Raw genomic sequence first — 131,497 nt, 5'->3', positions numbered from 1 at the left:
CTCTTTTTTAAAGTATTATCATCATGGCATTACCATGATAAATTAATTCAAAATCTTTAATATCATAAAAGACTATTCACATTTTCCATTTTTTAAAATGCAGCATTTTTTCCAGCTTATTTGATCACATAGGGTTTTTTAAATTAATTAGTTTATTTATGGCTGCCCTGAGTCTTTATAGCTTGGCACAGGGCTTCTCCAGGTGTGGAGAGGGGGAGCTACTCTCTTGTCGTTTGCTGGTTTCTTGGGCTTCAGTAGTTGCTGCCCATGCGCTCAGTTGTTGCAGCTTGTAGCCTTAGGAGCCCCACAGCATGTGGGATCTTCCTGGACCAGGGATCAAACCTGTGTCCTCTGCATTGCTAGGCACATTCTTCACCAGGGAAGCCCCCCTCCCGCTCCTCCATTATTGTTTCTAAGTGAGTCTTCTTTTTTGGATCCAAATAGAATCCAGAAACTGGAATCCCTAAGATAATGCATTTAAGTCTCTTACATGTACGCTTACCTTCAATTTCTTCTTTCCTTCCTTCCTTCTTTACTCTCTCTCCCACCTGCTGTCCATCTCTCGCTGTAATATAATGAAAATGCAAGTCACACTCATAGTTTAAAATTTTCTAGTAACCATATTGACAACTAAAAAGTATAAGAGCACAATAATACAGATATAATCTTCTACATAGCTGATAATGCTATATATACCTTAAAGGAAATATGGGGCTTCCCAAGAACTCGCCTCCCAATGCAGGAGACACAAGAAATGCGGATTCAATCCCTGGGTCAAGAAGAGCCTCTGGAATAGGAAATGGCAACCCACTCCAGTATTCGAGCCTGGGAAATCCCATGGACAGAGGAGTCCAGTGGGATATGATCCATGGACCCAAAAGAGTTGGATAAAACTGAGCGACTGAGCACACACTCAAAGGAAATAGAATTCTACCAATGTTTTAAACTTTTGTTTTATAGAAAAACATTGTGCATGTCTCCAACTTTTAAGGTGACAGTCACATGAATTAGAAATGATCATCCAGGTCCTCAGTGCTACTACGTTGTAACTATTCAACAGTCATATGTCTAGCAGTCCCTACTTTGGACGTGTAGATACAGAGACTGAAGGGAGTCACACTTGCAGTCCTGGCAAGACTACTTCAGAAGTGGTGTGCACTCTCTGATGAGGAGGCACATCAAGTCCTGTGTGTTTCTTCAAACAGTATTACCAGCCCTTTTAGTTCAAACCTCTCAATCCATTTACTGATTATGTGGCACGAAATGGTGATATTCCATCATCATGTAGTATTTAACTGGAATGCGTGCATAGAAAGAATCTTCTCCTAAATACGAAATACTCTTTAGTTACTCAATGGTACCCTCTGTAAAGAAAACTGCAGCTTAATGAGCAATGCTCCAAGGATCCTCTGTGGTCTCCAATTTGGTTATTTCTTTTTGTCCCCTGTGTGCTAATACGAATTCAAAATTTCAAACACCATGAAGTATTTGAATTTATTGCAACATAGCTCTTATCAATACTCAAATTATCTCTCTTTTGGCAGTGAAGGTGACTTTAAGCTGGCTCCTCAATTCTTTTGAAAAGGTTCTAATAGTATTTGAGACCTTTCTTGATAACACTATGACAAGGTGCTTCTCTTTGATCCTGAATATTTTCTGCCCCTGACCTGGACTCAGTCATTTTTCTAAGAATCTCGGGTTTCCTTTTGTGCAAAATGTTATTCCCAAATCAAATTGTAACCTTAAGATGCTTACTGGATTTGGTTTATTTCTAGGCATTTCCAGTGGACAGAAGTAGGAAATACATACTCATCGTCGTATGAATGTATATATTCAAATTCAGAATGTCAAGCTTTATTGAATGTTTATCTTTCATCTGCCTCTTTTCTGTTTACCAGTATTTTTGTTTTTAAGGACTGGGAGTAATAGAAATACAAGATTTCATACAATCTCCTTTGCTTATCCCCACATCATTTGGAATAAGAAGAAATAGCAACAATGCCCATAATAACACAATTAAGGAAAGCAGCTTTCTAAAACCTTTTGTCACTGTTCAGGGTACATATAAATTATACTGTTTTATAGTTTTCATCTATATGGTTGTTCCACAAAATTACATCGTTTTTCCAATGTCTAGAAGTGACATTTAAAAAGTCAATTTTATAATGATAAAAAAGTGAATGCTGTTTCCAACTCAAATCTAACTACATAGAATATATTCACTTTTCTGGCCCTGACTATGAGATCTGCAAGCGCCTCAAAGGCGTGGGTGACCCACCCCTGATCTCAGACGCTGGAATACACCGCCCAGACTCCTCTTTCTGGCTGAGTTTGGGATGAAAGGACAAGATTTCCTGGAGTCAAGGTTCAAGTCTTAGCCTAAGGGCGGTTTTCCGTGTCCAAAGGAGGCTTAGGAGAGAGAAGTTCTGAAATAAATTGAAATAGGATCAATCAAAACTGCGAATAATAGGGCACCTGCATAAAATATAGTACTTCCCATTGAGGTCTGGAACCCCGCCCTGAAAGCTGTCACCCTGGCTGGTCAATGACATCACAGCCCCCGGACCATTATTCACAGGGACAAGACGTGTGGTCCGAAACCCCTCGTGGGGCAGGACTCAGTGGGCGCAGCTTCTGCCTTTTACCTCGAGACCCAGGGTGACCCGACAGGGGGTGGCAGTGCTTCGGTCGCTGCGCCCTTTGGCGGCGGGGCCGGGCCTCCGATGACCATTGACCGGCAGAGCCGCAGGGTCCTGCGGGGACGCCACGGGCTCGTCCCCCACCTCCCCGTGGTCCAGGGCCCTGCGCTGCTCAGAGCAGCAGGTTTCGGACCTCGACTGCTGAGCGGGAGGCGGCAGAGCACGGGGGCCCAGGGCCTCCTTCGCGGGACCCAGACCTTCTGGTCCCGAGAGCAGGACGAGCTGGGCGCTGGGGCGGGAGAGCAGGTCCACTCAGCGCGCACCTGAGGCGCAGGTCGCTTTCAGGAGACTGAGTTCCGGCTGCGCCGGTAAAAGACCCTGCGTGCGGCCTAAAGGGAAAGGTCCCACCGAGACTCGAACTCGGATCGCTGGATTCAGAGTCCAGAGTGCTGACCATTACACCGTGGGAACACGGCCGTCTCGCTCTCCAGCAGCTGAGCCGTGTGGCTCGCAGCCGCGCCGTCCCAGGCCCGCCCTCCCTCCCGGCGCGCTTGTGACTCCGCCGCGAGCTGCTTCCTCCGCGACGCCAGGGGGCGCCTGACTCGCCGGCGGCGGCCGTCTCTACAGCTTTGGACGCAGTGCAATGAGAGGAAACCCATTCCTGGTGAGCGACGGGGAGGGGCTTTTAGGCCTCCCCCAAATGCTCCTTCTCTGCTGGTATTTCTAGAGTTTTCTGCCCTGAGGTAACATTCCCGCCAGGAAACATTTTAAAAAGCCCCCTCCCTCTTTGGAGTTGTCTTCTTCCTGCTGCGCAGGGAACTCTGAACGTCCTCAGAAGAGCCCTTGGGACTTCGTGGGCTGTCCCATGCCTGGTACCCAGGTCCAAGGGTAGAACTGCGGGCCACCGCCGGTTTCGTGGGGTGGGGAGTCGGGGGTGGGGGTACGACACGGCGTTTGCTCTGGTCGGAAGGATCAGCCTTCCCACTCGTTGGACCATGCTGGTGGAGGAACTTCCAGCCAAATAAGTTAGGCACAAAGAATGGTTTACAGCAGTAATAGGACTTTTCAAATGTGCCAAATCCTGTAAGCGTTGAGCGGTGGAAAGTATGGGTTGTTTTGTTGTTCATCCGCTTTGTCGTGACCGACTCTTTTCGACCCCATGGACTGCAGAAAGTTAGGCTTCCCCGCCCTTCACCATCTCCCAGACCTTCCTCAAAAGTATTTCCACTGAATTGGTAATGCCATCCAACCATCTCGTCCTCTCTTGTCGTCTTACCCTCTTGCCTTCAATTTTCCCAGCATCAGGGTCTTTTCTAACGATTTGGCTCTTCACATCATGTGGCCAATGTATTGGAGATTCAGCTTCAGCGTCAGTCCCTCCAATGAATATTCAGGACTGATTTCGTTTAGGTGACTGGTGTAATCTTGCAGTCTAAGAAACTCTCAAGAGTCTTCTCCAATACTACAGTTCAAAAGCATCAAGTCTTTGGCGCTCAACTTCCTTTGGTTTTCCCTTGTGGCTCAGAGGTTCAAGTGTCTGCCTGCAATGCAGGAGACCTGGGTTTCATCCCCAAGTCCGGAAGATCCTCTGGAGAAGGAAATAGCGACTCACTCCAGTACTCTTGCTTCAGAGGAACCTGGTAGGTCACAGTCCATGGGATCACAGAGTCTCATGAGACTGAGCAATTTTTCCTCTTCTTTATGATTCAACTCACATCCATACATGACCACGGAAAAACTATAGCTTTGGCTAGACAGACGTTTGTTGGCAAATTAATGTCTCTGCTTTCTAATATGCTGTCTAGGTTTGTAGTAGCGTTTCTTCCAAGGAGCAAGTGTCTTTTAATTTCATGGCTGCAGTCACCATCTGCAGTGACTTTGGTGCCCAAGTCAAGAAAGTCTGTCACTGTTTCCCGTGTTTCCTCCATCTATTTGTCATGAAGTGATGGGACCAGGTACCATGATTTTTGTCTTTTGCATGTTGAGTTTTAAGGCAACTTTTTTCACTCTCACTTTTTCTGCTTTCTGGTGTCATAATGTTAGGTAGGTAGAACAGGGAAAAAGAGTCCAAAATGGTGGTGGCTAAAAAAAAACAAGGAAGGTCAAAGACCAGAGTGAAGACTTCAGGTAGGACAAACAGCACTCTTGGCTAAGCCCCATTTGCATAGGGTGGGCCCAGGTGGAAGAAAACATATAAAAGGAAGAGCCAAAGCACTCTCTCTCTCTCCCATGTGCTGTGCTCTTTCTCTCTATCTCCCTCTCTCTCTCTTTTTCCCCCTCTCCCACATGCTCCTCCACTCTCTTCTCTTCAAATCTTTGGGTTGGCATGCCCTCATGCTTTGAGGTTGGAGTCTCCTGCTATCTTCTAAATAAAATGGAGCTGTAACACTGATTTGCCTAAGAGCTATAACACGGTTTGTCCAAGACCCAAGAGGTGTGATGCACCGAGGGCTTTACTGCCCATTGCTCCAAATCTTTCTTGTGACGAGACAAAGAACCAAGGAACATACACTCATGTGACAATAAGGATGGTGTCATCTGCATACCCAGTTTTGTACTTTATGTGATGTACTCTGCATATAAATAAGCAGGCTGACAAGATAGAACCTTTGATGTACCCCCTAGACTCATGTGAAATGACCCTGATGCTGGGAAAGACTGAAGGTGGGTGGAGAAGGGGACAACAGAGGATGAGATGGCTGGAAGGCATCACCAACTCAACGGACACTAAGAGAGAATCTCTTTCTTTGCCTTGTCCAGTCTCTAGAAGATGCCCACATTCTACTCTCATAGGCCCCTGTCATCTTCAAAGATAATTACAGCTGATCAAGTTATTCTCAAATACATTATTCTGACACCAACTCTCCTTCTGTCTGTATGAACATTTGTGATTCCATGGAGCCCCTATCTTGGGTGGGCGGGGGGGGGCGTGGTGTGTGCTCCGCAGAAAGAGAGAGGCAGTGGAACTTCCCTCAGCAAAGCTGATGGGTCCCGAGGAGAGGTGAGCCTGTTGTCCGCCAACCCAGCCCCTCAGCGAGCAAGAGACAATCAGACGTGACAGGGGTTCCCTCTAAGCAGTTCCGCTTTATTGTCGCAAACTCTTGGTTTATATAGGCAAGCAAAGGGGTTTTGCGAGGGATTTTCTACAGTTGCACCAATCACGTTAAAGGTCAAATTGTAATATGCCATAGTTGCACCAATCACATTAAAGGTCAAATCTTAGTCTACCATAGTTGCATCAATCACGTTAAAGATCAAGTCGTCATGCGCTTCATTGTAACAGGAGTCTATGGTGATCACACACTGTCCACGTGCATGGAAATCAAGACAGCCAATCAAAAGTTTTGACAAACAACTTACACCATGCCCTCATCTCTTCCGCCAGGCGCCATCTTAGCTCTAAACCGAAAAGCTAGCCCTTCTTTTTTAAGGTTTCCTATTTAGGGCCCCACACTATCTCAGTTCAGTTCAGTCCCTCAGTCCTGTCCAACTCTTTGAGACTCCGTGAACGGCAGCCTGATAGGCCTCCGTGTCCATCACCAACACCTGGAGTCCACCCAAACCCATGTCCATTGTGTCTGTGATGCCATCCAACCATCTCATCATCTGCCGTCCCCTTCTCCTCTGGCCCTCAATCTTTGCCAGCATCAGAGTATTTTCAAATGAGTCAGCTCTCCGCATCAGGTGGCCAAAGTATTGGAGTTTCAGCTTTAACATCAGTCCCTCCAGTGAACACCCAGGACTGATCTCCTTCAGGTTGGACTGATTGGATCTCCTTGCAGTCCCAGGAACTCTCAAGGGTCTTCTCCAACACCACAGTTCAAAAGCCATCAATTCTTCAGCGCTCAGCTTTCTTTATAGTCCAACTCTCACATCCATACATGACCACTGGAAAAACCATAGCCTTGACTAGACGGACCTTTGTTGACAAAGTAATGTTTCTGCTTTTTAATATGCTGTCTAGGTTGGTCATAACTTTCCTTTGAAGGAGCAAGCATCTTTTAATTTCCTGGCTGCAGTCACCATCCGCAGTGATTTTGGAGTCCAGAAAAATGAATTCAGCCACTGTTTCCCCATCTATTTGCCATGAAGTGATGGGACCAGATACCATGATCTTAGTTTACTGAATGTTGAGGTTTAAGCCAACTTTTTCACTCTCCTGTTTCACTTTCATCAAGAGGCTCTTTAGTTCTTCTTCACTTTCTGCCATAAGGGTGGTGTCATCTGCATATCTGAGGTTACTGATATTTATCCCGGCAAGCTTGATTCCAGCTTCTACTTCCTCCAGCCCAGCGTTTCTCATGATGTACTCTGCACATAAGTTAAATATGCAGGGTGACAATATACAGCCTTGATGTACTCCTTTTCCTATTTGGAACCGGTCTGTTCCAGTCCAGATCTAACTGTTGCTTCCTAACCTGTATTCAGATTTCTCAAGAGGCAGCTCACGTGATCTGGTATTCCCATCCCTTTCAGAATTTTCTGCAGTTTATTGTGATCCACACAGTCAAATGCTTTGGCATAGTCAATAAAGTAGAAATAGATGTTTTTCTGGAAATCTCTTGCTTTTTTGATGATCCAGTGGATGTTGGCAATTGGATCTCTGATTCCTCTGCCTTATCTAAAACCAGCTTGAACATCTAGAAGTTCACAGTTCACATATTGCTGAAGCCTGGCTTGGAGAATTTTGAGCATTATTTACTAGCGTGTGAGATGAGTACAATTGTGTGGTAGTTTGAGCATTCTTTGGCATTGCCTTTCTTTGGGATTGGAGTGAAAACTGACCTTTTCCAGTCCTGTGGCCACTGCTGTGTTTTCCAAATGTATTGGCATATTGAGTGCAGCACTTTCATAGCATCATCTTTAGGATTTGAAATAGCTCAACTGGAATTCCATCATCTCTACTATCTTTATTTGTAGTGATGCTTCCTAAGGCCCACCTGACTTCTCCTTAATTTAATCACACCCACAAACTCTCTGTCTCCATGTCAAGTAACATAATCACAAATTCCAGGGACCCACATGTGGGCATCTTTGGGGAAGCATTAGTCTACCACCACAGCCAGTCTCCCCAGGGAACACATTTCTGCAAGCATATCAGTCAGTGGTGGCTGCTCCATTCTGAAAGTGATTCAGGTGAAAGCAAGTCAGTCCAGTGCTTCTGAGGGTCAGCCAGTCAACAGCTGGGCCCCGTATTGAGGCATCTGAGTCAGAGACAGAAGGAAAATGCCCGTGGGGTGACGAATCTGAGGACCCAGTGCCTGGGCAGTTCCCAGGGATCAGAGTTGAGAGCTGCAAATGCCTTCATGGGGAGAGGAGGCTGGGGAGGGTGTTAGGAGCTGAGTATATGTGTTTCCCTCCCCCCACCCCCCACCAATTCTTATCTTGGACTCTAATCCCCAGTGAAGCTGTATTTGGGAAAGGAACTTTGAAGGATGTAATTAAATTTAAATGAGATCATAGCCTTGGGGCACTGATAGGATGTTTCCATTTCAGTTTAGTTGCTCAGTCCCCTCCTGACTCCTTGAGACACCATGGACTGCAGCATGCCACGCCTCCCTGTCCATCACCAACTCCTGGAGTCTATCCAAACTCATGTCCATTGAGTCGGTGATGCCATCCAACCATCTCATCCTCTGTCGTCCCCTTCTACGCCTGCCCTCAGTCTTTCTCAGCATCTGGGTCTTTTCAAATGAGTCACCTCTTTGCACCAGGTGGCCAAAGTATTGGAGTTTCAGCTTCAGCATCAGTCCTTCCAATGAACACCCAGGGCTGATCTCTTTAGGATGGATTGGTTGGATCTGCTTGCAGTCCAAGGGACTCTCACGAGTCTTCTCCAAAACCACAGTTTAAAAGCATCAATTCTTCAGCGCTTAGCTTTCTTTATAGTCCAACTCTCACATCCATATATGACCACTGGAAAAACGATAGCCTTGACTAGATGGACCTTTGTTGACAAAGTGATGTCTCTGCTTTTCAACACACTGTCTACATTTGTCATAACTTTCCTTCCAAGAGTACGCATCTTTTAATTTCACGGCTGCAATCATGGTTTTAGAAAACCGCAGAGGAAACAGTGATCAAATTGCCAATATCCTCTGGATCATCAAAAAAGCAAGAGAGTTCCAAAAAAATACTTATTTCTGCTTTATTGACTATGCCAAAGCCTTTGATTGTGTGGATCACAATAAACTGTGGAAAATTCTGAAGGAGATGGGAATACCAGACCACATGACCTACTTCTTGAGAAATCTGTATGCAGGTCAGGAAACCACAGTTAGAAGTGGACATGGAACAACAGACTGGTTCCAAGTAGGAAAAGGGGTACATGTCCTTAAATGAAGAGATACCAGAGAGCTTGGGCTCCTGCCCTACCCCAGCTCAAGTAACAAGAAAAGACCTTGTGAGGACCCAGCCAGGCAAGGACTATGTGCAAGCCAGGAAGAGAGCTTGCAGCAGAAACTGTATGGCTAGGAAGTTCCAACTGTGATCTAGGACTTCTCAAAACTGAGATTTCTGGTTAAGCCATTTAGTCCACAGCATTCTTTTTCTGGAAACCTAAGCTGACTAATACAGGAGGTCACTTAGTCATTGACCTCAGCAGCTTCTCCTACTTGTCCCTTTTTGGGATTTGCCCCAGTCTTGTTGATTTTCAGTAATTAGCACTCACCAACTGCTTTGGCTTTTAAAGCGTTGTCCATGACTTTCAAATGAGGAGTCATCACCTGGTTTAAGATTTCATAGCATAGTCGGACATGACTGAGCCACTAAGCACAGCACACAGCACAGCATAATTTGCTGCATGCAGCAATGGCCTGCAACAAGGACCTCAGAGTTTCTTTTGCATGAGTTTGACATCTTCAAAAATAACAACCCAGAATGGCCTGGGACAGCTGACCATTCTTCAGAGTGACCCAATACCCCATGTGTCCTGCATTTCCTCTTGTACTGGATGAGTTCTATGCTTTGGACTCTCCACAGCCATAGACAAGGGTTTGGGTGCTGGTGAAGAATCTGTGCCTAATTCTGGGGAGGCTCAGAGAAAAAGAACTCCCAGAATCTGGGGGTGGAAGGGGATGGGGACTGAGAGGCTGCTCTTCTGTGAATAAAGGAGGTTCGACGATGTGAGAGGAGCTGGTGTGTGTGTGTGTGTGTGTGTGTGTGTGCCGATTGTGTGTGTCCAGGATAAATTCAAGGGAAGTTCAAGAGAGGGCAGCTGCCATTCTGGGACCAGAGACTAGAGCAGCTTGGCATCAAGCTCTGCTCCTCCTCCTCCTCCTCCTTCGGCCTCTGTTTTCCTTTCTCCTCGCTGTCCTCACTAGCATCTCACCAGTGTTTTATTGTTCCCACTCCTCCTCCCTCTCCCTGCTCCTCTTGGATCACTCCCACTACTATACCCTCCTCCCAACAGATAGCAGGCCAGCAAAGAAGAGGGCTGAGCAGTCTGGGAGGAAGGTGAGGGAATATTTCCCACCAGCCTAAGAAGCACAGATACATTTCTCTCCGGTTAGATTCTTGCTTGGACAGGACAGAGTAAGAAGGCTCCACTTCCACAGTCAGCTAAAGCAGCACAGGTCTTAAGGTCAACCCCTAGGATATGTGACCAAAAGTCAGGAACTCTGGACATGGATGGAGGACAGCTGGTTCACAAGATCCCAGATAACTTAAAATCTTGGTGCCATCTTTTTTATAAGGCAAGTTCCGAGGGAAGGACAACATTGTACCCTCCTGGCTTTGTTCATGTAAGGCTGCATAGGTGTGTGTTCATGTCTGACACTTTTTGACCCCATGGACGGTAGCCCACCAAGCTCCTTTGTCCATGGGACTCTCCAGGCAAGAATATGGGATTGGGTTGCTATTTCTTCCTCCAGGGGATCTTCCCAACCCAGGTGTTGAACCGGTGCCTCCTACCTGCACTGGCAGGAACCTGAGAAGGTGTGCAGGCTTCATGTTCCTCCCTTTCCTGGATCTTTACTGCTGAGCCACCAGGGAAGCCCTGGTGGTTCCGTAGTTCCGCCTTTTCCCTTTTCTCTGGGTTTTGTTTTCTTCCCAAGCAGTGACCTTTCCTCTCACATCTCTTGCTTAAGGAGGCTAATTTAGAAATATCTCTTTGATATTCCATTTATTCCATAAGCATTCTTTCATTCTGGACTTAATCCTTTTGAACCCTATTTTGAGCCTTTTTGATTATTCAGTAAATATTTGTAAACAAGATTGTTAATTTTGATATATTGACTCAATCAATCAACACTTAGGTTGGCTCCCCAACCCTTCTCCATCCACACAGGAAATGAGGCCCAGATGTGGATGCCCACTGAACAGTGTTGCAGAAGCTCTGAAGGAAGTTTGCTGGCACCTCCAGATGAAATTGTATGGTCAAGTCATTCAAAATGACTGTTCTCTTGCTATCTGTTCATTCTCCTTCACCAGCCACTCCTTCACCCACATGACTATCCAATTCCCTTATTTACCAGTTCAGTTCAGTTGCTCAGTTGTGTCTTGCGACCCCATGGACTGCAGCGCACGAGGCCTCCCTATCCATCACCAACACCCGGAGTTTACTCAGACACACTTGCATTGAGTTGGTGATGCCATCCAACCATCTCATCCTCTGTCATCCCCTTCTCCTCCCACCTTCAATCTTTCCAAGCATCAGAATCTTTTCAAATGACTCAGTTCTTCGAATCAGGTGGCCAAAGTATGGGAGTTTCAGCTTCAGAATCAGTCCTTCCAGTGAATATTCAGACCTGCTTTCCTTTAGAATGGACTGGTTGGATCTCCTTGCAGTCCAAGGGACACTCAAGAGTCTCCTCCAACACCACAGTTCAAAAGCATCAATTCTTCAGTGCTCAGCTCTCCTTATTGTCCAACTCTCACATCCATACATGACTACTGGAAAAACCATAGCTTTGACTAGATGGATTCTTGTTGGCAAAGTAATGTCTCTACTTTTTAATATGCTGTCTATGTTGGTCATAACTTTTCCTCCTAGGAGGAAGTGTCTTTGAATTTCATGGCTGCAGTCACCATCTGCAGTGATTTTGGAACCCCAAAAATAAAGTCTGTCTCTGTTTCCATGTTTCCCCATCTATTTTCCATGAAGTCATGGGAAATAGAATGGGAAACAGTGTCAGACTTTATTTTTTGGGGCTCCAAAATCACTGCAGATGGTGACTGCAGCCATGAAATTAAAAGATGCTTACTCCTTGGAAGAAAAGTTATGACCAACCTAGATAGCATATTCAAAAGCAGAGACATTACTTTGCAGACTAATATCCGTTTAGTCAAGGCTATGGTTTTTCCAGTAGTCATGTATGGATGTGAGAGCCGGACTGTGAAGAAGGCTGAGCATCGAAGAATTGATGCTTTTGAATTGTGGTGCTGGAGAAGACTCTTGAGATTCCCTTGGACTGCAAGGAGATCCAACCAGTCCATCATAAAGGAAATCAGTCCTGAATATTCATTGGACGGACTGACATTGAATCTGAAACTCCAACACTTTGGCCACCCTATGCAAAGAGTGGACTCATTTGAAAATACTCTAATGCTGGGAAAGATTGAAGGTGGGAGGAGAAGTGGACGACAGATGATGAGATGGTTGGATGGCATCACCAACTCGATGGACTTGAGTTTGAGTAAATTCTGGGAGTTGGTGATGGACGGGGGGCCTGGCATGCTGCAGTCCGTGGGGTCCCAAACAGTCGGACACGACTGAGCTACTGAACTGAACTGAACTGAACTGTAATGAGAGGGGGGGCCCCAGCATTGAGAAGCAATCTGCTCACTCCTTCCTTCACTTCACTTGTCATAAGTACTTAGCGGAACACTTGGATATTGTGGCCATTGTCACCCTTGTGAAACCACCAGCCTAGCCAATCCCAGCAGAGTTATAGTGACACACATATATCAGGAGAACTTCCCATATTTTGGACTCACAAACCATAGGGTAATGTAGTTTAGAAGATGACTCTTTTTTTTTTTTTTTTTGCCCACATCTCTCTTTCTGACTCAAGCTGCTGTGCCTCTAAACATTCTTGTGCCTGCGTGGTATATATCCTTTTCACCTTTCATCCCGGCTCCTATTTCCCCATGTACATCTGAGAAACAAAGCCACAGGTTCCTGGTATCTGCCAACCCAGGTAGATCCAGCAACTGTTGCATAGAGACTGCCCTTGCATCCTCTCCATTGAATATACTGATCTTCCCAATTTAGAGAAAAGGAATGTCAGGTTTAGTAACTGTGTTTAAGGAGCTATATATGAAATATTAGTGGATTCCCTGGTGGCTCAGACAGTAAAGTGTCTACCCGCAATGCAGGAGACCCTGGTTTGATCCCTGAGTCAGGAAGATCCCCTGGAGAAGAAAATGGCAACCCACTCCAGTACTCTTGCCTGAAATTCCATGGATGGAGGAGGCAGCCTGGTGGGCTACTATCCATGGGGTCGAAAAGAGTCGGACACTCTGACAAGTAGGAAAGAGATTCTGTGGAATTGTAATAAAATTCATTAGTTACACATACAGAGTCCAATTCTCATAGAAACTTAAAAACTACATCAACAGAGGATGAAATAGGGAAATAAGCATGCCCAAAATGACTTCAGTTTACATAAAACCCAGAATGTTGCCATGGGGGTAATTTTGTCAACATTCAGTTCAGTCACTCAGTCGTGTCCGACTCTTTGTGACCCCATGAATCGCAGCACACCAGGCCTCCCTGTCCATCACCATCTCCCGGAGTTCACTCAGACTCGGGTCCATCGAGTCCGTGATGCCATCCAGCCATCTCATCCTCGGTCGTCCCCTTCTCCTCCTGCCCCCAATCCCTCCCAGCATCAGACTCTTTTCCAATGAGTCAACTCTTCTCATCAGGTGGCCAAAGTTCTGGAGTTTCAGCTTTAGCATCATTCCTTCCAGAGAAATCCCAGGGTTGATCTCCTTCAGAATGGACTGGTTGGATCTCCTTGCAGTCCAAGGGAATCTCAAGAGTCTTCTCCAATACCACAGTTCAAAAGCATCAATTCTTCAGCTCTAAGCTTCTTCACAGTCCAATTCTCACATCCATACATGACCACAGGAAAAACCATAGCCTTGACTAGACAGACCTTAGTCAGCAAATTAATGTCTCTGCTTTTGAATATACTATCTAGATTGGTCATAACTTCTATGGAAGTCTGTTTCTATTTTGTGAATAAATTCATTGTATTATTTTTTAGATTGCATACCGGGGTCCAGCCCCAATTGGATCCAGGGTATCCGAAGCATGAACAGTGAGGCAAGACACATATATAGATATAGGAGAGATAAGGAAGGAATTTGCAGTTAAGAGACTAGAGGAGAGAAAAGAGGCTGATATTCCTTGGTTTACACAGAAAGCCAATAAAGCCCCAAGACAAGGGACTTGCACCGTTCACATAGGCCGCGGTCACCCTCCTGGTCTCCTGAGGGAGTGAAGATGCAGAGTGCCTTCCCATTCAGGTCTTAGAAGCACAGGCAGATAAGTGAACACAGAGGGCCCCTGTGCTCCAAGGGATCAGCCTGAAAAAGACAGTAAGAGAGAAAGAAAGAAAGAAAGAAAGAAAGAGAGAGAGAAAGAGAGAGAAAGAGAGAGAGAAAGAGAGAGAGAGAAAGAAAGAAAGAAAAAGAAAGAAAAAGAAAAAGAAAGAAAGAAAGAAAGAAAGAAAGAAAGAAAGAAAGAAGGAAAGAAAGAAAGAATTGACACGGGGGAACCAGGCTTTCGTGGAACTGGTCCTGGTCCATCTCTTTATTTTTCAGGGAAGCTTTTATACTTTAAGTTGTACATAGAGATAAATGTAAGAAGCAGAGTCACACAGGGTCAGCTGTTCTGACACTTATCAAAAGAAAGAGTATTCATTGCATACCTTTGTTCTTACAAGGGTCTTACGTTTGTTTACAATATCTTCTGGTCTGAAGACTGATTAACATTTTATGGCCGTCTTTCTTTCTATTGATAAAGGTTCAGTTCAGTTCAGTTCAGTTGCTCAGTTGTGTCCAACTCTTTGCGACCCCATGAATCGCAGCACGCCAGGCCTCCCTGTCCAGCACCAACTCCCAGAGTTACTCAGACTCGCGTCCATCTTTCTTCTCCTTCTGGAATGCCTATTACATGAAGGCTGGCATGATTTCTGTTGTCTCATGAGTCTTGTACATTGTGCCTTTTTTTTTTTTTTGTCTTTCTGACTCCTCTTTGGATTTGATTTCCATTATGCTATCTTCAAGATCACTTATTCATTCTTCTGTGTCATTTAGTCTGCTATTTATTGCTTCTAGATTATATTTCTGGCAGTTGAATTATTGACTTTTTATTACTTCATAGTTATGGTTTCTAGATCCTTGTTACAGTGACCTTGATACTTTTTCTTAATTCAGTGAACATTTTATTACCTCCTCTTTTATTGAAGTATAGTTGATTTACAATGTTGTGTAAATTACTACTGTATAACAAAGTCACTTAGTTATACATACAGATATATATATTATTTTTCCATTATGGTTTATCATAGGATACTGAGTATAGTTCTCTGGACTATATAGTAGGACTTTGTTGTTTATCCATTCTGCATATAAAAGCTTACATCTCCTAACCCCAGCCTTCCATTCCATACCTCCCTCAGCCCTCTCCCCCTTGGCAACACTAGTCTGTTCTCTATGTCCATGAATCTGTTCCATGGAGAGGTTCGTTTGTGTTATATTTTAGATTCCGCATATAAGTGATATCATATGGTATTTGTCTTTCTCTTTCTGACTTACTCCTGTTAGTATGATCATCTCTAGTCACGCATGTTGCTGCCAATGGCTTGATTCTGTTCTTTTTTATGGCTGAGTGGTGTTCCTGTGTGTGTGTGTGTGTGTGTGTGTGACATCTTCTTTATCCATTCATCCATCAGTGGACATTTAGGTTCTTTCCATGTCTTGGCTATTGTGACTAGTGCTGCTATGAGCATAGGGGCACATTTATCTTTTTTGAATTATAGTTTTGTCTAGATATATACCCAGGAGTGGATTGCTGGATCATATGGTAATTCTATGTTTAGTTTTGTGAGGAACTTCCATGCTATTTTCCACAGTGGCTGCACCAACTTTTATTTCTGCCAAGAGTGCGGAAGAGTTCCCTTTTCTCCACACTCTCTACAACCTTTTTCACTGGTAGACATTTTTAGTGATGGCCATTCTGAGTGGTGTGAGGTGGTACCTTATTTTCGTTTTTATTTGCATTTCTCTAATAATTAGCCATGTTGAGCATTTTTTCACATGCCTCTTGGCCATCTGTATTTCTTTGAAGAAATGTCTATTTAAGCCTTCTACCCATTTTTGGGTCTGGTTGATTTTGTTTGTTTCTTGTTGAGTTGTATGAGGTGTTTGTGTATTTTGAAAATTAAGCCCTTACTGACTGCATTATTTGAAAATATTTTCTCCCATTCTAGAGGTTGTCTTTTAGTTTTCTATATGGTTTACTTTGCTGTTACATTTGATTAGGTTCCATTTGTTGATTTTTGTTTTTATTTCTATTGGGAGACTGACCTAAGAAAATGTTGGCACGGTTATGTCAGAGAATGTTCTGCCTCTTCTAGTTTTACGGTGTGATGTCTTATGTTTAAGTAGTTAAGCCATTTGGAGTGTACATTTATTTTTGTGTATGGTGAGAGGATGTGTTCTAACTTCATTGGTTTACATGCTGCTCTCCAACGTTCCCAACACCACTTGCTGAAGAGACTTTTTCCCATTGTATGTATGCTCTTGCCTCCTTTGTCGGAGGTAAATTGACCATAGATATGTGGGTTTATTTCTGGGCTCTCTATATTGTTCCATTAATCCACATGTCTATTTTTGTCCTAATACCACATAATTTTGATTAGTATCATTTTGTAGTGTTGTCTGAAGTCTTGGAGGGTTATGTTTCCACCTTTGTTATTTTTCTTTGCAATTGCTTTTGCAATTCTAAATCTTTTATGGTTTCTTATGAATTTTAGGATTATGATTTCTAGTTATATGAAACATGTCATGGATGATTTTAAAGGGATTGCTTTAAATCCATAGATTATTTTGAGTAGTATGCCCATTTTAACAATATTAATTCCTCCAATTCCGAGCTGCAATATCCTTCTATTTCTTTGAGTCCTCTTCGGTGTCCTTTATTGATGTTGTATAGTTGTCAGCATACAAGTCTTTGACTTCCATGGTGAGGTTTATTCCTAAGCAGTTTAATTTGGGGATTACAATTTTTAAAGGTATAGTTTACATTCCCTTTCTGATATTTCATTGTTGGAGTAAAGAAATGCCACCTTTTTCTGTATGCTAATCTTGTATCCTGCTAACTTAATTTGTGTATCAGTACCAGTAGTTTCTGTGTAGTGTCCATAGGGTTTTCTCTGTACGTTATCATATCTGCATATAATCACAATGTTAAATCTTCCCCTCCATTTGAATACCTTTTATTTATTTCACGTGTGATTGCTATGGCTAAGACTTCCAATACTATGTTGAATAGAAATGGTGAGAATGGACATCCTTGTCTTGTTCCAGATTTTAGTGAGAAGGCTTTCAGTGTTTCACCATTGAGTTGTATATTGGCTGCGATTCTGTCATAAGTGACTTTTCTTATCTTGAGTTATTACCTCCTCTGTGCACTCCTGGTCCAGTAGACTATTGAGATATGTTTCATTATTTGTTCTTTCAGAGAATTTCTTTTGTTCTTTGAATTGGGAGTAGATCTTCCTTTTCATTTGACTTAACTTTGTATGATTTTTGGAGAAACAGTTATCTATTGTGGTCTTGAATGGCTTATTTTCCGTGGGAGTGTCCCTGTGTTGCCTCCATGAGTCTCATATTTTTGGTGAGAGGGCTGGTTTCAGACGGATGCCAGTCAAGTCTTTCCTCAGTTTGTGCTGTCATGATCCCATTGATAGTGTGGTGTGATTGATGGTGTAGTATCGAAAGCCTGTGCTGGGTGTGAGGTGGGGCTTCCTCTCTGCTCTGTATCATGGCTGTCTCAGAAGCAGGCTGTGTTCCCCAGTTGCTGGAGTAGAAGCCTTGAGGGTTGGGTTTAATCAGGCTGTTGCCCTTGAGTGTATGCCCTGCCTCAAAGGAAGTGAGTGGTGAAGCAAGTAAGGGCCATGTATTCACACAGGTTATACATCTACAGCTCCACTCAGGGTCAGGCCAAGGTTATGTCCCTATTGTTTGTCTCAGATCTAGTATAAGGGTGTGGTGTGGGCTGGGGCTGGAGGTGGAGGTTGGGGGGGGGGTAGCGGGTTGTGGCTGCAAGGGTTGAGGTATCTGCAAGGATTGAGGTGGCTGCACTGCTGCCTGAGATCTGGGTTGGCTCTGTGGCAGACCTCACCCAGGCCCTGTCTGCCCCAGATCTAGTGCTAAGCTGGAAGACAAACCACCACCTACTCCTCAGTGTGGTGTGTTCGTGATGGCCATCGAAGCCCCAGCTGGACCACACCGCAGGGCCTCCGGGCTGTCTCTGCCTGGTTAGGCCACGTCCTCCCTCAGGGCCTGTCTGCTAGAGATTCACCCCTTGGCCCTTGCATGCTCCTGTTGTGCTGCCCTCTGCACACACTAATGTTTGCTGCATCTACACCTGTTGCTCTGAGCCCTCACTGACTATGGCCTCTGAGGATATTCCAGGATTACACCCCAGCCGTTCTGTTCTGTCTCTGCAAAGCTAGATCAAGTCTCTGTCAAGATCTTGTGCCAAAGTGTGGTGTGGAGTGAGTGGAACCAAGGCATTGGCCCCTTTGGATTGGGAAATACAGCAAGGAAGCTGCTCACAGTGCATGAATCTCCACCCTGATTGTCAGCAACCCAGCATGTGCTCCTGATGAGTAGAGTCTAGACTTTTCCAAATCTTCTGTCTCAGATTTCCCGGGGGCAAGGGGGTCGGGCCACTCCTTGCAGGACCGCAGGACTGCGATGCCCAAATAGTGACTTGACCTGCCTACTCCAAAGCCGGGGTCTACCCTTGTGGATGTTTTCTTTGCAGATCCCTAATTGGGCCCAGGGCCTGGACTGATTCTTTTCTTTCCCATCCTATCGAGTTATGTGTAGATCCTTTTTGCAGCTTTAGTTTTCAGGAGTTATGCTAGTTGCCAGTTAGTCTCCATTAAGAAGTGTCCCACATGTGAATGTATTTTTGATGTCTTTGGGTGGGTGGGGATCTCCATACTAGCTACTACAGCATCTTGATTCTGCTTCAGATGCTGAGCTTTTAGTGACAGTTTGTAATTCCTATTCTTACACACTCACCTGCAGGCTGGTATAGAAATTGGAAACTTAACAGGCAAGGAAAACTGTTTTTTTAATATGTAGTTTGCTTTAATAGCCACCAAAAAGACTGTGTCATTTGCTGTCACTGACCCTGTCCACCAGTTATGTTAGCCTTCCACACAACACTATAGCAACATATATAAATATATATTATACATTTATACACACATACACACTTTCTAAAGCACTTTTGTGAAGACACAGACTAGGCTTCGGCACAAGCACAACTGGGGGCCTCTTGCATGTCACTTAAAAATGATCACCGGTTTGCTTTACACAAGACTTTCAGTGGGCTTGCTGTGGCCGTTAGTCCCTAGTTCCCAGAGAGAAGTTGGGATGACAAAAGGGGACAGTATACGTAAATTCAGTACAGCTTTTGGAGACACCAATAGAATATAAGTGGGAAGTCTAGGCTAAGCATGAGATGGCATATGGGAGTCACCATTCCCACCACATGGATTCCAAGTACTGAGGTGCTGCAGTGTAGACTGACACCCGGCCTGACGGTGACCCAGTTGCATGGGGCCTGGGTCAAGCAGTTGGGCCCCTGCCCACACTGACGTGCAAGGCACCGCTGCTCAGTCTTGTACTTTCAGATCTGCTGAGGAGCTCCAATGTTGGGACCACATGCTGCATTGTGAGGAAGCAGGTCCTGTTTCCCCTGAGCTGATGCTCTGAGGACAGGTGATGAGGCAAGAAAGGTCTGTTGCAGGCTCCCATGCCCCCAGCGTGTTCAGAAGCAGTGTCAAAAGGTCCATGCCTAGTAACTAGGCCTGTTTTCCTTAGAGCTGAGCCACGGACACCCTGCCTTGTTATTCCTCAAGTGCAGGAAATGCCCTCTGCCTTTCACCCTGCCCATGAGGCCATATCTCTGACTCCTTCCAGACCCTCTAGTAGGTGTGGAAGAGGGCCCAGATCCTCCTCAGCAGAGAGGGTGCTGTGAAGAAAGGGCACAGGCCCATCCTTCCTGCTGTTTTAAGGACCCATGGTGGCTTCACTTCTGCTTCCTCTTGCCATTCCGTGTCCTGGAAGGCAAGGGGCACAGGACTGGAGTGCATGGCAGGGCCCTTAGGGATTTCACCTGGAGACCAAAGTGACACAGAGTCCATTGTCAGGTCCTGCTGGTGGACCTAACTGAGGCTGGAGGGGGCTGAGTGGTTACAGAAGCCAGGATCATGTTGAGAGCCTCTCAAGAGGATGAGCTGAAGGGAGGCGCTGAGGTCTGGAGGAGCAGCAGGTGCCAGCAGGTTAGAGTGAAATCTTCCCACATCATCTGGTCAGATCTCTGCTCACAGCCACTGCACACCAGGTGGCCAGACCCTCTGGCTCCCTCTTCAGGGGCCAGCTCACTCTCCAGTTCACTTGAGAGAAAGAGGATGACTTTTGTCATTCCTTTTGACAAGTATTTACTGAATGTTCTATGTGGTAGGCTTTGAAGAGGCTCTGGGGAGGAGAGTTGACTAAGACACAGAGGGCGCCTGGCACTCAGGAATATGACCTCTGGCACAGGAGCCAGATGTTTTATAGAGAATCACATCTAATTTTTAAATAAAGACTGTGACGTAGTTAATATTCATTCATTTCTTGGTCCCATTGTGTCCACCAAGCGGGAAAACAGAGTATAAATATAAGACTATTGGAAAGAGATTCGGCTTCCCTTGTGACTCAGATGGTAAAGAATCCAGCTGAAATGCAGGAAACGTGAGTTCAGTCCCTGGGTCAGGAAGATACCCCAGAGAAGGGATTGCCGAGTCTATATATAGGACTATTGACAGAGGTGAAATTTTGGGGGGGGGGGGGAAATGTTTGCCAGGCCTTTTATTTTAGGAAGGGAAATAAGAAGTAAGTTTGATCAAATGTCCCCTGAAATTTAGCCATGGGTTCCTGGTGCTTTTGCATACAAACACCTGTATTCAAGTTTGTGTGGCAGCTCTGCTACATAAGGGTGTGAGAATTTCGGCAAAATCTCCATGTCTCTCCAGGCCTCAGTTTCCTCATCTGTAAGATAAGGTTATTCAAAACTCCAAATTCCTTTCCTGCTGAGTTTTTTCCTGAGTGCATGAGAGACTGAGATGCATGTTAAATGTGCACTGGTATGTGCAGCCAAGACCTGAACTTGGTTCCTTCTCTGTGTGTCTCCTATAGGAGCCTCAACTGGGCCCACACACTGGAAACACAGAAAGGAGAGAGGGGATGGAAGAAAGGAAATCAACAGGTTTGGAGGAGGAGAAATCCCAGAGAAAAGCAAGGTAATGGTTGAGGTGCTGTTTGCCAAGGGAGGCGAGGACAAGCACAAGTTGAGCTTGGAAAGTACAATAGGAATTGAGGAATGCACAGCATCATCTAAGTTCTCAAGAAGCAACCTGAGTGGAGCTGGAAGGACCAGGAGGGTAACTTAACCCACAGTGAACTTGTGCACCTGCCGAGGAGATCCACATGATGGATCCAATTGGTTTATCCTGCTGGGAGCACCAATCCCAGGAGGAGGATGAGGTTTATACTGCTGGGAGCACCAATTCCAAGAGGAAGTTGATGGGACCTTGAGGCTCTGCACTAGACCCCCAGCCTGAAACTTGGAAGTGCCTACACGTGGATGTCCTCCAAGTAAGGGTGCAATAAGGTGGATAAATGTTGTTTGGAGATAAATTAGAGATCTTCATTCTTATCAGGGGACAGGATACTGGGACTCATTTCTGAAGCAGAGATGGTAGTGATGTTCATGTGCATTTACAATTTTGAGGCTTTACACACATCCTCTCTTAACTATGTGTTGAGTGCTTAATTTGCAGACAAGGAAGAGTATGTATACTGTTCCATTTTATAAATGTGTTAAAAAGGCAAATTCATCTAAACTGGTTGCTTGGGGTAAGCGTTGAGGGAGTGATGTACTCCAAAGGGGAACAAGGAATGTTGTGACCTGCTAGGAGCCAGGGTGAGGAACTCGGCCCATGACAAAGGTCATGAGGAAGGAGGCTTCGGCATAAGCAAGGTGGGATTGAGGCTCAGGAAACTCCCTTTCCCAAGCATCTACCCCCAAAACCAGAGTTTACCTACTTTACTGTTTCATGCTGTCACTTACACTTCTGCCTTAATGGAGGGCTGACCCCCATTACCTCTCTCGGAGAAGGAGTTAACTTACAGCTCCAAGTCAATAAAAATTCCTGGGTGTGACAAGAGTGTTTCAACTTACAAACTCCTCTGAAGGTTATCTAGCCTGCCTATACAGGTTCGTCTGGCCACATGTGATTGTTTACAGCCTTCCAGCTTTGAGAGGCACGAGATGGTTTAGACATAAAAAGGCAGATTCTTTGGGGAAGTTAGAAATTATTAGTATAGTGGGTTGGGTAAAAATTATATTGGTGAAGGGTTTTTCATTTGTTGAGCCAATATTTGAGCCATCCTCTCTGCCCTTATGATGAATATAACTAGCATAAAGGAGAAATAAGTATTAACCTTTAAGATTAATCATGTTAAACCTTAGGCTAAGTAAATTCGTTTCTTGGTTGTAAACCCCCTACACCCTCACCCTATAGGAATGCAACTTTATTTGGAGGGTGGCACGTGGTTTAAGAAAAATCACCCCTGGAAAAAATAAGTTTTCTGGTTGGCTGACCGTTATCAGAAAGGGCCATAAAAATGTCAGCAGGGCTCATGGCCAGAAGATGATGTAAAACCCATAAGACCTTTGTAAACATTTATATGAAGCACCTAATTTTGACAAGGGTCAGGTCTGCTGACCCCTACGTGACTCTGTATTCACCCCTATGTATATGCAAACCTGAAAAATAAAGAAATCAGATCAGTTTCTGGAAAGACTGATTCCCCCGTGTCGTTTTTTCTGTGGTATACATCTATCAAAATGTACTTAGTTATATATTTTTAAGTGGTGCAGTCAAGAGGATTCATATAAAAATGTACCACATTTCTCCATACCAGCAGTATTAGGAAATGAAATTCAATAAAACATAACAGAGATAAACATCCATGCTCATTTAATGCTTAAGAATACAGACTGATGACTCCTGAAAACTACTGCTGAGAGAATTAAAGGAGACCTAAATAAATAGAAATACATGTAATATTTGTAGATTGGAAGACAGTATTTTTAGAATGTCAAATCCTTGTTATTCTCAATAGTATTGCACCTGGCATTTGGGGGGACGTATATTTTGCAGGCTAATTATAACATGTAAGTGGAAATCAAAGTACCTAAATTAGCCAAGACACACTGAAGGAGAATTAAGTTGGAGGATTTACTCTACTAGATTTCAAAACACACGTTAAAACATAGTAATTAAGACAATGTACTGGTTTAAGTAAACAGAACACAAATTGATGAATGAAAGAGGAGAGAGTAAGTGATAACCATATCCAGTTTTTTAATAAAGTCAATATGCATCACGGGGTAATGACTGACTTTTCTACAAAATATCTGTTGTGAAAAACAGGATCAAGTGAGAAATTACTGATACATTTGGGAAGTTTTTGGTAGAAATGCAGTATAGGTGAAGGACACAGCTACTTGGAAGAATCTGACACAAGAGTGAACTAGAAAATATGGGATGGGGTTTTGGAGTAGAAGGGATACTACCCGGGTGAGGCTCCCGACCTTATAGCATGGGTGGTCGTGGCCCATTAGAGACCCTCTCTGTGCCTCAGTTTCTTCCTCTGCAAAGCAGCAGAGAGTTATGTTTTTGGCACCAGTCAATTTTGAGCACTAGAAGTACCATAAATGAAATAATCATCCCCTCGAATCATGAGGGAGGTCAAAGAAATCAGTGGGTAAGACTAAGTGCACACCTGAGTACCTTTAACAAATAGATTCCAGGTCCCACCTGAACTTGCTGAATCACAGCTGCTTCAGTGAGGACTGTGCACTTGTTTGGGTACTAACTCTCCCAGGTGAATCTTACAGTGATCAGCCTGGGGACAGAACAACTGAGCTGCATACCCTTTACCCCAAACACAGAAGGAGGTCAGAGCAAAAGTCCAAGGGTGTTTCCAATCCAGTGACTAAAGCAGAGAACTATTGGAAGACTTTAGCATTGAAAGACTAGGCCCATCTGACCCCATTTGCCTCTTGTCCAGTGTACAGCAGAGACACAAGTCCTTGGGGACACATGCCTGTGGCACCTGACTATCCACCTCAAGGAAAGTGAGAGCCCTAATTTTAAATTCAGTCTGGTTTGAGTGAAAGCTAAATTCACTCTTGTTTGCTCATCGATGGGACCAATCTTCTCCAAGCTGCCACTTTCTAAAAAATAAATCGTATTGCTAGAAATGAAAACTTCAGCAAAGATGTTTGTTAGAAAATTTTATAAACACTCAAGCCACCTAACAAGAAACCAGAAAGTTAGCAAGAGCATTCAATTTCAGGAGAGTTCGGCCCAATGGAGCACAGTCACTGAGAGAAAAGATCCTTGAGTTGAAGGGAAGTGATCCTTTCGTCCAGGGATATCCTGCTAACATCAGTGGGCTAGGAAAGCAGCTGCCCATTCTAACAGATGGGATTCTCAGGGGGCGCTAGTGGTAAAGAACCCACCTGCTAATGTAGGACACACAAGAGACAAGGTTTTGATCCCTGGGTCAGGAAGATTCCCTGGAGGAAGAAATGGCAATCCACTCCAGTCTTCTTGCCCGGGAAATTCCATAAACAGAGGAGGCTGGAGGGCTACAGTCCATAGGATCACAAAGAGTGAGACACGACTGAAGCAACTTAGCACAGCACGGATTCTAATAGACGGGCTGCTCTTACCTCCAGGAGGCCTCTGGTGTCCTGAAACACATAAGCACTCAGGAAGCCTTAGAAGGGCCCAGCCATCACTTCTGCAATTGCTCAGTGCATAGAAATGGTTTAGTTGAAAAAAGGTAGGGCTCTAAGATAAAGTCAGGTCACAGAGAAAAACAGGAGTATGAAATGGGACAAAGGCAGGATACAAACAGTAGGTTTCTCCTACCTACAAAATGCAAGGCAATAGCTTACTTGCCTTGATAAAGTGATTTAAAAAAAAAAAAGTTAACTTTGGTCAAATAAATTTTTTAATGTACGTCTTCTACAATGATGTTACCTTGATGATTACAGTGAAAGAAAGTATCATAATATGTGTGAAATGCCTGGCACGGTATCAGTTAACGAACTATACCTGTTATATACTTCTGTTCAGTTCAGTTCAGTTCAGTTCAGTTCAGTCACTCAGTTGTGTCCGACTCTATATGGCCCCATGAATTGCAGCACGCTAGGCCTCCCTGTCCATCACCATCTCCCGGAATTTATTCAAACTTATGTCCATCAAGTCGGTCAAGTCATCATGCCATCTCATCCTCTGTCGTCCCCTTCTCCTCCTGCCCTCAATCCCTCCCAGCATCAGAGTCTTTTCCAATGAGTCAACTCTTTGTGTGACTTGGCCAACGTACTGGAGTTTCAGCTTCAGCATCAGTCCTTCCAAAGAACACCCAAAGAACATAACCTTTAGAATGGACTGGTTGGATCTCCTTACTGTCCAAGGGACTCTCAAGAGTCTTCTCCAACACCACAGTTCAAAAGCATCAGTTCTTTGGTGCTCAGCATGGCAAAATTCATCCCTGTTGGACCTCAAGTCAGATACCTTTTGTGAGCTTTTTTGATTTCATCATATTTAAAATGAAGACATTTGACACATTTTTCTCTCCCCCACAGAATGTCAGGCCCCACAGCAACCAGAAAATAGATTTCCTTAAAGCCTTTGCTGAATCTCCAACACCAACCATCATTAAACGTTGTACTCGGAGGACTCTGTGGGGATGTGGGGAAGACAAGCTTTCATAAGTAGTTGTTCCAATTTTGTCTCTTTTACCTTAACATGAACAAAAATCAGTGGCCTATTGCCACACCCATTTCACCCCCCATCCAGGTTAGACCAACAGCTAAACTGAAGAGACGGATACTATAGGGCTTCTCTAGGTCTCAGACTCACAAGACCCGGGTATGAAGAGATGCTAAGGAAGTGAGGAGTTGGTTCAGACCATCACTGTCCGAGGGCTTGCCTGTCTCTCTTTCCTCAAACTCAGCTTCTGTATCACTGAACACAATGCTTATGTTCCCTTTGGATCATCATGATCCCTGACCTATAACCTTGAACTTAACCGTGCTCTGTTTTTGCAATACAACCAAAGGTCAATGGCATGAGGAAAACTCGAAGAGATGGATCCAACTGTGTGCCACAAACACTGCTCTGGAACCCTGGTCTGTTCAATAGGTGGGTGACCTGAAAGAACACAGAACAATAGCACGAGGCTGTCACATCTTTCCTAAACAGATAGGCACCCCATGGGCTCAGTGGCTCAGTGGTAAAGAAGCAGCCTGCAATGCCGGAGACACAGGAGGTGCAAGTTGGATCCCTGGGTCAGGAAGATCCTCTGGAAGAGGACATAGCAACCCACTCCAGTATTCTTGCCTGGAGAATCCCCATAGACAGAGCAGCCTGATGGGCTACAGTCCTGGGATCGCAAAGAGTCAGATAAGTATGAGGTGACTGAGCACAAGCACACCGTGTTTTCAAGGATGTACACATGAACTCTTTTAGTCACTTTGATGGCTTGGAAAGAGGTCTTGTGAGGCTATAATGAAATACATAAATGAAAGTATGAAATGTGGTGTTTAGTAACATTAAAAAAAATACCAAATAGAACAACCCAGGCATGTCAAATTTAAGTTCATTCTGAAGCCAACATGCTGCCCAGTAAAGAGAAGAAATTGAGATAACAACAGGATGCAGCAAAAGAATACTGAGATGGGACAGAAAATATTTTTAAAAATTATTTAAGCACTTAGTATTGTACTCTGATTTTTATCCTACCGTTTTCAGGACACAGACTAAACTGGAGAAGACCTAGAGAAGAAGTTCATGACAGTCTACAAGTGTGACATCCTTCTCTTGTGAAAAAGCCAGAAGATCGGTTTAAAGAGAAGATGAGGTGATATGGTTTTTGCAGTAGTCATGTATGCGTGTGAGAGTTGGACTATAAAGAAAGCGAGTGTCAAGAGTTAATATTTTTGCACTGTGGTGTTGGAGAAGACTCTATAGAGAGTCCCTTGGACTACAAGTAGAACAAATTCCATCCTAAAGGAAATCAATCCTGAACATTTATTGGGAGGACTGATGCTGAGGCTGAAACTCCAATACTTTGGCCACCTGATGCAAAGAACTGATGCATTGGAAAGGACCCTGATGCAGGGAAAGATTGAAGGTGGGAGGAGAAGGGGACATCAGAGGCTGAGATGAATGGCATCGCTGACTTAGGGATGTGAATTTCATTGAACCCCAGGAGTTGATGAGGGACAGGGAGGCCTGGTGTGCTGCAGTCCATGGTGTTGGGAAGAGTCGGACATGACTGGGCGACTGAAATGAAGTGAACTGAACTGAGGTGACTTTATGATAGCCCGACAGAAATTAAGACCTGCCAGCAAAGTATTTCTCCCATGAATATTTTTATATACACAAGAATGAACAATGAGAACTCAGCTTAGATAGTGTTTGGAAGGAGATAGATCAGTGGTATCGGGACATGTGTAGTCAACATCAGAGTGGCTGCTGAGGGCTTGGGTGCTATCAGTGGTAATGTTCACAAACGGTCATGGCGTAGGCACCTGGAAGGCAGGGGGCCCCCAAGATTCCATGTACCCCTCCCCCGACCAGTTCTGTTATGGCAACTCCAGATGGTTACCTAGCACGCTGAGTCCCCCTCCTTCACTTCTCTCTGAGTCTGAGCCCCAAGCAGCTCCTTTGGCTCTGAGCTCTGGCATCCTCTACTTCTTTTTGTGGTTGAGAACCCTCTAGTTGTTCCCAACAGTAAGTCAGGAATTCCAGTTTTTGTCATCCCTCAGTGCTGATTAAACCAATGTGACTTTGCTTGTCTTTCATCCCCCATATATTGGGTATCTCCCCCACCCCCCACCTCTCTCTTCTACCCCTTCTACCACATGTCACCATGGCAGTATGTCTTCCCTCTTTATCGGATCTGAGGGCAGAACCTACCATTATGGAAATCAACCAGGAGCTTCGGTTGCAGCTGGCAAAGTGCAAGCAGGACTTCAGAGACCTCACAGAGAAATTCCTCATATCCCAAGCTACTGCTTACTCCCTGGCTAACCAGCTACAGAAATATAGTAAGTCTTTGAGGTCATGGTCACCAAAGCAATGAATGATCACTGTCTTCCCTCTAAGAAACTGGAAGTCTCCAGGATTGGTCTCCATTTCCCTTGGTCATTTTGAATTCCATCCTGACCACAATCCAGGAAAGGTAGTAGTGGCTCTTTTGCCTTCAGTTTCCTGGGGCTGGGAAAACAGAGGCACAAGGAGTGGAAGCCTTTTCCACGTTTGCAGTGATGTGCAGGGTGAGATTAGAGTTAAAATTCCAGACAGTGATTCCTGGTGCAGGCACAGGAGCGCCTGTGTCTCTCAGGAGCAAACTAAGCTGTGTTGACTGGAATCTTTTCTGTTCTATATCTGATCCTGCATGCCTCTTGGCTAAACTGGGACTAATGAACTACTTCAGTTCAAGGTTCTCTGAGGTTCCATTGGCAAAGCCCTGTGCTAGTTACACTGGGGTAACATGTGGTTAGACACTGTGAGAAGGAAGGGATATGATTTAAAGGAGGTTAAGGATGAGTCTGCTTCTCATTGAAACCATGGTTTCTGTGATGCCATCAAGACAGAGGCTCCCTGGTGAGAAGGAAGCTGAGTTTTCTGAGTGTGCAGGTTCTCCTTCCTGAGTCCAAGAAATCTATGTGACTCTGTGGCAAGATTGAAGGTGTTTCTGGTGAAATCAGACAATCTGCACTTTCCCCCCTCTCCCCACTTAGCTGGTGAAACTTTGGTGATACAGGTTGACCAGGAGTCCGGGGAAACCTGAGTCTGTGCTACAAGATGGGTGACCAACATGAGATTGATGGTAAGTGGGGGGAGATCACCAACCCCAGGAAAAACCCAGGCAGAGTGTGAGGAGCCCTTTGCACCCACAGTCAGCCTGGTGATTGGAATCATTTTTGCCTGTTCAGTAAGAGGGGCCTGGAGTAAGGAAAGAAGTCAAGACCAGGGTACACGCACAACAAGGGGGCGAGAGGAATCTTGACCACTTGTGTCTGTGTCACTTTCCTACAGTCATTTTCAGTGAAGCAATGAGGGAGTCAATGAAAAATGATGGACACAGAGACAAGGAAGACGTCAAGCCTCCTATTTAAGACAGTGAAATGATGAGCTTTGGGGAAAGCACAAACTAAGTTTTATTGACACCACTCCTTATGATAGTAACAAAATTCTAGGAAAGAAATTGTGAGCAGAGAAGAAGAAATGTCTCACCGGGACCTTGGTGTGGAGGTCACCACAGCACAGTGGAAAGACGTGGACTCTGGGCCAGGCTTCCTGGGCTCACATCCCTGTTGGGAACCTTCCTGTGTCTCTGTTTCCTCCTGTGTCTGTGTGGTGCTGTAATAGTAACTATTGTTTGAGTTGTAGTGAATGCTGAGTAAATCTGACAAAGCCCTGACCGTAGTGCCCGGCTTGGTGTAAATACACTTAGTTCATAGTTCTACTGTGCCTAATAACACAGACTTTCTCAGTGTTTGGCATATCTCCTTCAGGTCCGTATGGTTTCATGTATTCTATTTCACACAAGTGTGTCCCAGCAAGTTTTATACCCTGAGACACTTGTTCCTTACTGAAACCCCAGCAGGAGGGAACCAGCAGTCCTCTAGTCCTGGGGGCCTTCCCGACCACACAGGAATCGCCACCCCAGGCCCTGCTCAGTGTCTCACCTAAGAGGCTGCAGGTCTTGGTTCAGTGGCCCAGGATTCAGGGAGAGTCTCAGGGGATGTGAATTCTGAATTTGTCCAATGGCAGTTCATCCTATTTATGGTCTGTGCCTAGGAGCTTCTCTTTCCTCACCTCTACAATGGGGAGTAACCTCGGTTCAGACACTGAGGAATCAGATGTGGAAACCATTCCATTGAGACTGAAGAAGGAGTTACATCCACCGCTGAGGTGGCCCGTCCTCCTCCCTGAAGGCAGTGAGCACAGCAGCAAGGCCAGCTTTCCCTGAGGCCTGTCTCTCTTTCCTCAGAGTGTGAAGCATGTAAGGACATCGTTGAATCAGTGCTAGGGGAGAAGCTGCTGTTTGAGGTGCGGAGGCCAGCAGAGAAGCCGGCAGAGAAGCCAATGCTTGATGAAAGGCTGAGGTAAGGAGGGCAGGGATGATCTTGGCGAGCACAGGGCACAATATTATCAAATAGGTGGAGATCACCAGTTGGTGAATTATGGATTCCAGGTGTTATTCAGGAAGTAATTTACTTTGCTTTTAAATAAATTACTGACTTGCATCGCATCATAAAATTCACTACATTCAAGTGAACCAGTGGCACTTGGCTAATTCACAATGTTGTGCCATCAATACCTTATTTGCCTTTAAACCTCCTCCTGGCTGACTCCATCCTGGAATCCTTTCTTGACCATGTCATTCTTACATTCTTTCCAACTCACACCCGCTGTGCTTGTCCACACTCTATATCGTGCTTTGTATCATTCACTGGACAGTACTTTGTGTTACCACGTTAAAAATACAGAAAACACTTTGTGTATATTTTTAATGAAAATGGGCATGGCCGAGTGAGGAACCGAAGAGACTTCCTCATGGTGCAGATTTAGGGAGACATGACGCGTGCATGTGCACTCAGTCATGTCTGACTCCTTATGACCCCATTGGCTTAGCCCTCCAGGCTCCTCAGTCCTTGAAGTTTCCAGGCAAGAATACTGGAATGGGTTGCCATTTCCTTCTCCAGGGAATGTTCCGGACTCAGGGATCAAACCTGCATCTCTTGTGTTTCTTGAATTGTCAGTCAGATTCTTTACCAGCTGAGCCACCAGGGACAACATTAGCTTATCTTTACAGAAGCAAAAGATGAATGAAATGTCACAAAATCTTACAGGAGTACTTTCTGAAACAGAGGAAACCTTTGTTTACCTTCTTTCTCTTTGACATAAGCCAGTCATCAGATATGGAGTAGGAAATGGCACCCCACTCCAGTATTCTTGCCAGGATAACCCAGTGGGCAGAGGAGACTGGTGCACTATAGTCCATGGGGTCACAAGAGTCAGACACAACTGAGTGACTGACCCAGTCATCAGATATGTGCCAGAATTCTGTTTCGAGGTCTCCTTGGGGATGTTCTCACAGAAATCCCTAACCATCTTTCATTTAACTCTTTGCCTATTACAATTGCATCTTCTGTTCCACCTAGGACGTGTGACACCCTGATTCGAAGTCAGGCAAGAGAGCTGACCCAGTTACGGCAGACACTGCAGGATGGGAAAGATGACTCTGTCCTGCTCAAGAAGCACCTCAAGGACCTCCTCACCCACAATGACCAGGGCAGCCACCAGGGGCAGGGCTTCCGAGAGAGACTGTCTGAGGGATACCGACTGGCAGAGCGCATTGCCTGCAAGCTCAGCCCAGGTGAGGGGGCCACAGACCCTCATAGCACTGATCGTCTCCTAGGTCCCCACTTGATAAGATGAACACCTCTACTAAGAATATTTATCAGCTTTCCTGTTTCGTGTCCTATTTGGGGCTATGTAGGAGCAGGATTGTCTAAGAGGACAGAGGAGAAATGCACAGGGTGGAGGTCATCGGATCCCAAAGGTTGGCTTTCCTCCCTGATGGACCATGGCCACTGGGGCAGGAGGCAACATCCAGCCAGCATTAAGGCACAGAAAGGAGGAGGGGACAGGAGGCAGCTTGTTAGAGTGAGTAGAGCCCTAGACAAAGCTTGGAAGTTCCCAGGTTCCAGGCTGAGTGCTGTGATGACACTATGTGAGAATGGTTGCTTCTCCTTATGTTAGTAACTGTTCTCATCTGTAACATGGATGAAATAATCTTTTGATGGTAGAGTGATTGAAATTTTGGAATATTTACAAGTACACTGTAGAAAAAAGAAAGCCCTTCATTTTGTGGTGTGGATAAGGTACTTGACAGAGTTGGACTTGGCATTGGGAAAATGGTTTAAACTGGAGCACTCACTTTCCATAGAGAGACTTTCCCAGATAACATGCAAAAGCCACCTTGAAGAGCCAGGATGTTCCCAGATGGAGGCATGTGGGACGTGGTTGTTCTCCTTAAAGAAAGGAGGGCATCTTGTGACACCTGAGAAGGCTTATAGAGGCTGTGTCTTGGCAGAATTTGTGGCAAGATGGATGATACATCTGTAGAGGTGGAGATGGAAGGTGGACAATGTGAGGTGATATAAAGAAGAAAAGACAACATTTAAATGTTTGCCCAATATCAAGCAGAAGGTGTCCTGAGGATGATCTACCAGTTTAGAAACACGCTGCCTGCTGGATCAGAAATCCACGCTTGGGCAGTTGTTTAAAGACAATGCATTAAAACTTCCATACAGTACTAACTCATACATAGATATTTATGACTCTGTGACCATATGAGTCCCTGTGTTTGTAGTGGGTGAAGTGACTAGAAGCTGACTGGACATTTCTGACTTTGTTTGCAGAAATTTATGAAGATGACGACGATGAACAAGCACAAGAAAAACTAACCCCCAGGTAACAATTAACTATCAGTTCAGTTCAGTCACGCAGTCATGTCCGACTCTTTGTGACCCCCTGGACTGCAGCACACCAGGCCTCCCTGTCCATCACCAACTCCCAGAGTTTACTCAAAGGCATGTCCATTGAGTCCCTGGTGCCATCCAACCATCTCATCCTCTGTCGTCTCTTTCTCCTCCCTCCTTCAGTCTTTCACACCATCAGGGTCTTTTCAAATGAGTCAGCTCTTCGCTTCAGGTGGCCAAAGTATTGGAGTTTCAGCTTCAACATCAGTCCTTCCAATGACTATTCAGGACAGATTTCCTTTGGGATGGATTGATTGGATCTCCTTGCAGACCAAGGGACTCTCAAGAGTCTTCTCCAACACCACAGTTCAAAAGCATCAATTCTTCAGTGCTCAGCTCTCTTTATAGTCCAACTCTCACATCCATACTGGAAAAACCATAGCCTTGACTACATGGAACTTTGTTGGCAAAACAATGTCTCCGCTTTTCAATATGCTGTCTAGTTTGGTCATAACTTTTCTTCCAAGGAGTAAGGATCTTTTAATTTCATGGCTGCAGTCACCATCTACAGTGATTTTAGAGCCCCCCAAAATAAGTCTGCCACTGGTTCCACTGTCTCCCGATCTATTTGCCATGAAGTGATGGGACCAGATGCCATGGTGTGGTTTTCTGAATGTTGACCTTTAGCCACATTTTTCAGTCTCCTCTTTCACTTTCATCAAGAGGCACTTCACTTCTTCTTCACTTTCTGCCATTAGGGTGGTGTCATATGCAAATGTGAGGTTATTGATATGTCTCCTGGCAATCTTGATTCCAGCTTGTGCTTCATCCAGCCTAGCGTTTTCCATGATGTACTATGCATGTAAGTTAAGGAAGCAGAGTGACAATATACAGCCTTGACATACTCCTTTTCTTATTTGGAAACAGTCTGTTCCATGTCCAGTTCTAACTACTACTTCCTGACCTGCACACAGATTTCACAAGAAGCAGGTCAGGTGGTCTGCTATTCCCATCTCTTTCAAAAGTTTGTAGTAATGCACACAGTCAAAGAGTTTGGCATAGTCAATAAACCATAAGTAGATATTTTTCAGATAGTTCATCTTTCAGTGTCTTATCTTTTTGCCTTTCATACTGTTCATGGGTTTCTCAAGGCAAGAATATTGAAGTGGTTTACCATTCCCTTCCCCAGTGGTCCACATTTTGTCAGAACTCTCCACCATGACCCTACATGGCATGGCTCATAGTTTCATTGAGTGAGACAAGGCTGTGGACCATCTGATTAGATTGGGTAGTTTTCTGTGATTGTGGTTTTCAGTCTGTCTATCAGGAGCTGGTAATGTGTAGGGAAAATATGGACAGGGTCACAAAAGAACAATAAGTAACTCAAGAGTCACATGCCAGAAGTAAATATAAGCACAACTGCAGATGGCATAATTTATACACTCAACCCACATGGAAATGTCCCTGTATTTGGTTGTCTGTTGTCTCTGTGTTACTTGTATGTATGACCCAAGGCGAATGCAGCACCCTTAGGATTTCATAAACACACAGAGAGCATCTGTTCTCTTCTAAAGGAAGTCCAAGTGAGATAAATATCTATTTGTACACAGTTGTTTTAGATCTTTGGAAGGAAGGTAACTAGCAATGGAATTAGTAAAGAATCAACTAGAAAAATTTAAACCAGGGCAACTGTCAAAAAATAAATTTGTAGTCTGTGACAATAGTAAGTGAAAGAGGCCTTGGAGGCCTTTCAATTCCTAAAGAGACGGTAGAACATCTCAGAGAGTCTATAAAGCTTTAATATCTGTATTCACTTCACTGTGCATGCTCAGTGCTCAGTTGCTTCTGAATCTTTGTGACCCCATGGACTGGAGCATGCCAGGCTCCTCTGTCCATTGCATTTTCCCATTGAGAATACTGGATGGGGTTTGCCATTTCCTTCTCAAGGGATCTTCCTGGCCCAGGGTTTGATGTACATCTCTGCATTGGCAGGCAGATTCTTTACCACTGAGCCACCGGGGAGGCCCTGATTCACTTGGCTACTTCATCTTAAATTCAACATGGCTTAGGACCCAGGAGAAGCACCTGGTGTGGAAGTTCATTTGTGCTTCTTGCTCCTGAAAGGACCATCCTGGGATGGTGGAGTGTCCTTCCTCATCAGAGGTTTGTGGCCGTATGTAGGGTACCTGCTTGTCCCCCTCTACCATCTCCAGACAGACACACTCCACTTCATAGAAGAGAGGACAGTTCCTTCTCTCTTTAAGGGGCCTGCTCTTTGCTCTCTGTGACCACTCCCCACACCTCCTGTCAAAACCAGCCAGAATGGCTGGGGTCAGATCTTCTTCATTTAATTTTCTGTCATTCCTTTCCCATCTGACACAGCATGGAGCTGCAGGAGGTTGAAAAGAGGGAAGTGCCTGAAGAATCCAAGGATGAATGTGGTCTGATGCCTTCAATTCTCCAAGGAAGTTCTGACAGCCACCAGCCTTACAGTAATGACAAATTTAATGATCTGGAAGCAGACCTTGGTCAGGATGGAGCCTGTGGTTGCTCTCATGCTAAAGAAGAGGAAATTCCAACCATCGTCTCAGGTAGCCCCCATATCATTTCTCCTCACAAGCTCTGTAGATCAAAGAAGGTCATTTCTGAGGACAGGTTGCATAGACACATCTCAGTTGAAAGCAGGAAAAAGGTCTATTATGGAACTCAGACATCAGGTGGGTCAGGGACCTAGCATTCTTTTTTTTTTGCTCTGGGCTAGTCTCTGTCATCCTGACCCCAGTGTCAGGCATTTGACCCACATCACTTGTGACAACTCTCAGCGACCTCAGCTGGAAATCCGCAGGAGGTGTCTGTCAGAACTAGCTTGGAGCCAGTGTGTTGTTCCCTGCAATGATCTAATTTTTGTACGTGCTCCTGGCCTCTACGGAAATGATGACAGACTTGCCTCTTTCTAAGGAGAGGTGGTTTCCAGGTTTTGTTTTCCTGCTCTCAGCCCCAGTCTCCCTTTTCTCGATGTTGGCAGGTCTTAGCTAAGATGTTATCTGACACCAAGACAGAGACAACTGAACCATTGCCTTGCTTGGATGTTTCCATGAAGCAAGGCTGGGCTCTGGCAGTTCCTCCAGCTTCACATGCCATGGTTTCTGTGTAGCACCAAAGATTCTTTTTGATTTGCGGGTTAATACAATTCACGGGGCTTCCCTGTTGGCTCAGATGGGAAAGCATCTGCCCGCAATGCAGGAGACCCAGGTTCAATCCCTGCCTCATGGAGATCCTCTGTAGAAGAGAATGGCACCCACTCTGGTATTCTTGTGTGGAGAATTCCATGGACAGAGGAGCCTGGTGAGCTGTAGTCCATGCGGTCACAAAGAGACAGACACTACTGAGCGCATAATGCTTTCACAATTCCCCCATCACTCTAGTCTCAAGTATAAATTCCTCTAAACCATCAACAACCACATAATCTGATGGGACTTAGCAGTACTATAGAAATAATCTAGAAAATAACTCAGTTCATTTTCTAGCATCTCTGCTGAAAATGTATTTTTAAGTGCTTATACAGACTCAGAACAAAGGATGGTGGGAGACATACCAGATCAAGCAGCAAATTTCCTCGATGGGTCAGGACACAGTCCAGTCTAATTCTCATAAGACTTAAGTATCCCAGAATATCTTTGCTAAAGAATTATGTTCTTACAATGAGAATATTAACATCCTTGTTGTAAATGTGTTTACTGAGTATATATGTCTGAGGTGTGATTTTCTTATTATGACCTGTTCTCTCTGAATTTCCTACTAGACAATGAAAATTATCACAAGCCAATGGGTGGACAAGAGCTCCCATTTCCCAGGTAATTAGAAGATCTGTGGGCTGTGAATGCCAGTGGTGACAGCAGGAGACCTCAGATCCAGAGACAAATAGAAAGTCCTCTGTGTGACTCTCTCATCTGTTCATTCAACTGCAATCATCTCTTTCACAGGGTGGTCTACTTAGGTTTCTCTAGTTTGTGTATTTCAATTTTTTAATGATTCAGTTTAGCAGTGTAGAGTGAGTTGACCCAGGTGAAATAACTAAACTTGGGAGTTCCTGTGCTCATGTGTTTTCTCCTGAGGGGTTAAAGTAGGGTGAGATCCTATGGGTCTTACACTGGTTTGGCATCAGCATGTTCATAAATATTGGATTATGAGGGGAGAAAATACAATGATATTCATATTAAACCAAAATATTGAAAAAATAGTTCTTGAAGGCAGAATATGTAGTCTATAACTCCTTTTTCTCCAAGTATGAAACTGATTTTGAAGCTGTATTTGTGTAAATAAAAATGTTAATTGAATGGAATAGAGTGCAAACTCAAATCTTTAACTTCTTAAAAGCTGTGTTCACTTGGACACAGATATCCAGATCAACACAATGTGTGCAGGAAAGTTTGAACCACTGTCCCAGTCCTCTGTGTGTGCTGAGGGTCAGGACGTTAGCATGCAGGGAGAATTCCGTCTCCTCTTTCAACTACTGGTTGTATGCCCATTGCCCAGAGAACCTGCTGTCTCTCTCCCACCCCATGGCAGCCACCCTCCACTCCACATGAGGAGGAGTTCCTTCCCTCCTTAAGGGGGCTGCCCTTTTGCCTTTTGTGACCACTCCCAATGCCTGTCATCAAAACCAGCCAGATAGCGTGGGGTCAAATCCTCTTAACCTTCTGTCATTACTTCTCCATCTGGCACAGCGTGAACTTGCAGGATGATGAAAAGAAGGTAGAGTTCCAGCAATCCCAGGATGAAAGTGTTTCAGTACCTTCAACTCTCCAGGAAGGTTCTGCCTGCAACCAGCCTTACAGTGATGGAAAATTTGCATTTGATGAAGAGAATGTGGCATCTGCCGTGGATGAAGCCTGTGGCTGCTCTCACGCTGAAGAGGATGAAATTCCAACTGGTCTCCCAGGTAGTCTTCAATGTATCTGCTAGTCTACTCCGGGAGAATTATTCCCTTTGATAGACCCTGGGCTTAGATACTGAAGCCTGATTTGAACCAGACTCTATAACTGTATTTAAAATAAGACATTCTATGAAGGAACTTTTCTAAGTTTCCTGTCATAGTGGTCCCTGTGGTAAACCACGCTACCCAAGGTGGTCATGCGGAAGTACCTGTACCTCAGCAGTTGTGGCACAGGAGGTACCTCTCAGTCTTCACAATTTTGAATGAACCTCTTATCGCACGTGAAATGCTTTAATTTTCATTTCTGGGTAATGTCCCTGAGTTCCTACTCCTGTCCAAGGCTGTTGGCAGTCTTGTTTATACCTTTGGAGATGTCACTACTTTGGTTCACTTCTACCAACCCATAGTCTCTCTCTTTCCCTTTGACTCATCTTGTTCAAGGTCTTCTGAAACCAGAAGCCACACTGTCATCCTTTGGGATATTTCTCTGAGGTAAGGCAGGGCCCTGGAACCTCCCAACCTGATGAATGGCCACTGTGTGCAGCTTTGAGATTCATTTGACTTGATGGTGTGTGGATTCCACTCCCATTATATCTCAGCGTGTAATCACTCATCCCGTTAATAAACAACATTTCAGATGAAAAAAGCCTGAGTATTACAGCAGGCTGAGGATGTAGCTAAGTTGTTCCCCAGGAACTGAGGGGAAAAGGATGTATTTAGCTGTTGGTACAGACTCTGGACCATGATACTCTGCCAATGACATATCAAGGAAATTTGTGCAATGGGTTAAGAAGGAAACCCAGTGCCTTCTTATGAGGCTCTTTCTAGGGCCTCCTGTATTATTTCTGTCTTAATGGTTTGTTACCACATTGTGAAGACAGGCACAGGATTGGGCGTTTTTGAAAGGCATTTGCCTGATATAACTCTTCTGTTAATTTATTTGCAGAAAACCAGAATGATCACGATGACATGAAAGGACCAGAGGTGCTTGCCCCGAGGTAATTTTGAGTATCTGTGGGCTCCTATACAGTGATGACATCTGCAGACCTCTGATCCAGGGAAAGACAGAAAGTGCTGAATATATTGTGTCGTCCATTTTGCCCACCACTATTATCCTATTTCATACTGTTCTCTGCTTTCCCTGTGGTACTTCTATTGTTTCCCATTTCTTATTTACTTGTCGAGTTTAAATCCCAAGTCAGTTGACCAGGTGAACTAAGTCAGAGTGATTTTTTTGCACTCAATTCTTATATCAGGTGGGGTTTACAGAGTGAGATGCCTATCTGCTTCTGTTTGGTGTTAGCGTGCTGGCATGCGTGTCATAGAGATGTCAGTGCAATGCAAATGGAAGTGTGAAAGCCAGGGTTCTGTATCCCAGTGTGCGAGGCGCGGCTGTACCATCAGAGGGAATTCAGTGTGTTCATCAGCCAGTTATTTGGCCAGAGCACTGAGCACCTGCTGCTCTTTCTCTCTTCTGCTCTGTAAAACCTCGCTCTGTCTCCGGCACTAAACAGAGTTTTCTCTGTCTAATGGACCAGACCCTTGGCGCGCTTCACCACTCAAACATTCCATCTAAACCAGATAGGACTGTAAAGTTTCTCATCAGCCTTGGCTTAGTCTTTTGCCCTCCCTCCCCCACCAGGTTCAGCAGACAGCTGCCACAGATGAGAGGGAATGGTGTCCCACGGGACTCTCTGGATGAATACTATCTGACTTACTCGGTACTTCCTGGCCTGTCAGACTCCTTCTGGCCTTATAGGAGCAATGCCATCTTCTCCGTTGAGGACGTGGATGTCTCTTATGCCCGGGATGTAACCAGTGAGTATTTTCTTGTGATAGACCTCCACCTGGATGCCCACGTAGACTCTGTATGCTCTGTACTCCTCGTCTCTGGGGTGCTGAGATTTGTCATCCCTGTTGGAAGCTCCGTAGACATAATTTGAATCAGACTCTGTGGTAGGCTTTTAAGTACAGACATCAGGTGGGTCTCAGAGCTGTGCTGTCTTCTTCATTCAGGTGAAGCCTATGGGTCAGGCCCCAAGTTAGATCATGGATCCACTGCTGGTGTGACACACTGACTCACTTGTATGTGTGCAGGTGTCTGGAGAGGACTGTATTTTTCCCTGATTCCTATGCAGTGTCTCCTCTTGGCCACAATGCTCCCATTTTCATACCCAAAGTGTCCCTTGAATTTCTGTGCCTTTCCAGAGGTGCTCACAGCCATAATTATTTGTTGCTTCCCTGGTGTCACTGCTGTCATCCCCAGGGTGTGTCTCCTCTGAATTGCTTGTGTAAGCAAGCCAATCCTCTGGACCCCAGGATGCAAAGAGCCCTCCCATCACCTTGCTTGTATGTTTCCATGAAGCAAGGCAGAGCCCTGGCATTTTCCCACCCCATGAATGACTGCAGGTTCCGTGTAACAACCAGGATTCATGTGATTCGGGTTTTCTTCATTCCACTCATCATTCTGCTAAAGCAGTTAGCATATAATGAGAAAAGCCTGAGTATTACAGTATTCTGCTAGAACGCAGTTGGGCTATTCCCCAGACTCTGTGGGGAAGATGAATCTTTAACTTTTTCCTCAGACTTGGAAGAGAAGACCGTGGTGGGGATATACCAGGGCAGGGAGGTCTTGCCTGATGGCTCAGGAAAGCAAACCAAGAACAGTCTGAGAGATCCCACTTGAGGCATCTGGAATATCCTTCATAAATAGTCTATCATCTCACTGTTGATATTGTTGACCCCGGGGCAGTATTGGACACTGGATTATTAATTTACACAGTTATCTGCTAAGTGTTTCTTGACTTCTCTGAATTTATCCATAGAAAATCTCGCTGATCTTGAGGACAAGGAAGATCAAGACATCATCTCTTCGAGGTAACTATGGAGAAACCTGGGTCTAACATCACTGGTGACATCTGGTCATCTCCCATGCAGGGGAGTCAGAAAGTGCTATCAGAACATGCCTATTTCTTCCATTCAGACAACCACATATTGTCCCTGTAACAAGGTTGTCTGTTTTCACCCTTTATGAATCCCTCTCAATGATAGTAACTTGCAGTCAGTTGAAGCAGGGCTACTGATTAGCTGCAGGATTTCTTGTACTCCTCTGTTTTCTCCTTTTCATTAAAACAAGCATGCAATGCTTAACTGCCTCTGTCTCTCTGGGTTACGACCTTGGCAGATATTTCACGGCAAGGAAAGTAACTAGGAAAAATGTCATGTCACATTGCATATTTGAAAAATTGGTCTTGCAATTGCAAGATTTCTGGGAGTCTATTATGCTGCCAGTGCTGGTGTTCATTTGCATGCAGCATGTAAATTTCCACAAAACTTATGTTGTATTTGAAGTCCCCTTGATGGTTTGAGGACATGTGTGACATCACTCTGTGTCCTGGGGTGGCTCATCTCCTTCCTCCTGAAGTCATTTCTTCTCTGTGCTCAGAACATCTCATGCTCACTCTCCCTCACTCTCTCTCCCTTTCCCTTTGCCAGCGCCTTCAGGCCCCTGATGGGAGTTGTGGGTGGGGGGAGACTGTTATACCTCCCTCTAAGGGACTCCCCGTTTGTGTTTTGCAACCTGTTCCTTAACCCTCCTATAAAACCAGCTATGGCTCCAGGTTGACTAATCCCTCTTGTTTAACCATCTGCTCTCCCAACCCCACAAATCTCAGTGTGAAGCAGCTGGTGGTAGAAGAGAATGAAGTCCAGCCAGACTCACTGGATGAATGTTATCTGTCTGCTTCTGTTGGCCATCATCTGGCAGGCTCCTGTCATCCTTACAGAAGTGCCTCCTTCCCAACAGAGAGAAGAGAAGTTTGCTTGGCTTTAGATGTAAACGGTGAGTACTCCCAGACAGGTTCTTAGGCTCAGGTTGATTAGAACTATGTTCTCAGTTTTAATTTTTGGAAGGCATCACGAGCCTTTGCATTCTTCTTGCCCCAGGCTGCCCTCTGTCACCTGAACTCATCTCATCAGCACAGGCTTGTGGGATCAAGTCAGACCAGAGAGGGCAAGTGGAGGGATAAGGGTAGAATCTCAGCTACCACTGTCTCACCTGCAGGAATTTGTGGAACAGAGCTCTTTTTATCAGGATTAGAATCCTTATAGTCATGAAATTTTGCAGCTAATTTTATTTCTTGCACAGTTTCTAGCAAGCTCTCTGACTTTGCATTCATGATTGTGATCTGTTCCATATTTGTAATGCACGTTATATTGTTCCCCAGCTCCGGATCTTGCCCCTGGGCTGCCTACCTCCCTCTGAAGCATTTAGATACTAGATCCAGAACATCAAATCTGCCTATGCCCTGTAATTTCCATGAAGCCAAGGATCTGTCTCTGTTGTTCCATCCTCTAGAAACACCCATGTGTTTCATCCTTTGTGCAGCAATAAGGAGTCTTCCATGTGTGGGTTATAGTTTCAATGTTTTACACAATCTCAGTGGTATAATCTCATGGAAACTCTCCATAAGCTCTGTATCTGATAGGGGTATTGACCTAATTTATAAGCCAGGTGTCCTTGGGTAACAGTTCATAGGGTGTGGAAATGAAAACCTAATATGAAATCCTTTGGGGCTATTTTTTTGTTGTTGTTACTTTTTCTTCAGGAGATGCATTTTTATTCTTAAAACTTTGACTCATAAGATTATCTTGATAAACAAGGAGAAACTCCATTATGTATCAGACTATATCTGACTTCTTTTAAAATGATATTGCGCATACAAATGTTGTCCATCAGTCAGTTGGTGCCTTTTCACACTGGAAGCAGTTTCTTTCTTATTTCCCATCTTCCCTGAGGCGCAGAGAGGCACAGCCTTTCTCAGGATCACAGCAGTTCACAACCCAGAACGGGGGCACACAGTTGCTGTGCTCCTGTTGTCTGCCATGCTCCACACCAAGCGAGCTCCACGTGCACTGTAGCCCCTCCAGCCCTCCCAGGCACCCTCTCAGGTAGCTGTGGTGTCTCATGGTGGAGCCGAGGGCACTGAGGCTCAGCAAGGTCTCTTTACTTGCCCCGGATTCCTGGCCACTGGCACGTGGGACACTGACCTCTCCTGGGCCTGATTTCTTGGCCAGGCTGCGTCCTCTCCTCTCAGCAGTTGGACCATCAGTGACTAAGAGAGGATGTTGCTCACCGATTCCTCTTTGCCCTGAACCAAATGATTTGCAACTATCTTAATCTTCAACAGAAGTTGCCAGAGGGCTGCAGAGAACCCTGTGGTCCCTCACACAGATCTGCCAGCTCCCAAATCCTGTGTGCACTCTGTCCCGACAGCAGAGACAGTGGCTCCTGCAGCCCCTCCAGGTGGAGCCACAGCTCCACAGGGCTCTCTCTGGAGAATCAGCCAGGGTGAGAGTCCACGCCTCTCCTCACCTCCTGCCCCCTGGTCACCTGCTGTCACGGCGGGTCCAGGTAGACGTTAATTTGGCTGTGCTGAAGCCATTAGAAAACTGCGGAGCTCTATCTCAGAAACACTGACAGCCAGGTGTGGGTTCCTATGAAGAGCATGAGTGAGGCTCACATATGTGTCTGAGATTTGTGTGATATGGTCCCGTCCTGGGAGTCCATTGTTCACAATGGGCCAGGAAAGGCCCAGTCCCCACAGATGGGTTGAGATGAAAGAACAGAATATCTAATCTATAGAGGGATCCATCCTGTGTCTTGATTCTCATGATAACCCGAGGACACTGTGGATAGCTTTTATGCAGCCATGTGGGTACAAGGAGTCAGCTCTACCCCGCCCTCTCTGTACAGGAAGAAACGCTGCAGAAACAACACAAACACTTGATTTTTAAATTACAACTTGGTCTTCTATTGGAAGCTTTTCCCCACATTAACAATATTGGGCAGTATTGTTGATGTTTGATAAAATGTTTTGTTTGGTGGCTGAGATGGTAAGGCATCTGCCTACAATGCGGGAGACCCGGGTTCAATTCCTGGACTGGGAAGATCTCCTGCAGAAGGAAATGGCAACCCACTCCAGTATTCTTGCCTGGAGAATCCCATGGACAGAGGAGCCTGATAGGCTACAGTCAATGGGGTCTCAAAGAGTCAGACACGACTGAGCGACTTCACTTTCCTTTTCCTTTGGTTATTTTATATTCTGTCAATACATATAATATTCAAAGCATAGTTTTATTAAAACTCATTCTCAAGAAAAGACAATACAATTAGATGATGAAATTACACAATGATAATCAAAAACAATCCTAGACATTGATTCAAAATAACATTAGATAATAAGGGTAGTTTTGACAGTTCTTTGAAACACCAAATATACAAGAATTTACCCTTCAGCCCAAATGAATTATCATAAAATCTGATTAAGTTTCCTAACATATGATGATTAGTGATGAATGAATTTTGCCTAGTGGAAATATAAAGGGCACAGAAGCCTGAGAGAAGAGCTTCTGGAAAAAGCCCTGGAAGCTCACAGGGGCTCCTGGTACAGGCCTGGGGGCAGAAAGGGGCCAGCCTGAGTCCTAGGAGGATTTGCAGTGGGAGCTGTGGGAAGCGATGCTGCAGAAGAAAGAGGGACTAGAAGACAGGAGCACTGGAAAGGCGGGTGAGGAGGTTAGATTTGTGTAGCAGGGAGGGGAGGATGAATTTCCATCAACTGAGGAGCATGTGATGAACCAGGATTGGGGGGTGATGAGACAGGTGACCTTTGAGAGTGTGGAGAGGACTGAATCAGAGAAAGCAGTTAGAAGGAGGTTGGATGAATCTCTGAAGAGAGTCAGACACAGACGCTCTCTGGAAGACTGAGAGAGAAGAGGAACATGAGAGACAGTTACAGAAACAGACCTTGTTGAGGCTGCAGATGCCTAAGCAGCAGGTGAGAGGAGAGCCGCCCAGACGGCAGTGTGGAGCAGGCCCTGGCGGCTGTGACCTCGCATGAGCCTGACCTGGACCGGTGAGGGTACTTCACGTCTTTGGTTAGCCCACGTTCTGAGGATATGTACTCATTTCACAGTAGAAATAGAAGCAGATTTCATTCGCAGCACTGTCCAGGCACCAGTGGGTTGAAGCAGTGTACGTATATTATCTCTCTAAAGGGACACAAAGGTGTTTCCAGCAGGGTCTCAGCCCTCTCCTCCACTAGTTCTAGTTGCTAGTACCATCCATCCCCACTCTGCCCCATGTGGGAATAGAGTTGATTCTATATATACATGGACGGGTGAGTGGAAGGGTAGACAAAATTTCAAGCAAGCAAGTTCAAAAGGGTCTGGAATGTACTGTATTTTCTCAGCTCGACTTCTAGTGGTACCTGAAGCCTTCAGGCCAAATGTCTCTCCCTGTTCTTTTATTCCTGTGGGTAGATATCAAGAACTCTTTCTCCCCCATGCCTAGAGGCTTGGCTAGAACCTTCTCTCTAGGCTACAAGACTAAGGCTAATAACAGAAAACGAGGCTTGACCCCTTGTGTCACCCAAACCCTCTAGACTCAAGTGGGTGATTTCTCATTTCAAGAAATTGCAGCCTAGCCCCTGCCTCCTCAGCAGCCCAGCCACAGCCATAGCCATAAATATGACATCTTCTTCACACTGATGTCTGCCTTTGCTGTCTGGGTTCTTGTGTGCTTTCACTTATCGGCTAGGACAGCAGACATGGGTGTTCTGGGAGGGCTTATCAAGAAAAAGCTTCCATTGGTCCTACTGAACCCTCTTTTCCTTTCAGGTGACACATGGGAAGACTGTCACCGGGGACCTGTGAGTTTCCCAGGGTCTGAGGTGCCAACTTCACAGGCACAGCTTCAGAAAAGCACCCACGTGACTGATTGTCTGCAGCGGCAGCTGGACCAGCATTTCGAATGTGGTGACAGCAAAGCCATGCTTGGTCTTTCTTCCACCATCTGGGACTTTACCTCCAACTCTGATTCTGGAAACCAAGGACCACTCTTTCTAGGTAAGATAGAAGAGGGGATTAGGAAGCTCCGGCCCATGTGCTGGTCATCACAAAGCTGTGGGTGGAGGAGGCAGAGGGCCTCTCCCACGCCTGCTATCAGCCCAGTTGAAACCTCCGACACTCTAACAGAGTGAGGTGATCAAGAGCCTGGGACTTAGGACCAGCTCAGCCTCAGGCCCTGGTTCTGCAAATTCCTGCTTGTTTAACTGAGCCAAATTATTTATCTTCCTAGGTATTTGCCTCTGTCGTCCCTCATCTGAACTCTTGAAAAATTCTATCTCCTTTGCATATGGTTGGGAATCATAAACAATATAATGTCCAGGGCATCTGATTCCCTACACTTTGTTTGATAACCACTATGAATATATAATATCTCAGCATTGTGTCTTTCTGGTGCTTTAACACTTACAAAACGACTGCACAATGGTTCTTTCCTCTACGGTAGCATAAGCTTTATAGTCTCCACTTTCTCTAGACCCCATCTTCCCTTGCTTTCTCAGAAAGGTATCTTGGCCAATAGTTTCCTCTCCTTTCAACATCTGTCATCAGGGCAGTTTACTCCTGTTGGGTGCTCTCAGGAACAGTGTATTGGTGGTGGTTTAGTCACTAAGTCGTGTCCAACTCTTGTGACCCCATGAACTGTAGCCTGCAGGGCTCCTCTGTCCATGGGATTCTCCAGGCAAGAATACTGGAGAGGGTTGACATTTCCTTCTCCAGGGGATCTTCCCGACCCAGGAATCAAACCCGGGTGTCCTGCCTTGCAGGCACATTCAGCAAGAATAATTCAGCAACAGTGTATTAGCAACATTCAATAGCAGTATAAACACTGGCCCTGCAACTCAGTCCCCTGTTTGTTTATATATCCAGTTTCTTTTCGTCATTTTCCCCTCATTTTAAAATAAAGGGCTACTCTCAATTTCGAAGTGCACCCATTAGTCTCTTTTATGACAATCCATTTAATTCATTCTCTCCACTCATCTCCATGTCCATCTCCTAGTTTTCCTCTTCTCTGGGTCCACCTCAGTTCACATTTCCTTAAAAGAGCTTCCAGAACCTCACATCCATTTCATCTGGGACGTATTCATCCTTACCCTCCACTGGAGCCTGGCGCTACCTGGCGCTCATGCCTCAGGCTGTGGCCTCATCTGAGGAATGAGAGACCCAGGTCCTCAGGTGGAGCTGAGATGAGAAGGAGCCCCCTTGTGTCACACGGAGAGTCTCAAGGAAAGTGCTCAGGGTGGGCAGGGGTGCAGAGCCTGACAAGAGCCACTGGGTCTCCTGGTGTTTGTTGTCTTCTCTTCCCTCTTGTCTCTCCTTTTCTTGTGCTTGGCCTCCCACATTCCCAGCCAGGACTGAACCCCACTGGCTCAGTCACTGTTTCCTGCTCACCTTCCATGGAGACCTGAGCATGAATCCAGGCTTCACAGCAGATTTTGCAGCAAATGATAGTTTTAATGCCCTTTACTTTCACACCCCTTCACAGTGTGACTCCTACCCACGCCCCCTCCCATATCTCCTAGTTCCTGTCACCAGAGTTTCTTTCTCATTCTGCTTATTTCTATTTTCTTTTCCAAAGTCAACTCATCAGGAAACCAATAGAATGATCCATTCAATAGCTCAAATCCTTCATTCATTTATTCCATCACAAACACACTCATTTGTGAGGTTTCTTCCATTTTTATCATATTGTCTATGCCTTATTTAACTCATGTGTAATATCATATGTAGTGTGTTTACATATATATGAAGTGTATATTGATGCACATTTACAAGTTTTCCAAGTTAGACTTCCCCACTTCTTTTCTCTCATGAGGTTCTCCTTCAGCTTTGACCTTGCTTCATCTCTTCCCTCCCAACAGTACAACCTGCATCCTGTGGGAGTGTCTTGCCTTTGTCTTTTCTACCTAGGAATTCTTTGTTGTCATCCATTTTATTTTTCTTGCTCATGTATGGCATTTGGAAACATGTTTGCCCTGTGGCACACTTAACAATGCTGGGTAGTATAAGGAAAATCAGCAAAAAAGAAAATATAAAACTATCTCCATGTCTTCACCTACCCATGGGCTTTCCGATGGCCTTTCTTGTTCCTGAACACTTTCTGTACCTGATGTCCTTCGTGGGTGGAGGAGTGAGTCTTTGTAAATCATGAATAACAATGGATCCTGTTGGCTGTGGTTTTATCTTCAGAGCTGGGTGCTTCCATCAGCATGAAGAACCCTCCCAAGCTGGAAGGTGAGGGCTCCACAGCAAGCACACATGAGCATCCAGTCCGCAACAAGATTAAGGGTTCAAGTGTCCTGAGACAGAAGGGCATCAGAAGAAAACCGCTGTTTGGCAAGTGGAGCCTAGCCTGCAGATTCCCTGGCCTGCAAGCGTAGGGTACGGAGGTAACCCCATGCACTTCTTCCTTATGCTCTTGATCTGTCATGGCTCAATCTCCCACTGATTTTTCTCTTCCTCATTTCTTCACTCAACAGCTGACACTACCTCTGTGTGGTCTTTCCTCTCTTTTCCATGGGGGCTGCCACCCTGCAGGGCCCTTCCTTCTCAGTCTGCTGTTTCCCCTCTGACTTCTACTGTTTCCCCATTGCTACCATCCTCATATTCCCTCTGACCTTTCCTATTAGCCACAAGGAAGCCCAGATCCAGGCTCCTCCTCATCAGAATAGCAGCATTTAAGCACTGGCCTTAAGTGACACACATTCTTGGTTTCTTCACCTTACTTTCCCTGCCCCTGCCTCCAAGTCCACTGTCTCTTTCTTCCAGGATCATGTCTTAAGGAATCACTCGCATGTGAGTTGGCTTCTGGAGAAATGAACCTAGGACAGCCTTTAACCCTCAGCTTTTCCACTGAATAAGAAATACCAGAACTGAAGGAAAAAGCCTTGATTCCTAAAATAAAATAAGAACCTGGGTCACGGGTGGGAGTGCTGGACTGGCCTGAGTCATGATTCCCCTCAGCCTCTGATAGGCAGAACTTTGCTAATGTGCAGGGGCTTCCAGGAACTCACTGGAGCTGGCATTAGGTGGAGGGCAGTAAATGGCTCCCTACAGGGACATTGGGGAAAAGGAGATACAGAAGCCAGGTTTTCAAAATACATAGAGCATGAGATGGACAGGCATTCAGACCTCTCCAGTTTTACTCACATTTTTCCTTCTCCATATTAGTCAAAACCCAGAAAAATGAACGGAGTTGAAATCTGTCCAGGAATGTAGGACAATATTATACTGAATTGAATTTGGGCCACATTTATGAAGACCCAGCGAGCTACACAAGAATACAAGATAATCATTGCTTCAGACAGTCCAATTGAGAAGGCCAATTATTTATATGCGAGTAACAGAGAAAGACCAAACAATCTTTAGAGCCAGTGGAGAGACGTCCACGTTGGACTAGAAGGAGAAAATAAAAAGAGTGGTGTGAAATAGTGTAGGTCTGGTGAGTAGCTCTAAATCATGCTATTGTAAAATGAAAACGGATTGAGTTTTGAGCTAACATGAATGCCTTACCCCAATCCACTGAAATTCTGATTTCAAAGTTCTGGGGATGAGGTCTGGATATCAGTATCTTTCAAAGCTCTGCTAATATGCATCAAGGATTAGAAGCACTGTGGATCTGATAGGATGTAAGTAACCAATATGGCTGTGGCCTATGAGTGGCTGTTTCCGAAAAAAGCTGAATATCAACAATTGAGGGAATTTGCATTCTTCTCTCAACAGAACTATTCATACAGCCTACAGAAGATAAAAGGGAAAAAAGGAGATGAGGATAGTCAAGTTAGATATATAATCTCTCTGTTTGGATTAAAATTTCCCACAATTTTTATGATAGAAGACTAAAAAAAATTTCCATAGACCTCAAAGTATAAAATTGACCTTCCCCTTGCCATAAGAATAAAATTTAGTATGACCTTTTCTACTGTTAAAATGCAACTTGCAGTTGGCTATTCACTAAACATGTTTCACAGACTACTAACTGGCTCAGAACAGCAGGTTCAACAAATTTTTTTTCATTGAATATATTCTTTATGCAAAAACCCCATAATGAATAGTAGGCCTTATCTTACTATATTTATCGTTTGCATACCCTTTTATCAGTTTAGTTAAGTTGCTCAGAGGTGTCCAAATCTTTGCAACACCATGGACTGCAGCACACCAGGCTTCTCTGTTCATCACCATCTCCCAGAGCTTGCTCACTCTCATGTCTATTGAGTTGGTGATGCCATCCAACCATCTCATCTGCTGATGTCCTCTTCTCCTCCTGCCTTCAAGTTTTCCCAACATCAGGGTCTTTTCTAAGGAGTCAGTTCTTCACATTAGGTGGCCAAAGTATTGGAGTTTCAACTTCAGCATCAGTCCTTCCAATGAATATTCAGGACTGATTTCCTTTAGGATGGACTGGTTAGATCTCCTTGCAGCCCAAGGGACTCGAGAGTCTTCTCCAACACCACAGTCCAAAAGCACCAATTCTTTGGCACTAAGTTTTCTTTCTGGTCCAACCCTCACATCCATACATAACAACTGGAAAAACCATAACTTTGACTAGATGGACCTTTGTTGGTAAAGGAACGTCTCTGCTTTTTAATTTGCTGCCTCAGCTTATCATAACTTTTCTTCCAAGGAGTAACCGTCTTTTAATTTCTCTGCTGCAGTCACCATCTGCAGTGATTTTGATCTTCATGACATCCCCCCCTTCCTTTTTTTGAATGCATAGTTTTAAGCCACCTTTTTCACTCTTCTCGCACATTCATCAAGAGGCTCTTTAGTTTCTCTATGCTTTCTGCTATAAGGGTGGTGTCATCTGCATATCTCAGGTTATTGCTATATCTCTTGGCAATCTTGATTCCAGCTGTGCTTCATCCAGCCCAGCATTTCTCATGATGTACTCTGGATAAAATTTAAATAATCAAGGTGAAAATATAAAGCCTTGACATACTCCTTTCTCAAGGTGGAACCCATCTGTGTTCCATGTCCAGTTCTAATGACGATTCTTGACCTGCATACAGGTTTCTAGGAGGCAGGGAAGGTGGTCTGGTATTCCCATCTCTTTAAGTATTTTCCATAGTTGGTTGTGATCCACACAGTCAAAGGCTTTGGCCTAGGCAAGAAAGCAGAAGTAGATGTTTTCCTATACACTTGCATAAAATACTAGGAGAGACACTTTCTGTGAGAAAAGTTTGAGAAAAAGGTGATGAGAATTTAGTATAACTAAACTGAATGCTCTATCACGTCAGAGTTTTATTTGTATAGATGTCAAGGATATTCCTAGAAATGCCTTAAGGTAGATTCAGCATGAAATGAAATCACCTTCATAGCATTTTGGTGTCCATGGGATGCGAATGGCTTGAGACACAGTTACCCACCCTGCTCTCTTTTTGCTAATTTTATTTTGAGTTTCCCCCCTTTCCATTCATTCCTCAGTCTCTTTGGAGCAGGATTTCCCTGGAAAGCCTTATTCCTGTCCAGCAGGATGACCAAACAGACTCTATTAACTGTTGACTCCTCCAGATTGCACCTTTCCTCTTCTCCTCTCCCTTCCCGCAAATGTATAGGAAGGCCCGTGGCCTGGGTTGTCAGTAACAAGTCATGTGGTTTTGGATAGTCCTTAGATCCTTGAAAACATAGCTCCCTCTCTGTAAATTATGGAACTGGACTTGGATTCCTTCTGAGGTCCCTATCGGTGCTCACAATCCAGGACTCTCCGGTAGCCTGCTTCTCCTCCTCAGAAGGCAGGGATGAAGAGGTAGAAGAGGGTGCTTTCTCAGGTGAGGATCCTCTGCTCCCATAGCAGTCTGTTTCTAATTGTGTATGAGGGATGCTCAGCACATCCATCCCTGAACATGTGGGAAAGCACACAGATGAAGGGGATTCAAGTGTGAAATGACTGTTGAGGACTGAGTGGTGGGGATCCAGTTAAGGCTCAGAAGCAGCTTTGAGTTGAGATATCACCAAGTAAGGTGGGCTGAGGACAGGGGTCCTTAGATGCTGCACCACAGGCTGGATGAAAGTTTAGGGAGGTATTCCTTCTAACTCATGGATCTCACTTTTCTCTCCAGCCAGCCTGCGGCTCTCCCTTCAGCTCATCCTGTCAACAGGAGCTCTGTCTGCCTCTGGCCCCAGTCACCTTGTGGCCATCCCTCCAGGCTCAGCAAGACCTAACAAACACTCACGTTTCTTCTCTCTCTCTCTCTCTGTCTTTCACAGATACCAATTACTTTAGGAACTAAGAAAAGATATTGTCAGTTTGAGAAACCACACTATAAAATTACTTTTTCCATTTGATGAAAGAAATCTACAATAGAACCTCAATTTAAACCTCAGCAACACTGGAGGGATCCTTTCCTGAGAACGAACATCCCAACCAACAACCACTCTGCACACTTCAAGGGACAGAATTGATGGGAGTAATCCCAGTCATCAGCCTCCGAATGTAATCCTCAGTAAGGTAATCAATGCTTCGATGGACACAGAGTTTGGAAAGAACTTAACTCTTGCTCCTCTAAATATTCATCCTCCACAAACCAGCATGGGAACAATTGGAAGAAGACAACATATCAACCTGGTCATTCTTTGCCATCAGATGGACTGTGCTCAAAGCAGACAGCAGTTACTATGGATTGTTCTTGATGAAAGTGTTTATCCTGTGTTTAATATTGAGGTAGATATCAGATAACTGCAGAATTTAGACCTTTGAACCAGAAAACTGGCCTGTCTTTCTTCAAACAGTCGATGTTTACACTAAGACAACAAAAAGGAGAAGAGATGTTTTAGGTTCCAAAGGACTAAAAAGATTGTGTTACTTTATTTCTTTAGTCCTTTGGAACCTCAAACATCTCCTCACCTTTTTGTAGTTATCTTTGATGGTCGTGACATTGACTTCTTTGCAGAGGATAGGTCAGTTGTCTACTCCAAGGTCTACATTTTGCAGTTGTCTGATCATTTCCTCAGGATTAAGTTCAGGTGAACCCTTTTTGCCAAGAACACCATCTAGTACATGCTGTGTGCTTCCTAGGGCAGCCTGTTTGGACGCTAAGAGTGTCCACTTTACCTGTCACCACTATTATTATTTTAGCATTAAACACTGTTATGCGGAGGCTTATAAGATCTGTTCATTGAAAAGACAGGTGTTTGTGTCTGTAATGAGTAAGTTGATTAGTGGTATTCTGAGCGTCTATGAATATCGTATTCTATGATGCTCTTTCTGTAAAATTTTACCATCCTTTATTGATCCCTGATGTGTGTCAATTATCATATCTGTGGTATTTCCAGCTTTGTGCTGTGGAAAAGACGATCCCTACCCCTAACATATTATTAAAAATATTTTTGTTTCACTGTGGACTCGTGCTTTTTTAAAATTCAGTGTTATGATCCACTATTTTCTTGCATTTATGTTTATTTGGAGGCTAACTGCTTTACAATGTAGTGTTGGTTTCTGCCATACAACAGTGGGAATCAAACATAAGAATAAATGTCCCCTCCTTCTTGAACCTCCTTCCCACCCCTCCCCCATCCACAAGCCATTATTAACGTGATTGATTTTATTAATATCAATACTCTAGTTCTCATGTGCCATGCTGTGCTTAGTTGCTCTGTTGTTCCGACTCTGAACCCCATGGACTGTAGCCCGCCAGGCTCCTGTGTGCGTGGGGATTCTCCAGGCAAGAATACCGGAGTGGGTTGCCATGGTCTACTTCAGGGGATCTTTCCAACCCAGGGATCGAACCCGGGTGTCCACCACTGCAGGCGGATTCCACCATGGAAGCCCAAGAATACTGGAGTGAGTATCCTATCCCTTCTGCAGGGAACCCTACAAAACCAGGAATCGATCCAGGCTCTCCTGAATCGAAGGCAGATTTTTACCAGCTGAGCTACCAGGGAAGCCCCTTTGTTTCTCCTGTTCAGTGTTGTATCTTAATCTCCTCTCACATCTCTTCATCTATGTTTACCATTTGTAGTAGATTGTATCTTCTGTTTCTTTCTCTGTTATTTTATTTTCTTTGTGTATGCATATCTGTGGGTGTGTGTCTTTTGCTTGGTTTTTTGGAAGGCCTGGATAGCTAGTTAGTGCACTAAAATTTTTGACACGTTAGTCCTTTAGTATTTTGTCATCTTTCTAGCACTGGTGGTGCAGAGGTTAAAGCGTCTGCCTGCAATGTGGGAGACCTGGGTTCGATCCCTGGGTCGGGAAGATCCCCTGGAGAAGGAAATGGCAACCCACTCCAGTATTCTTGCCTGGAGAATCCCATGGATGGAGGAGCTTGGTGGGCTACAGTCCATGGGTCGCAAAGAGTCGGACTCGACTGAGCGACTTCACTTTCACTTTCTTTCTAGTATTTGAAGTATATGTTTTAAATGTTATCTGTCAGCTTCAACTTTTTAGTACTGTGATGCTCGAGGACATTATTCTGCTTTTTTCTTCTCTCTTTACCTACCTTATAGTAGTATTACCTTATTGTATTATTTCAACCCAATCAAATGTATACCCTTTATGTACTATATTTTTCCTACCTTTTTTTGTTAATGTGCTAATTGGTAGGGTAGAGGTAGGAGGTGGAGGAGGGGCCCACTGGGTCCTTTTGACCTCCTGGTGGCACAGGATGGCTGTCCTACTCTGGGAGTACCAACAGCCTCCCTGCAGAAGTTTGAGGGTGTACCTAGGCTGCCCCCAGAGCAGGGCCCACGACACAGTGGCTTAAATCTACAATCACATATATTCAGTGATGACCAGATATACGAAACTCATAGTTTCCTGTCAATTCTTGATGAGCAGAGTTCATCTTTAAAGATTTCTCATGATGGACTGAGGGCTCCTTAAGTTTGATATATTTAATACTAGTTTTCTGTTGCTTTGATACAGTACAGACACCTTGGCTTTATAAACAACTTGTCCACAATGAGTTCTATTGATTTTTTTAAAAAATAATATCTTACTTTGTATGTTCTGCTGAGATGTAGAATGTAAACGGATTTTTCTTCACTGAGGGCAAAGGGTGGTCTGGAGCTTCAGGACATTTTTTCTTTTTTAAGAAAAGTCTTTCACTCTACTAGGATAGGTCTTAGAACTGACCATTCCAGCTCTATTTCCACTAGGTCTCTATGACTTTCTCACTATCTTTTGTTCATTTCTATTCTGTTTGATGCTTTCATTTTTAATGCAGTGTCCCTTATAACCTGGGATAAATATGTTCTCTGTGTACCTTGTCATTCAGCCATTTTTTTTAAGGAATTTTACTTTTAATTTTTTAAATCTCTGCCAGTTTCAATTTCTCCTTTCTTTTTTCCTGTCTACTTCTATCTCGTGTTCTGTATTTCTCACATAAAATATTGAAGGTTTTTCCATGTGCATGTATCTACAAGTGCTTTGTTCAGAACAAATCAAAATATGGATGCCATTTTACATTTCCCAAGGTTTTTTGATAGATTTTGAGGCAATTTTTTCACTTGCTGAAATTTTTGACTCTCATTTGACACTTTTTTCTTCTGCCACCTTGGAAGAAACGTCAGCTATATAGTTTTCATTTTCACATGACTAGGTTTACCTAAATGACAGACAGTTGTTCCAGGTCAGAAGGGATTAGTGCTTTGAGTGACTTACTTGATTTCTTTGTTTTAGGTCTGTCTTGTGCAATTATGGCTCTTCTCATGTGGCTAAGAGGTTAAAGTGGTGTCTGCCTGTAATGCAGGAGACCTGGGTTCGATTCCTGAGTCGGGAAGATCCCCTGGAGAAGGAAATGGCAACCCACTCCAGTATTCTTGCCTGGAGAATCCCATGGATGGAGAAGCCTGGTGGGCTACAGTCCGTGTGGGCGCAAAGAGTCAGACACGACTGAGCGACTTAACTTTCTAACTTTTGTGCAATTATTCGAGCAGAGCTAAGGCTTGGGGGAAAGGCATGGTGTGTCTCTTGATTTGGGGATTCTATTTCTTCCAGTAGGACCTTTCATTTCTGCCAGTTGCACCGTTCTTTTTTCATCACCACAAGTGTGCAAAGGATGCTGCCTTCAGCTCGGTCTCGCATCTGATCCCAGTAATCGTGCCTCCTCAAGACTGTCACCCTCGGTCCTGTGCACTGTCGAACCCCTTTCTATCAATTCCCTAGTCACCAGAGCTAGAGCCAACCATGTCGCAGACACCCTCTGAGGTGATCCACGTGCTCTTTCTGTGAGTTACTCTACCTGAGCTCTGTCTGGAGTACGCCCTCCCTGCTGCGCTCTCCTGTGTGCAGGGTCCTTGTTGATCCTCTGCTGCTGTGTGGCTCCCAGACCCAGCTGAGTACAGACCAAGCCATGCCCACAGGCCTCTCTGGGCCCTGGGTATTTGGGGCTGGGTTCTGAGTGGTGGCCTTGACTCTCTCTCTTAGTCCCTACCCGTTGGAATTGTATATTGAGAGATTCAGCTGCTATTATTCTAGATGGTCCTGTGTTCTCCTATCATCTTTTTTCAAATCTGAAATTTCAATAGTACACAAAAGTAGACATAACAGAACAGGCCCATCTTTGTCAGGCATGGTCTACAATTACCAGCTTATGGCTGAACTTGTCTTACTACAATCCATGCACATACCTTTTCCTATGTTTTTTAAAGGGAATCTCAGACATCATGTTTCATCTATAATTAGTCAGCGTGTTTCCCCTCAATGAGAACTCTTTTTGAAAGTATTATCATCATAAATAATCATAAATTAATTCAAAATCTTTAATATCATAAAAGACTATTCACATTTTCCATTTTTTAAAATGCAGCATTTTTTCCAGCTTATTTGATCACATAGGGTTTTTAAAATTAATTTAATTATTTATGGCTGCCCTGAGTCTTTATAGCTTGGCACAGGGCTTCTCCAGGTGTGGAGAGGGGGAGCTACTCTCTTGTCGTTTGCTGGTTTCTTGGGCTTCAATAGTTGCTGCCCATGCGCTCAGTTGTTGCGGCTTGTGGGCTTAGGAGCCCCACAGCATGTGGGATCTTACTGGACCAGGAATCAAACCTGTGTCCTCTGCATTGCTAGGCACATTCTTAACCAGGGAAGCCTCCCTCGCACTCCTCCATTATTGTTTCTAAGTTAGTCTTCTTTTTTGGATCCAAATAGAATCCACAAACTGGAATCACTAAGATAATGCATTTAAGTCTCTTACATGTATGCTTACCTTCTATTTCTTCCTTCCTTCTTTCCTTCCTTCTTTACTCCCTCTCTCACCCGCTGTCCATCTTGCTTGGTCTATTGCTGTCCTTTATTTCCCCTTGAAATCATTCATTTGTTGAAGAACCTGGGTTCGTTTTTCTGTAGCATTGCCACAGTCTAAACTGTATACTAGGGTGTACTTTGATAAGTGTTTCTGTCTTTCATACCTCCTTCTTGGTGGTAGAGTACACAGCAGCGCTGTAAAGTAACGAAAATGCAAGTCACACTCGTAGTTTAAAATTTTCTAGTAACCACATTGACAACTAAAAATTATAAGAGCACAACAATGCAAATATAATCTTCTACATAGCTGATAATACTGTATATACCTTAAATGAAATATGGGGCTTCCCAAGAACTCGCCTCCCAATGCGGGAGACCCAAGAAATGTGGATCCAATCCCTGGGTCAAGAAGATCCTCTGGAATAGGAAATGGCAACCCACTCCAGTATTCGAGCCTGGGAAATCCCATGGACAGAGGAGCCCGGCAGGATCCATATCCAAAAGAGTTGGATAAAACTGAGCGACTGAGCACACACTCAAAGGAAATAGAATTCTACCAATGTTTTAAACTTGTGTTTTATAGAAAAATATTGTGCATGTCTCCAACTTTTAAGGTGACAGTCACATGAATTAGAAATGAACATCCAGGTCCTCAGTGCTACTACTTTGTAACTATTCAACAGCCATATGTCTAGCGGTCCCGACTTTGGAGCTGTAGATACAGAGACTGATGAGACTCACACTTGCAGTCCTGGCAAGACTACTTCAGAAGTGGTGTGCGCTCTCTGATGAGGAGGCACATCAAGTCCTGTGTGTTTCCTCAAACAGTATTACCAGCCCTTTTAGTTCAAGACCTCTCCATTCATTTACTGATTATGTGGCACGAAATGGTGATATTCCATCATCATGTAGTATTTAACTGGAATACTTGCATAGAAAGAAACTTCTCCTAAATACTAAATACTGTTTAGTTACTCAATGGTACCCTCTGTAAAGAAAACTGCAGCTTAGTGAGCCATGCTCCAAGTATCCTCTGTGGTCACCAATTTGTTTATTTCTTTTTGTCCCCTGTGTGCTAATATGAATTCAAAATTTCAAATACCGTGAAGTATTTCAATTTATTGCAATATAGCTCTTATCAATACTCAAATTATCTCTCTTCTGGCAGTGAAGGTGACTTTAAGCTGGCTCCTCAATTCTTTTGAAAAGGTTCTAATAGTATTTGAGACCTTTCTTGATAACACTATGACAAGGTGCTTCTCTTTGATCCTGAATATTTTCTACCCCTGATCTGGACTCAGTCATTTTTCTAAGAATCTCGGGTTTCCTTTTGTGCAAAATGTTATTCCCAAATCAAATTGTAACCTTAAGATGCTTACTGGATTTGGTTTATTTCTAGGCATTTCCAGTGGACAGAAGTAGGAAATACATACTCATCTTCATATGAATGTATATACTCAAATTCAGAATGTCAGGCTTTATTGAATGTTTATCTTTCATCTGCCTCTTTTCTGTATACCAGTATTTTTGTATTTAAGGACACTGAGAGTAATAGAAATACAAGATTTCATACAATCTCCTTTGCTTATCCCCACATCATTTGGAATAAGAAGAAATAGCATCAATGCCCATAATAACACAATTCAGTAAAGCAGCTTTTTAAAAACTTTTGTCACTGTTCAGGGTACATATAAATTATACTGTTTTATAGTTTTCATCTATATGGTTGTTCCACAAGTTACACCGTTTTTCCAATGTCTAGAAGTGACATTTAAAAAGTCAATTTTATAATGATAAAAAAGTGAATGCTGTTTCCAACTCAAATCTAACTACATAGAATATATTCACTATTCTGGCCCTGACTATAAGATCTGCAAGGGCCTCAAAGGCGTGGGTGACCCACCCCTGATCTCAGACGCTGGAATACACCGCCCAGACTCCTCTTTCTGGCTGAGTTTGGGATGAAAGGACAAGATTTCCTGGAGTCAAGGTTCAAGTCTTAGCCTAACAGCGGTTTTTTGTGTCCAAAGGAGACTTAGGAGCGAGAAGTTCTGAAATGAATTGAAATAGGATCGATCAAAACTGCGAATAATAGAGCACCTGAATAAAATATAGTACTTCCCATTCAGGTCTGGAACCCCGCCCTGAAAGCTGTCACCCTGGCTGGTCAATGACATCACAGCCCCCGGACCATTATTCACAGGGACAAGACGTGTGGTCCGAAACCCCTCGTGGGGCAGGACTCAGTGGGCGCAGCTTCTGCCTTTTACCTCAAGACCCAGGGTGACCCGACAGGGGGTGGCAGTGCTTCGGTCGCTGCGCCCTTTGGCGGCGGGGCCGGGCCTCCGATGACCATTGACCGGCAGAGCCGCAGGGTCCTGCGGGGACGCCACGGGCTCGTCCCCCACCTCCCCGTGGTCCAGGGCCCTGCGCTGCTCAGAGCAGCAGGTTTCGGACCTCGACTGCTGAGCGGGAGGCGGCAGAGCACGGGGGCCCAGGGCCTCCTTCGCGGGACCCAGACCTTCTGGTCCCGAGAGCAGGACGAGCTGGGCGCTGGGGCGGGAGAGCAGGTCCACTCAGCGCGCACCTGAGGCGCAGGTCGCTTTCAGGAGACTGAGTTCCGGCTGCGCCGGTGAAAGACCCTGCGTGAGGCCTAAAGGGAAAGGTCCCACCGAGACTCGAACTCGGATCGCTGGATTCAGAGTCCAGAGTGCTGACCATTACACCGTGGGAACACGGCCGTCTCGCTCTCCAGCAGCTGAGCCGTGTGGCTCGCAGCCGCGCGGTCCCAGGCCCGCCCTCCCTCCCGGCGCGCTTGTCACTCCGCCGCGAGCTGCTTCCTCCCGACGCCAGGGGGCGCCTGCCTCGCCGGCGGCGGCCGTCTCTACAGCTTTGGACGCAGTGGAATGAGAGGAAACCCATTCCGGGTGAGCGAAGAGGAGGGGTTTTAGGCCTCCCCCAAATGCTCCTGCTCTGCTGGTATTTCTAGAGTTTTCTGCCCTGAGGTAAAATTCCCGCCAGGAAACATTTTAAAAAGCCCCTTCCCTCTTTGGAGTTGTCCTCTTCCTGCTGCGCCGGGAACTCTGAATGTCCTCAGAAGAGCCCTTGGGACTTCGTGGGCTGTCCCATGCCTGGTACCCACGTCCAAGGGTAGAACTGCGGGCCACCGCTGGCTTCGTGGGGTGGGGAGTCGGGGGTGGGGGTACGACACGGCGTTTGCTCTGGTCGGAAGGATCAGCCTTCCCACTCGTTGCACCATGCCGGTGGAGGAACTTCCAGCCCAAATAAGTTAGGCATAAAGGACGGTTTACAGCAGTAACAGGACTGTTCAAATGTGCCAAATCCTGTAAGCGTTGAGCAGTGGAAAGGATGGGTTTGTTTTGTTGTTCAGCTGCTCTGTCGTGGCCGACTCTTTTCGACCCCATGGACTGCACGACGCCAGGCGTCCCCGCCCTTCACCATCTCCCAGGCCTTACTCAAACTGCCTTCAACTTTCCCAGCATCAGGGTCTTTCGCATCATGTGGCCGAAGTATTGGAGAGTCAGCCTCAGCGTCAGTCCCTCCAATGAATATTCAGGACTGATTTCCTTTAGGATTGACTGGTTTAATCTTGCAGTCTAAGAGACTCTCAAGAGTCGTCTCCAACACTACAGTTAAAAAGCATCAAGTCTTTTGCGCTCAGCTTTCTTTGAGCTTTCCTTGTGGCTCAGAGGTTAAAGCATCTGCCTGCAATGCAGGAGACCTGGGTTTCATCCCTAAGTCCGGAAGATCCTCTGGAGAAGGAAAGATCCTCTGGAGAAGGAAATGCGATTCACTCCAGTGCCCTTGCCTCAGAGGAACCTGGTAGGTCACAGTCCATGGGATCACAGAGTCGCATAGGATTGAGCAACTTTTATTCTCTTTATGATTCAACTCACATCCATACATGGCCACAGAAAAACTATAGCTTTGACTAGACAGACGTTTGTTGGCAAGTTAATGTCTCTGCTTTCTAATATGCTGTCTAGGTTTGTAGTAGCTTTTCTTCCAAGGAGCAAGCGTCTTTTAATTTCATGGCTGCAGTCACCATATGCAGTGACTTTGGCGCCCAAGTAAAGAAAGTCTGTCACTGTTTCCCTTGTTTCCTCCATCTATTTGTCATGAAGTGATGGGACCAGATACCATGGTTTCTGTCTTTTGCATGTTGAGTTTTAAGGCAACTTTTTTCACTCTCACTTTTTCTGCTTTCTGGCATCATAAGGATGGTGTTATCTGCATACTCTGTTTTGTACTTTACATGATGTACTCTGCATGTAAATAAGCAGGCTGACAAGACACAACCTTTGATGTACCCCCTAGACTCATCTGAAATCACCCTGATGCTGGGAAGGACTGAAGGTGGGTGAAGAAGGGGACAACTGAGGATGAGATGCCTGGAAGGCATCACCAATTCAATGGACTTGAGTCTGAGTAAACGCCGAGAGTTGGCGATGGACAGAGAGGCCTGGCGTGCTGCATTCAGTCCGTGGGGTCTACAGAGACAACAAGACTGAACTGAAGTAGCTACTATAGTATATATATAAAAAACAACACATAACTTCTATGTATAATACAAAACATAAAAAGTTAATAGCTTGAGGGAGCAGTGTATTCACTACTGAGCTGAACTTGTTTGACTAGTCATGTTCACTTTTTGCGATCTCACTAGGCTCTTCCATCCATGGGGTTTCCAAGCAAGAGTACTGGAATGGGTTGCCATTTCCTTCTTCAGGAAATTTTTCCGAGGGCTTCCTGCATTGCAGGGAGGTGTTTCAAATCACCTGAGCTGCCAGAGAAATCCCACATAACAGTAGAAGGTAGTTCTATCGTTGAAACCATAGTTACCAGGGGGAAACGCACACGCAGTCCCCAACTATCACAAACTATGCAGTTGAGTTTCCCACTTTTGGGGAAACCGCAGAGGTCTACACACCCGCAGGGCAATGGGCGAGCCTAGCCCTGGGAGAACCACCTTCGTGATCACAGTATCTGCCCTGCCAGGTAAGTATAAAGTAATTCTGCCCGCCGCCCACACAGCCTTAGACACGTTCACAGTACTCACAGGCTCACTTTGCTATTGCCGCCCCATCTCTTCCACCACCTTCCACACCCCATCGTTTCCCACGCCTCTCAGGCACTCCTAACAACTCTTCTAATAATATCCAAGCAGTATCTCAAGAAAACTTGTTCAACCTGCAAAGTGGCAGGCCAGGAACTATACCACTTCCGCTGCAAAATTTACATAAGCCCAGCCCCATTCAGGACCTATAAGGCGGTTCCTGTCCTCCAACCCAAGCCCTGTCCCTTGCCCCTCACCTCCCCTCCCACCCTAGCCCAGACGACCAATGGGCAGGCCGGCTGCTGAAGGAGAAGTGAAGTCATGATTCCGGACAGTTTAGGGAGCCCAGGAATCAGTGGAAGCAGACCCTTTATCCTTTAGTTGAGATGTAGGGGAATTAAGCCACCTTCTTTGCGTTCTTAACTTTATTCTGTGTTACATGCTGAGAATAGTATTTCTGTGGTCTTCTGTTCAGTTCAGTTCAGTCGTTCAGTCGTGTACGACTCTTTGCGACCCCATGAATTGCAGCTCGCCAGGCCTCCCTGTCCATCACCAACTCCCGGAGTTCACTCAAACTCATGTCCATCAAGTCAGTGATGCCATCCAGCCATCTCATCCTCTGTCGTCCCCTTCTCCTCCTGCCCCCAATCCCTCCCAGCATCAGAGTCTTTTGAATGAGTCAACTCTTCGCATGAGGTGGCCAAAGTACTGCAGTTTCAGCTTTAGGATCATTCCTTCCAAAGAACCCCCAGGACTGATCTCCTTTAGAATGGACTGGTTGGATCTCCTTGCAGTCCAAGGGACTCTCAAGAGTCTTCTCCAACACCACAGTTCAAAAGCATCAATTCTTCGGCACTCAGCTTTCTTCACAGTCCAGCACTCACATCCATACATCACTACTGGAAAAACCAAAGCCTTGAATAGACGGACCTTGGTTGGCAAAGGAATATCGCAGCGTCGCTGATCCAGTTTTGTTTTAAAAGTAATACGTTGTAAACCAATAAATGTAAACATATATATTTGTAGGAACAAAATAAACCATAAGTATCTGTTCCATGTGTAGACATATAGATTCAGGGCGCTAAATTTACAAAATGCACAGCGTCAGAGTTGTGAGTTAGAGTATTATTGGGGGCAAAATGAGGAGCTCAGGAGGGAGCATTTCAAATAGCTCTGAGAACTTGCTTCACAAAGATAAGGGTGAAGGTCAGGGTATATGTAGTCTTACTGAAGGGAGAGTACATGCACTCAAGTGCAGATTCTTTGCAGAGGTTACTGCTAGTCCTGAGGATCACATGTCACCATGAAGGATTTTAGTGCTTTTCTAGGTACTAGGAGATATTCGGGTCGTAAAATCGGCTCCTGAAAATACATCACTATCTGAAGACTTGTTCTGCCAGTTTTTCCCAGAGCACAGAGTGGGCTCATTTCTGCTCTCCACCCTGAACTCCTTTCAGGGGGTGTGGAAAATCAGTGGCTGCAGCATTTAATCCTTATAAAGGTAGATGGCAAGTGCCAGTTTGTAGCTGACAAGAGTTACAACTCAAAGTTCTATGTGGTGTATTCTCTGTGCACCTTCTTACTTCATCCTCATGGTCTCCCAGGTACCATGTTTTTCCTTTTTTCACCATACAGAATACAAAAGTTGAAGATTCTGAAGAAGCTGATGACCAAAATAAGGGATAGAGAGATGATGTGTTTGCTTGAAGAATGAGGTTTGTTTTCTCCTACTGAGCAAGACTGGGTTAGACCTGAGGGCAGGGAGTGGGGAGGCTGGAGAAGGCAACCAGCTTGCTTTTCAGACCAGAGACCAAGGAGTGGAGTAACTTGATCCTTGAAGTGCCTTTGGCTTAAGAGGGAAGGTGACTAGCCTGGAGGGAGAATCTTGAACTCAGCACCCAGTTAACTTCCAGGAAAACCTGTCCTTTCTTGGAACAGCTGACACTACTCATCCTGCACACTGACTTTAATATTCTTTATCCACCGCTGTCCACTGTAGGAGCTTCCTATTGCTACTGTAACATGTTACTACATGCTTAGTGGCTTAAAACAACACACATTTATTATCTTATGACTCCGGAGATCAGAAGTCCAAGATGCATCTCTCTGGGCAAAAATCAAAGTGACAGTTGGGTTGTGGTGATTCTTCCTGGAGATGCTAAGAGAGAATCTCTTTCTTTGCCTTGTCCAGCCTCTAGAAGATGCCCACATTCTACTCTCATAGGCCCCTGTCATCTTCAAAGATAATAACAGCTGATCAAGTTATTCTCAAACACATTATTCTGACACCAATTGTCCTTCCATCTTTATGAACCTTTGTGATTCCATGGGGCCCCCATCTCAGTTCAGTTCTTTCGCTCAGTCATGTCCAACTCTTTGCGACCCCATGAACGGCAGCCTGACAAGCCTCCCTGTCCATCACCAACTCCCAGAGTCCACCCAAACCCATGTCCATTGTGTCAGTGGTGCCATCCAACCATCTCATCCTCTGCTGTCCCCTTCTCCTCTGGCCCTCAATCTTTGCCAGCATCAGAGTATTTTCAAATGAGTCAGCTCTCTGCATCAGGTGGCCAAAGTATTGGAGTTTCAGCTGCAACATCAGTCTCTCCAATGAACACCCAGGACTGATCTCCTTCAGGATGGACTGGTTGGATCTCCTTGCAGTCCAAGGGACTCTCAAGGGTCTTCTCCAACACCACAGTTCAAAAGCCATCAATTCTTCAGTGCTCAGCTTTCTTTGTAGTCAAACTCTCACATCTATACATGATCACTGGAAAAACCATAGCCTTGACTAGACTGACCTTTGTGGACAAAGTAATGTCTCTGCTTTTTAATATGCTGTCTAGGTTGGTCATAACTTTCCTTTGAAGGAGCAAGCGTCTTTTAATTTCATGGCTGCATTCACCATCCACAGTGATTTTGGAGCCCAGAAAAATGAAGTCAGTCACTGTTTCCTCATCTATTTGCCATGAAGTGATGGGACCCGATGCCAAGATCTTGGTTTTCTGAATGTTGAGCTTAATTTAAGTCAACTTTTTCACTCTCCTGTTTCACTTTCATCAAGAGGCTCTTCAGTTCTTCACTATCTGCCATAAGAGTGGTGGCATCTGCATATCTGAGGTTACTGATGTTTCTCCCGGCAATCTTGATCCCAGCTTCCGCTTCCTCCAGCCTAGCATTTCTCATGATGTACTCTGCATATAAGTTAAATATGCAGGGTGACAATATATAGCCTTGACATACTCCTTTTCCTATTTGGAACCCGTCTGTTGTTCCATGTCCAGTTTTAAATGTTGCTTCCTAATTCTGTATACAGATTTGTCAAGAGGCAGGTCAGGTGGTCTGGTATTCCCATCTCTTTCAGAATTTTCCACAGTTTATTGTGATCCACACAGTCAAAGGTTTGGCATAGTCAATAAAGCAGAAATAGATGTTTTTCTGGAACTCTGTTGCTTTTTCGATGATCCAGGGATGTTGGCAGTTTGATCTCTGGGTCCTCTGCCTTTTCTAAAACCAGCTTGAACATCTGGAAGTTCATGGTTCACGTATTGCTGAAGCCTGGCTTGGAGAATTTTGATCATTACTTTACTAGCGTGTGGGATGCGTGCAATTGTGTGGTAGTTTGAGCTTCTCTGGCATTGCCTTTCTTTGGGATTGGAATGAAAACTAACCTTTTCCAGTCCTGTGGCCATTGCTGAGTTTTCCAAATGTGCTGGCATATTGAGTGCAGCACTTTCACAGCATCATCTTTCAGGATTTGAAATAGCTCAACTGGAGTTCCATCACCTCCACTAACTTTGTTCATAGTGATGCTTCCTAAGGCCCACCTGACTTCTCCTTAATTTAATCACACCCACAAATTCTCTTTTTCCACGTCAAGTAACATAATCACAAATTCCAGGGACCCACATGTGGGCATCTTTGAGGAAGCATTAGTCTACCACCACAGCCAGTCTCCCCAGGGAACACATTTCTGCAAGCATATCAGTCAGTGGTGGCTGCTCCATTCTGAAAGTGATTCAGGTGAAAGCAAGTCAGTCCAGTGCTTCTGAGGGTCAGCCAATCAACAGCTGGGGCCCATATTGAGGCATCTGAGTCAGAGAGACAAGGAAAATGCCTGTGGGGAGACGAATCTGAGGATCCAGTGCCTGGGCAGTTCCCAGGGATCAGAGTTGAGAGCTGCAAATGCCTTCATGGGGGGAGGAGGCTGGGGAGGGTGTTAGGAGCTGAGTATATGTGTTTCCCTCCGCCCACCCCCCACAAATTCATATCTTGGATGCTAATCCCCAGTGAAGCTGTATTTGGGGAAGGAACTTTGAAGGATGTAATTAAATTTAAATGAGATCATAGCCTTGGGGCACTGATAGGATGTTTCCGTTTCAGTTTAGTTGCTCAGTCATGTCCTGACTCTTTGCGATCCCATGGACTGCAGCATGCCAGGCCTCCCTGTCCATCACTGACTCCCAGAGACTATCCAAACTCACGTCTGTTGAGTCGTTGATACCATCCAACCATCTCATCCTCTGTTGTCCCCTTCTACGCCTGCCCTCAGTATTTCCCAGCATCCGGGTCTTTTGAAATGAGTCAGCTCTTTGCACAAGGTGGCCAAGTATTGGAGTTTCAGTTTCAGCATCAGTCCTTCCAGGGAACACCCAGGACTGATCTCCTGTAGAATGGACTGGTTGGATCTCCTCGCAGTCCAAGGGACTCTCAAGCATCTTCTCCAACACCACAGTTTTAAAAGCATCAATTCTTCGGCACTCAGCTTTCTTTATAGTCCAACTCTCACATCCATACATGACCACTGGAAAAACCATAGGCTGGACTAGACGGACTTTTGTTGACAAACTAATGTCTCTGCTTTTCAATATACTGTCTAGGTTGGTCATAAGTTTCCTTCCAGGAGTAAGTATCTTTTAATTTCATGGCTGCAGTTATGGTTATAGAAAAGGCACAGGAAACAGAGATCAAATTGCCAACATCCTCTGGATCATCAAAAAAGCAAGAGAGTTCCAGAAAAATATCTATTTCTGCTTTATTGACTATGCCAAAGCCTTTGGCCTTGTGGATCACAATAAACTGTGAAAAATTATGAAAGAGATGGGAATACCAGACCACCTGACCTACTTCTTGAGAAATCTGTATGCAGGTCAGGAAGCCACAGTTAAAACTGGACATGGAACAACAGACTGGTTCCAAGTAGGAAAAGGGGTACATGTCCTTAAATGAAGAGATAACCAGAAAGCTTGGGCTTCTGCCCTACCTCAGCTCAAGCAACAAGAAAAGACCTTGTGAGGACCCAGCCAGGCAAGGACTATCTGCAAGTCAGGAAGTGAGCTTGCAGCAGAAACTGAATTACTGGGAAGTTCCAACCATAATCTGCTGCTGCTGCTGCTAAGTCGCATCAGTCGTGTCCGACTCTGTGCGACCCTGTAGACGGCAGCCCAACAGGCTCCTCTGTCCCTGGGGCTCTCCAGGCAAGAATACTAGAATGGGTTGCCATTTCCTTCTCCAATGCATAAAAGAGAAAAGTGAAAGTGAAGTCTAGGACTTCTCAAAACTGAGAAAACAGATTTCTGGTTCAGCCACCCAGTGTATAGCATTTGTTTTCTGGAAGCCCAAGCTGACTAATACAGGAGGTCACTTAGTCACCATCTGCAGTGATTTTGGAGCCCCCAAAAATAAAATCTGACACTGTTTCCACTGTTTCCCCATCTATTTCCCATGAAGTGATGGGACCGGATGCCATGATCTTCGATTTCTGAATGTTGAGTTTTAAGCCAACTTTTTCACTCTCCACGTTCACTTTCATCAAGAGGCTTTGGAGTTCCTCTTCACTTCATAAGGGCGGTGGCATCTGCATATCTGAGGTTATTGATATTTCTCCCGGCAATCTTGATTCCGGCTTGTGTTTCTTCCAGTCCAGCGTTTCTCATGATGTGTTCTGCATATAAGTTAAATGAGCATGGTGACAATATACAGCCTTGACGTCCTCCTTTTCCTATTTGAAACCAGTCTGTTGTTCCATATCCAGTTCTAACTGTTGCTTCCGACCTGCATACAGATTTCTCCAGAGGCAGATAAGGTGGTCTGGTATTCCCATCTCTTTCAGAATTTTACACAGTTTATTGTGATCCACACAGTCAAAGGCTTTGGCATAGTCAGTAAAGCAGAAATAGATGTTTTTCTGGAACTCTCTTGCTTTTTTGATGATCCAGAGGATGTTGGAATTTTGATCTCTGGTTCCTCTGCCTTTTCTAAAACCAGCTTGAACATCTGGAAGTTCTCGGTTCATGTATTGCTGAAGCCTGGCTTGGAGAATTTTGAGCATTACTTTACTAGCATGTGAGATGAGTGCAATTGTGCAGTAGTTTGAGCATTCTCTGGCATTGCCTTTCTTTGGGATTGGAATGAAAACTGACCTTTTCCAGTCCTGTGACCACTGCTGAGTTTTCCAAATGTGCTGGCATATTGAGTGCAGCACTTTCACAGCATCATCTTTCAGGATTTGAAATAGCTCAACTGGAATTCCATCACCTCCACTAGCTTTGTTCATAGTGACACTTTCTAAGGCCCACTTGACTTCACATTCCAGGATGTCTGGCTCTAGATGAGTGATCACACCATCATGATTATCTGGGTCAGGAAGATCTTTTTTGTACAGTTCTTCTGTGTATCATTCTTCAGGGTGACCCAATACCCCATGTGGCCTGCATTTCCTCTTCTACTGGATGAGTTCTATGGTTTGGACTCTCCACAACCATAGACAAGGGTTTGGGTGCTGGTGAAGAATCTGTGCCTAATTCTGGGGAGGCTCAGAGAAAAAGGAAAGAACTCCCAGAATCTGGGCATGGGAGGGGGCAGGGACTGAGAGGATGCTCTTCTGGGAATAAAGGAGTTTCCATGATGTGAGAGGAGCTGGTATGTGTGTGTGTGTGTGTGTGTGTGCCCATTGTGTGTGTCCAGGATAAATTCAAGGGAAGTTCAAGAGAGGGCAGCTGCCATTCTGGGACCAGAGACTAGAGCAGCTTGGCATCAACCTCTGCTCATCCTCCTCCTTCTTCGGCCTCTGTTTTCCTTTCTCCTCCCTGTCCTCACTAGCATCTCACCTGCGTTTTATTGTTCCCACTCCTCCTCCCTCTCTTGCATCACTCCCACTACCATACACCCATCCCAACACAAAGCAGGCCAGCAAAGAAGAGGGCTGAGCAGTCTGGGAGGAAAATGATGGAATATTTCCCACCAGCCTAAGAAGCACAAATACATTTCTTTCTGGTTAGATTCTTGTTTGAAGGGGACGGAGTAAGATGGCTCCCCCTCCACAGTCAGCTAAAGCAGCACAGGCCTTAAGGCCAACCCTGGGGATATGTGACCAAAATCAGGAACTCGGCGTGGATGGAGGACATCTGGTTCACAAGATCCCAGACAACTTAAAATCTTGGTGCCATCTTCGTTATAAGGCAAGTTCCAAGGGGAGGACCACATTGTACCCTCCCGGCTTTGTTTATGTAAGGGTGCATAGGTGTGTGTTCGTGTCTGACTCTTTTTGACCCCATGGACTGTGGCCTGCCAGGCTCCTTTGTCCATGGGACTCTCCCGGCAAGAATATGGGATTGGGTTGCTATTTCTTCCCCCAGGGGATCTTCCCAACCCAGGTGTTGAACCGGTGCCTCCTACCCTGCACTGGCAGGAACCTGAGAAGGTGTGCAGGCCTCATGTTCCTCCCTTTCCTGGATCTTTACTGCTGAGCCACCAGGGAAGCCCTGGTAATTTCATAGTTCCGCCTTTTCCCTTTTCTCTGGGTTTTGTTATCTTCCCAAGCAGCGACCTTTCCTCTCACATCTCTTGCTTAAGGAGGCGAATTTAGAAATATCTCTTTGGTATTCCATTTAATCCATAAGCATTCTTTCATTCTGGACTTAATCCTTTTGAACCCTATTCTGAGCCTTTTTGATTATTCAGTAAATATTTGTAAATGAAATTTTTAATTGTGATATATTGACTCAACCAATCAACACTGAGGTTGGCTCCCCAACCCCACTCCATCCACACAGGAAATGAGGCCCAGCTGTGGATGCCCATTGAACAGTGTTGGGGAAGCTCTGAAGAAGTTTTGCTGGCACCTCCAGATGAATTGTATGGTCAAGTCATTCAAAATGACTGTTCTATTGCTATCTGTCCATTCTCCTTCAGCAGCCACTCCTTCACCCACATGACTATCCAATCCTCTTAATTACCAGTTCAGTTCAGTGGCTCAGTTGTGTCTTGCGACCCCATGGACTGCAACACGTGAGGCCTCCCTGTCCATCATCAACTCCCGCGGTATACTCAGACTCATGTGCATGGAGTTGGTGATGCCATCCAACCATCTCATCCTTTGTCATCCCCTTCTCCTCCCACCTTGAATCTTTCCAAGCATCAGAATCTTTTCAAATGAGTAAGTTCTTCAAATCAGGTGGCCAAAGTATTGGAGTTTCAACTTCAGCGTCAGTCCTTCCAGTGAATATTCAGAACTGATTTCCTTTAGGATGGACTGGTTGGATCTCATTGCAGCCCAAGGGACACTCAAGAGTCTCCTCCAACACCAAAGTTCAAAAGCATCAATTCTTCAGTGCTCAGCTCTCCTTATAGTCCAACTCTCACATCCATACTTGACTACTGGAAAAACCATAGCCTTGACTAGATGGATTTTGTTGGCAAATTAATGTCTCTGCTTTTGAATATGCTGTATAGGTTTGTCATAACTTTTCTTCCTAGGAGGAAGTGTCTTTGAATTTCATGGCTGCAGTCACCATCTGCAGTGATTTTGGAACCCAAAAAATAAAGTCTGTCGCTGTTTCCATTGTTTCCCCATCTATTTGCCATGAAGTGATGGGACCAGATGCCATGATCTTAGTTTTCTGAATGTTGAGTTTCAAGCCAACTTCTCCACTCTCCTCTTTCACTTTCATCAAGAGGCTCTTTGGTTCTTCTTCACTCTCTGCCATAAGGGTGGTGTCATCTGCATATCTGAGGTTATTGATATTTCTCCTGGCCAATATGATTCCAGCTTGTGCTTCATCCAGCCCAGTGTTTCTCATGATATACTCTGTATATAAGTTAAAGAAGCAGAGTGACAATATACAGCCTTGACGAACTTCTTTCCCAATTTGGAGCGCCTTAATTATAGGGCTTAATCAATAACCAACTATGCGGTTACCCCGACCCCAGCCTCTGGTTTCCCTGGTGACGGGTGAGCCAATCAGACATCAATGGTCCCTATAAGTTGTAGTCTCCCCTCAAGTCTGTCCCCTCCCCCGCCCCCAGTAGTGAAGTTCCTTGCCTTGTTGTTCCTGCCATGTGCTGAACACTGTGGCCTGTCACTCCAGGACCCTTTGTTTAGGATTTCTGGGATTCTGTATCCACTGAACGGTTGTTGTCTCTGTCACTGTCTATGGGCTGTTTTTCTTTGGCGTTGCAGCTGGGGAATTACAAGGCTTGCAGGCCTGCATGGTAGGCCCCAGTGTACAAGTAGGAAGGAGGTGTGGAGCCAGCATTTCAGCATGGGAGGGACAAAGGGAGATTCAGCAAATTTTGGAGAAACCCAAGAAGGTGTGTAGGTCTCATGTTCCTCCCTTTCCTGGATTGAAACTAGCTGTGAGTTATGGGGAGGTAGGATAGGAACTGACTGGTGTCCAGTTTGATAGCTAATGACTGAATATCTGCAAGTAGGTTGCACAGAAGTGGTGGATTTCCTAAAGCTCCTCCTCTCTGGAGCCTAGGTCTGAGGGCCCATGGTTGAGGATTGTTAGAAAGTAGCCCTTTAAAGAATGAGAAATGCTATGGAGCTTGGGTTGGTGGGTCTGAGCAGCTCTGTTCTCTCCACCTTCTCTCTTTGATTCTCTGATTGGTGATTGGTGCCGCCAGGGAGGAAATGGATCTAGAAATGCCCTCCTGGCCCTGAAAATGTGACTGAGCTGAGGCTGGTTTTCTTCCCTAAGGACTTTGCTTGCATTGGAGAGCTGAGGTGTGGACTCCAGGCCTGGACTGTAGAAGTTAGAGGTAGATCCTCTCCTGAGAAGTGCAAGCAGGTAAGTTACACATTTGGGTAACAGAGGATCTCTGTTTGCTCATTCTCTGTCTCCAAAGACACTGTTCCAACTCAGCAGAAAACTCTGAGGCTCACATCCTGGTGGCACAATGTCTGCTGGGCTGAACACCTGGCTTTCCTGTGTCTCCTCTGCATGGGATCTTTGCATGCATTTCATGTGCCCTGGGTGAGCTGTTCAGGAGGCTCTAATCCTAAATTGGTGCTGCTCCTTCAGTTTTGGCAAGATAAGGGCAGGTGAAAGGTCTGGCCTCCCAGTGTCAGCAGCCTGGGGGAGAGTGTGTGCAGGAAGGCCACCTCGGTCAGTGGCTGGGGGAGGCCCTGCAGACATAGCTCCAGCACGTGCCAATCACAGGACCAGGGCACAGTAGTCAGCAGGCAGTGAATGAGCAGATTTCGGATGGGAGAGAAGTCAGGATTCTGGGGACCAGACCTGGTTTGATCTGCAGTGAGGAGAGTTACTCTCTGCACTCAGATACCACCACAAAGGAAGGGGAATGGTCCTTGTCCCTGCGTTGCTGACTGTAAGAAGCAAGTGGAGGAAAGCAGACCACAGTGCTGTGAAATCTGCAAAGTTCTTCCCAAGGGCAACCTCCAGATTCTCCCTAAATAGACCAGAAATAGGAGGCCCTGGGCCTCTCCAAAAGCTTCTGCAGGCAGTGAAACTGACCCTGTGTTCCAGCTGGTCCCACAGGCAGTCATTAATGCAGATGGACTCCTCCAGATGCTGGCACAGGTTCCACATTTCACCAAGATGCTCCTCTAGCAGGTCAGCCTCTGCCGCCACCCACGAGGACAGGAGGAGGTAGAGATGAGCGTCCTGGTCACATGTGGGGGGTGGGGCTTGGCCAGCAAACTCCCTAAATATCACCATCCTCTCTCATTCAGACATCCAGAAGTTTAGGTGAGCTTGCTTGAAGAGTATACTGGCATCAAACACAGGACAGCCCCTTCGGCCTAAGCAACCCCGTGGGCATCCTCCCCTACAGGGGTATGTGTAAGGGAGCTGTAATACATGTACAGTTACCAGGATAACTGGTAAGTGTAAGGGACTTCACATGTTTTAGGAAAGTAATTGAAGGTTGTGGACGTCAGCCTAGTACCTGGAAAGGTGTGACCACCTCTTGAGTGTGATTTAGAGTGAGGCCTTCCTATCATTCCATACCCTAATACCTTTCCTTTTTATTGATGCGTGACCAAATATCCTTTAGTGAGGGAGAAAGCCCTTATGCCCCTCTTAGAGGGAAGGCCCAAGGTAAAAGTCAGGATGAGTTGACATGGTTAACGACTGGTACTCAAGAAATCCCTCAAATTATTTTTATGCGGAAAGAAGAGTCTGCACTGATCCAGGGATATGAAGACTAATAAAAGAGGAGGAAAAAACACCCCCTGAAAAAAAAAGAAAAATGCAGGAAAGAGCAGTGGGAGCGGTGCTAATGCCCAGGGTGCTAATAAACATGTGATTGCATCAAATGCTTCATTTTGCCTGGACGCAGCCTATTTCTGAGAATCCCAGTTCTCTTCTCTTGGAACTGGGCGGCATCCCAGCATTAACCTGTGTGGCTGCACCTCTCCACCAAGTGGAGACCAAGGACCTAGGAATCAGAGGAGAGTTTAATCGGGTTTGTACACAGGATATGTTTATGGGGTGAGGATCTGTGTAGAAATAACTCCTCTTTCTGTAATAACTCCTGATGATGGAAGAATGTTCTGTGAATGTTGGCACCAGGCATTCTGGAAGGGTCTGAGAGTGGGCTGGGATGGGACCAGGGAGCAGGGACTGAGAAGGGCATGAGTGTGAGAGAACAGAGGTCACTGACTCTCTCACACCCCTGCTCCACCCCGAGGCCCAGGGTGGGGAGAATGAAGGATGTGCTTGGAAGGACTCAGCACTGCCAGGGCCATTTCCTTTATTCCTACTCTGTGAGCAGGGACTAGAGGAGACATGGAAAATGCTGCCCGGGTAGGAAAGGCTGCTACTGCTACTGCTAAGTTGCTTCAGTCATGTCTGACTCTGTGTGACCCCAGAGACGGCAGCCCACCAGGCTCCCCCGTCCCTGGGATTCTCCAGGCAAGAACACTGGAGTGGGTTGCCATTTCCTTCTCCAATGCATGAAAGTGAAAAGTGAAAGGGAAGTCGCTCAGTCGTGTCCAACTCCCAGCAACCCCATGGACTACAGCCCACCAGGCTCCTCCATCCATGGGATTTGACAGGCAAGAGTAATGGAGTGGGCTGCTGTTGCCTTCTCCGGGTAGGAAAGGGGTGGATCCTAAATGAGACTTGATTTCACAGGCTGACCTACTTGGGTTTGTGTTTACCTGTGGGCTTGGAGTGAAGCTGGTACTTGGAGGAGCCTGAGGATAGGTCCCCGGATATGCTCCCTTTCTGAGGCCTCATCATGTCCCACTGGCCACTGCTGCCCAGGTGCCCAGGCTCCAGGATTCTTCCCCGTTCCGTGGTGCTCCTCAGAGGACAGAGGGGCTGGGGAGGGTTGAGGCAGGGGGAAGATCTGGCTTCTGGAGGGTTGGTTGGCAGTGTGGCCGGAGAAGCAGGATGCACACTGGTGACACCTGCGCAGAAGGAAACGCGAGTGAGAAGCACTAGCAGAACACAAGGATCAGCCAGGAAACGTGTGACTGAGAAGAACAGACACTGAAGGGACACACGGGCTGAGGTCCCAGTCGGCTGCGGAATACCAGTGAGATGAAGACTGACACCCAGAAGCTACCGCCCTAACCCCTTGTATTCGCTAGCATGAGACACAAGAGGTAGGGGGTGAACAAAGCATCCTAAAGTCAGCCATGTGCACAAAAGGAAAGTCCTGCGGCCCTAATCCTGGCTCCTGTGATAATGCGTCATGGTAGAGTCCAGGGAAGGTCCTGGGTAGAACTCCCTGGGAAAGTCAGGGGGTAAGAGTGTGATGGGCCATAGCACTGAGCACACCTATGAACAGGAATGTTTGTGTTCCTGGGAGTACTTGCTGCTCCGGAAGCCAAAGTGAGTGTGTCACTCACCAGTTTTCCCAATTTTCCTTTGGGGTTGTCAAAAGAGGAAGGGGGCATCAATCCAGCTAGAATGGTGGCCCCAGCCACTCCAGAGTGAATGTTTTGCTGAGGTTGGGGGAGGTTCTGTGTGACGTAAGGGTTGATTTGAATCTTAACACAATTCAAGGAACCGAAATGTTATCACTCGTGTCTGAAGAGCTGTGAACACTCTCCCATGCTTAGTCACTTAGTGCCATGCTTAGTCAGTTAGCGCCATGCTTACTCACTTAGTCATGTCCAATTCTTTGGGACCACATGGACTGCAGCCCGCCGGGCTCCTCCTGGGGAGTCTCCAGGCAAGAATACTGGAATGGGTTGCCATGCCCTCCCCCAGGGGATCTTCCCAACCCAGGGAACGAACACAGGTCTCCTGCATCTCAGGTGGATTCTTTACCAGCTGAACTACCCCAGAAGCCCACCATGGGGGAGGGAGGCCCCTTCATTTCATATGCTGATGCTCTCATAGATCCTGTGCAATCATCGGCCTTCACATCATCTCTGCTTCTATGTAAAAAGAAGCCCAGCTTGGTGGAGAGAGGGAAAGAGGTGAACCGGCTATAGTTTGTGATATTTACGTTCAGAAGACTGCTTTCTTCCAGGGATTATCAACATCGGCAGCAGAGTAAAAACCAGCTGCACCTAAGAAATAGGAGTGACAGCATGGTTTTCTCCAACCAAGCCAACCCTTTGATGGGTTACTGCAGTTGGCTGCTGCCAGTTTTGATCCTTACTTATAACTGTTTCTCAAATGTGGCTACATACTGGAGTCATCTTAGACAATGGGAAAACATAACTGGACCTCCAGAGAACTTGCTTTAATTGGTATGGGGTATAGCTTGGGCAGTGGATATTTAAAACTATCCCAGCTGATTCTATTATGCAGGAAAGTTTGATAAGTATTGTCCTGGGTCTCTCCCTCCCCAATTGTATAATTTTGTTATTAGGATCACTAGAAATTAAAGAGAGGGCTGAAAAATATTAAGCATCTAAGTTATAGTCAGGATAAGAGATGTGACTTCCTATCACTTTCACACCCCTTTCAATCCCAACACCACACAAGGCAGGAGGGAAATTAGTGGTTGTCTCCAATCGGCTTACTTTCTCATTAAGGCCAAAGGAGGTTCCACCTCTATCAGTAATAGTGATCCGTACAGAGCACATGCCCTAAACCATGCTGATGCCAGACAGACACTTACGCAAGGAAATTTTAGCTCCATTATGACCTCAGAATCTGCCATGCACCACTGTCCACTTGAAAGCTTGTTTCAAAGCAGAGGAGGAGTATTGATGAGTGATGGATCCTTTGAGAGGACTGTGCTTCACCAGGTAAAAGAAGGGCTATAGCCTTCCTCACCAAGGCTGGGCCATCCAAACTCTGGCTGATGGAACAGCCTGGATGTGACTCCAGTTCAACCCAAATCAGCAGCCCTTTTCATGCACCATGCTCTCCTTCCTCCATATTTCCTTCTGGGCAAAGACAATGTGACAGTGTGGATCACATGAAGGAAATGGAGGCAAGGAAAAGAAGGGCAATCTAGTGAAACAGTCTTGCCTTTTGGCATGGAACAGATTTGTTATCCATCAATTGTTGGTTCCAAGTCTGCTATGGTAGCAAGTTCTAGGTCAGAGAGAATAGCACCTTCCTGTCATCTCTAAAGAGAAAAGATTGTTGCAAGGGGCCTGAAGCACTATTCAGCAGGTTACCATTCTAGATAGAGAAGGTATAATGGAAACGTGGAATCAGTAGTCAAAGCCCTGGGTCCAAGCCCATTTTGCCCCCTTACTAGTGACCTTGAACAAGTATCCTCACTTCCTGAGTTTTAGTTCTCTGCTCTGGTAAGACCATGCTCACGTTGGTAGAGAAGCTTAGATCACTTTACCCATGTAGCACTGATAGCAGAAGGTAGCCTCTTGAACTTCACTGCCTGCTGGAAGGACGATGTGCAGACTCGCCTAAATAATAGACTCAGGCTAGCTGGTTCTGGAAACCACACTGGTGTCAGAGTAACCTGTGTAACCATTTCCAATAATACTAAAGTGGTCCAAATGATATTTGGGGCTCCAGGTGTACACATTCTCAGCTGTGGTCTTAGGTCATGGGACATCCTTTGTATGGTGTTCCTACCATCAGTCTCTGGCTCACCATAGATCAGTGCATGTTGGAAGGCATATCACAGTTTTGTAAATATTTTTGCCAACATGACAATAGTAGTTTGTATGCTCTGTCTTGGCTATCATAAGATTTGTTGTTCAAGAATACGGAGTTACTTTCCTGGGTTGGGAAGATCCCCTGGAGAAGGAAATGGCAATCCACTCCAGTATTCTTGCCTGGAAAATCTCACAGACAGAGGAGCCCGGTGGGCAACAGTCCATGGGGTCACAAAAGTCAGACATGACTTAGCAACTAAACCGCCACCCCCAAGGAAAGAGTAGGGAAACTAGCTAGGGTCCTGCCAAATCAAGAGCCATTCTGAACTATGATAGTATCCTAAATACTGGCTGACATTTCCTGAGCTCAGCCCAGAGACCCTACACTTTGTGGATTTGTTGGATTTTCTGGGTGTAGTCACAGGTACTTTAGCAGACAAAAGTATTTATGCTGACTACAGAACTAGACAAAGAAGCATTCTACGTGTATATGCTGCCTTCCTTATCACCTCTTACTGTAATGGTCTCAGTGAAAATGGGAAGGGGCAGGTAAAACACCTGGTATTCAAATCAGGTTATGGGACAAAATTGACAGTGTCATGTGAATTTAAATTATCGTGTCTTCATGGATTAAATATTCAGTGGTCTTTATGGCCAAATATGTTGCTAAAGTTTCTTCTAAAATAATATGTTCTTATGCATTTTCTCTGGAGAAGGAAATGACAACCCACTCCAGGATTCTTGCCTTGAGAATTCTGTGGACAGAGGAGCCTGGTGGGCTACAGTTCATGGGGTCACAAAGAGCCAGAAATGACTGAAGCGACTGAGCACACACGCATGCATTGCTCATTTGCAACTCCAAAGGCCCAAAGCCATATTTCTCTGTTACTTGGCGGTCCTTGTCATCATCTTCAGTCAACAGATCATCATTCCAGACCAAATTCTGGAATCTGAGTCAAGAAATCATCATTCTTTCAATGATGATTTTTCTATTCATGATAACATTTTTTTCCTGGTAACATCTTTAAAGAACACATACTATCTTAAGTCCTATTGAAAATGGTTCCCATTGTACAAGTAACCATAAAATAAATCATAACACTTAACCAGCTTTTCCCTAGTAACCAAATACTAGCCAGAACTTCAGAGGTTTTTAATAAGCTTGGTAATAATTGCTTACTATGTAGTACATAGTATTAGGATTATTTTTAATAGCACTTCAGATAAATCAGTGCAATGTGACTTTAGGCAAGTCACTTAATATTCTTTATATTTCAATTCTCATTTTAGAAAGAATTTGGATAACCATTTTTTTCTGCCACAGATACACTTTTGTGCTTCCTCACCAAGAAATATTATTCCTTTGCTGGGAGAAATATCAATAACCTCAGATATGCAGATGACACCAACCTTATGGCAGAAAGTGAAGAAGAACTAAAGAGCCTCTTGATGAAAGTGAAAGACGATAGTTAAAAAGCTGGCTTAAAGCTCAACATTCAGAAAACTAAGATCATGGCATCTGGTCCCATCACTTCATGGCAAATAGATGGGGAAACAGTGACTTTCTGTTTTTTGGGCTCCCAAATCACTGCAGATGGTGACTGCAGCCATGAAATTAAAAGACGCTTACTCCTTGGAAGGAAAGTTATGACCAACCTAGACAGTATATTAAAAAGCAGAGACATTACTTGGCCAACAAAGGTCCATCTAGTCAAGGTTATGGTTTTTCCAGTAGTCATGTGAGAGTTGGACCATAAAGAAAGCTGAGCACTGAAGAACTGATACTTTGCTGAAGAATTGATACTTTTGAACCATGGTGTTGGAGAAGACTCTTAAGAGTCCCTTGGACTGCAAGGAGATCCAACCAGTCCATCATAAGGGAATCAGTCCTGAATATTCACTGGAAGGACTGATGTTGAAGCTGAAACTCCAACACTTTGGCCACCCGATGTGAAGAGGTGACCCATTTGAAAATACTCTAATGCTGGGAAAGATTGAAGGTGGGAGGAGAAGTGGACGACAGAGGATGAGATGGTTGGATGGCATCACCAACTCGATGGACTTGAGTTTGAGTAAATTCTGGGAGTTGGTGATGGACAGGGAGGTCTGGCGTGCTTCAGTCCATGGGGTCACAAACAGTCAGACATGACTGAGCTACTGAACTGAACTGAACTGAACTGTAATGAGAGGTGGGGCCCCAGCATTGAGAAGCAATCTACTCACTCCTTCCTTCACTTCACTAGTCATAAGTACTTAGTGGAACACTTAGATATTGTGGCCATTGTCACCTTTGCGAAACCACCAGCCTAGCCAATCCCAGCAGAGTTATAGTGATACACATATATCAGGAGAACTTCCCATATTTTGGACTCACAAACCATGAGTCCAAGATGGTTAGAAGATGACTCTGTGTTTTTGTTTTTTTTTTTTTGCCCACATCTCTCTTCCTGACTCAAGCTGCTGTGCCTCTAGACATTCTTGTGCCTGCGTGGTATATATCCTTTTCACCTCTGATCCTGTCTTATATTTCCCCATGTACATCTGAGAAACAAAGCCACAGGTTCCTGGTATGGGCCAACCCAGGTAGATCCAGCAACTGTTGCATAGAGACTGCCCTTGCATCCTCTCCATTGAATATACTGATTTTCCCAAGTTAGATAAAAGTAACGTCAGGTTTACTACTTGTATTTAAGGAGCTATATATGAAATATTAGTGGATTCCCTGGTGACTCAGATGGTAAAGTGTCTACCCGCAATGCTGGAGACCCTGGTTCGATCCCTGCGTCGGGAAGATCCCCTGAAGAAGGAAATGGCAACCCACTCCAGTACTCTTGCCTAGAAAATTCCATGGATAGAGCCTGGTGGGCTACAGTCCATGGGGTCACAGAGTCAGACACTCTGACAAGTAGGAAAGAGATCCTGTGGAATTGTCATAAAATTCATTAGTTACGCATAACTGTAGTTACACATACAGTTTAATTCTCATAGAAACTTAAAAACTACAGAGGATGAAATAGGGAAATAGGCATGCCCAAACTGACTTCAGGTTGCATAAAACCCAGTATGTTGCCATGGGGGGAATTTGTCAGCATTATAATGGGATATATCAGCAATAATAATGTTGGGAAAAATATACCTTTGCTAAATTGACTAGTCATAAGCTTAAGCTGAAGAAAAGTGAAAGCGTTAGTCACTCAGTCATATCCAACTCTTTCAGACCCCATGGACTGTAACCCTCCAAGCTCCTCTGTCCATGGAATTCTTCAGGCAAAAATACTGGAGTGGGTTGCCTTTCCCTTCTCCAGGGGATCTTCCCAACCCAGGGATCAAACCTGAGTCTCCTGCATTGCAGGCAGATTCTTTACCATCTGAGCCATCAGGGAAGCGAGTTTAGGCTCAGTAAAATATTATTCTCAAATTGTCTTTACACTTCAAAGGGTGTGAAAGATTGGTAAAGTCTAAAAGAAGAATATGTAAAATTTTACATTTTTCTTTGAGGAAAAGCACCAAGGACAGTTCAAATAGAAACAGATTGATATATGACCTCAATAGAGTCCTGCATAAGTGAATGTTATTGGGAAATATTGCCACCTTGATGTTTTTCCCTGAACAAGGAGAAATTCTCAGATTTGAGAAACAGTGCTTGCAGGATCAGAGCAAGGAAGCCTGAAATTGCAAGGGGCTGTTGGGAAAGATGGTCTCCTTCATCACAGACCTTCAGAGAGGAGCTAACTAGCCTTTACTCTGACTGTGGCTAGCACTCTGATGTGATGTGGGTGTCTGATAAAGCTTCCTGGCTTACAAGGTGTGTCCAGGGACTGCATTTAAACCAGAAGATAAGAATCACAGCTTTCTTGTCTCCAGCATAATTCAAAACACCTTTGTTTTCCTTAGAGTCACTCACTGTTGCTTGTTTCTCTTCTTACACACTTCCAGGTCCTTCAATTCCTCCTCATGGCCGTTATCTCTTCTTGTCCTCCCACCCAGATGGTTCCAGGCCCAGGTGACCAAGAAAGCAGTTATCTAAATCATTCCCTAGGGCTGACTCTTCCTTTAGGAGCTGCCTTTGTGCTGCCATGTTTGGATACGACCTCTTTGTCACCTGATCTCTTTATATATATTTTTAATTTTAGCAGCTTTTTTTAAAACAATATTGTGTTTCAGCTGTACAGCAAAGTTATTCTGTAATATATATATATATATATATTTTAAGATTCTTTTCCATTATAGATTATTACAACATATTGAATATAGTTCCCTGTGCTATAGAGTAAAGCCTTGTTGTTTATCTTTTTTATATATAGTAGTGTGTACCTGTTAATCCCAAGCTCCTAATTATACCTCTCTCCTTATTTCTCCTTTGGTAAGCATAAATTTGTTTCTATGGAAGTCTGTTTCTATTTTGTGAATAAAGTCATTGTATTATTTTTTAGATTGCACATATAAGTGATATCATAGAATTGTCTTTCTCTGCTTCATTCAGTATGATCATCTCTAGGTTCATCTGTGTTGCTGCAAATGGCAATATGTCATTCTTTTTCATGGCCAACTAATATTCCATTGTATATGCACATAATTCACATCTTCCTTATCTGTTCATCTGTCCATGGACACTTAGGTTGTTTTCATGTCTTGTCTATTGTAAATAGTGCTTCTATGAACATTCAGGTAAATGTTGTGGTACAGCTATCTTTTTAAAATAGGGTTTTCATCCTTTATTTTTTTAATTTTATTTTTAAAATTTATTTTTAATTCAATGATAATTGCTTTACAATGCTGTGTTAGTTTCTGTCATACAGCAACGTAAATCAGCTATAACTGTACACGTGTACTCTCCCTCTTGAACCTCCCTCCCACCCCACTCATCCTATCCATCTGGGTTGTCACAGATTACCAAGATGGGCTCCCTGCGTTCTATAGCAGCTTCCCACTAGCTCTTTTCCATATAGTAGTGTATATATGCCCATACTACTTTCTCAGTTTGTCCCACCCTCTTTTTCTCCCACTGTGTCCACAAGTCCTTTCTTTACATCTGCATCTCTATTCCTGCCCTGAAAATAGGTTCATCAGTGCCATTTTTCTAGACTCCATATATATGCATTAACAAGCACTGACCCTTGTTTTCAAGTATGTTGACTCATAATTTATATCTACTTGCTTTAAATTGGAAGTCATACTAGTGCAAACACATTCTGAAAGATCTACAGTTTTATAATCCCCGTCCTCACATTTTGTGACTTCATCTTATTTTACATCTTCATGCTTATCTTCTTACTGCTATTTGTATTTATAATTGCTTTGACAATTTTTTTCATTGTTTTTAAAAATCTCTGCTGGCTTATTTCAGTGATCTTCAGTCCTTTTATGTATACCTTTCCAACTGTGATGTCCCTTTTCTATAGATTTTTGTTTCTTTTCTCTTTATAGAAGACCCTTTAATATTTCTTTTGGGGGTAGGTTTAATCTCACTGAGTTCTTTTAGTTTTTACTTGGCTGAGAAACTCTTTTTCTCTCCATCTATACTAAATGATCATTTTTCTGGGTATAGGATCCATGGTTGAAGGTTTTTCCCTTCCTGGACTTCAAATATATTATGCCACTGCTTCTGGCCTGCAAAGTGTCTTCAGAGAAATCAGCTGATAACTTTATAGAAATTATACTTTAATTGCTTCTTTGTTTTTCTCTTGCTGCATTTAGAATCCTCTTGTTCCCTTTTATTTTTGCCATTTGAAGTATGATATGTCTTGATATAAATCTCTTTGTGTTCATCTTGTTTGGGACCCTCAGTGCTTCCTGTATCTGGATTTCTATTTCCTTCTTAGATTTGAAAAGTTTTAAGCCACAATTTCTTCACATATATTTTCAATCCCCCTTTCTCTTTCTTTTCCTTCTGGAGTCCCTGTTACGCGAAGGCTGGCATGATTTCTGTTGTCTCATGAGTCTTGTAAGTAGTGCCTTTATTTCTTCCTTCATTTATTTATTTTTAGTTTTTTTTTTTTTTTTACTTTATTTTGCTTTACAATACTGTATTGGTTTTGCCATACATTGAAATTTGTCTTTCTGACTCCTCTTTGGATTTGATTTCCATTATGCTGTCTTCAAGATCACTTATTCATTCTTCTGTGTCATTTAGTCTGCTAGTCATTGCTTCTAGATTATATTTCCGGCAGTTGAATTATTGATTTTTTATTGGTTCATAGTAATGGCTTCTAGATCTTTGTTTCAGTGACCTATATTTCTGTTGATACTTTTTCTTAATTCAGTTAGCATTTTATTACCTCCTCTTTTATTGAAGTATAGTTGATTTACAATGTTGTGTAAATTACTGCTGAATAAAAAGTCACTTATTTATACATACATACATATATATATATATTCTGTTTCCATTATGGTTTATCATAGGATACTGAGTATAGTTCTCTGGACTATATAGTAGGACTTTGTTGTTTATCCATTCTGCATATAAAAGCTTACATCTCCTAACCCCAGCCTTCCATTCCATACCTCCCTCAGCCCTCTCCCCCTTGGCAACACTAGTCTGTTCTCTATGTCCATGAATCTGTTCCATGGAGAGGTTCGTTTGTGTTATATTTTAGATTCCGCATATAAGTGATATCATATGGTATTTGTCTTTCTCTTTCTGACTTACTCCACTTAGTATGATCATCTCTAGTCACGTATGTTGCTGCAGATGGCTTGATTCTGTTCTTTTTTATGGCTGAGTAGTGTTCCTGCGTGTGTGTGTGTGTGTGTGTGTGTGTTTGTGTGTGTCACATCTTCTTTATCCATTCATCCGTCAATGGACATTTAGGTTCTTTCCATGTCTTGGCTATTGTGACTAGTGCTGCTGTGAACATAGGGGCACATTTATCCTTTTGAATTGTAGTTTTGTCCAGATATATACCCAGGAGTGGATTGCTGGATCATATGGTAATTCTATGTTTAGTTTTCTGAGGAACTTCCATGCTATTTTCCACAGTGGCTGCACCAACTTTTATTTCTTCCAAGAGTGTGGAAGGGTTCCCCTTTCTCTACATTCTCTACAACCTTTTTCACTGGTAGACATTTTAGTGATGGCCATTCTGAGTGGTGTCAGGTGGTACCTTATTTTCGTTTTGATTTGCATTTCTCTAATAATTAGCCATGTTGAGCATTTTTTCACATGCCTCTTGGCCATCTATATTTCTTTGGAGAAATGTCTATTTATGTCTTCTGCCCATTTTTGGGTCGGGTTGATTTTGTTTGTTTCTTGTTGAGTTGTATGAGGTGTTTGTGTATTTTGAAAATTTAGCCCTTACTGACTGCATTATTTGAAAATATATTCTCCCATTCTAGAGGTTGTCTTTTCATTTTCTATATGGTTTACTTTGCTATGCAAAAGTCTGTACGTTTGACTAGGTTCCATTTGTTGACTTTTGTTTTTATTTCTATTGGGAGACTGACCTAAGAAAATGTTGGCACGGTCATGTCAGACAATGTTGTGCCGCTTCTAGTTTTATGGTGTCATGTCTTATGTTTAAGTAGTTAAGCCATTTGGAGTTTATTTTTGTGTATGGTGAGAGTTTATTTTTGTGTATGGTGAGAGGATGTGTTCTAACTTCATGCGGCTCTCCAACTTTCCCAACACCACTTGCTGGAGAGACTTTTTCCCATTGTATGTATGTTCCTGCCTCCTTTGTCAGAGGTAAATTGACCATAGATGTGTGGGTTTATTTCTGGGCTCTCTATTTTGTTCCATTAATCCACATGTCTATTTTTGTCCTAATACCACATAATTTTGATTAGTATCATTTTGTAGTGTTGTCTGAAGTCTTGGAGGGTTATGTTTCCAGCTTTGTTATTTTTCCTCAATATTGCTTTTGCAATTCTAAATCTTTTATGGTTTCGTATGAATTTTAGGATTATTATTTCTAGTTATGTGAAACATGTCATGGATGATTTTAAAGGGATTGCTTTAAATCGATAGATTATTTTGAGTAGTATGGCCATTTTAACAATATTAATTCCTCAAATTCAGAGCTGGAATATCCTTCTATTTCTTTGAATCCTCTTCAGTGTCCTTTATTAATGTTGTATAGTTCTCAGCATACAAGTCTTTGACTTCCATGGTGAGGTTTATTCCGAAGCAGTTTAATTTGGGAATTATAATTTTTAAAGGTATAGTTTACATTCCCTTTCTGATATTTCATTGTTGGAGTAAAGAAATGCCACCTTTTTCTGTATGTTAATCTTGTATCCTGCTAACTTAATTTGTGTATCAGTACCAGTAGTTTCTGTGTAGAGTCCATAGGGTTTTCTCTGTACAGTATCATATCTGTATATAATCACAATGTTAAATCTTCCCCTCCGTTTGAATACCTTTTATTTTTTTCACGTGTGATTGCTATGGCTAAGACTTCCAATACTATGTTGAATAGAAATGGTGAGAATGGGCATCCTTGTCTTGTTCCAGATTTTAGTGAGAAGGCTTTCAGTGTTTCACCATTGAGTTGTATATTGGGTGCGATTCTGTCATAAGTAACTTTTATTATCTTGAGTTATTACTTCCTCTGTGCACTCCTGGTCTAGAAGACTGTTGAGATCTGTTTCATTATTTGTTCTTTCAGAGAATTTCTTTTGTTCTTTAAATTGGGAGTAGATCTTCCTTTTCATTTGACTTAACTTTGTATGATTTTCGGAGAAACAGTTATCTATTGTGGTCTTGAATGGCTTATTTCACGTGGGAGTGTCCCTGTATAGCCTCCATGAGTCTCATAGTTTTGGTGAGAGGGCTGGTTTCAGATGGATGCCAGTCAAGTCTTTCCTCAGTTTGTGCTGTCATGATCCCATTGATAGTGGGGTGTGATTGATGGTGTAGTATCAAAAGCCTGTGCTGGGTGTGAGGTGGGGCTTCCTCTCTGCTCTGTATCATGGCTGTCTCAGAAGCAGGCTGTGTTCCCCAGTTGCTGGAGTAGAAGCCTTGAGGGTTGGGTTTAATCAGGCTGTTGCCCTTGAGTGTATGCCCTGCCCCAAAGGAAGCGAGTGGTGAAGCAAGTGAGGGACAAGTATTCACACAGGTTTTACATCTATATCTCCACTCAGGGTCAGGCCAAGGTTATGTCCCTATTGTTTGTCTCAGATCTAGTATAAGGCTGTGGTGTGGAGTGGGCTGGGGCTAGAATTTGCTGCGGGGAGGGGAGGGGGGCGGGTTGTGGCTGCAAGGGTTGAGGTATCTGGAAGAATTGAGGTGGCTGCACTGCTGCCTGAGATCTGGGTTGGCTCTGTGGCAGACCTCACCCAGGACCTGTCTGCCCAGATCTAGTGCTAAGCTGGAAGACAAACCACCACCTACTCCTCAGTGTGGTGTGTTCGTGATGGCCATCGAGGCCCCAGCTGGACCACACCGCAGGGCCTCCGGGCTGTCTCTGCCTGGTTAGGCCACGTCCTCCCTCAGGGCCTGTCTGCTAGGGATTCACCCCTTGGCCCTTGCATGCTCCTGTTGTGCTGCCCTCTGCACACACTAATGTTTGCTGCATCTACACCTGTTGCTCTGAACCCTCACTGACTATGGCCTCTGAGGATATTCCAGGATTACACCCCAGCCATTCTGGTCTGTCTCTGCAAAGCTAGATCAAGTCTCTGTCAAGATCTTGTGCCAAAGTGTGGTGTGGAGTGAGTGGAACCAAGGCATTGGCCCCTTTGGATTGGGAAATACAGCAAGGAAGCTGCTCACAGTGCACGACTCTCCACCCTGATTGTCAGCAACCCAGCATGTGCTCCTGATGGGTAGAGTCTAGACTTCTCCAAACCTTCTGTCTCAGATTTTCCAGGCGGTAAGGGTACCGGGCCACTCCTTGCAGGACCCCAGGACTGCGACGCACAAATTGTGACTTGACCTGCCTTCTCGAAGGCCGGGGTCTACCCTTGTGGACGTTCTCTTTGCGGATCCCTCATGGGGCCCAGGGCCTGGACTGATTCTTTTCTTTCCCATCCTATCGAGTTATGTGTAGATCCTTTTTGCAGCTTTGGTTTTCAGGAGTTATGCTAGTTGCGTTAATCTCCATGAAGAAGTGCTCCACATGTGAATGTATTTTTGATGTCTTTGTGTGGGTGGGGATCTCCATACCAGCTACTACAGCATCTTGATTCTGCTTTAGATGCTGAGCTTTTAGTGACAGTTTGTAATTCCTATTCTTACACACTCACCCTGCAGGCTGGTATAGAAATTGGAAACTTAACAGGCAAGGAAAACTATTTTTTTAATATGTAGTTCGCTTTAATAGCCACCAAAAGTACTGGGTCATTTCCTGTTACTCACCCTGTCCACCAGTTATGTTAGCCTTCCACACAGCACTATAGCATCATATATAAATATATATCATACATTTATACACACTTTCTGAACCACTTTTGTGAAGACACAGACTAGGTTTCAGCACAAGCACAACTGGGGGCCTCTTGTATGTCACTTAAAAATGATCACCAGTTTGCTTTACACAAGACTTTCAGTGGGCTTGCTGTGGCCGTCAGTCCCTAGTTCCCAGAGAGAAGTTGGGATGACAAAAGGGGACAGTATATGTAAATTCAGTACAGCTTTTGGAGACAACAATAGAATATAAGTAGGAAGTCTAGGCTAAGCATGAGATGGCATATGGGAGTCACCATTCCCACCACATAGATTCAAAGTACTCAGGTGCTACAGTGTAGACTGACGCCCAGCCTGACAGTGACCCAGTTGCATGGGCCCTGGCTCAAGCAGTTGGGCCCCTGCCCACACTGACCTGCAAGGCACCGCTGCTCAGTCTTGTGCTTTCAGATCTGCTGAGGAGCTCCAGTGTTGGGATCACATGCTGCATTGTGAGGAAGCAGGTCCTGTTTCCCCTGAGCTGACCTCTGAGGACAGGTGATGAGGCAAGAAATGTCTGTTGCTGGCTCCCAGGCCCCCAGGATGTTGAGAAGCAGTGTCGCAAGGTCCATGCCTAGTAACTAGGCATGTTTTCCTTAGAGCTGAGCCACGGTCACCCTGCCTTGTTATTCCTCAAGTGCAGGAAAGGCCCTCTGCCTTTCACCCTACCCACGAGGCCATATATCTGACTCCTTCCAGACCCTCCAGTAGGTGTGGAAGAGGGCCCAGATCCTCCTCAGCAGAGAGGGTGCTGTGAAGAAAGGGCACAGGCCCATCCTTCCTGCTGTTTTAAGGACCCATGGTGGCTTTGCTTCTGCTTCCTCTTGCCATTCCGTCTCCTGGAAGGCAAGGGGCACAGGACTGGAGAGCATGGCAGGGCCCTTAGAGATTTCACCTGGAGACCAAAGTGACACAGAGTCCATTATCAGGTCCTGCTGGTGGCTAACTGAGGCTGGAGAGGGCTGAGTGGTGACAGAAGCAGGATCGTGGTGAGAGCCTGTCAAGAGGATGAGCTGAAGGGAGGCGCTGAGGTCTGGAGGAGCAGCTGGTGAGAGCAGGTTTGAGTGAAACCTTCCCACACCCCCTGGTCAGATCTCTGCTCACAGCCATTGCACACCAGGTGGCCAGACCATAGGGTTCCCTCTTTAGGGGCCAGCTCACTCTCCAGTTCACTTGAGAGAAAGAGGATAGCTTTTGTCATTCCTTTTGACAAGTATTTACTGAATGTTCTATGTGGTAGGCTTTGAAGTGGCTCTGGGGAGGAGGGTTGACTAAGGCACAGAGGGTGCCTGGCGCTCAGGAATATGGCCTCTAGCACAGGAGCCAGGTGTTTTACAAAGAATCAACCACATCTAATTTTTAAATAAAGACTGTGATGTAGTTAATATTCATGCATTTCTTGGTCCCATTGTGTCCACCAAGGGGGAAAACAGAGTATAAATATAAGACTATTGGAAAGAGATTGGGCTTCCCTGGTGACTCAGATGGTAAAGAATCCACCTGCAATGCAGGAGACGTGAGTTCAGTCCCAGGGTCAGGAAGATACCCCAGAGAAGGGAATGCCGAGGCTAAATATAGGACTATTGACAGAGGTGAAATTTGGGGGGGGGGGTGGAAATGTCTGTCAGGTATTTTTATTTTAGGAAGGGAAATAAGAAGTAAGTTTGATCAAATGTCTCCTGAAATTTAGCCATGGGTTCCTGGTGCTTTTGGATACAAACACTTGTAGTCAAGGTTTGTGTGGCAGATCTGCTGCATAAGGGTGCGAGAATTTCGGCAAAATCTCCATATCTCTCTGGGCCTCAGTTTCCTCATTTGTAGGATAAGGTTATTCAAAATCTCCAAATTCCTTTCCTGCTGAGTTTTTCTCTGAGTGCATGAGAGACTGAGATGCATGTTAAATGTGCACTGGGATCTGCAGCCAAGACTTGACCTTGGTTCCTTCTCTGTGTGTCTCCTATAAGAGCCTCAACTGGGCCCACACACTGGAAACACAGAAAGGAGGGAGGGGATGGAAGAAAGGAAATCAACAGGTTTGGAGGAGGAGAAATCCCAAGGAAAAGCAAGGTAATGGTCGAGGTGCTGTTTGCCAAGGGAGGCGAGGACAAGCACAAGTTGAGCTTGGAAAGTACAATAGGAATTGAGGAATGCACAGCATGATCTAAGTTCTCAAGGAGCAACCTGAGCTGAACAGGAAGGACCAAGAGGGTAACTTAACCCACAGTGAACTTGTGCACCTGCCAAGGAAATCCACACGATGGATCCAATTGGTTTATACTGCTGGGAGCACCAATCCCAGGAGGAGGATGAGGTTTATACTGCTGAGAGCACCAATTCCAAGAGGAAGACGATGGGACCTTGAGGCTCTGCACTAGACCCCCAGCCTGAAACTTGGAAGTGCCTACACGTGGATGTCCTCCAAGTAAGGGTACAATAAGGTGGATAAATGTTGTTTGGAGATAAATTGGAGATCTTCATTCTTATCAGGGGCCAGGATAATGGGACTCATTTCTGAAGCAGAGATGGTAGTAATGTTCGTGTGCATTTACCATTTTGAGGCTTCACACACATCCTCTCTTAACTATGTGTTGAGTGCTTAATTTGCAGACAAGGAAGAGTATGTATACTGTTCCATTTTATAAATGTGTTAAAAAGGCAAATTCATCTGAACTGGTTGCTTGGGGTAAGCGTTGAGGGAGTGATGTACTGCAAAGGGGAACAAGGAATGTTGTGATCTGCTAGGCGCCAGGGTGAGGAACTCCGCCCATGGCAAAGGTCATGAGGAAGGAGGCTTTGGCATATGCAAGGCGGGATTGAGCCTCAGGAAACCCCCTTTCCCAAGCATCTCCCCCCAAAAACCAGAGTCTACCTACTTTACTGTTTCATGCTCTCACCTTCATGGTGACTTCATGGAGGGCTGACCCCCATTACCTCTCTCGGAGAAGGAGTTAGCTTACAGCTCCAAGTCAATAAAAATTCCTGGGCATGAAAAGAGTGTTTCAACTTATGAACTCCTCTGAAGGTTATCTAGCCTACCTATACAGGTTTGTCTGGCCACATGTGATTGTTTACAGCCTCCCAACTGTGAGAGGCACAAGATGTTTTAGGCTTACTAAAGGCAGATTCTTTTGGGAAGTTAGAAATTATTAGTATAGTGGGTTGGTTAGAAATTATATTGGTGAAGGGGTTTTCATTTGTTGAGCCAATATTTGCTGCTAAATCTCCATATTCCCTGACCTTATAATGAATATAACTAGCATATAGGAGAAATAAGTATTAACCTTTAAGATTAATCATGTTAAACCTTAGGCTAAGTAAATTCCTTTCTTGATTGTAACCCGCTACACCCTCACCCTATAGGAATGCAACTTTATTTGGAGGGTGGCACTTGGTTGAGGAAAAATCACCCCTGGAAAAAATAAGTTTTCTGGTTGGCTGACCGTTATCAGAAAGGGCCATAAAATGTCTGCAGACCTCATGGCCAGAAGATGATGTAAAACCCATAAGACCTTTGTATACATTTATATGAAGCAGCTGATTTGGACAAGGGTCAGGTCTGCTGTCCCCCGCGTGACTCTGTATTCATTGCTATGTATAACAAAAAGTATATAAGCAAACCTGAAAAATAAAGAAATCAGATCAGTTTCTGGAAAGACTGATTGCCCCGTGTCGTTCTTTCTTTCCCCTTCTGGCTGAATTCTCATCTGGAATGTGGGTACTCACCAAGCCTGCTAATTTTGCCTGGGCTTCTAAGATCAGACCGGGGAGGCCTCAGTGCCTCCTCTCCTTCAGGAGAACAGAAAGACGCCTGTGGCCTACATAGATGGTGATTGGTATTCCACGTAAACCAAGGTATTCAGCCTCTTTTTCTCCACTAATCTTCCTACTACACTATTCCTTTCTAATCTCTCTTTATATCTGCAGTTAAATAATTTTTTTCCTAGGACGTTGACTCCGTCTCCCCTTCGAATTACGCTGGATGTTGTGACCGATGGAAACACCCTGCATCTTGATTGTAGCTGTGGTTTCCATCTATCAAAATGTGGTATACATTTATATGAAGCACCTGACTTTGACAAGGGTCAGGTCTGCTGACCCCCGCGTGACTCTGTATTCATCCCTCTGTATAACAGAAAGTATATAAGCAAACCTGAAAAATAAAGAAATCAGATCAGTTTCTGGAAAGACTGATTCCCCCGTGTCATTTCTTTCTGTGGTATGCATCTATCAAAATGTATTTAGTTGGATATTTTCAAATGATGCAGTCAAGAGGATTCATATAAAAATCTACCACATTTCTCCATACCAGCAGTATTAGGAAATAAAATTCAATAAAACATAACAGAGATAAACATCCATGATCATTTAGTGCTTAAGAATACAGACTGATGACTCCTGAAAACTATTGCTGAGAGAATTAAAGGAGACCTAAATAAATAGAAATATATGTAACATTTGTAGATTGGAAGACAGTATGTTTAGAATGTCAAATCCTTGTAATTCTCAAAATTATTGCACCTGGCATTTGGGGGGACGTATATTTTGCAGGCTAATTATAACATGTAAAAGGAAATCAAAGTATCTAAATTAGCCAAGACACACTGAAGGAGAATTAAGTTGGAGGATTTACGCTACTAGATTTCAAAACTCAGGTTAAAACACTGTAATTAAGACAATGTACTGGTTTAAGTAAACAGAACACAAATTGATGAATGAAAGAGGAGAGAGTAAGTGATAACCATATCCAGTTTCTTAATAAAGTCAATATGCATCACGGGGTAATGATAGACGTTTCTGTAAAATATCTGTTGTGAAATACAGGATCAAGTGAGAAATTACTGATACATTTGGGAAGTTTTTGGTAGAAATGCAGTATAGGTGAAGGACACAGCTACTTGGATGAATCTGACACAAGAGTGAACTAGAAAATGTGGGATGGGGTTTTGGAGTAGAAGGGATATTACCCGGGTGTGGCTCCCGCCCTTATAGCATGAGGGGTCGTGGCCCGTTAGAGACCCTCTCTGTGCCTCAGTTTCTTCCTCTGCAAAGCAGCAGAGAGTTATGTTTTTGGCACCAGTCAATTTTGAGCACTAGAAGTACCATAAATGAAATAATCATCCCCTCGAATCATGAGGGAGGTCAAAGAAATTAGTGGGTAAGACTAAGCGCACACCTGAGTACCTTTAACAAATAGATTCCAGGTCCCACCTCAACTTGCTGAATCACAGCTGCTTCAGTGAGGACTGTGCACTTGTTTGGGTACTAACTCTCCCAGGTGAATCTTACAGTGATCAGCCTGGGGACAGAACAACTGAGCTGCATACCTTTTACCCCAAACACAGAAGGAGGTCAGAGCAGAAGAAGAAGGGTGTTTCCAATCCAGTGACTAAAGCAGAGAACTATTGGAAGACTCTAGCATTGAAGGACTAGGCCCATCTGACCCCATTTTACTCCTGTCCAGTGTACAGCAGAGACACAAGTCCTTGGGGACACATGCCTGTGGCACCTGACTATCCACCTCAAGGAAAGTGAGACCCCTAATTTTAAATTCAGTCTGGTTTGAGTGAAAGCTGAATTCACCCTTGTTTGCTCATCGATGGGACCAATCTTCTCCAAGCTGCCACTTTCTAAAACATAAATCATATTGCTAGAAATGCAAATTTCAGCAATGATGTTTGTTAGAAAATTTTATAAACACTCAAGCCACCTAACAAGAAACCAGAAAGTTAGCAAGAGCATTCAATTTCAGGAGAGTTCGGCCCAATGGAGCACAGTCACTGAGAGAAAAGATCCTTGAGTTGAAGGGAAGTGATCCTTTCATCCGGGGACATCCTGCTAACTTCAGTGGGCTAGGAAAGCAGCTGCCCATTCTAACAGATGGGATTCTCAGGGGGTGCTAGTGGTAAAGAACCCACCTGTTAACGTAGGACACACAAGAGATATGGTTTTCATCCCTGGGTCAGGAAGATTCCCTGGAGGAAGAAATGGCAATCCACTCCAGTCTTCTTGCCTGGGAAATTCCATGAACAGAGGAGGCTGGAGGGCTACAGTCCATAGGATCACAAAGAGTGAGACACGACTGAAGCAACTTAGCACAGCACGGATTCTAATAGACGGGCTGCTCTTGCCTCCAGAAGGCCTCTGGTGTCCTGAAACACATAAGCACTCAGGAAGCCTTAGAAGGGCCCAGCCATCACTTCTGCTACTGTTCAGTGCATAGAAATGGTTTAGTTGAAAAAAGGTAGGGCTCTACGAATAAAGTCAGGTCACAGAGAAAAAGAGGAGTATGAAATGGGACAAAGGCAGGATAAAAACAGTAGGTTTCTCCTACCTACAAAATGCAAGGCAATAGCTTACTTGCCTTGATAAAGTGGTGAAAAAAAAAAAGTTAACTTTGGTCAAATAAATTTTTTAATGTACCTCTTCTACAATGATGTTACCTTGATGATTACAGTGAAAGAAAGTATCATAATATGTGTGAAATGCCTGGCTCAGTATCAGTCAATGAACTATACCTGTTATGTACTTCAGTTCAGTTCAGTTCAGTTCAGTTCAGTCACTCAGTTGTGTCCGACTCTTTACACCTACACGAATTGCAGCACACTAGGCCTCCCTGTCCATCACCATCTCCGGGAATGTATTCAAACTTATGTCCATCAAGTCGGTGATGTCATCCTGCCATCTCATCCTCTGTCGTCCCCTTCTCCTCCTGCCCCCAATCCCTCCCAGCATCAGAGTCTTTTCCAATGAGTCAGCTCTTTGTATGACTTGGCCAAAGTACTGGAGTTTCAGCTTCAGCATCAGTCCTTCCAAAGAACACTCAGGGCTGATCTCCTTTAGAATGGACTGGTTGGATCTCCTTACTGTCCAAGGGACTCTCAAGAGTCTTCTCCAACACCACAGTTCAAAAGCATCAGTTCTTCGGTGCTCAGCATGGCAAAATTCATCCCTGTTGGACCTCAAGTCAGATACCTTTTGTGAGCTTTTTTGATTTCATCATATTTAAAATGAAGACATTTGACACATTTTTCTTTCCGCCACAGAATGTCAGGCCCCACAGCAACCAGAAAATAGATTTCCTTAAAGCCTTTGCTGAATCTCACACACCAACCATCATTAAGCATTGTACTCAGAGGACTGTGTGGGGATGTGGGGAAGACAAGCTTTCATAAGTAGTTGTTCCAGTTTTGCATCTTTTACCTTAACATGAGCAAATCTCAGTGGTCTATTGTCACACCCATTTCACCCTCCATCCAGGTTAGACCAACAGCTAAACTGAAGAGACGGATGCTATAGGGCTTCTCTAGGTCTCAGACTCACAAGACCTGGGTAGGAAGAGATGCTAAGGAAGTGAGGAGTTGGTTCAGACCATCACTGTCCAAGGGCTTGCCTGTCTCTCTTTCCTCAAACTCAGCTTCTATATCATTGAACACAAAGCTTATGTTCACTTTGGATCATCATGATCCCTGACCTATGACCTTGAACCTAACCGTGCTCTGTTTTTGGAATAAAACCACAGGTCAATGACATGAGGAAAACTCAAAGAGATGGATCCAACTGTGTGCCACAAACACTGCTCTGGAACCCTGGTCTGTTCAATAGGTGGGTGACCTGCATGAACACAGAACAATAGCACGAGGCTGTCACACCTTTCCTAAACAGATAGGCACCCCATGGACTCAGTGGCTCAGTGGTAAAGAAGCAGCCTGCAATGCCGGAGACACAGGAGGTGCAAGTTGGATCCCTGGGTCAGGAAGATCCTCTGGAAGAGGGCATAGCAACCCACTCCAGTATTCTTGCCTGGAGAATCCCCATAGACAGAGCAGCCTGATGGGCTACAGTCCTGGGATCGCAAAGAGTCAGACAAGAATGAGGTGACTGAGCACAAGCACACTGTTTTCAAGGATGTACACATGAACTCTTTTAGTCACTTTGGCAGATTGGAAAGAGCTCTTGTGAGGCTATAATGAAATACATAAATGAAAGTATGAAATGTAGTTTTTAGTAACATTAAAAAAAAAAACAAATAGAACAACCCAGGCAGGTCAAATTTAAGTTCATTCTGAAGCCAACATGCTGCCCAGTAAAGAGAAGAAATTGAGATAACAACAGGATGCAGCAAAAGAATACTGAGATGGGAGAGAAAATATTGTTAAAAATTATTTAAGCACTTAGTATTGTACTCTTATTTTTATCCTACCGTTTTCAGGACACAGACTAAACTGGAGAAAACCTAGAGAAGAAGTTCATGACAGTCTACAAGTGTGACATCCTTCTCTTGTGAAAAAGCCAGAAGATCGGTTTAAAGAGAAGATGAGGTGATATGGTTTTTGCAGTAGTCATGTATGCGTGTGAGAGTTGGACTATAAAGAAAGTGAGTGTCAAAGAATTAATATTTTTGCACTGTGGTGTTGGAGAAGACTCTATAGAGAGTCCTTTGGACTACAAGGAGAACAAATTCCATCCTAAAGGAAATCAATCCTGAATATTGATTGGGAGGACTGATGCTGAGGCTGAAACTCCAATACTTTGGCCACCTGATGCAAAGAACTGACGCATTGGAAAGGACCCTGATGCAGGGAAAGATTGAAGGTGGGAGGAGAAGGGGACATCAGAGGATGAGATGAATGGCATCACCGCCTTAGGGATGTGAATTTCATTGAACTCCAGGAGTTGATGAGGGACAGGGAGGCCTGGTGTGCTGCAGTCCATGGAGTTGCAAAGAGTCGGATATGACTGGGTGACTGAAATGAACTGAAGTGAACCGAGGTGACTTTATGATAGCCCGACAGAAATTAAGACCTGCTGGCAAAGTATTTCTCCCATGAATATTTTTATACACAGAAGAATGAACAATGAGAACTCAGCTTAGATAGTGTTTGGAAGGAGATAGATCAGTGGTATCAGGACATGTGTAGTCAACATCAGAGTGGCTGCTGAGGGCTTGGGTGCTATCAGTGGTAATGTTCACAAACGGTCATGGCGTAGACACCTGGAAGGCAGGGGCCCCCAAGATTCCATGAACCCCTCCCCCGACCAGTTCTGTTATGGCAACTGCAGATGGTTACCTAGCACGCTGGGTCCCCCTCCTTCACTTTTCTCTGAGTCTGAGCCCCAAGCAGCTCCTTTGGCTTTGAGCTCTGGCATCCTCAACTTCATTTTGTGGTTGAGAACCCTCTAGTTGTTTCCAACAGTAAGTCAGGAATTCCAGGTTTTGTCATCCCTCAGTGCTGATTAAACTAATGTGACATTGCTTGTCTTTAATCCCCCATATATTGGGTATCTCCTCCCTACCTCTGGCTTCTACCCCTTCTACCACATGTCACCATGGCAGTATGTCTTCCCTCTTTATCGGATCTGAGGGCAGAACCTACTCTTATGGAAATCAACCAGGAGCTTCGGTTGCAGCTGGCAAAGTACAAGCAGGACTTCAGAGACCTCACAGAGAAATTCCTCATATCCCAGGCTACTGCTTACTCCCTGGCTAACCAGCTACAGAAATACAGTAAGTCTTGGAGGTCATGGTCACCAAAGCAAGGAATGATCACTGTCTTCCCTCTAAGAAACTGCAAGTCTCCAGGATTGGTCTCCATTTCCCTTGGTCATTTTGAATTCCATCCTGACCACAATCCAGGAAAGGTAGTAGTGACTCTTTTGCCTTCAGTTTCCTGGGGCTGGGAAAACGGAGGCACAAGGAGTGGAGGCCTTTTCCACATTTGCAGTGATGTGCAGGGTGAGATTAGAGTTAAAATTCCAGGCAGTGATTCCTGGTGCAGGCACAGGAGTGCCTGTGTCTCTCAGGAGCAAACTAAGCTGTGTTGACTGGAATCTTTTCTGTTCTATATCTGATCCTGCATGACTCTTGGGTAAACGTCTGGGACTAATGAACTACTTCAGTTCAAGGTTCTCTAAGGTTCCATTTGCAAAACCCTGTGCTAGTTACACTGGGGTAATGTGTGGTTAGACACTGTAAGAAGGAGAGGATATGATTTAAAGGAGGTTAAGGATGAGTCTGCTTCTCATTGAAACCATGGTTTCTGTGATGCCATCAAGACAGAGGCTCCTTGGTGAGAAGGAAGCTGTGTTTCTGAGTGTGCAGGTTCTCCTTCCTGAGTCCAAGAAATCTATGTGACTCTGTGGCAAGACTGAAGGTGTTTCTGGTGAAATCAGACAATCTGCACTCACCCCCCTCTCCCCACTTGAGCTGGTGAAACGTTGGTGTTACAGGTTGACCAGGAGTCCGGGAAAACCTGTGTCTGTGCTACAAGATGGGTGAGCAACATGAGATTGATGGTAAGTGGGGGGAGATCACCAACCCCAGTAAAAACCCAGGCAGAGTGTGAGGAGCCCTTTGCACCCACAGTCAGCCTGGTGATTGGAATCATTTTCGCCTGCTCAGTAAGAGGGGCCTGGAGTAAGGAAAGAAGTCAAGACCAGGGTACATGCACAAAAATGGGATGAGAGGAATCTTGACAACTTGTGTCTGTGTCACTTTCCTACAGTCATTTTCAGTGAAGCAATGAGGGAGTCAAGGAAAAGTGATGGACACAGAGACAAGGAAGAGGTCAAGCCTCCTATTTAAGACAGTGAAATGATGAGCTTTGGGGAAAGCACAAACTAAGTTTTATTTACACCGCTCCTTATGATGGTAACAAAATTCTAGGGAAGAAATTGTGAGCGGAGAAGAAGAAATGTCTCACCGGGACCTTGGTGTGGAGGTCACCACAGCACAGTGGAAAGACGTGGACTCCGGGCCAGGCTTCCTGGGCTCACATCCCTGTTGGGAACCTTCCTGTGTCTCTGTTTCCTCCTGTGTCTGTGTGGTGCTGTAATAGTAACTATTGTTTGAGTTGTAGTGAATGCTGAGTAAGTCTGACAAAGCCCTGACCGTAGTGCCCGGTTTGGTGTAAATACACTTAGTTCCTAGTTCTACTGTGCCTAATAACACAGACTTTCTCAGTGTTTGGCATATCTCCTTCAGGTCCGTATGGTTTCATGTATTCTATTTCACACAAGTGTGTCCCGGCAAGTTTTATACCTTGAGACACTTGTTCATTACTGAAATCCCGGCAGGAGGGAACCAGCAGTCCTGTAGTCCTTGGGGGCCTTCCCGACCACACAGGAATTGCCACCCCAGGCCCTGCTCAGTGTCTCACCTAAGAGGCTGCAGGTCTTGGTTCAGTGGCCCAGGATTCAGGGTCAGTCTCAGGGGATGTGAATTCTGACTTTGTCCAATGGTAGTTCATCCTATTTATGGTCTGTGCCTAGGAGCTTCTTTTTCCTCACCTCTACAATGGGGAGTAACCTCAGTTAAGACACTGAGGAATCAGATGTGGAAACCACTCCACTGAGACTGAAGAAGGAGTTACATCCACCACTGAGGTGGCCCGTCCTCCTCCCTGAAGGCAGTGAGCACAGCAGCAAGGCCAGCTTTCCCTGAGGCCGTGTCTCTCTTTCCTCAGAGTGTGAAGCATGTAAGGACATCGTTGAATCCGTGCTGGGGGAGAAGCTGCTGTTTGAGGTGCAGAGGCCAGCAGAGAAGCCGGCAGAGAAGCCAACGCTTGATGAAAGGCTGAGGTAAGGAGGGCAGGGATGATCACAGCGAGCACAGGGCACAATATTATCAAATAGGTGGAGAACACCAGTTGGTGAATTATGGATTCCAGGTGTTATTCAGGAAGTAATTTACTTTGCTTTTAAATAAATTACTGACTTGAATCTCATCATAAAATTCACTACATTCAAGTGAACCAGTGGCACTTGGCTCACTCACAATGTTGTGCCATCAATACCTTATTTGCCTTTAAACCACAACCCGCTCCTGACTGACGACATCCTGGAATCCTTTCTTGACCCCGTCATTCTTACGTTCTTTCCAATTCACACCCGCTGTGCTTGTCCACACTCTATATCTGGCTGTGTGTCATTCACTGGACAGTACTTTGTGTTGTCACATTAAAAATACAGAAAACACTTTGTGTACTTTTTAAATCAAAATGGGCATGGCCGAGTGCGGAACCGAAGAGACATCCTCATGGTGCAGATTTAGGGAGACATTGACGCGTGCATGTGCACTCAGTCGTGTCTGACTCTTTATGACCCCATGGACTTAGCCCTCCTGGCTCCTCTGTCCATGAAGTTTCCAGGCAAGAATACTGGAATGGGTTGCCATTTCCTTCTCCAGGGGATGTTCCGGACTCAGGGATCAAACCTGCATCTCTTGTGTTTCCTGAATTGTCAGTCAGATCCTTTACCAGCTGAGCCACCAGGGTAGACATTAGGTTATCTTTACAGAAGCAAAATTTGAATGAAATGTCACAAAATCTTACATGAGTACTTTCTGATACAGAGGAAACCTGGGTTTGCCTTCTTTCTCTTTGACATAGGCCAGTCATCAGATACGGAGTAGGATATGGCACCCCACTCCAGTATTCTTGCCAGGATAACCCAGTGGGCAGAGGAGACTGGTGCACTATAGTCCATGGGGTCACAAGAGTCAGACACAACTGAGTGACTGAGCCAGGCATCAGATATGTGCCAGAATTCTCTTTTGAGGTCTCCTTGGGGATGTTCTCACAGAAATCCCTAACCGTCTTTCATCTAACTCTTTGCCTTTTACAATTGCATCTCGGTTCCACCTAGGACGTGTGACACCCTAATTCGAAGTCAGGCAAGAGAGCTGACCCAGTTACGGCAGACACTACAGCATGGGAAAGATGACTCTGTCCTGCTCAAGCAGCACCTCAAGGACCTCCTCACCCACAATGACCAGGGCAGCCACCAGGGGCAGGGCTTCCGAGAGAGACTGTCTGAGGGATACCGACTGGCAGAGCGCATTGCCTGCAAGCTCAGCCCAGGTGAGGGGGCCACAGACCCTCATAGCACTGATCGTCTCCTAGGTCCCCAGCTGATAAGATGAACATTTCTACTAAGAATATTTATCAGCTTTCCTGTTTCGTGTCCTATTTGGGGCTATGTAGGAGCAGGATTGTCTAAGAGGAAGAGGAGAAATGCACAGGGTAGAGGTCATCGGATCCCAACGGTTGGCTTCCTCCCTGATGGACCATGGCCACTGGGGCAGGAGGCAACATCCAGCCAGCATTAAGGCACAGAAAGGAGGAGGGGACAGGAGGCAGCTTGTTAGAGTGAATAGAGCCCTACACGAAGCTTGGAAGTTCCCAGGTTCCAGGCTGAGTGCTGTGATGACACTATGTGAGAATGGTTGCTTCTCCTTATGTTAATAACTGTTCTCATCTGTAAAATGGATGAAATAATCTGTTGATGGTAGCTAGAGTGATGAAATTTTGGAATATTTACAAGTACACTGCAGAAAAAGAAAGCCCTTCACTTTGTGGTGTTGGATAAGGTACTTGACAGAGTTGGACTTGGCATTGGGAAAATAGTTTAAACTGGAGCACTCACTTTCCAGAGAGAGACTTTCCCAGATAACACGCAAAAGCCACCTTGAAGAGCCAGGATGTTCCCAGATGGAGGCATGTGGGACGTGGTTGTTCTCCTTAAAGAAAGGAGGGCATCTTGTGAGACCTGAGAATGTTGATAGAGGCTGTGTCTTTGGCAGAATTTGTGGCAGGATGGATGATACATTTGTAGAGGTGGAGATGGAAGGCGGACAATGTGAGGTGATATAAAGAAGAAAAGACAACATTTAAATGTTTGCCCAATGTCAAGCAGAAGGTGTCCTGAGGATGGTCTACCAGTTCAGAAACAGACTGCCTGCTGGATCAGAAATCCATGCTTGGGCAGTTGTTTAAAGACAATGCATTAAAACTTCCATACAGTACTAACTCATACATAGATATTTATGACTCTGTGACCATATGAGTCCCTGTGTTTGTAGTGGGTGAAGTGACTAGAAGCTGACTGGACATTTCTGATTTTGTTTGCAGAAATTTATGAAGATGACGACGATGAACAAGCACAAGAAAAACTAACCCCCAGGTAACAATTAACTATCAGTTCCGTTCAGTCACTCAGTCATGTCTGACTTCTTGTGACCCCTTGGACTGCAGCACATCAGGCCTGCCTGTCCATCCCAACTCCCAGAGTTTACTCAAATGCATGTCCATTGAGTCCGTGATGCCATCCAACCATCTCATCCTCTGTCGTCTCTTTCTCCTCCCTCTTTCAGTCTTTCACACCGTCAGGGTCTTTTCAAATGAGTCAGCTCTTCGCATCAGGTGGCCAAAGTATTGGAGTTTCAGCTTCAACATCAGTCCTTCCAATGACTATTCAGGACAGATTTCCTTTGGGATGGATTGATTGGATCTCCTTGCAGACCAAGGGACTCTCAAGAGTCTTCTCCAACACAACAGTTCAAAACCATCAATTCTTTAGTGCTCAGCTCTCTTTATTGTCCAACTCTCACATCCATACTGGAAAAACCATAGCCTTGACTACATGGAACTTTGTTGGCAAAGCAATGTCTGCACTTTTCTATATGCTGCCTAGTTCGGTCATAACTTTTCTTCCAAGGAGTAAGGATCTTTTCATTTTATGGCTGCAGTCACCATCTACAGTGATTTTAGAGCCCCCCAAATAAGTCCGCCACTGATTCCACTGTCTCCCGATCTATTTGCCATGAAGTGATGGGACCAGATGCCATAGTGCTGGTTTTCTGAATGTTGACCTTTAGCCACCTTTTTCACTCTCCTCTTTCACTTTCATCAAGAGGCACTTCACTTCTTCTTCACTCTGCCATTAGGGTGGTGTCATATGCATATGTGAGGTTATTGATATGTCTCTTGGCAATCTTGATTCCAGCTTGTGCTTCATCCAGCCTAGCGTTTCTCATGATGGACTATGCATGTAAGTTAGAGAAGCAGGGTGACAATATATAGCCTTGACATACTCCTTTTCTTATTTGGAAACAGTCTGTTCCATGTCCAGTTTTAACTATTACTTCCTGACCTGCACACAGATTTCACAAGAAGCAGGTCAGGTGGTCTGCTATTCCCATCTCTTTCAAAAGTTTGTGGTGATGCACACAGTCAAAGTGTTTGGCATAGTCAATAAACCATAAGTAGATATTTTTCAGATAGTTCATCTTTCAGTGTTTTATCTTTCTGCCTTTCCTACTGTTCATGGGTTTCTCAAGGCAAGAATACTGAAGTGGTTTACCATTCCCTTCCCCAGTGGCCCACATTTTGTCAGAACTCTCCACCATGACCCTACATGGCATGGCTCATAGTTTCATTGAGTGAGACAAGGCTGTGGACCATGCGATTAGATTTGGTAGTTTTCTGTGATTGTGGTTTTCAGTCTGTCTATCAGGAGCTGGTATTGTGTAGGGAAAACATGGACAGGGTCACAAAAGAACAATAAGTAACTCAAGAGTCACATGCCAGAAATAATTATAAGCACAACTGCAGATGGCATAATCTATACACTCAACCCACATGGAAATGTCCCTGCATTTGGTTGTCTGTTGTCTCTGTGTTACTTGTATGTATGACCCAAGACGAATGCAGCACCCTTAGGATTTCATAGACACACAGAGAGCATCTCTTCTCTTCTAAAGGAAGTCCAACTGAGATAAATATCTATTTGTACACAGTGGTTTTAGATCTTTGGAAGGAAGGTAACTAGCAATGGAATTAGTAAAGAAGCAACTAGAAAAATTAAAACAAGGGCAACTGTCCAGAAAAAATTGGTAGTCTGTGACAATAGTAATTAAAAGAGGCTCTGGAGGACTTTCAATTCCTAAAGAGAAGGTAGAATATCTCAGAGAGTCTATAAAGTTTTAATATCTGTATTCACTTCACTGTGCAAGCTCAGTTGCCCAGGTATTTCTGAATCTTTGTGACCCCCATGGACTGGAGCATGCCAGGCTCCTCTGTCCATTGCATTTTCCCATCGAGAATATTTGATGGGGTTTGCCATTTCCTTCTCAAGAGATCTTCCTGGCCCAGTGTTCGATACCGCATCTCTGCATTGGCAGGCAGATTCCTTACCACTGAGCCACCAGGAAGCCCTGATTCACTTGGCTACTTCATCTTAAATTCAACATGGCTTAGGACCCGGGGGAAGCACAGGGTTGGAAGTTCATTTGTGCTTCCTGCTCCTGAAAGGACCATCCTGGGATGGTGGAGTGTCCTTCCTCATGAGAGGTTTGTGGCCGTATGTAGGGTACCTGCTTGTCCCCCTCTCCCATCTCCAGACAGACACACTCCACTTCATAGAAGAGAGGACAGTTGCTTCTCTCTTTAAGTGGCCTGCTCTTTTGCTCTCTGTGACCACTCCCCATGCCTCCTGTCAAAACCAGCCAGAATGGCTGGGGTCAGATCTTCTTCATTTAATTTTCTGTCATTCCTTTCCCATCTGACACAGCATGGAGCTGCAGGAGGTTGAAAAGAGGGAAGTGCCTGAAGAATCCAAGGATGAATGTGGTCTGATGCCTTCAATTCTCCAAGGAAGTTCTGACAGCCACCAGCCTTACAGTAATGACAAATTTAATGACCTGGAAGCAGACCTTGGTCAGGATGGAGCCTGTGGTTGCTCTCATGCTACAGAAGAGGAAATTCCAACCAACATCTCAGGTAGCCCCATATCATTTCTCCTCACAAGCTCTGTAGACCAAAGAAGGTCATTTCTGAGGACAGGTTGCATAGACACATCTCAGTTGAAAGCAGGAAAAAGGGTCTGTTATGGAACTCAGACATCACGTGGATCAGGGAGCTTGCATTCTTTTTTTTGCCCTGGGCTAGTCTCTGTCATCCTGACCCCAGTGTCAGGCATTTGACCCACATCACTTGTGACAACTCTCAGCTACCTCAGCTGGAAATCCACAGGAGGTGTCTGTCAGAACTAGTTTGGAGCCAGTGTGTTGTTCCCTGCAATGATCAAATTTTTGTACATGCTCCTGGCCTCTCCGGAAATGATGACAGACTTGCCTCTTTACAAGGAGAGGTGGTTTCCAGGTTTTGTTTTACTGCTCTCAACCCCAGTCTCCCTTTTCTCAATGTTGGCAGGTCTTAGCTAAGATGTTATCTGACACCAAGACAGAGACAACTGTACCATTGCCTTACTTGGATGTTTCCATGAAGCAAAGCTGGGCACAGGCAGTTTCTCCAGCTTCAATTGCCATGGTTTCTGTGTAGCACCAAAGATTCTTTTTGATTTGAGGGTTAATACAATTCACTGGGCTTCCCTGCTGGCCCAGATGGGAAAGAATCTGCCCACAATGCAGGAGACCCAGGTTCAATCCCTGTGTCATGGAGATCCTCTGGAGAAGAGAATGGCACCCACTCTAGTATTCCTGTGTGGAAAATTCCATGGACAGAGGAGCCTGGTGGGCTGTAGTTCACGCGGGCACAAAGAGAAGGATGAGCAGCTAACGCTTTCACAATTCCCCCATCACTCTAGTCTCAAGTATAAATTCCTCTATACCATCAACAACCACATAATCTGATGGCACTAAGACATACTGTAGAAATAACCTAGAAAATAACTCAGCTCATTTTCTAGCATCTCTTGGAAAATACATTTTTAAGTGCTCATACAGACTCAGAACAAAGGATATTGGGAGAGATACTAGATGAAGCAGCAAATTTCCTCGATGGGTCTGGACACGGTCCAGTCTAACTCTCATAAGACTTAAGTGTCCAGAATATCTCTGCTAAAGAATTATGTTCTTACAATGAGAATATTAATGTCCTTGTTGTATATGTGCTTACTGAGTAGATATGTCAGAGGTGTGATTTGCCTGTTATGACCTGCTGTCTCTGAATTTCCTACTAGACAATGAAAATTATCGCAAGCCAATGAGTGGACAAGAGCTCCCATTTCCCAGGTAATTAGAAGATCTGTGGGCTGTGAATGCCAGTGGTGACAGCAGGAGACCCCAGATCCAGAGACAAATAGAAAGTCCTCTGTGTGACTCTCTCATCTGTTCATTCAACTGCAATCATCTCTTTCACAGGGTGGTCTACTTAGGTTTCTCAAGTTTGTGCATTTCAGGTTTTTAATGCTTCAGTTTAGCAGTGTAGAGTGAGTTGACCCAGGTGAAATAACTAAACGTGGGAGTTTCCTTACTCACATGTTTTCTCCTGAGTGGATAAAGTAAGGTGAGATCCTATGGGTGTTACACTGGTTTGGCATCAACATGTTCATAAATATTGGAATTCAAGGAAGAAAATAGAAGGATATTCATATTAAACCAAAATATTGAAAAAAATAGTTCTTGAAGGCAGAATATCTAGTCTATAACTCCTTTTACTCCAACTATGAAACTGATTTTGAAGCTACATTTGTGTAAATAAATATGTTAATTGAATGGAATAGAATCAAAACTCAAATCTGTAACTTCTTAAAAGCTGTGTTCATTGGACGCAGATATCCAGATCAACACAATGTGTGCAGGAAAGTTTGAGCCACTGTCCCAGTCCTCTGTGTGTGCTGAGGGTCAGGACGTTAGCATTCAGGGAGAATTCCGTTTCCTCTTTCAACCACTGGTTGTATGCCCATTGCCCAGAGAACCTGCTGTCTCTCTCCCACCCCATTTCAGCCACCCTCCACTCCACATCAAGAGGAGTTCCTTCCCTCCTTAAGGGGGCTGCCCTTTTGCCTTTTGTGACCACTCCCAATGCCTGTCATCAAAACCAGCCAGATAATGTGGGGTCGAATCCTCTTAACCTTCTGTCGTCCCTTCTCCATATGGCACAGCGTGAACTTGCAGGATGATGAAAAGAAGGTGGTGTTCCAGCAATCCCAGGATGAATGTGTTTCAGTACCTTCAACTCTCCAGGAAGATTCTGCCTGCAACCAGCCTTACAGTGATGGAAAATTTGCATTTGATGAAGAGAATGTGGCATCTGCCATGGATGGAGCCTGTGGCTGCTCTCACGCTGAAGAGGATGAAATTCCAACTGGTCTCCCAGGTAGTCTTCAATGTATCTGTTAGTCTACTCTGGGAGAATTATCCCCTTTGATAGACCCTGTGCTTACGTACTGAAGCCTGATTTGAACCAGACTGTATAAATGCATTTAAAATAAGACATTATATGAACAAACTTTCCTAAGTTTCCTGTCATAGTGGTCCCTGTGGTAAACCACGCTACCCAAGGCGGTCCTGGCAGACTCACGTGTACCTCAGCAGTTGTGGCACAGGAGGTACCTCTCAGGCTTCACAATTTTGAACGAACCTCTTATCTCAGGTGAAATGCTTTAATTTTCATTTCTGGGTTATGTCCCTGAGTTCCTACTCCTGTCCAAGGCTGTTGGCAGTCTTGTTTATACCTTTGGAGATGTCACTACTTTGGTTCACTTCTACCAACCCATAGTCTCTCTTTTTCCTTTGACTTATCTTGTTCGAGGTCTTCTGAAACCAGAAGGTAAGCCACACTGTCATCCTTTCGGATGTTTCTCTGAGGTAAGGCAGGGCCCTGGAACTTCCCAACCTGATGAATGGCCACTGTTTGCAGCTTTGAGATTCATTTGACTTGATGGTGTGTGGATTCCACTCCCATTATATCTCAGCATGTAATCACTTATCCCATTAATAAACAACATTTCAGATGAAAAAAGCCTGAGTATTATAGCAGGCTGAGGATGTGGCTAAGTTGTTCCCCAGGAACTGAGGGGAAAAGGATGTATTTAGCTGTTTGTACAGACTCAGGACCACGATACTCTGTCAGTGACATATCATATCACGGAATTTTGTGCAATGGCTCAAGAAGGAAACCCAGTGCCTTCTTATGAGGCCCTTTCTAGGGCTCTGTCTCAGTCGCCTGTTACCACATTGTGAAGACAGGCACAGGATTGGGCGTTTTTGAAAGGCATTTGCCTGATATAACTCTTCTGTTAATTTATTTGCAGAAAACCAGAATGATCACGATGACATGAAAGGACTAGAGGTGGTTGCCCCGAGGTAATTTTGAGTATCTGTGGGCTCCTATGCAGTGATGACATCTGCAGACCTCTGATCCAGGGAAAAACTGAACAGGCTGAATATATTGTGTCGTCCGTTTTGCCCACCACTATTATCCTATTTCATACTGTTCTCTCCTTTCCCTGTGGTACTTCTATTGTGTCCCATTTCTTATTTACTTGTCAAGTTTAAATCCCAAGTCAGCTGACCAGGTGAACTAAGAGTGATTTGTTGCACTCAATCTTTATATCAGGTGGTGTTTACAGAGTGAGATGCAGATCGACTTCTGTTTGACGTTAGCATGCTGGCATCCGTGTCATAGTGATATCAATGAAATGCAAATGAAAGTGTGAAAGCCAGGGTTGTGTGTCCCTGTGTGTGAGGCGTGGCTGTACCATCAGAGGGAATTCAGGCTGTTCATCAGCCTGTTATTTGGCCAGAGCACTGAGCATCTGCTGCTCTTTCTCTCTTCTGCTCTGTAAAACCTCGCTCTGTCTCCGGCACTAAACAGAGTTTTCTCTCTCTAATGGACCAGACCCTTGGCGCGCTTCACCACTCAAACATTCCATCTAAACCAGATAGGACTGTAAAGTTTCTCATCAGCCTTGGCTTAGTCTTTTGCCCTCCCTCCCCCACCAGGTTCAGCAGACAGCTGCCACAGATGAGAGGGAATGGTGTCCCACGGGACTCTCTGGATGAATACTATCTGACTTCCTCAGTTCTTCCTGGCCTGTCAGACTCCTTCGGGCCTTATAGGAGCAATGCCATCTTCTCCCTTGAGGACGTGGATGTCTCTTATGCCCGGGATGTAACCAGTGAGTATTTTCTTGTGATAGACCTCCACCTGGATGCCTACGTAGACTCTGTATGCTCTGTACTCCTCACTTCTGGGGTGCTGAGATTTGTCATCCCTGTTGGAAGCTCCGTAGACATGATTTGAATCAGACTCTGTGGTAGGCTTTTAAGTACAGACATCAGGTGGGTCTGGGAGCTGTGTTCTCTTCTTCATTCAGGTGAAGCCTATGGGTCAGGCCCCAAGTTAGATCATGGACCCACGGCTGGTGTGACACACTGACTCACTTGTATGTGTGCAGGTGTCTGGAGAGGACTGTATTTTTCCCTGATTCCTATGCAGTGTCTCCTCTTGCCCACAATGCTCCCATTTTCATACCCAAAGTGTCCCTTGAATTTCTGTGCCTTTCCAGAGGTGCTCACAGCCATAATTATTTGTTGCTTCCCTGGTGTCACTGCTGTCATCCCCAGGGTGTGTCTCCTCTGAATTGCTTGTCTTAGCAAGCCAATCATCTGGACCCCAGGATGCAAAGAGCCCTCCCATGACCTTGCTTGTATGTTTCCATGAAGCAAGGCAGAGCCCTGGCATTTTCCCACCCCATGAATGACTGCAGGTTCCGTGTAACAACCAGGATTCATGTGATTCGAGGTTTCTTCATTCCATTCACCATTCTGCTAAAGCAGTCAGCATATGATGAGAAAAGCCTGAGTATTACAGTATTCTGCTAGAACGCAGTTGGGCTATTCCCCAGACTCTGTGGGGAAGATGAATCTTTAACGTTTTCCTCAGACTTGGAAGAGAATACCGTGATGAGGATATACCAGGGCAGGGAGATCTTGCCTGATGACTCAGGAAAGCAAACCAACAACACTCTGAGAGATCCCACTTGAGGCATCTGGAATATCCTTCATAAATAGTCTATCATCTCACTGTTGATATTGTTGACCCCGGGGCAGTATTGGACACTGGATTATTAATTTACACAGTTATCTGCTAAGTGTTTCTTGACTTCTCTGAATTTATCCATAGACAATCTCGCTGATCTTGAGGACGAGGAAGATCAAGACATCATCTCTTTGAGGTGACTATGGAGAAACCTGGGTCTAACATCACTGGTGACATCTGGTCATCTCCCATGCAGGGGAGTCAAAAAGTGCTATCAGAACATGCCTATTTCTTCCATTCAGACAACCACAAATTGTCCCTGTAACAAGGTTGTCTGTTTCCACCCTTTATGAATCCCTCTCAATGATAGTAACTTGCAGTCAGTTGAAGCAGGGCTACTGATTAGCCACAGGATTTCTTGTACTCCTCTGTTTTCTCCTTTTCATTAAAACAAGCATGCATTGCTTAACTGCCTCTGTCTCTCTGGGTTACGACCTTGGCAGATATTTCACAGCAAGGAAAGTAACTAGGAAAAATGTCATGTCACATTGCATATTTGAAAAATAGGTCTTGCAATTGCAAGATTTCTGGCAGTCTATGATGCTGCCAGTGCTGGTGTTCATTTGTATGCAGCATGTAAATTTCAGCAAAACTTATGTTATATTTGAAGTCCCCTTGATGTTCTGAGGACGTGTGTGACATGACTCTGTGTCCTGGGGTGGCTCATCTCCTTCCTCCTGAAGTCATTTCTTCTCTGTGCTCAGAGCATCTCATGCTCACTCTCCCTCACTCTCTCCCTTTCCCTTTGCCAGCGCCTTCAGGCCCCTGATGGGAGTTGTGGGTGGGGGGAGACTGTTATACCTCCCTCTAAGGGGACTCCCCGTTTGTGTTTTGCAACCTGTCCCTTAACCCTCCTATAAAACCAGCTATGGCTCCAGTTTGACTAATCCCTCTTGTTTAACCATCTGCTCTCCCAATCCCACATCTCAGTGTGGAGCAGCTGGTGGTAGAAGAGAATGAAGTCCAGCCAGACTCACTGGATGAATGTTATCTGTCTGCTTCTGTTGACCGTCATCTGGCAGGCTCCTGTCATCCTTACAGAAGTGCGTCCTTCCCAACAGAGAGAATAGAAGTTTGCTTGGCTCTAGATGTAAACGGTGAGTCCTCCCAGACAGGTTCTTAGGCTCAGGTTGATTAGAACTATGTTCTCAGTTTTAATTTTTGGAAGGCATCGCAAGCCTTTGCATTCTTCTTGCCCCAGGCTGCCCTCTGTCACCTGAACTCATCTCATCAGCACAGGCTTGTGGGATCAAGTCAGACCAGAGAGGGCAAGTGGAGGGATAAGGGCAGAATCTCAGCTACCACTGTCTCACCTGCAGGAATTTGTATAACAGAGCTCTTTTTATCAGGATTAGAATCCTTATAGTCATGAAATTTTGCTGCTAATTTTATTTCTTGCATAGTTTCTGGCAAGCTCTCTGACTTTGCATTCATGATTGCGATCTGCTCCATATTTGTAATGCACGTTATATTGTTCCCCAGCTCCGGATCTTACCCCTGGGCTGCCTACCTCCCTCTGAAGCATTTAGATACTAGATCCGGAACATCAAATCTGCCTATGCCCTGTAATTTCCATGAAGCCAAGGATCTGTCTCTGTTGTTCCATCCTCTAGAAACACCCCTGTGTTTCATCCTTTGTGCAGCAAAAAGGAGTCTTCCATGTGTGGGTTATAGTTTCAATGTTTCACACAATCCCAGTGGTATAATCTCATGGAAACTCTCCATAAGCTGTGTATCTGATAGGGGTATTGACCTAATTTATGAGCCAGGTGTCCTTGGGTAGCAGTTCATAGCGTGTGGAAATGAAAACCTAGTATGAAATCCTTTGGGGCTTTTTTTTTTTTTTTACTTTTTCTTTAGGAGATGCATTTTTATTCTTAGGACTTTGACTCATAAGATCATCTTGATAAACAAGGAGAAACTCCATTATGTATCAGACTATATCTGACTTCTTTTAAAATGATATTGGACATACAAATGTTGTCCATCAATCAGTTGGTGCCTTTTCACATTGGAAGCAGTTTCTTTCTTTTTCCCATTCTTCCCTGAGGAGCAGAGAAGCAAAGGCTTTCTCAGAATCACAGTAGTTCACAAACCAGAAAGGGAGCATACAGTTATTATACACCTGTTGTCTGCCATGCTCCTTACTAAGCGAGCTCCAAGTGCACTGTAGCCCCTTCAGCCCTCCAAGGCACCCTCTCAGGTAGCTGTGGTGTCTCATGGTGGAGCCGAGGGCACTGAGGCTCAGCAAGGTCTCTTTACTTGCCCCGGATTCCTGGCCACTGGCACGAGGGACACTGACCTCTCCTGGGCCTGATTTCTTGGCTCAGGCTCCGTCCTCTCCTCTCAGCAGTTGGACCATCAGTGAGTAAGAGAGGATGTTGCTCCCCGTTTCCTCTATGCCCTGAACCAAATGATTTGCAACTCTCTTAATCTTCAACAGAAGTTGCCAGAGGGCTGCAGAGAACCCTGTGGTCCCTCACTCAGATCTGCCAGCCCCTAAACCCTCTGTGCACTCTGTCCCAACAGCAGAGCCAGTGGCTCCTGCAGCCCCTCCACGTGGAGCCACAGCTCCAGAGGGCTCTCTCTGGAGAATCAGCCAGGGTAAGAGTCCACGCCTCTCCCCACCTCCTGCCCCCTGGTCACCTGCTGTCACGACGGATCCAGGTAGACGTTAATTTGGCTGTGCTGAAGCCATTAGAAAACTGTGGAGCTCTATCTCAGAAACACTGACAGCCAGCCAGGTGTGGGTTCCTATGAAGAGCATGAGTGAGGCTCACATATGTGTCTGAGATTTGTGTGATATGGTCCCATCCTGGGAGTCCATTGTTCACAATGGGCCAGGAAAGGCCCAATCCCCACAGATGGGTTGAGATGAAAGAACAGAATATCTAATCTATACAGGGATCCATCCTGTGTCTTGATTCTCATGATAACCCGAGGACACTGTGGATAACTATTAGGCAGCTGCGTGGGTACAAGCAGTCAGCTCTACCCCGCTGTCTCTGTACAGGAAGAAACCCTGCAGAAACAACACAAACACTTGATTTTTAAATTACAACTTGATCTTCTATTGGAAGCTTTTCCCCACATTAACAATATTGGGCAGTATTGTTGATGTTTGATAAAATGTTTTGTTTGGTGGCTGAGATGTAAGGCGTCTTCCTACAATGCAGGAGACCCGGGTTCAATTCCTGGGTTGGGAAGATCTCGTGGAGAAGGAAATGGCAACCCACTCCAGTATTCTTGCCTGGAGAATCCCATGGACCGAGGAGCCTGATAGGCTACAGTTCATGGGGTCTCAAAGAGTCAGACACGACTGAGCGACTTCACTTTCCTTTTCCTTTGGTTATTTTATATTCTGTCAATACATACAATATTCAAAGCGTAGTTTTAATAAAACTCATTCTCAAGAAAAGAGAAATACAATTAGATAATGAAATTACACAATGATAATTAAAAACAATCCTAGACATTGATTCAAAATAACATTAGAGAATAAGGGTAGTTTTGACAGTTCTTTGAAACACCAAATGTACAAGGGTTTACCGTTCAGCCCAAATGAATTATCATAAAATCTGATTAAGTGCCCTAACATATGATGATTAGTGATTAATGAACTTTGCCTAGTGGAAATATGAAGGGCACACCACACTGAGAGAAGAGCTTCTAGAAAAAGCCCTAGAAGCTCACAGAGGCTCCTGGTACAGGCCTGGGGGCAGAAAGGGGCCAGCCTGAGTCCTAGGAGGATTTGCAGTGGGAGCTGTGGGAAGCGATGTTGCAGAAGAAGGAGGGCCTAGAAGACAGGAGCACTGGAAAGGCGGGTGAGGAGGTTAGATTTGTGTAGCAGGGAAGGGAGGATGAATTTCCACCAACTGAGGAGCATGTGATGAACCAGGATTGGGGGGTGATGAGACAGGTGACCTTTGAGAGTGTGGAGAGGACTGAATCAGAGAAAGCAGTTAGAAGGAGGTTGGATGAATGTCTGATGAGAGTCAGACACAGACGCTCTCTGGAAGACTGAGAGAGAAGAGGAACATGAGAGACAGTTACAGAAACAGACCTTGTTGAGGGTGCGGATGCCTAAGCAGCAGGTGAGAGGAGAGCCGCCCAGACGGCAGTGTAGAGCAGGCCCTGGCGGCTGTGACCTCACATGAGCCCGACCTGGACCGGTGAGGGCACTTCACGTCTTTGTTTAGCCCACGTTCTGAGGATATGTACTCATTTCACAGTAGAAATAGAAGCAGATTTCATTCGCAGCACTGTCCAGGCACCAGTGGGTTGAAGGAGTGTACGTATATTATCTCTCTAAAGGGACACAAAGGTGTTTCCAGCAGGGTCTCGGCCCTCTCCTCCACTAGTTCTAGTTGCTAGTACCATCCATCCCCACTCTGCCCCATGTGGGAATAGAGTTGACTCTATATATACATGGATGGGTGAGTGGAAGCGTAGACAAAATTTCAAGCAACGAAGTTCAAAAGGGTCTGGAATGTACTGTATTTTCTCAGCTCGACTTCTAGTGGTTCCTGAAGCCTTCAGGCCAAATGTCTCTCCCTGTTCTTTTATTCCTGTGGGTAGATACCAAGAACTCTTTCTCCCCCATGCCTCGAGGCTTGGCTAGAACCTTCTCTCTAGGCTACAAGACTAAGGCTAATAACAGAAAACGAGGCTTGACCCCTTGTGTCACCCAAACCCTCTAGACTCAAGTGGGTGATTTCTCATTTCAAGAAATTGCAGCCTAGCCCCTGCCTCCTCAGCACCCCAGCCACAGCCATAAATATGACAACTTCTTCACACTGATGTCTGCCTTTGCTGTCTGGGTTCTTGTGTGCTTTCACTTATGGGCTAGGACAGCAGAAATGGATGTTCTGGGAGGGCTTATCAAGAAAAAGCTTCCATTGGTCCTACTGAACCCTCTTTTCCTTTCAGGTGACACCTGGGAAGACTGTCACCGGGGACCTGTGAGTTTCCCAGGGTCTGAGGTGCCAATTTCACAGGCACAGCTTCAGAAAAGCACCCACGTGACTGATTGTCTGCAGCGGCAGCTGGACCAGCATTTCGACTGTGGTGACAGCAAAGCCATGCTTGGTCTTTCTTCCACCATCTGGGACTTTACCTCCAACTCTGATTCTGGAAACCAAGGACCACTCTTTCTAGGTAAGACAGAAAAGGGTCCATGTGCTGGTCATCACAAAGCTGTGGGTGGAGGAGGCAGAGGGCCTCTCCCACGCAGGCTGTCGGCCCAGTTGAAACTTCCGACACTCTAACAGAGTGAGGTGATCAAGAGCCTGGGACTTAGGACCAGCTCAGCTTCAGGCCCTGGTTCTGCAAATTCCTGCTTGTTTAACTGAGCCAAATTATTTATCTTCCTAGGTATTTGCCTCTGTCGTCCCTCATTTGAACTCTTGAAAAATTCTATCTCCTTTGCATATTGTTGGGAATCTTAAACAATATAATGTCCAGGGCATCTGATTCCCTAAACTCTGTTTGATAACCACTATGAATATATAATATCTAAGCATTGTGTCTTTCTGGTGCTTTAACACTTACAAAACGACTGCACAATGGTTCTTTCCTCTGCGGTAGCATAAGCTTTATAGTCTCCACTTTCTCTAGACCCCATCTTCCCTTGCTTTCTCAGAAAGGTATCTTGGCCAATAGTTTCCTCTCCTTTCAACATCTGTCATCAAGGCAGTTTACGCCTGTTGATTGCTCCCAGTAACAGTGTATTGGTGGTGGTTTAGTCACTAAGTCGTGTCTGACTCTTGTGACCCCATGGACTGTAGCCTGCAGGGCTCCTCTGTCCATGGGATTCTCCAGGCAAGAATACTGGAGAGGGTTGACATTTCCTTCTCCAGGGGATCTGCCCGACCCAGGGATCAAACCCGGGTGTCCTGCCTTGCAGGCAGATTCAGCAAGAAGAATTCAGCAACAGTGTATTAGCAACATTCAATAGCAGTGTAAACTCTGGCCCTGCAACACAGTCCCATGTTTGTTTATAGATCCAGTTTGTTTTGGTCATTTTCCCCTCATTTTAAAATAAAGGGCTACCCTCATTCTCGAAGTGCACCCATTAGTCTCTTTTATGACACTCCATTTAATTCATTCTCTCCACTCATCTCCATGTCCATCTCCTAGTTTTCCTCTTCTCTGGGTCCACCTCAGTTCACATTTCCTTAAAAGAGCTTCCAGACCCTCACATCCATTTCATCTGGGACATATTCATCCTTACCCTCCACTGGAGCCTGGCGCTACCTGGTGCTCATGCCTCAGGCTGTGGCCTCATCTGAGGAATGAGGAGAGACCCAGGTCCTCAGGCGGAGCTGAGATGAGAAGGCGCCCCCTAGTGGCAGCATGGAGAGTCTCAAGGAAAGTGCTCAGGGCGGGCAGGGGTGCAGAGCCTGACAAGAGCCACTGGGTCTCCTGGTGTTTGTTGTCTTCTCTTCCCTCTTGTCTCTCCTTTTCTTGTGCTTGGCCTCCCACATTCCCAGCCAGGACTGAACCCCACTGGCTCAGTCACTGTTTCCTGCTCACCTTCCATGGAGACCTGAGCATGAATCCAGGCTTCACAGCAGATTTTGTACCAAATGGTAGTTTTAATGCCCTTTACTTTCACACCCCTTCACAGTGTGACTCCCACCCACACCCCCCTCCCATGTCTCCTAGTTCCTGTCACCAGAGTTTCTTTCTCATTCTTCTTATTTCTCTTTTCTTTTCCAAAGTCAACTCATCAGGAAGCCAATAGAATGATCCATTCAATACCTCAAATCCTTCATTCATTTATTCCAACACAAACACACTCATTTGTGAGGTTTCTTCCATTTTTATCATATTATCTATGCCTTATTTAACTCATGTGTAATATCATGTGTAGTGTGTTTACATATATATGAAGTGTATATTGATGCACATTTACAAGTTTTCCAAGTTAGACTTCCCCACTTCTTTTCTCTCATGAGGTTCTCCTTCAGCTTTGACCTTGCTTCATCTCTTCCCTCCCAACAGTACAACCTGCATCCTGTGGGAGTTTCTTGCCTTAGTTCTTTCTCCCTAGGAATTCTTTGTTGTCATCCATTTTATTTTTCTTGCTCACTTATGGCATTTGGAAACATGTTTGCCCTGTGGTACACTTAACAATACTGGGTAGTATAAAGAAAATCAGCAAAAAAGAAAATATAAAACTATCTCCATGTCTTCACCTACTCATGGGTTTCAGATGGCCTTTCTTCTTCCTGGTCACTTTCTGTACCTGATGTCCTTCTTGGGTGGAGGAGTGAGTCTTTGAAAATCATGAATAACAATGGATCCTGTTGGCTGTGGTTTTATCTTCAGAGCTGGATGCTTCCATCAGCATGAAGAACCCTCCCAAGCTGGAAGGTGAGGGCTCCACAGCAAGCACACATGAGCATCCAGTCTGCAACAAGATTAAGGGCTTAAGTGTCCTGAGACAGAAGGGCATCAGAAGAAAACTTCTGTTTGGCAAGTGGAGCCTAGCCTGCAGACTCCCTGGCCTTCAAGTGTAGGGTACGGAGGTAACCCCATGCACTTCTTCCTTATGCTCTTGATCTGTTATGGCTCAATCTCCCACTGATTTTTCTCTTCCTCATTTGTTCACTCAGTAGCTGACACTACCTCTGTGTAGTCTTTCCTCTCTTTTCCATGGGGGCTGCCACCTTGCAGGGCCCTTCCATCTCAGTCTCCTGTTTCCCCTCTGACCTCTACTGTTTCCCCATTGCTACCATCCTCATATTCCCTCTGACCTTTCCTATTAGCCACAAGGAAGCCCAGATCCATGGTCCTCCTCATCACAACAGCAGCATTTAAGCCTCTGAAAGCACTGGCCTTAAATGACACACATTCTTGGTTTCTTCACCTTACTTTCCCTGCCCCTGCCTCCAAGTCCACTGCCTCTTTCTTCCAGGATCATGTCTTAAGGAATCACTCGCATGTGAGTTGGCTTCTGGAGAAATGAACCTAAGACAGCCCTTAACCCTCAGCTTTTCCACTGAATAAGAAATATCAGAACTGAAGGAAAAAGCCTTGATTCCTAAAGTAAAATAAAAACCTGGGTCACGGGTGGGAGTGCCGGACTGGCCTGAGTCATGATTCCCCTCAGCCTCTGATAGGCAGAACGTTGCTAATGTGCAGGGGGTTTCCAGGAACTCACTGGAGCTGGCATTAGGTGGAGGGCAATAAATGGCTCCCTAGAGGGACATTGGGGAAAAGGAGATACAGAAGCCAGGTTTTCAAAATACATAGAGCATGAGATGGACAGGCATTCAGACCTCCCCAGTTTTACTCACATTTTTCCTTCTCCATATTAGTCAAAACCCAGAAAAATGAACAGAATTGAAATCTGAAGCCAGGGATGTAGGACAATATTATACTGAATTGAATTTGGGCCACATTTATGAAAACCCAGCGAGCTACACAAGAATACAAGATAATCATTGCTTCAGACAGTTCAATTGAGAAGGCCAATTATTTATATGCGAGTAACAGAGAAAGCCCAAACAATCTTTAGAGCCAGTGGAGAGACGTCCACGTTGGACTAGAAGGAGAAAATTAAAAGAGTGGTGTGAAATAGTGTAGGTCTAGTGAGTAGCTCTAAATCATGCTATTGTAAAATGAAAACAGATTGAGTTTTGAGCTAACATGAATGCCTTAACCCAATCCACTGAAATTCTGATTTGAAAGTTCTGGGGATGAGGTTTGGATATCAGTATCTTTCAAAGCTCTGCTAATATGCATCAAGGATTAGAAGCACTGTGGATCTGATAGGATGTAAGTAACCAATATGGCTGTGGCCTATGAGTGGCTGTTTCCGAAAAAAGCTGAATATCAACAATTGAGGGAATTTGCATTCTTCTCTCAACAGAACTATTCGTACAGCCTGCAGAAGATAAAAGAGAAAAAAGGAGATGTGGATAGTCAAGTTATATATATAATCTCTCTGTTTGGATTAAAATTTCCCACAATTTTTGTAATAGAAGACTTAAAAAAATTTACATAGACCCCAAAGTATAATATTGACCCTCCCCTTGCCATAAGAATAAAATTTAGTATGACCTTTTCTACTTTTAAAATGCAACTTGCAGTTGGCTATTCACTAAACATGTTTCACAGACTACTAACTGGCTCAGAACAGCAGGTTCAACAAATTAGTTTTCATTGAATATATTCTTTATGCAAAAACCCCATAATGAACAGTAGGCCTTATCCTGCTGTATTTTTCCTTTTACATACCCTTCTATCAGTTTAGTTAAGTTGCTTAGTTGTGTCCAAATCTTTGCAACACCATGGACTACAACACCATGGACTGCAGCACACCAGGCTTCTCTGTTCATCACCATCTCCCAGAGCTTGCTCACTCTCATGTCCATTGAGTTGGTGATGCCATCCTACCGTCTCATCTTCTGATGTCCTCTTCTCCTCCTGCCTTCAATTTTTCCCAACATCAGGGTCTTTTCTAAGGAGTCAGTTCTTCACTTCAGCTGGCCAAAGTATTGGAGTTTCAACTTCAGCATCAGTCCTTCCAATGAATATTCAGGACTGATTTCCTTTAGGATGGACTGGTTGGATCTCCTTGCAGCCCAAGGGACTCAAGAGTCTTCTTCAATACCACAGTCAAAAGCACCAATTGTTTGGCACTAAGTTTTCTTTCTGGTCCAACCCTCACATCCATACATGACAACTGGGAAAACCATAACTTTGACTAGATGGACCTTTGTTGGCAAAGGAATGTCTCTGCTTTTTAATTCGCTGTCTCAGTTTATCATAACTTTTCTTCCAAGGAAGAAAGTTTCTTCTTTTCATTTCATCGCTGCAGTCACCATCTGCAGTGATTTGATCTTCATGACATCCCCCCCTTCCTTTCTTTGAATGCATAGTTTTAAGCCACCCTTTTCACTCTTCTCTCACTTTCATCAAGATGCTCTTTAGTTTCTCTATGCTTTCTGCTATAAGGGTGGTGTCATCTGCATATCTCAGGTTATTGCTATATCTCTTGGCAATCTTGATTCCAGCTGTGCTTCATCCAGCCCAGCATTTCGCATGATGTACTCTGGATAAAAGTTAAATAATCAAGGTGAAAATATAAAGCCTTGACATACTTCTTTCTCAGTTTGGAACCCATCTGTGTTCCATGTCCAGTTCTAATGATGTTTCTTGACCTGCAAACAGGTTTCTCAGGAGGCAGGGAAGGTGGTCTGGTATTCCCATCTCTTTAAGTATTTTCCATAGTTGGTTGTGATCCACACAGTCAAAGGCTTTGGCCTAGGCAAGAAAGCAGAGTAGATGTTTTTTCTATTCACTCGCATAAAATACTAGGAGAGACACTTTCTGTGAGAAAAGTTTGAGAAAAAGGTGATGAGAATTTAATATAACTAAACTGAATGCTCTATCACTTCAGAGTTTTATTTGTGTAGATGTCAAGGATATTCCTAGAAATGCCTTAAGGTAGATTCAGCATGAAATGAAATCACCTTCATAGCATTTTGGTGTCCATGGGATACAAATGGCTTGAGACACAGTTACCCACCCTGCTCTCTTTTTGCGAATTTTATTTTGAGTTTCCCCCCTTTCCATTCATTCCTCAGTCTCTTTGGAGCAGGATTTCCCTGGAAAGCCTTATTCCTGTCCAGCAGGATGACCAAACAGCCTCTATTAACTCTTGACTCCTCCAGATTGGACCTTTCCTCTTCTCCTCTCCCTTCCCGCAAATGTATGGGAAGGGCCCGTGGCCTGCATTGTCAGTAACAAGTCATGTGGTTTTGGATAGTCCTCAGATCCTTGAAAACATAGCTCCTCCTCTGTAAATTATGGAACTGGACTTGGATTCCTTCTGAGGTCCCTATAGGTGCTCACAATCCAGGACTTCTCCTCCTCAGAAGGCAGGGATGAAGAGGTAGAAGAGGGTGCTTTCTCAGTTGAGGATCCTCTGCTCCCATAGCAGTCTGTTTCTAATTGTGTATGAGGGATGCTCAGCACGTCCATCCCTGAACATGTGGGAAAGCATATAGATGAAAGGGATTCAAGAGTGAAATGACTGTTGCGGATTGAGTGGTGGGGATCCAGTTAAGGCTCAGAAGCAGCTTTGAGCTGAGATATCACCAAGCAAGGTGGGCTGAGGACAGGGGTCCTTAGATGCTGCACCACAGGCTGGATGAAAGTTTAGGGAGGTATTCCTTCTAACTCATGGATCTCACTTTTCTCTCCAGCCAGCCTGTGGCTCTCCCTTCAGCTCATCCTGTCAACAGGAGCTCTGTCTGCCCCTGGCCCCAGTCACCATGTGGCCATCACTCCAGGTTCAGCAGGACCTAACAAACACTCAGGTTTCTTCTCTCTCTCTGTCTTTCACAGATACCAATTACTTTAGGAACTAAGAAAAGATATTGTCAGTTTGAGAAACCACACTATAAAATTCCTTTTTCCATTTGATGAAAAAAATCTACAATAGAAACTCAATGTAAACCTCAGCAACACTGGAGGGATCCTTTCCTGAGAATGAACATCCCAACCAACAACCACTCTGCACACCTCAAGGGACAGAACTGATGGGAGTAATCCCAGTCATCAGCCTCCGAATGTAATCCTCAGTAAGGTAATCAATGCTTCGATGGACACAGAGTTTGGAAAGAACTTAACTCTTGCTCCTCTAAATATTCATCCTCCACAAACCAGCATGGGAACAATTGGAAGAAGACAACATATCAACCTGGTCATTCTTTGCCACCAGATGGACTGTGCTCAAAGCAGACAGCAGTTACTATGGATTGTTCTTGATGAAAGTGTTTATCCTGTGTTTAATATTGAGGTAGATATCAGATAACTGCAGAATTTAGACCTTTGAACCAGAAAACTGGCCTGTCTTTCTTCAAACAGTCGATGTTTACACCAAAAAGACAACAAAAAGGAGAAGAGATGTTTTAGGTTCCAAAGGACTAAAAAGATTGTGTTACTTTATTTCTTTAGTCCTTTGGAACCTCAAACATCTCCTCACCTTTTTGTAGTTGTCGTTGATGGTCGTGACATTGACTTCTTTGCAGAGGATAGGTCAATTGTCTACTCCAAGGTCTACATTTTGCAGTTGTCTGATCATTTCCTCAGGATTAAGTTCAGGTGAACCCTTTTTGCCAAGAACACCATCTAGTACATGCTGTGTGCTTCCTAGGGCAGCCTGTTTGGAGGCTAAGAATGTCCACTTTACCTGTCACCACTATTATTATTTTAGCATTGAACACTGTTATGTGGAGGCTTATACGATCTGTTCATTGAAAAGACAGGTTCTTGTCTGTAATTAGTAATTTGATGAGTGGTATTCTGAGAGTGTATGAATATCGTATTCTATGATGCTCTTTCTGTAAAATTTTACCATCCTTTATTGATCCCTGATGTGTGTCAATTATCATATCTGTGGTATTGCCAGCTTTGTGCTGTGGAAAAGACAATCCCTACCCCTAACATATTATTAAAACTATTTTTGTTTCACTGTGGACTCGTGCTTTTTTAAAGTTCAGTGTTATGATCCACTATTTTCTTGCATTTATGTTTATTTGGAGGCTAACTGCTTTACAATGTAGTGTTGGTTTCTGCCATACAACAATGGGAATCAAACATAAGAATAAATGTCCCCTCCTTCTTAAACCTCCTTCCCACCCCTCCCCCATCCACAAGCCATTATTAACGTGATTGATTTTATTAATATCAATACTCTAGTTCTCATGTGCCATGCTGTGCTTAGTTGCTCTGTTGTGTCCGACTCTGAACCCCATGGACTGTAGCCCGCCAGGCTCCTGTGTCCGTGGTGATTCTCCAGGCAAGAATACTGGAGTGGGTTGCCATGGTCTACTTCAGGGGATCTTTCCAACCCAGGGATCGAACCCGGGTGTCCAACACTGCAGGCGGATTCCACCACGGAAGCCCAAGAATACTGGAGTGAGTATCCTATCCCTTCTGCAGGGAATCCTACAAAACCAGGAATTGATCCAGGCTCTCCTGAATCGCAGGCAGATTTTTACCAGCTGAGCTACCAGGGAAGCCCCTTTGTTTCTCCTGTTCAGGTTTGTATCTTAAACTCCTCTCACATCTTTTCATCTATGTTTACCATTTGTAGTAGACTGTATCTTCTGTGTTTCTTTCTCTGTTATTTTATTTTCTTTGTGTGTGCATATTTGTGGGTGTGTGTCTTTTGCTTGGTATTTTGAAAGGCCTGGATAGCTAGTTAGTGCACTAAGATTTTTGACACGTTAGTCCTTTAGTATTTTGTCACCTTTCTAGCACTGGTGGTGCAGAGGTTAAAGCGTCTGCCTGCAATGTGGGACACCTGGGTTCGATCCCTGGGTCGGGAAGATCCCCTGGAGAAGGAAATGGCAACCCACTCCAGTATTCTTGCCTGGAGAATCCCATGGATGGAGGAGCTTGGTGGGCTACAGTCCATGGGTCGCAAAGAGTCGGACTCCACTGAGCAACCTCACTTTCACTTTCACTTTCTTTCTAGTATTTGATGTATATGTTTTAAATGTTATCTGTCAGCTTCAACTTTTTAGTACTGTGATGCTCGAGGACATTATTCTGCTTTTTTCTTCTCTCTTTACCTACCTTATAGTAGTATTACCTTATTGTATTATTTCAACCCAATCAAATGTATACCCTTTATGTACTATATTTTTCCTACCTTTTTTTGTTAATGTGCTAATTGGTAGGGTAGAGGTAGGAGCTGGAGGAGGGGCCCCCTGGGTCCCTTTGACCTCCTAGTGGCACAGGATGGCTGTCCTACTCTGGGAGTACCAACAGCCTCCCTGCAGAAGTTTGAGGGTATACCTAGGCTGCCCCCAGAGCAGGGCCCACAACACAGTGGCTTAAATCTACAATCACATATATTCAGTGATGACCAGATATACGAAACTCATAGTTTCCTGTCAATTCTTGATGAGCAGAGTTCATCTTTAAAGATTTCTCATGATGGACTGAGTTTGACATATTTCATGCTAGTTTTCTGTTGCTTTGATACAGTACAGACACCTTGGCTAAATATAAAGAACTTGTCCACAATGAGTTCTATTGATTTTTTTAAAAAATAATATCTTACTTTGTATGCTCTGCTGAGATGTAGAATGTAAACTGAGTTTTCTTCACTGAGGGCAAAGGGTGGTCTGGAGCTTCAGGACATTTTTTCTTTTTTAAAAAAAGTCTTTCACTCTACTAGGATAGGTCTTAGAACTGACCATTCCAGCTCTATTTCCACTAGGTCTCTATGACTTTTCTCTGATCCTTTCTCAGTCTCTTTTGTTCACTTCTATTCTGTTTGATGCTTTCATTTTTAATGCAGTGTCCCTTATAACCTGGGATAAATATGTTCTCCCTCATTCAGCCTCTTATTTTTTCAAGGTATTTTACTTTTAATTTTTTAAATCTCTGCTAGTTTCAATTTCTCATTTCTTTTCTCCTGTCTACTTCTATCTCGTGTTCTGTATTTCTTACATAAAATATTGAAGGTTTTTCCATGTGCATGTACCTACAAGTGCTTTGTTCAGAACAAATCAAAATATGGATGCCACTTTACATTTCCCTAGGTTTTTTGATAGATTTTGAGGCAATTTTTTCACTTGCTGAAATTTTTGACTCTCATTTGACACTTTTTTCTTCTGCCACCTTGGAAGAAACGTCAGCTATATAGTTTTCATTTTCACATGACTAGGTTTACCTAAATGACAGACAGTTGTTCCAGGTCAGAAGGGATTAGTGCTTTGAGTGGCTTACTTGATTTCTTTGTTTTGGGTCTGTCTTGTGCAATTATGGCTCTTCCCATGTGGCTAAGAGGTTAAAGTGTTTGCCTCTAATGCAGGAGACCTGGGTTCGATTTTTGGGTCGCGAAGATCGCCTGGAGAAGGAAATGGCAACCCACTCCAGTATTCTTGCCTGGAGAATCCCATGGACGGAGAAGCCTGGTGGGCTACAGTCCATGTGGGTGCAAAGAGTCAGACACGACTGAGCGACTTAACTTTCTAACTTTTGTGCAATTATTCGAGCAGAGCTAAGGTTGGGAGAAAGGCATGGTGTGTCTCTTGATTTGGGGATTCTATTTCTTCCAGTAGGACCTTTCATTTCTGCCAGTTGCACCGTTCTTTTTTCATCACCACAAGTGTGCAAAGGATGCTGCCTTCAGCTCGGTCTCGCATCTGATCCCAGTAATCGTGCCTCCTCAAGACTGTCACCCTCGGTCCTGTGCACTGTCGAACCCCTTCCTATCAATTCCCTAGTCACCAGAGCTAGAGCCAACCGTGTCGCAGACACCCTCTGAGTTGATCCACGTGCTCTTTCTGTGAGTTACTCTACCTAAGCTCTGTCTGGAGTATGCCCTCCCCGCTGCGCTCTCCTCTGTGTGCAGGGTCCTTGTTGATCCTCTGCTGCTGTGTGGGTCCCAGACCCAGCTGAGTACAGACCAAGCCACGCCCACAGGCCTCTCTGGGCCCTGGGTGTTTGGGGCTGGGTTATGAGTGGTGGCCTTGACTCTCTCTCTTAGTCCCTACCCCTTGGAATTGTATGTTGAGAGATTCAGCTGCTATTGTTCTAGGTGGTCCTGTGTTCTCCTATCATCCTTTTTCAAATCTGAAATTTCAATAGTACACAAAAGTAGACATAACAGAACAGGCCCATCTTTGTCAGGCATGGTCTACAATGACCAGCTTATGGCTGAACTTGTCTTACTACAATCCATGCATTTACCATTTCCTATATTTTTTAAAGGAAATCTCAGATATCATGTTTCATCTATAATTATGTCAGCATGTTTCCCCTCAGTGAGAACTCTTTTTGAAAGTATTATCATCATGGCATTATAATCATAAATAAATTCAAAATCTTTAATATCATAAAAGACTATTCACATTTTCCATTTTTTAAAATGCAGCATTTTTTCTAGCTTATTGATCACATAGAGTTTTTTAAATTAATTTATTTATTTATGGCTGCCCTGGGTCTTTATACCTTGGCACAGGGCTTCTCCAGGTGTGGAGAGGGGGAGCTACTCTCTTGCCGTTTGCTGGTTTCTTGGGCTTCAGTAGTTGCTGCCCATGCGCTCAGTTGTTGCAGCTTGTGGGCTTAGGAGCCCCACAGCCTGTGGGATCTTCCTGGACCAGGATCAAACCTGTGTCCTCTGCATTGCTAGGCACGTTCTTAACCAGGGAAGCCCCCCTCCCGCTCCTCCATTATTGTTTCTAAGTTAGTCTTCTTTTTTGGATCCAAATAGAATCCACAAACTGGAATCACTAAGATAATGCATTTAAGTCTCTTACATGTATGCTTACCTTCTATTTCTTCTTTCCTTCCTTCCTTTCTTCCTTCTTTCCTTCCTTCCTTCTTTGCTCTCTCTCTCACCCACTCTCCATCTCGCTTGGTCTATTGCTGTCCTTTATTTCCCCTTTAAATCATTCATTTGTTGAAGAAACTGAGTTGGTTTTTCTGTAGCATTGCCACAGTCTAAACTGTATACTAGGGTGTACTTTAATAAGTGTTTCTGTCTTTCATACCTCCTTCTTGGTGGTAGAATACACAGCAGCGCTGTAATGTAATGAAAATGCAAGTCACACTCGTAGTTTAAAATTTTCTAGTCACCACATTGACAACTAAAAAGTATAAGAGCACAATAATGCAAATATAATCTTCTACATAGCTGATAATTCCATATATACCTTAAAGGAAACTGGGGCTTCCCAAGATCTCCCTCCCAATGCAGGAGACACAAGAAATGCACATTCGATCCCTGGGTCAAGAAGATCCTCTGGAATAGGAAATGGCAACCCACTCCAGTATTCGAGCCTGGGAAATCCCATGGATAGAGGAGCCCAGTGGGATATGATCCATGGACCCAAAAGAGTTGGATAAAACTGAGCGACTGAGCACATATTCAAAGGAAATAGAATTCTACCAATGTTTTAAACTTGTGTTTAATAGAAAAATATTGTGCATGTCTCCAACTTTTCAGGTGACAGTCACATGAATTAGAAATGAATATCCAGGTCCTCAGTCCTACTACTTTGTAACTATTCAACAGCCATATGTCTAGCGGTCCCGACTTTGGAGCTGTAGATACAGAGACTGATGAGAGTCACACTTGCAGTCCTGGCAAGACTACTTCAGAAGTGGTGTGCGCGCTCTGATGAGGAGGCACATCAAGTCCTGTGTGTTTCCTCAGACAGTATTACCAGCCCCTTTTGTTCAAGACCTCTGAATCCATTTACTGATTATGCGGCACGAAATGGTGATATTCCATCATCATGTAGTATTTAACTGGAACACTTGCATAAAAAGAAACTTCTCCTAAATACTAAATACTGTTTAGTTACTCAGTGGTACCCTCTGTAAAGAAAACTGCAGCTTAATGAGCAATGCTCCAAGTATCCCCTGTGGTCACCAATTTGGTTATTTCTTTTTGTCCCCTCTGTGCTAATATGAATTCAAAATTTCAAACACCGTGAAGTATTTCAATTCATTGCAATATAGCTCTTATCAATACTCAAATTATCTCTCTTTTGGCAGTGAAGGTGACTTTAAGCTGGCTCCTCAATTCTTTTAAAAAGTTTCTAATAGTATTTGAGCCCTTTCTTGATAACACTATAACAAGGTGCTTCTCTTTGATCCTGAATATTTTCTGCCCCTGACCTGGACTCAGTCATTTTTCTAAGAATCTCGGGTTTCCTTTTGTGCAAAATGTTATTCCCAAATCAAATTGGAACCTTAAGATGCTTACTGGATTTGGTTTATTTCTAGGCATTTCCAGTGGACAGAAGTAGGAAATACATACTCATCTTCGTATGAATGTATATATTCAAATTCAGAATGTCAGGCTTTATTGAATGTTTATCTTTCATCTGCCTCTTTTCTGTATACCAGTATTTTTGTTTTTAAGGACACTGAGAGTAATAGAAATACAAGATTTCATACAATCTCCTTTGCTTATCCCCACATCATGTGGAATAAGAAATAGCAACAATGCCAATAATAACACAATTCAGTAAAGCAGCTTTTTAAAAACTTTTGTCACTGTTCAGGGTACATATAAATTATACTGTTTTATAGTTTTCATCTATATGGTTGTTCCACAAAGTTACATCGTTCTTCCAATGTCTAGAAGTGACATTTAAAAAGTCAATTTTATAATGATAAAAAAGTGAATGCTGTTTGCAACTCAAATCTAACTATATAGAATATATTCACTATTCTGGACCTGACTATAAGATCTGCAAGTGTCTCAAAGGCGTGGGTAACTGACCCCTGATCTCAGACGCTGGAATACACCACCCAGACTCCTCTTTCTGGCTGAGTTTGGTGAAAGGACAAGATTTCCTGGAGTCAAGGTTCAAGTCTTAGCCTAACAGCAGTTTTTTGTGTCCAAAGGAGACTTACGAGCAGAAGTTGTGAAATAAATTGAAATAGGATGAATCAAAACTGTGAATTATAGGGCACCTGCATAAAATATAGTACTTCCCATTCAGGTCTGGAACCCCGCCCGGAAAGCTGTCACCCTGGCTGGTCAATGACATCACAGCCCCCGGACCATTATTCACAGGAAGACATGCGGTCTGAAGCCCCCTCGTGGGGCAGGACTCAGTGGGCGCAGCTTCTGCCTTTTACCTCGAGACCCAGGGTGACCCGACAGGGGGTAGCAGTGCTTCGGTCGCTGCGCCCTTTGGCGGCGGGGCCGGGCCTCCGATGACCATTGACCGGCAGAGCCGCAGGGTCCTGCGGGGACGCCACGGGCTCGTCCCCCACCTCCCCGTGGTCCACGGACGTGTGCAGCTCAGAGCAGCAGGTTTCGACCTCGACTGCTGAGCGGGAGGCGGCAGAGCACAGGGGCCCAGGGCCTCCTTCGCGGGACCCAGACCTTCTGGTCCCCAGAGCAGGACAAGCTGGGCGCTGGGGCGGGAGAGCAGGTCCACTCAGCGCGCACCTGAGGCGCAGGTCGCTTTCAGGAGACTGAGTTCCGGCTGCGCCAGTAAAAGACCCTGCGTGCGGCCTAAAGGGAAAGGTCCCACCGAGACTCGAACTCGGATCGCTGGATTCAGAGTCCAGAGTGCTGACCATTACACCGTGGGAACACGGCCGTCTCGCTCTCCAGCAGCTGAGCCGTGTGGCTCGCAGCCGCGCGGTCCCAGGCCCGCCCTCCCTCCCGGCGCGCTTGTCACTCCGCCGCGAGCTGCTTCCTCCCGACGCCAGGGGGCGCCTGCCTCGCCGGCGGCGGCCGTCTCTACATCTTTGGACGCAGTGGAATGAGAGGAAACCCTTTCCGGGTGAGCGACGGGCAGGGGCTTTTAGGCCTCCCCCAAATGCTCCTGCTCTGCTGGTATTTCTAGAGTTTTCTGCCCTGAGGTAACATTCCCGCCAGGAAACATTTTAAAAAGCCCCTTCCCTCTTTGCAGTTGTCCTCTTCCTGCTGCGCGGGGAACTCTGAACGTCCTCAGAAGAGCCCTTGGGACTTCGTGGGCTGTCCCATGCCTGGTACCCAGGTCCAAGGGTAGAATTGCGGGCCACCGCCGGCTTCGTGGGGTGAAGACAGGGGGTGGGGGTACGACACGGCGTTTGCTCTGGTCGGAAGGATCAGCCTTCCCACCCGTTGCACCATGCCGGTGGAGGAACTGTGAGCCCCCAAATAAGTTAAGCCTAAAGGACAGTTTACAGCAGTAACAGGACTGTTCAAATGTGCCAAATCCTGTAAGCGTTGAGCGGTGGAAAGTATGGGTTTGTTTTGTTGTTCAGCCTCTCTGTCCTGGCTCTTTTCAACCCCATGGACTGCACGACGCCAGGCTTCCCTGCCCTTCACCATCTCCCAGGCCTTACTCAAACTTATGTACACTGAATCGGTAATGCCATCCAACCATCTCGTCCTCTGTCATCGTCTTCCCCTCTTGCCTTCAACTTTCCTAGCATCAGGGTCTTTCGCATCATGTGGCCAAAGTACTGGAGAGTCAGCCTCAGCGTCAGTCCCTCCAATGAATATTCAGGACTGATTTCCTTTAGGATTGACTGGTTTAATCTTTCAGTCTGACTCTCAAGAGTCGTCTCCAACACTACAGTTCAAAAGCATCAAGTGTTTTGGGCTCAGTTTTCTTTGAGCTTTCCTTGTGGCTCAGAGGTTAAAGCATCTGCTTGCAATGCAGGAGACCTGGGTTTCATCCCCAAGCCCGGAAGATCCTCTGGAGAAGGAAATGTGATTCACTCCAGTGCTCTTGCCTCAGAGGAACCTGGTAGGTCACAGTCCATGGGATCACAGAGTCGCATAGGATTGAGCAACTTTTATTCTCTTTATGATTCAACTCACATCCATACATGACCACAGAAAAACTAGAGCTTTGACTAGACAGACGTTTGTTGGCAAATTAATGTCTCTGCTTTCTAATATGCTGTCTAGGTTTGTAGTAGTGTTTCTTCCAAGGAGCAAGCGTCTTTTAATTTCATGGCTGCAGTCACCATCTGCAGTGACTTTGGCGCCCAAGTAAAGAAAGTCTGTCACTGTTTCCCTTGTTTCCTCCATCTATTTGTCATGAAGTGATGGGACCAGATACCATGATTTCTGTCTTTTGCATGTTGAGTTGTAAGGCAACTTTTATCACTCTCACTTTTTCTGCTTTCTGGCATCATAAGGATGGTGTCATCTGCATCCTCAGTTTTACACTTTACATGATGTACTCTGCATGTAAATAAGCAGGCTGACAAGACACAACCTTTGATGTACCCCCTAGACTCATCTGAAGTCACCCTGATGCTGGGAAAGACTTAAGGTGGGTGCAGAAGGGGACGACAGAGGGTGAGATGCCTGGAAGGCATCACCAATTCAACGGACTTGAGTCTGTAAACGCCGGGAGTTGGCAATGGACAGAGAGGCCTGGCGTGCTGCATTCAGTCCGTGGGGTCTACAGAGACAACAAGACTGAACTGAAGTAGCTACTATAGTATATATATAAGAAACAACGCATAACCTCTATGTATAATACAAAACATAAAAAGTTAATAGCTTGAGGGAGCAGTGTATTCACTACTGAGCTGAACTTGTTTGACTAGTCATGTTCACTTTTTGCGATCTCACCAGGCTCTTCCATCCATGGGGTTTCCAAGCAAGAGTACTGGAGTGGGTTGCCATTTCATTCTCCAGGAAATATTTCCGAGGGCTTCCTGCATTGCAGGGAGGTGTTTCAAATCACCTGAGCTGCCAGAGAAATCCCACATAACAGTAGAAGGTAGTTTTATCGTTGAAACCATAGTTACCAGGGGAAAGCGCACACACAGTCCCTCACTATCACAAACTATGCAGTTGAGTTTCCCGCTTTTGGGGAAACCACAGAGGTCTACACACCCACAGGACAATGGGCGAGCCCAGCCCTGGGAGAACCACCTTCGTGATCACAGTATCTGCCCTGTCAGGTAAGTATAAAGTAATTCTGCCCGTCGCCCGCACAGCCTTAGACACGTTCACTGTACGCATAGGCTCACTTTGCTATTGCCACACCCCCATCTCTTCCACCACCGTCCGCACCCCATCCTTTCCCGCGCCTCTCAGGCACTCCTAACAACTCTTCTAATAAAACCCAAGCAGTATCTCCGGAAAACTTGCTCAACCAGCAAAGTGGCAGGCCAGGAACTGTACCACTTCCGCTGCAAAATTTACATAAGCCCAGCCCCATTCAGGACCTATAAGGCGGTTCCTGTCCTCCAACCCAAGCCCTGTCCCATGCCCCTGATCTCCCCTCCCACCCCAGCCCAGACGACCAATGGACAGGCCGGCTGCTGAAGGAGAAGTGAAGTCATGATTCCCAACAGTTTAGGGAACCCAGGAATCAGTGGAAGCAGACCCTTTATTCTTTAGTTGAAATGTAGGGGAATTTAGCCACCTTCCTTGCATTCTTAACCTTTATTCTGTGTTACATGCTGCAAATAGTATTTCTCCTCTGTTCAGTTCAGTTCAGTCGTTCAGTCGTGTACGACTCTTTGCGACCCCATGAATTGCAGCTCGCCAGGCCTCCCTGTCCATCACCAACTCCCAGAGGTCACTCAAACTCATGTCGATCGAGTCAGCGATGCCATCCAGCCATCGCATCCTCTGTCGTCCCCTTCTCCTGCCCCCAATCCCTCCCAGCATCAGAGTCTTTTGAATGAGTCAACTCTTCGCACGAGGTGGCCAAAGTACTGGAGTTTCAGCTTTAGGATCATTCCTTCCAAGGAACACCCAGGACTGATTTCCTTTAGAATGGACTGGTTGGATCTCCTTGCAGTCCAAGGGATTCTCAAGAGTCTCGTCCAACACCACAATTCAAAAGCATCAATTCTTTGGCGCTCAGCTTTCTTCACAGTCCAACACTCACATCCATACATCACTACTGGAAAAACCAAAGCCTTGACTAGGCAGACCTTGGTCGGCAAAGGAATGTCGCAGTGTCGCTGATCCAAATATGTTTTAAAAGTAATACGTTGTAAAACAATGAATGTAAACATATATATTTGTAGGAACAAAATAAACCATAGGTATCTGTTCTGTGTGTAGACATATAGATTCAGGGCGCTAACTTTAAAAAATGCACAACGTCAGAGTTCTGAGTT

General features: G+C 44.8%; 2 protein-coding genes and 5 non-coding genes across 7 annotated transcripts; 2 read left to right on the top strand and 5 right to left on the bottom strand.

Moving 5' to 3' along the window:
* Window positions 1-3,038: 3,038 nt before the first annotated feature.
* Window positions 3,039-3,110, bottom strand: TRNAQ-CUG (transfer RNA glutamine (anticodon CUG)). Its single transcript has one exon. It is a non-coding gene; the product is annotated as a tRNA-Gln (tRNA).
* A 24,786-nt stretch (window positions 3,111-27,896) lies between these two features.
* LOC138436185 (neuroblastoma breakpoint family member 4-like) lies at window positions 27,897-47,751 on the top strand. Its single transcript, XM_069581845.1, has 10 exons — window positions 27,897-28,074; window positions 30,027-30,141; window positions 31,201-31,415; window positions 32,464-32,515; window positions 37,251-37,465; window positions 39,041-39,277; window positions 40,285-40,336; window positions 41,134-41,300; window positions 45,137-45,364; window positions 47,552-47,751. Exons 1-10 carry the CDS (start codon window positions 27,897-27,899, stop codon window positions 47,740-47,742), a joined length of 1,650 nt encoding a protein of 549 aa, XP_069437946.1. The 3' UTR covers window positions 47,743-47,751.
* An 11,455-nt stretch (window positions 47,752-59,206) lies between these two features.
* On the bottom strand, window positions 59,207-59,278 carry TRNAQ-CUG (transfer RNA glutamine (anticodon CUG)). The gene has a single exon. It is a non-coding gene; the product is annotated as a tRNA-Gln (tRNA).
* Window positions 59,279-61,406: 2,128 nt separating this feature from the next.
* Window positions 61,407-61,570, bottom strand: LOC138431013 (U1 spliceosomal RNA). Its single transcript, XR_011253498.1, has one exon. It is a non-coding gene; the product is annotated as a U1 spliceosomal RNA (small nuclear RNA).
* On the top strand, window positions 61,505-121,396 carry LOC138436129 (neuroblastoma breakpoint family member 6-like). The gene is made up of 13 exons (XM_069581716.1): window positions 61,505-61,562; window positions 96,652-96,789; window positions 98,747-98,861; window positions 99,927-100,141; window positions 101,192-101,243; window positions 105,966-106,180; window positions 107,118-107,169; window positions 107,809-107,984; window positions 108,992-109,043; window positions 109,838-110,004; window positions 113,837-114,064; window positions 116,240-116,431; window positions 120,269-121,396. The coding sequence occupies exons 1-12, from the start codon at window positions 61,505-61,507 to the stop codon at window positions 116,428-116,430; spliced, it is 1,659 nt and encodes a 552-aa protein (XP_069437817.1). The 3' UTR covers window position 116,431; window positions 120,269-121,396.
* A 6,536-nt stretch (window positions 121,397-127,932) lies between these two features.
* On the bottom strand, window positions 127,933-128,004 carry TRNAQ-CUG (transfer RNA glutamine (anticodon CUG)). The gene has a single exon. It is a non-coding gene; the product is annotated as a tRNA-Gln (tRNA).
* A 2,164-nt stretch (window positions 128,005-130,168) lies between these two features.
* On the bottom strand, window positions 130,169-130,332 carry LOC138431020 (U1 spliceosomal RNA). The gene has a single exon (XR_011253499.1). It is a non-coding gene; the product is annotated as a U1 spliceosomal RNA (small nuclear RNA).
* Window positions 130,333-131,497: the final 1,165 nt, after the last annotated feature.

Source organism: Ovis canadensis, chromosome 1 (assembly GCF_042477335.2).
Source record: "Ovis canadensis isolate MfBH-ARS-UI-01 breed Bighorn chromosome 1, ARS-UI_OviCan_v2, whole genome shotgun sequence".
NCBI classification, from domain to species: domain Eukaryota; kingdom Metazoa; phylum Chordata; class Mammalia; order Artiodactyla; family Bovidae; genus Ovis; species Ovis canadensis.
This window is presented reverse-complemented; position numbering and strand designations above follow the sequence as displayed.

What these genes read in the sequence shown, in the direction of transcription:
- LOC138436185 (XM_069581845.1), top strand. Translation starts at nt 27,897, where the DNA reads ATGGCAGTATGTCTTCCCTCTTTATCGGATCTGAGGGCAGAACCTACC. An exon ending in CAAGAAAAACTAACCCCCAG is followed by an intron (nt 32,516 to 37,250) that starts GTAACAATTAAC and finishes CATCTGGCACAG; the next exon opens with CGTGAACTTGCAGGATGATG. An exon ending in CCAAGGACCACTCTTTCTAG is followed by an intron (nt 45,365 to 47,551) that starts GTAAGATAGAAG and finishes TTTTATCTTCAG; the next exon opens with AGCTGGGTGCTTCCATCAGC.
- LOC138436129 (XM_069581716.1), top strand. Translation starts at nt 61,505, where the DNA reads ATGGGCGAGCCTAGCCCTGGGAGAACCACCTTCGTGATCACAGTATCT. An exon ending in TAACCAGCTACAGAAATACA is followed by an intron (nt 96,790 to 98,746) that starts GTAAGTCTTGGA and finishes CTCTTTCCTCAG; the next exon opens with AGTGTGAAGCATGTAAGGAC. An exon ending in CAAGACATCATCTCTTTGAG is followed by an intron (nt 109,044 to 109,837) that starts GTGACTATGGAG and finishes CCCACATCTCAG; the next exon opens with TGTGGAGCAGCTGGTGGTAG.